The sequence below is a fragment of the Piliocolobus tephrosceles genome, chromosome 1 (assembly GCF_002776525.5).
Source record: "Piliocolobus tephrosceles isolate RC106 chromosome 1, ASM277652v3, whole genome shotgun sequence".
Lineage (NCBI taxonomy): Eukaryota > Metazoa > Chordata > Mammalia > Primates > Cercopithecidae > Piliocolobus > Piliocolobus tephrosceles.
The window spans coordinates 18930890-19048224 of NC_045434.1; the positions used below are offsets into that span (position 1 = coordinate 18930890).

At 43.8% G+C, this 117335-nt stretch overlaps 2 protein-coding genes and 1 long non-coding RNA gene across 4 annotated transcripts; 2 read left to right on the forward strand and 1 right to left on the reverse strand.

The window, feature by feature from the left end:
• Positions 1-2939: 2939 nt before the first annotated feature.
• LOC111526206 lies at positions 2940-8158 on the reverse strand. The gene is made up of 3 exons (XR_002726290.1): positions 7920-8158; positions 6346-6459; positions 2940-3049 (listed from the first exon to the last, which is right to left on the reverse strand). It is a non-coding gene; the product is annotated as an uncharacterized LOC111526206 (long non-coding RNA).
• Positions 8159-8203: 45 nt separating this feature from the next.
• Positions 8204-78496, forward strand: NUP133 (nucleoporin 133). Its single transcript, XM_023191807.2, has 26 exons — positions 8204-8522; positions 10405-10523; positions 14713-14816; positions 15930-16037; positions 17292-17426; positions 18854-19024; positions 21074-21229; positions 21551-21621; positions 26990-27137; positions 29782-29929; positions 30863-31020; positions 33148-33239; positions 39756-39919; positions 41773-41867; positions 46992-47216; positions 51698-51820; positions 52948-53047; positions 53600-53851; positions 54800-54933; positions 57941-58099; positions 60550-60685; positions 66576-66694; positions 68624-68704; positions 70016-70080; positions 74206-74294; positions 77755-78496. The coding sequence occupies exons 1-26, from the start codon at positions 8341-8343 to the stop codon at positions 77889-77891; spliced, it is 3471 nt and encodes a 1156-aa protein (XP_023047575.1). The 5' UTR covers positions 8204-8340; the 3' UTR covers positions 77892-78496.
• A 3521-nt stretch (positions 78497-82017) lies between these two features.
• Positions 82018-88580, forward strand: ACTA1 (actin alpha 1, skeletal muscle). 2 transcript variants are annotated; one of them, XM_023191818.2, is made up of 8 exons: positions 82018-82134; positions 84101-84359; positions 86710-86850; positions 86957-87281; positions 87394-87555; positions 87640-87831; positions 87923-88104; positions 88183-88580. In XM_023191818.2, the coding sequence occupies exons 2-8, from the start codon at positions 84300-84302 to the stop codon at positions 88324-88326; spliced, it is 1206 nt and encodes a 401-aa protein (XP_023047586.1). In that variant the 5' UTR covers positions 82018-82134; positions 84101-84299; the 3' UTR covers positions 88327-88580. The 2 variants fall into 2 exon arrangements, with proteins under 2 accessions (XP_023047586.1, XP_023047587.1); XM_023191819.2 differs by lacking the exon at positions 82018-82134 and having other exon boundaries at positions 82557-85846.
• The last annotated feature ends 28755 nt before the right edge of the window (positions 88581-117335 follow it).

Below are 117335 nucleotides of genomic sequence, written 5' to 3' on the forward strand. Positions count from 1 at the left end.
TGCCCTCAAGGAACTTCTAGTTTTGAAGGAGCGGTAAGGCAGGGGAAAATTAATAACAAGAATGCAGCTAGGCACCATAAAGAGGTGTAGTTGTAACACTGTGTTTTGGTATCACTTTTCTGTCTCCAGAGTGTTTGTATGTTACATTTGATACTTTGACAAGCCTGTAATTTAGACAAATATTTATCTTCCCCATTTCACAGAGGAGGAAATAAGCATAGGCAAGGTGTGAATTAATTCAGCATTAATGACATACAGTTTCAGGCAAGAAGTGGTGAAACAAGATATTAGTGAGATAGGCAGGAGCCAGCTCAAAGCTATGCTGAAAATACTACCTTTTGTCTTATTCCATGGAGAGCCTTTGAAGGGATATGTATCTTCATGTAAACAATTTAGAAAATAAGCAAAAAAGAAAATTTACCTGAAATCCTCCATGTGAAGATAAAATTTCACATTGTTGACTGGGTGTGGTGGCTCATGCCTGTAATCTCAGCACTTTGGGAGGCTGAGGCGGGTGGATCGCGAGGCCAGGAGTTCGAGACCAGCCTGGCCAACATGATGAAACCCCATCTCTACCAAAGATACAAAAAATTAGCTGGGCGTGGTGGCAGGCACCTGTAATCCCAGCTACTTGGGAGGCTGAGGCAGAAGAATTGCTTGAACCCAGGAGGCAGAAGTTGCAGTGAGCCGAGATCGCACCACTGCAGTCCAGCCTGGGTGATAGAGTGAGACTCCATCTCAAAAAAAAAAGAAAATGTTCACATTGTTGAGCTCAGCATTTTGTTATATACCCTCCTAGGCTTGTCTCTATGTGCAAGGTCTCCCCTGACCCTGGGCCTGACAGGTTCTCAAAGAATAATCACAAGTTAAACCATTGTAGGTCAAACCCTTGTTAAGTGCACTCTTATAAAAGTAGGGCTCCATTTTGGGAATTCATCTTTTTTTTTTTTTTTTTTCTTGAGACAGTCTCACTCTTACCCAGGCTGGAGTGCAGTGGCGCGATCTTGGCCACTGCAACCTCTGCCTCCTGGATTCGAGCGATTCTCTTGCCTCAGCCTCCCGAGTAGCTGGACCTACAGGCGTGCCCCACCATGCCATGCTACTTTTTGTATTTTTAGTTGAGACAGGGTTTCACCATGTTGGCCAGGCTCATCTCGAACTCCTGAACTCAAACGATCCGCCTGCCTTAGCCTCCCAAAGTGCTGGGATTACAGGCGTGAGCCACCGCGCCCGGCCTGGTTTTAGTTTATTTTTGATAAGCTTTGGCAGTTTTATAAAATAAGATGAATTCCCGGCCAGGCATGGTGGCTCACGCCTGTAATCCCAGCTACTCAGGAGGCTGAGATAGGAGAATTGCTTGAACCTGGGAGGCAGAGGTTTTAATGAGCCGAGATCGCACCACTGCACTCCAGCCTGGGAGACAGAGTGAGACCTTGTCTCAAAAGTAAATAAATAAATAAGCGAAAACCAGTACAAATGTTACAAAACAAATATAGATGAAATAATTATGTGAAAACTACATTGTTAATGTTCCTTTGGAGTGTATTTCTGAGGCATCATGGGGTTTTCCTGGTCATCTCTGTCCACTGAATTCATTCAATAAACATTTACTGCGCATCTTCGATTTTGCTAGGTCCTGTGCTAGGTGCCGACTGTGCCTCCCTCACAAAGCTAGTGCAAGGGTTGGCAAACAGCTGTTTTCATATAGCCTGCAGGCTAAGGATAGTTTTTACAGTTTTAAATTGTTGGAAAAAATCGAGAGAAGAATATCTCATGACACATTAAAAATACATGAAATTTGGCTGGGCTCACGCTTGTAATCCCAGCACTTTGGGAGGCCAAGTTGGGCGGTCACGAGGTCAGGAGATCCAGACTATCCTGGCTAACGTGGTGAAACCCCATCTCTACTAAACAAAAAAAAAAAATTAGCCGGGCATCGTGGCCAGCGCCTGTATTCCCAACTACTCCAGAGGCTGAGGCAGAAGAATGGCGTGAACCCGGGAGGCGGAGCTTGCAGTGAGCCGAGATCACACCACTGCACTTCAGCCTGGGCAACAGAGCAAGACTCCGTCTCAAAAAAAAAAAAAAATGAAATTCAAATTTTTAGGTTACTCCTTCTTGTACGAATTGTCTACGGCTGCTTTCACACTACAGCCACAAGGGGGAGGAGTTGTCACAGAGACTACGTGGCGTACAAGCTGAGGTGCCTGACAGAAAACCTCACTGATGCCAGAGATAGTGAAAAAATTCTGCACTACTTGAAGGACTTCTAAACCACACTGAAATTTAGAGCCATCTCAAAAAGTTCCATTGACAGGATTAGATGAGTGCCCGGAAAATGACTGGGTGTGGGTAATTTCCATATGTGTTCTTCATTGTTCCTTGTGCCTCTCCATTTTAACACACTAATTACCATGCTGTGAGAATGGGAGTCTAGTAATTCCACCACATCGGCAGGGAATCATTCTGGCTGCTTTCCTATTGTCGACTGCAGTTGTTAGTCCTACATAAATTAAAGTTTGATCTTAACTGCAAAGGTGATATTTTGGGAAGGACGTACAGAGGAGAGGTACATCTCCAAGTGGAACCACAAGTTGGTTGGGCGCCTCACACATACACACGTCTACACTGGGGAGGTATTTTTCTATTTATTTTAATAAAATTTAAATGCACTTATATTGCATGTAGGGGAAAAGAAATACCTTTTCTTGCCATCTTAGGTTCATGGCTAAGGCCCTTATAACAAAAACCAGATTCACAAGAGAAAAGCATGCAAACTTATTTAAAAGTTTAACGTGACATAGGAGCCTTTGGAAATGAAGACCCAAATAAACAGGGAAACTTGTGCATTTTTATGCTTAGGTTTGATGAGTGGACAACTTGTGGAAAGGTATGACTGGACAAAGGTCTGATCTAATGGTAATAAGTGGGGGAACTTGGTAAAGCCTGTTTGTTCAGACTCTTCTCTGTGGCCCTGTGTCTTCAGAGATAAGGGTGTTTCTTTCCTCCAGGTATGGGGAAGGCATCTCTCAAATGAGGGTCTTATGACCTGCTTTAGGGGAGAAGGGCGGAAGAAGGTCAGAGAATGATCTTCCTACTTCTGCTGTGTTCTCAAATGCCAAGGTGCCACATTTTGGGGTGGTAGGTCCTAAACCCTGTCACTGCACACACTATTTTTTATTCTATATATTTAAGGTGCACATGATGTTGATATGTGTATGCATAGTAAACTATAGTCAAGCAAATTATCCTATCCATTATCGTCCATGGTTGCTTTTTTGGGGGTTTTTTGAGGAAAGAGTCTATAAAATCTCCTCTCAGCAAATTTTTAGGATATAATACAATGTTGTTAACTATATTCCTTATGCTGTACATTAGATCTCTAGACTTATGCATCTTACGTAACTGCAACTTTGACCTAATTCTCTGCACATACTATTTTTAACCAAACTGCTTTTTAGAAAATTTGCACGAATATTTTCCTACATTGTTAAGTGTTCATTACTCATGTCCATATGTATTCTTTTAAATATAGCTTTTCATAATGCTTTCTTTTTTCAGACTCAGGACCTTAGCATTTTTTTTTTCAGTTTTCCATAATGTGGATGCACTATAAATCTATAGTTGGCCATTTATGTTACTTTCTACTTCCTTCACAATTATAAACAATATTGTCTTTGTTATTTGATTCTTTTCACATAAATTTCTAAGGTGAAATTGCCAAGTAATTATAAGGCTTTTTGATAGAAATTGTCCTCTTAAAAGACTGTACTTTTACAATCCCACCAGATAGATATGTAAGCAGTGCTTGTTTCCCCACAGCCTTTTCAATATGAACTGCTACCATTTTTTTTTTCTACTCTGTTGCCCAGGCTGGAGTGCAGTGGCCGATCTTGGCTCACTGCAATCTCTGCCTCCCGGGTTCAAGCGATTCTCCTGCCTCAGCCTCCTGAGTAGCTGGGATTACAGTTGTGCACCCACGATGCCCAGCTAATTTTTTAATTTTTTTTCTTTTTCTTTTTGGAGATGGAGTCTCGCTGTGTCACCCAGTGGCGCAATCTCAGCTCACTGCAACCTCTGCCTCCTGGATTCAAGCAATTTTCTGCCTCACCCTCCCGAGTGGTTGGGACTACAGGTGTGCGCCACCACACTCGGCTCATTTTTGTATTTTTAATAGAGACAGGATTTCACCATATTGGCCAGGCTGTTTTCAAACTCCTGACCTCGTGATCCACCCGCCTTGGCCTCCCAAAGTGCTGGGATTACAGGCGTGAGATACGCACCCGGCCACTGTTACCATCTTAAAAAACATCTTTGGGAGGGTAGCAGGAGGAAGAGCATCAGAAAAATAGCTAATGCATGTGGGGCTTAATACCCCAGTGATGGATTTGATAGGTGCAGCAAACCACCATGGCACATATTTTATTTTATTATTTTTTGAGAGGAAGTCTTGCCCTGTCACCCAGGCTGGAGTGCAATGGCGCGATCCTGGCTCACTGCAACCTCCGCCTCCCAGGTTCAAGCGATTCTCCTGCCTCAGCTTCGTGAATAGTTGGGATTACACGCGTGCACCACCCCACGCCTGGCTAATTTCTGTATTTTTAGTAGAGACGGGGTTTCACCATGTTGGTCAGGCTGGTCTCGAACTCCTGACCTTGTGATCCATCTGCTTCAGTCTCCCAAAGTGCTGGGATTATGTGTGTTAGCCACTGCGCCCAGGCTATTTACTTTTTGAGACACAGTCTCGCTCTGTCGCTCAGGTGGGAGTATAGCAGCACAATATCAGCTTACTGCAACCTCCACCTCCAAGGTTCAAGTGATTCTCCTGCCTCAGCCTCCCAAGTAGCTGGGACTACAGATGCACACCACCACGCCTGGCTAATTTTTGTATTTTAGTAGAGACGGGATTTCACCAGGTTGGCCAGGCTGGTCTCGAACTCCTGACCTCAGGTGATCTGCCCGCATTGGCCTCCCAAAGTGCTGGGATTACAGGTGTGAGCCACCGCCCCCAGCCTCTAACATTCCTTTATTAAATTCTTTTAACTACCTAGCTTGAGGGTACCATCTGTTTTCTCTAGGATTTTTTTCTTTTCTTTTTTTTTTTTTTTTTTTGAGACAGAGTTTTGCTCTGTTGCCCAGGTTGGAGTGCAGTGGTGCCATCACGGCTCACTGCAACCTCCACCTTCCTGGCTCAAGCAATTCCCCAGCCTCAGCCTCCCAAGTAGCTAGGATTACAGGTGCACACCACCATGCCCAGCGAATTTTTTTGTATTTTTAGTAGAGACAGGATTTCATCATGTTGGCCAGACTGGTCGTGAACTCCTGACCTCAGGCAATCCAGCTGCCTGGGCCTCCCAAAGTGCTGGAATTACAGGCGTGAGCCACCACGCCCGGCGTTCTCTAGGATCTTATTTGACAGAGCCTAAAGGCCCTTCATAGTCTCTCCTTATTTCTCCAATTTCCTTTACTTTTAGTCTTTCAGGTTGATTTGTTTGTTTAAAGTCCCTGGTTCTAATCCCAGCTACTCAGGAGGCTGAGGCTGGAGGATCACTTAAGGCCACAGGAGTTTGAGACCAGCCTGGGAAATATAGCAAGACCCCATTTTTTAAATTGTATTTTTTTAGAATTTAAAATAAAATTTCTTGGGGAGACAGGGTCTCGCTATGTTGCCCCGGGGCTGGTCTTGAACTACTGGCCTCAAGCCATCCTCCCACACCTTAGCCTTGCAAGGTTCTGGGATTACAGATGTGAGCCACTGTGCCTGGCCGTGAGACCCCATTTCTAAAAATGTACATATAAATAAAAAATAGGCAGGTGTGGTGGTACATGCCCATGGTCCCAACTCTGAGGCTGAGGCAGGAGGATCACTGATGCCCAGAAGGTCAAGGATGTGGTGAGCTTTGATCACGCCACTGCACTCCAGCCTGGGCAACAGAGTAAGACCCAATCGCTAGAAAAATAATAAAGTAAAATAAAAATAAATAAATTCCCTAGAATGCACCAAGTCCTTTGCTGCTTCAGGACCTTTGGCCAAGGATCCTCTGCCTGAAATATTCTTCCTCGTATTCTCTTATGCTTCATGTCTCATGTTAAATGTCCTTTTCTCCCAGAGGCCTTTATAGACCTCCATCCAAAAATAGGTAGCCCCAGTGATTCTCTCTCATACACTTTGCTCTTTTATTTCATAGTACACATCTCAGCTTGTAGCTGGATATTTGTGTTCATTTTTTCAGTGTCTGTCTTTCTCATTGGTCTGTAATCTCCATGAGGGTGGGACCCCTTGGGCTTTGTTTAGTTATAAACCTTAGCACTTATCACATAGCCTGACAAATAGTAGGTACTCACTAAATCCATAACGAATGGATGACTTTTAGTGCTGTCTGCTCACTATCCTTCAAGTCATACATTTGGACTCCAGGAAAGTTCTTGCTCAAAGGTGCCCGCAAGTCATTCTAACTCCTGCAAACAACAGCTTTTACAATAGGATGGTGGGGAAACCACTAACCAGTCCAACAAGGCACAAGAATAAAATTGATCCCACCAATCCTCTCAGACACAACTTTTAATACTCTTTATTGCCTATTTCACACCCCTCCTTGTAAGAATGAAACAGGAGGGAAATGCACTGGGCTCTCAGAGCCCTAAGACTCAACAAGCTGCCAAGTTGGATTAGACACCCAGGTTGGAGAAGGAGTAAAGCAGCTAGCCTATGGAACCTTGGCAAGATAACTGCTCAGATGCCACTGACATGCACAGATCGATGACTGGCTTCCCAGGGGAATGTCAACAACTGACACCCACACTGTGGTCTCCCACATGTGGATACATCAATGTTTACTTAACCATTCCCTTATTTCAACACGTGCTGAATGAAAGTCTACTCTATGTCTATTACTGTGTGCCACAAAGGTAACAAAGTCACTGCTCCTGCTGCTTTTAAAAGACATTTAAAAGGAGGTACTTGAGAGACAGTTATGAAAACAAACTATTATGCAGGATAAAAATACAGTCTACACAAAGGAGCGGAGAGGACAAAAAGGATAAGGGGTATCTAATCCTGTGGAAGGTTTCACTGAGAAGGCAGTACAGAACTGACTTGATGCGTAAGGTAGGCGCCTTCTGGACCAACAAGGCACGGAGCGCATTCCAGGTGAAAGAAACACGTACATGCGCATTGGAGGGGGATTTGGGTTTTTAAGTTCTTGGAATGTGGAGTACAAGTGGGAAGTTGTGGAAGTACAACACGGACAGAAAAGCCCACCTGACTTAGATCACATAGGACCTTGCAAAGGAGCTTAGCAAATAACTACTGGCAATGGTCAGCCACTGAAACATTTACAGGCCCAAGAGCAGCATTAGGTTTGCCTTAATTCATTGGGCTGGCAGCGAGAAGATAGAGTGGAGTCAGACTAGACACAGGTAAGGAACCATTTCCCCGTCTCTCCTCTCTCCCACTCCCTCCCGCTGGCAGTAAAGAGGCTACGCAGTGGTTGAAGAAAAGTACCAGAACCAGAGCAGAGGCGGTGCAAATGTGTGATCTAATACAGATACGTAGGAGCTACAACGTATACCAGGATCTTAGGGTGGAGGTAAGTGTGAGGGATGACTGCAGATAGAGCTCCTCTCTTTGCCTTGCACAACTGGCCAGTCTTACCAAGCTGGTACAGAGATGGTGGTAGGAGAGGGGTCCTAAAGGAAAAAACATGAATGCGCTTTTCATAAGCGGATTGTGAGGAGTCCGCAGGACTTACAGGTGAATGTGTCCCCTAGGGAGCTGATTTGATAGGGGTCTGGGGGTTTTGAGCTGGATCCACGTTAGAGACACGGATTTATGGCGTCACTAGCGTGGATGAAACAGTGCAAAGTTGAATGGGAAAATGGCAAACCTAGAAAAAACAGCAAATATCACAGTGCGATACCAGTGTCAGCTTTACGGCTTTTCTCCGTCCTCAGCTTGGACTGAGGAACATCTTTCATTTCACAAGAGGCTCAGGTGTGAAAAGAGGCTGCGTTCAAGCTGCTGGAGGGCCAGTTCCAACTAGGCGCAGTCAAGAAGGAGGCCTGGCTTTGCGGCTTCACGTCCCTGGAAGCTCTGCACTCCAACGGTTCTGGATCTGGGGCCACCGGCCGCCTTCCCGTCCTCCCCCGCGGGCTGGGCGCTGCCCTTAACGTCAGGATCACGCCCCCGCCAGCGCTCCGACAGCAACCGGCGGGAGTCACTGCGTTTGACGTCATCATCGTGCGCCATCCCTCCCCTTAGGTGTTTAATCTCCGCGCGCAGGCCGCGCTGAAACCCGACGGCCGGATCCCTCGCGGTCGTAGTCGCTGCTCTTTCGAATCATGTTCCCAGCCGCCCCTTCTCCGCGGACCCCGGGTCCCGGGTCCCGAAGGGGCCCCCTGGCCGGACTCGGGCCCGGCTCCACGCCCCGGACGGCCAGCAGGAAAGGTCTGCCCCTGGGGTCTGCAGTCAGCTCCCCGGTGCTCTTCTCACCGATGGGCCGGCGTAGCTCGCTAAGCTCGCGGTAAGTGATCTCCTTGGTTGGGTCTGGCAACCAGCTGGCTCACGGGCCGCAGTGGGCCGGATCGGTTAGTGTTTTCAGACGCCTTCGGAACCGGGGGCGGCGGAAGAGAATGCCAGAGTATTGGAAAATAGACGTTTTCCACTCTTGCAGGTCATACCTGCTTCACTTTTTGAGTTGATTCCCCACTTTGCATTTTTCATGGATACCTTTGTGCAGAAGTGAAGTACAAACTGGATTCGCATCCGTGGTTACCCACTTCCCACCTACTACCGCTATGATCTGGCGTAAGTCACTCGTGATTTTCTTCATCTGTGAAATGGCGATAATATATGTCACCTGAGCCAGAGGAGTTAGTATGACTTGCCACGATGCAGATGTAAGGTGATGCTGATAATGAGGACCTGCAACCCTGAAAGATGCTTAATGCCTAACATACCAACTGACATTAATATCTGATGATTGGTAATTAAAGGGTTTCTAGCTACGGAATTTAACTTTCTAGGTAAATTATAGGGAAAAGGCTTTACATAAGTGAGATAAGAATACTGTGGTAATTTAGTTACTAAAACTGCTGGTTTGGAGCACCAGTAGAATCACACACACCCTTCCCCCCGCCCCCCAACACACACCATGTTCATAATTAACCTATAACTTTAGAAGATAACGTGTTTCTGCATAGTTTTCTCTGAATTCATCTATAATAAATGAATTTTTCGCTGCAGGAAAACTATTGTGTCTTGAAATTATGGTTAAAATTTATCTGTAAAATTTTGCAGTACTTTAAAGGAGAAGTGATTTTTAAAGAATACACCGTATCTTTGACTTTTTTTGGCATATTTTGAAAAATACTTTACAAAGTGCTGATCTTGGCATTGTTTTCTATTCCTTTTACGAAAAGTTGGAGAATAAAAGCGTACTTTATTTACTATGTGTGTTGTTTTGTTTAAATCTCTTCTTTCTGGTGATCATTTGAAGAAAAACCTTTGTTATCCTCTGTCAGGAAACGAATCCCTCAGCCATTCTGTATGTGCATCTCCTCATTTAATTCTCATAGGAAATAGAATAACTTATTCTGGTGGCTTTACAGTATTCTAAATGTTAAGAAGAGGGTGAGCAGGAAATACAGTTTTTACTCTGATATCTTGCTGTTGAAGACCTTGTAACAGCTGATGCTCCTAACCTGTTTGATTTCTTGCTTGGTTGTACAGATCTGATAGATTTTTTTTTTTTTTTTTTTAAAGAGACAGGGTCTCACTTTCTGTCGCCCAGGCTACAAGCTGGTGCCACAATGCCTGGCTAATTAAAAATTTTTTTTGTAGAGACAAGGTCTTGCCATGTTGCCCAGGCTGGTCTTGAACTCTTGGTCTCAAGCAGTCTTCCCACTTCAGCCACCCAAAGTGCTGAGATTATAGGCATAAGCCACTGCCCTGGCCATATCTGGTAGATTCTTAAAACCCTAAAGCCAAATGAGAGCTTAAATCTCATCTAAGCCAATATTTGTAAAATATATTTGACCACAACATATGGTAAAAGCTGATGTTTTATATTGTCTTTCAAAAATATTGATTGAGATCTGCAAAACGACCCACTTTTTGAAAAAAACACTGGTCTAGTTAAGCCTTATTTCACAGCTAAAGAGGCAGAATTATAAGGAGTTTAGGTGAATACAGGCATGCATTTTATTACTAGAGCATATAGAATTGAAGCCAAGTTTTCCTAAATCCTTTTTTTACATGAAAAATATTACATTTAATTACATGATAAATATGAGCCAGTGTTAATTTTTTTCCAAGAACTCCTTATTGTGAAAATACATACATAAATAATTAGGATAATGGAAAATTTTAAGTTATAAGTAAGGTAATTAGACTTTTTTCTTTAGAGGAACACCAACACGAATGTTCCCACACCACTCCATAACTGAGTCTGTGAACTATGATGTGAAAACGTTTGGATCTTCTCTGCCTGTTAAAGTCATGGAAGCCCTAACATTGGCTGAAGGTAGGTGTCATCTTTCCATTTACCTATATTAGCAATTTAGGATGGAGCCTAGATGCGGCATAGAGGTTAAATTTATGTTTTCTCATGTATACCTTTACGTAAATGGAGAGAGATGGGTAGCCTATTTTTTTTTTTTTTTTTTTTTTTTTTTTTTTGAGACAGAGTCTGACTCTGTCACCCAGGCTGGAGTCGTGGCACGATCTCAGCTCACTGCAACCACCACCTCCCAGGTTCAAGCGAGTTTCCTGCCTCAGCCTCCCAAGTGGCTGGGATTATAGGTGTGAGCCACCATGCTGAGCTAATTTTTTGTATTTTTAGTAGAGACAGGGTTTCACCATGTTGGCCAGGCTGGTCTCAAGCTCCTGACCTCCAGTGATCTGCCCACCTTAGCCTCCCAATGTGCTGGGATTACAGGCGTGAGCCACCACACCCAGCCACCTGTCTATTTTTTTATTTTATTTTACTTTTTTTTTTTGAGACAGAGTCTCACTCTGTTGCCCAGGCTGGAGTGCAGTGGCGTGATCTCAGCTCACTGCCAGCTCCTCCTCCTGGGTTCACACCATTCTCCTGCCTCAGCCTCCCGAGTAGTTGGGACTACAGGCGCCTGCCACCATGCCTGACTAATATTTTGTATTTTTAGTAGAGACTGGGTTTCACTGTGTTAGGATGATCTTGGTCTCCTGACCTCGTGATCCGCTTGCCTCAGCCTTCCAAAGTGCTGGGATTACAGGCATGAGCCACCTTGCCCAGCCCTAGTTTTTACTGTAATTGAGATATATAATAAATTTGAGAAGGAGAATGAGTTCATTTGAACACAATCAAATTAAGTCTAATGGTTTTAGGTATTGTACAGTAGTCCCCCATTATCTTTGAAGGATATCTTCCAAGATTCCCCAGTGGATGCCTGAAACTTTGTATAGTACCAAACCCTATATATACTGTGTTTTTTTAATACGTACACACCTATGATAAAGTTTAGTTTATAAATTAGGCACAGTAAGAGATGAACAGCAATAACTAATAATAAAGTGGAACAATTATAACAATATACCAGCACTACTCCTGTATTTTGGGGTCATTAAATAAGAATACAAGCATTGCATTACTGCAACAGTTGATCTGGTAACTGAGACAGCTACTAAGTGACAAACAGCTGGATAGTCTCAGGGGTGTCCAATCTTTTGACTTCCCTGGGCCACACATAAAATACACTTAGCCTAACAATAGCTGATGAGCTAAAAATAAAAAATAAATAAATAAATAAATGAATAAATAGATCTGTGTGTAAATCTCATAATGTTTTAAAAAGTTTACAAACTTGGGCCGCATTCAAAGCTGTCCTGGGCCACACATGTCCCTGGGCTGTGGGTTGGACAAGCTTGATGTATACAGTATGGAAATGCTGCACAAAGGGTTGATTCACAACCTTTAGACAGGGCAGTATGAGATTTTTATCACTTTACCCAGAACAACATGCAATTTACAACTTAGGAATTGTTCATTTGAATTTTCCATTTAATATTTTCAGACTACAATTGACCACAGGTATTTGAAACTGCAGATAAAAGGGGGAAATACTGTATATGCAAAATTCAGTCCTGTTTGAAGAGTTGATCAGGTTTATGAAGTTTACCGTTAAAAAAAAAAAAAAAACCCAAAACTGGCACTTGATGTTATTGGGTTTAATAATACAGTAAAATCAAGTCCTACCTCTATTTCTGGATCCTATGTAGCATCCCAGAGGCTGTGTGCACAAATTTATGATGTTACCATTGTGGTGGTGTACCTTTAGAACAGTCTGTTGGCAGAGAATTAGTGTGAAATTTTGACAGATACAATCAACACAAGCTTAGAAAGGCAACTTTAAAGATGAGCAGTTGGATGACACTGGAAGAGCAAAGTTCAGAGCATCCTTAATATCTGCTGAAGTCATTTTTATTAAGGATTGAATTCTAGATCTTTGTGATTTTTCTGGAACAGCGTTTTTTAAATTGTAGGAGTGACCAAAATTTAGCGGTTCTTGACCAGCATTTTAAAAAAGAAGAAATAGAATGCATATCGTATAATGTTTAGTAAATTTTGTTTGTTTTACTTAAATTGTATGTGGGTGTATCATGAAGTAAAATATTATACTGTGAATAACTCTGTATTTACTGTATATATTACTGTTAACAGTAAAAAAAAAAAAAAAAAAGCTGAAAGTACTCTGTTTTAGAAGAAGGAATATATCTCGTCAACTGGAACTTGCACATCTTGCCTATAGGTCCTTGGGAGCTTTAGGGATAGTTGTTTTCAGACAACTAAACTACCAACCTCTGTATACATTGTTCTGTTTTAAATAAATAAATAAACATATTGCGTGTATATATATGTATATTTTTCTCCTCTAAAAATTTCAGTTTAAATTACATTGAAACCTTTTAACGTACTCCTGGTATTTTAACAGACTAGATTAAATAACACAGCCCCACATCTAGAAATTCAGAGAGTCCCTAGGAGTCAGGATATATAAAACAAAGAGATGTGTCAACTTGAAGAGCTCTTCCGCACTTAGAAACCTGCCAACTACTGTTAAGTCAGCCCTTAATGGCACACCAGTCGAAGATCTGGAGTGATTGTAGTGCTTTCAAGAAAAAGGAAATTACTGAGCAGATAGTTCAGTTGAGCAAAAAGTCCTCACTTACCCTGGGCTTGGTTTGATATTTTCACTTGTACATTATGCCTTTTACTTCACCCTTCTGCCTTTCTTTAAAGAGCAAAGTTCGACTTAATAAAATTTCCAGGGCTGTTAACACGTTTGTGGAGGTTTACCACCAATACTAAGACGTATGCTAATTTAGTTTTGTCACTTAATAGAGAATGTAACTTTGTCTCCATGTAATAAATAGTTTATCATTTCTTTAAGGAGCTCTTATTTGAAAATTATGTGCGTTTGAAGGAACATTATTTTCCTTGAAATGTTTTATGTAGTTAAGGAGGAGTTTATTATTTGTGTTAATCGATATAAATGTTGCTAAATATTTCTTTTTTGTTTGTTTGTTTGTTTTGAGATAGAGTCTCGCTGTGTCGCCCAGGCTGGAGTGCAGTGGCGCGATCCCGGCTCATTGCAACCTCTGCCTCCCAGGTTCAAACCATTCTCTTGCCTCAGCCTCCTGAGTAGCTGGGATTACAGGTGCACGCCATCACGCCCGACTAATTTTTTTTTTCTGTTTTTGGTAGAGACGGGTTTTCATCACGTTGGCCAGGCTGGTCTCAAACTCCTGACCTCATGATCTGCCCACCTCGGCCTCCCAAAGTGCTGGGATTACAGGCATGAGCCACCCTGCCCAGCCTTTTTTTGTTTTTGTTTCCGCTTATTTATTTTTTGATATGGAGTCTTGCTCTCTTGACCAGGTGGAAGTGATGTGATCATGGTTTACTGTAGCTTCAGTCTCCTGGGCTCAAGTGGTTCTCCTGTGCCTCAGTCACTCTGGTAGCTGGGAAGTGCACCACCAAGCCTGGCTGTTTTTTTTAGAGATAGAGTCTCACTTTGTTGCCCAGGCTGGCCTCAAGCAGTCCTCCCACGTTGGCCTCCCAAAATACTGGGATTTATAAGCATGAGCCAGCATGCCTGGCCTAAATATATCTTATAGGAAGTAAGCTATCTGGTCTGTTTGTAACAAAAAAATTTAAGGAATATTAAATGTCCCAAATACAACTGTTGCCTTTAGATATGTTTCTTTTTTTTTTTTTTGAGATGGAGTCTGACTCTGTTGCCCAGGCTGGAGTGCAGTGGTGCAATCTTGGCTCACTGGAACCTCTGCCTCCCAGGTTCAAGCGATTCTCCTGCCTCAGCCTCCTGAGTAGCTGGGACTACAGGCGCCCGCCACCTCACCCAGCTAATTTTTTGTAGTTTTAGTAGAGATGGAGTTTCACCGTGTTAGCAAGGATGGTCTCTATCTCCTGACCTTGTGATCCACCCACCCTGACCTCCCAAAGTGCTGGGATTATAGGCATTAGATATATTTCTAAAGCTGGTTATCAGAGTTAAATAGATCTGTTGTTTTCGGTGTTGATAATTTTGGAATATTCAAAAGTATTTGTTGTGAATTAGTCCTTTCTGAGTGTGCCACTTTTTTTTTTGATAAAGCGTGTGGTAATAAAGATTTATACTATATGATTAGTCACTCACCTCATTTTTTTCCTTTAGTCGATGATCAGCTGACCGTTAACATAGATGAAGGTGGATGGGCTTGTCTGGTGTGCAAAGAGAAGCTCATTATTTGGAAGATTGCTCTGTCACCTATTACTAAGGTAATGGCTCTTTAGAGAGCTGGAAGGAGATGGAGGAGGGGAATGCCAACTGACTTTTAATTTTTACCCTAATTTTTTTACAGTTGGAGGATAGTTAATATGAAACTACTTAGGCATTAAGGGTTTGCATTTTCATAGTGATGTGAAATAATAAGCATGCATACACATTTGTATATTGGGAAAAAAGTTTCCTCCTTTTAAAGATCTGTGTTTACATTTAATAAAATTAGAGACATTGAAATTTTCAATGAATATTGTGCTAATCCGTCTGCCTAATGAAGTATCAGACTAAATGCTATCCATATAAGCAAATGAACTTTGAGTTTGCATATTTCCGAGAAGATAGAATTATGTTTTGTTGAACCTACTGAATAAGAAAATATACCAATTGCTAGTTAAACTTTTCACTTGTCCACTTCCAACAGTGGGATTATCATTTGCATGTCTAGTAACTTATCCTCAGCAACCTTTTTCTGTTCGTTACAGCTTAGATGCACTACTCTCTTCCACCACTCATTACTCACTTGGCCATGTTCCATTGGAACTCAGGGCTCCTGCTTACCTCAACTCTTCACTTCTGCTGAACTGTGTTACTGCTGCCTAGAAAAGGGTATATGTGGTTAGGAGTGATAGGTGAGGGAGAAGTCCTGGGGGACATACTGAGTTAGCTGAGGGATCCTGATATTTGGCTGAGAGTCTAAGAAATATTTCCTAGGTAACTTGGTATAATTACTCTTTGTTCATGCTAATTTTAAATGTCAAATAAACAAATCAATAGTAGATTGGGAAAGTTCCATAGGAAGCCTAAGCACTTCTCTTAACCTTATTTAGCCTTCTCTTAAGTGGACTTTTCTAGCCCAGGAAGAGGTTAGGATAGTTGTTCTTCAGAGTTTGGTCTAGCTTTAAGTTTTCATGATTCAATATCTCTTAAGATACTTTGTTTTAAAATTACTGAAAGACTGATTAAAAGGAGATGTGAGAAGAAAGAATATTTGTAGAATGGTGTTTCCAGCAATGAGTCAGAATCTAAAGTATGCAGAGAAGGGAAATCAGATGCATCTTCAAAATATTGGATTTGATGTGAAAGATTTTCTGTTTGGGTTTGTTCTACAGTTATCGGTTTGCAAAGAACTTCAGCTGCCATCTAGTGATTTCCACTGGAGTGCCGACTTAGTGGCTCTCTCTTACTCTGCTCCCTCAGGTGAAGCACATTCTACTCAGGTAGGTGACTTAAAAGCTTATTGAAATAAACTTTTTACAGTAAGGACATCCTAAAGTTGAAGGAATCATCCTATTTGATTTTGAGACGTAACTATAAAGCCATAGAAATCAAGACATTGCGATATTGGCAAAGAGAGCTACACACATAGGGCAGTGTAACAGAATAGAGAATACAATTACAGATCCACATAAAGGCGCCCATTTGATCTTTGACGAAGGTGCAAAAGCAATTCAGAAAGAATGGTCTTTTACGGTGATTTTTCTCTGTATCAATGCATAGTGTAGGAACATTTGTAATTTTAAAATTACAAATGACCAATTTGTATTGTATTGAATTTTCTCTTAAACCTCATACTTTGTTATAAAGATTAATTTGAAATGGGTCATAGATCTAAATGTAAAACAGTAAAACTTTTAGAAGAAAACAGGAGAAAATCATTATGACCTGAGATTAGACAGAGTTTTTGGAAATCACCAAAAGCATGATCCATAAAAGAAAAGTTTAGGCCAGGCGCAGTGGCTTAAGCCTGTAATCCCAGCACTTTGGGAGGCCAAGATGGGCGGATCACGAGGTCAGGAGATCAAGACCATCCTGGCTAACATGGTGAAACCCCGTCTCTACTAAAAAAAGACAAAAAACTAGCCGGGCGAGGTGGCGGGCGCCTGTAGTCCCAGCTACTCGGGAGGCTGAGGCAGGAGAATGGCATAAACCCGGGAGGCGGAGCTTGCAGTGAGCTGAGATCCGGCCACTGCACTCCAGCCCGGGCGACAGAGCGAGACTCTGTCTCAAAAAAAAAAAAAAGAAAGAAAAGTTTGATAAAATTAATGTTAAAATTAAAGTAAAATAAAAATTTAAAGTGTTGCTTTGCCAAAGACAAGAAAATGAGGAGACAAGCTACAGAATGGAAGAAGACATTTGTAAATCATGTATCCAGTAAAGGACTTGTATCCAGAATTTTTTTTAAATTCTAAAAACTTGATAAGAAGACAATCCAGTTTAAAAATAGGGACTAGGACTTGGACGGACACTTTGTGAGGATATAAGGATGGCAAATAAGCACATAAGCACATAAAGAGATGTTCAGCATCATTAGCCATTAGAGAAATGCAAACCAAAACCCTAGTGAGCTCTTATTTCTGATTTTTCTTGATCAAATAGTAAATTGTTCTGTTTTTTGTATCATTGTCATCAGACTCCTGGTTTTGGGGTTCTTCTTTTATTGTGATTGCCGATTGTTGTGATCTTGTTTTGAGGCTGTTGCTGTCATGGTTGCCACCAGAGAAGGATCCATCCGCTATTGGCCAAGCCTTGCTAGTGAAGATACCTACACAGAGACTTTTGTTGATTCGGGAGGTGATAAGACTTACAGTTTCCTAACAGCAGTGCAGGTATGCCATGGATATTCCTTTATGTTTATTGGAAAGCTGTGATTTGGCTTGGAAATGAGATTTTTATTTATTTTTTGAAATAGAGACCAGATCTCCTTATGTTGCCCAGGCAATTCTCAAACTCCTGGGCTCAAACAGTAACTCCTGCTTTGGCCTCCCAAAATACTGGGCTTACAAGCATGAGCCACTGCACCCAGCCGTGGAAATGAGATTTGATGACTAAAAATGTGGAGTTTTGAAGAGACTGTAGAGACCAGGGAGGAATCAAAAAGAGACAAAGAAGAGAAGAATGTAAGGATCTATGATTTGAACAGTTAGACGAGGGAAGCTCTTCTCACAGGGCTCTAAAATACCAATTTCAGATAGTAGTTTGTGATATGCATTTCTTTTAGAAACATTTTATGAGAGTGGCTTGTTTTTAAGCCACCATCAGACACTATAAAGAATGGTTTGCATTATCTTCTTTGTAGGTTCACAAAGAAACAAAATCTGGCTGAGCATGGTGGCTCATGCCTGTAATCTCACCACTTTGGGTAGCTGAAGTGGAAGGATTGTTTGAGGCCAGGAGTTCAAGACTAGCCTGTGCCACATAGCGAAACTTTGTCTCTATAGAAAAATTTAAAAATTATCTGGACGTGGTGGTGTGTGCCTGTAGTCCCAGCTGCTTGGGAGGCTGAGGCAAGAGGATCTCTTGAGCCCAGGAGATTGAGGCTGCAGTGAACTATGATCTCACCAATGCACTTCAGCCTGGGTGACAGAGCGAGACCCTGTCTCTAATAAAATAGCAAACAAAAAATAAAAATAAAATCTGATAACCTGATTTGTTGAATCTGAAATATGAGCGTGTAGTTTAAAAATCAGAATTTAAAAAACATGGACTTTTTTTCTGCTACAGAAGTTTTTTTTTTTTTTTTCTTTTTTCAAGACACAGTTTTACTCTGTCACCCAGACTGGAGTGCAGTGGTGCAATCTCAGCTCACTGCAACCTCTGCCTCGTGGGTTCAAGCAATTCTTGTGCCTCAGCCTCCCAAGTGGCTGGGATTACAGGTGCGTGCCGCCACACCCAGCTAATTTTTGTATTTTTAATAGAGACGGGGTTTCACCCTGTTGGCCAGGATGGTCTCGATCTCCTGACCTCAAGTGATCCACCCACCTTGGGCTCCCAAAGTGCTAGGATTACAGGTGTGAGCCACCATGCCCAGCCAGTTTTTCTTTTTTCTTATGAGAGTTTTTCTATGTAGGATTAGTAATATCAACTGAATGGATTCTGAAATGTATTACTTTAATAAAATAACAACCTTCTATGTTGTATTCTTTTAGATTTATTTCAATTACAATGATTTTTCTCTGTATCAAAGAATTTTTTGTTAGTTTTCTTTATCTTAGCGTTAGATGCTAAACTGAACTAATCTCATATTTTTTCACAGGGAGGAAGTTTTATTTTGTCCTCGTCAGGAAGCCAACTAATTCGGTTGATACCTGAGAGCTCAGGAAAGATTCATCAGCATATCCTGCCTCAAGGGCAAGGCATGCTTTCAGGAATTGGTCGAAAGGTTTCTTCTCTTTTTGGAATTTTATCTCCTAGTAGTGATCTCACAGTAAGTTTATAAAATAACTATTTTACAAGCTTATTTCTTAGTTAAATCAGTAAGTTGAAAGTATGCTCTGAAGTTAGTGTTGCCTCCATATGGACGATAGTGTATGCAAAATAGAACCTTTGATCTTTTTAGTGAACTATTTTTATTATGATGAAATGAGTTCATACTAACCTTCTCCCATAACTAGTAACACTAATATCCTTAAATCAGATTATCTCACAAGTACATTTTTGGAACTAAAACTATTATGTAAAATTTAAAATGTGTTTCATAAAGATTAATTTGACTTTTTAGATTTAACCGGAAGCGTGTCTCTACTGCCATGCCTCCAGCTGTCTGTGTGGGTGACTGAAATCTAGATCTGTTGGTTGGATTTCTCTGCCCCATACTGTAGTATAGTGAAAGGAGGATGATGGGAACTAATATTTATGGACCATCTACTCACTGCTCGGTGCTCCGTAGTTGTTATATTCATATTGTGTAATCATTGTGACAACCTGTAAGATAGTGCGCTTTCCCTCCAGTTTACAGATGAGGAAGCACCCTCAGCGAGAAGGTGTGTAACTGCTGAGTGGCAGAGCTGGGAATAATACCCAGGCCTGCTCTTTTTACTGTGCTGTTGTCCTCTTGTTTCAGATAATTATCATCACCTGCTTCCTTGAATGTTCTTTAAACCTAAACTTAACATGTTTAAAAACAAATTTATTGAATTCTTTCATCTCTCCTATGGACTACTCACCCCTATAAAACTCATTTCTCTTTTGATCTGTTTTTGTTAAGAGCACCATCACTTTTTCTCAGTGACCCAGGTATAAAACCTTGTTATTTTTTGTGTCTCGCTCTCCTTCTATAGCAAACTAGTTATTTATCAGGTGCTGTAGATTTAACTTCTATCCAGTCTGGTTTCCATCCCCATCTTTCTGCTTTTGATGTTATGCCCTAACCTATATTCTTGATAAATTTCACCTAAGTTCCTGGTACCTGCTCAGTTTGCTTACTGTTGACCTTTCTGCCCCATCACTGATGGGTTTTAACACAAAGCAATCATGTATATCCAGCTTTAAAAAGCCAAATATCTATACTTCATGATTAAGCATATACTGAAAAGGCAAAATAATACTCTTGTGTATGACTACATACATTCTGCCAAATGCATTCGAACACAATTCTGTGTTCAGAAGCTATTGATAATATCTCCCTTGCTTGCTACACTTACAGATTCACATTCAACACTCTCTGCTGTATGTCCCTGATTTTTCATTATTTTTTATTTTTATTTATTTTTAAAAATAGAGACAGGATCTCACTATGTTGCCCAGGCTGGTCTCAAGCTCCTGAGCTCAAGTGAGCCTCCCTCCTTGGTATCCCAAACTGTTGGAATTATAAACATGAGCCACCACACCTGGCCTCATTATTTTTCAAAAAATCCTTATTTTTGCTTCTTTTCGACTTGTCATCTACATTCCGATGTTAGAGGATGACTTCTTATTCTCTAAAGACGCTGTAACTTTCCCACCTTTCAGCTCTGCTCTTCCTGGGCCTTCCACCTATATCCTTCCTCTAGAGTCCAATGTTGCCCTCAAACTCTATTTCAGGATCACTTCTGCTGCTGTTGTTGTTGTTGAGATGGAGTCTCACTCTGTCGCCAGGCTGAAGTACAATGGTGCGATCTTGGCACCTCTGCAACCTCTGCCTCCCAGATTCAAGTGATTCTCCTGCCTCAGTCTCCCGAGTAGCTGGGATTATAGGCATGTGCCACCACACTCGGCTACTTTTTTGTATTTTAGTAGAGATGAGGTTTCACCATGTTGCCCAGGGTGGTCTTGAACTCCTGAGTTCAGGCAATCCACCTGCCTCAGCCTCTCAAAGTACTAGGATTGCAGGGGTAAGACACCACACCCGGCCCAGGATTACTCCTTTCTTTAAATCCCAAAGGAAGAATTCTGCTAGGATTACTAATCACATACGTGAAATTTGAGTTTTAAAACAATAGTTCCTTAACATTAGAATTTAATCTATGAATTTGACTTCTTTTTCTTTTCTGAATAGCTTTCAAGTGTTCTTTGGTATAGTGAGAGATCAAGCTTTTATAGCTTGACAAGTTCAAACATCAATAAATGGGAATTAGATGACTCTTCAGAAAAACATGCATACAGTTGGGATATAAATAGAGCCCTGAAGGAAAACATTACCGATGCTATTTGGGTAAGAAACAATAATGTTCATCTCTGTAATTCACGCTGTGGTTGTATGATAATGCTGGTTCCCTTAATTATGTATTTCAACATATTTCAGTGTAATAAACAACATAATGTATAGTTATCAGATTAAGTGGAAATGGGGTAGTCAATCTCTAGAAATATTGGAATTGCTGGTTTACTTGCTTAGCAATTTTTTTAAATGTATACGTTATTCATTCATCAACTGAGTTATCATGGGTGAAGCACTTCACTAGGTGCTAGGGGTATAAAGGTGAAAATAAATCATTCCTACACTCAAGCTTACATTATTGATATTTTCACGTAGGGATCTGAAAGTGACTATGAAGCTATTAAAGAAGGAGTCAACATTCGATATTTGGACTTGAAACAAAACTGGTAAGCAATTAATTTGTCATAAAGAACATAGATAAGAGTTTGGAAAAAATAAGTTGATGTTTATTATAAAATGATGAGCAATCTCACTGTCTGCTCTTTTTTTGGAGACAGGGTCTCACTCGGTCACCCAGGCTGGAATACAGTGGTGCCATGATAGCTCACTGCAGCCGTGACTTCCTGGGCTGAAGTGATCCTTCTGCCTCAGCCTCCCAGTAGCTTATACTGCAGGCATGTGCCATCGCACCTGTCTGATTTTAAAAATTTTTCGTAGAGATAGGGTCTCACCATGTCACCCAGGTTGGTCTTGAACTCCTGGGCTCAAGCAACCCTCCTGCCTCAGCATCCCAAAGTATTGGGATTACAGGTGTGAGCTGCCATACGCAGCCTGTTCTTTTAGTGCTGATCTTCTCATGCTATCTATTAAGCTTTACTGAATGGTCTTGCTGTTGTTTATTGAGTGATACTAGTTCATTTGGGGAAGTGAGACATTTTTCAGCCTTAAATGGTATAATCTTACATTGGTATCTCATTCATTAGAGACAAAGCTTTTCTGCTCTTACAGCTAGAACTTCTCTTCTTCACTGCCAGGAGATACCTGAGACCCTGTCATTGCCCACTGCTGTGGGTGCTCCATGGTGTGATCTTCCTCTTATTGGATGTATCAGGCACATGTTTCCCACTCTCTGTTGCTCAAGGAGCTTTAGGCCTACGTTTGTGGCTATGCTGAGTTAAGGATGGGATAAGGCTTTGTCTTGTTAGTACAAATTAGAACTTTATCATACTTCATACTCAGAGTAAATTTCCTCATAGAAACAGTGCTCTAAGTGGTGCATAGGATGCCAGGTTAGTCTGATAAAGCTAATTATCCCATGTTACTATTTAACTTTAATGCTCAAGGTCACATGGAACTTAAAAACCATTTGTAACATTGCTCATAGTGAATCCAAATATATAACTAGTAATCCTTCAGAAGACAACTTCTCAGAAGTTGAAGACTATTTTTTATGAGTTTTAGAGTAATGTTTACTGTTCTTGTTACATGTTTTGGGTTAGTAGAACAAATTCTACTTGTTCCTTGGAGAGACATTGCAGTTGTACTACTTTGTGTAATTTTTCTCTCTGTTGGGCTGTTTAAACTCTTAGTAGGCTCCTTTACAGTCTGGAAACCTTATTAAAGCTATCAAAGAGGTAAAAGTAATAGTACTGTTTAATTTCTGTAAGCATTTTAATTAAATACAGTTTACCTGTTTTTATTTGTCTTTACCAGACTTTTGGAAATGTAGGACTACTGCTAGGACAGCCTGCTGTGGGCATATAATGCAGACATTTTTCTTTTTTATTTTATTTTTTGAGACTCTCACTCTGTCACCCAGGCTGGAGTACAATGGTGTGGTCTTAGCTTACTGCAACCTCCGCCTCCCGGTTCTCCTGCCTCAGCCTCCCAAGTAGCTGGAACTACAGGTGGGTGCCACCACTCCCGGTTAATTTTTGTATTTTTAGTAGAGACGGGTTTTCACTATCTTGGCCAGGCTGGTCTCGAACTCCTGACCTCGTGATCCGCCCGCCTCGGCCTCCCAAAGTGCTGGGATTACAGGTGTGAGCCACCGCACCTGGCCATGCAGACATTTTTCACGTAATTTTCTGAATTGGAGGCATGGGGTTGAGAATGAGAAGCATGCTTAGGAATTGCTATGCAGGGTCCACCCAGGGCTTCTCTCCCCCAGTGTCATGCTGACCAGAGGGGTCCCTGTGAGGTGCAGCCCTCATCCTGCTTGACCTTCCTCTCCACCTTTACTCAAAATGATCCAGTTAGTACTCTATTATGTCCTTGAGGCCTCATGATCAGAACTGTACAGAGAATTTCTCATATGGGTCCGTTTTCTTTATTTTAAGAATAGTGTCTGTCTTCCTCATAATCACTCACACCTACTGATTTGTTGTCCATTTGGGCAGAGCGACAATCTGAGCTTATAATTTCAGTGAGTAGCTGGGCTGGGTGGCTCACTACTTTGGGAAACCAAGACAGGAGGATTGCTTGGAAGCTAGTAGTTCAAGATCACCTGGTCAACAAAACAAGACCCTATCTCCACGCAAATAAAAATAAAAAATTAGCCAGGCATGATGGCATGTACCATAGTCCCAGCTATTCAGGAGACTGAGGCAAGAGGATCACTTGAGCCCAGGAGATTGAGGCTGCAGTGAGCTATGATCCCACCACTGCACTCTACCATGGGCAACAGAGAAAGACCTTTTTTCTGAGACAAATAAAACAAAAATAAATAAATTATTTTACTAGATGATTACTAATACAAAGTTTAGATATCTTCATTTTAGATATAAAGTTTGGAATTTTTTTAACCTTCATTACTTTGGATATACTTAAATAAAAACTTAACTGGTCAAGCAGGAGGATCACTTGAGGCCAGGAATTCTAGGCCAGCCTGGCATTGTAAAGAGAGGGACACTGCCAACATGTTACAAGTTTGGGCCAATATTCTTTTTTTAAAAATTGATTTTTAAAAATTTTTTTATTTCAATAGTTTTTGGGGTACAGGTGGATTTTGGTTACATGGGTAAGTTCTTTAGTGGTGATTTCTGAAATTTTAGTGCACCTGTCACCTGAGCAGCGTACACTGTACCCAGTATGTAGTCTTTTATCCCTCACCCTCCTTCCCACCCTTCCCCTCCAAGTCCCCAAAGTCCATTATCATTCTTACGTCTTTGTGTCCTCATAGCTTAAACTCCCACTTGTAAGTGAGAACATATGATATTTGGTTTTCCATTCCTGAGTTACTTCATTTAGAATAATGTGGACCAATATTCTTGAATTCCTTTCAAGAGTCCAAGCAGAAGTGATAAAGTTTGGGGAGCTGAGGGAAGAGAACCGTGAAGAAGGAAAATGAGAGCTGTGCTAGGATTGCTTGCTTTGAAATGTCATGTCATTTAGTTACTTGCTTGGTTTCTTGTTTTTAATTGTCAGTAGAAGGTGCTTTGCCACCCTTTTAATATTTCTGAGACTTGAATGAAAGTTGCTAGTAATAGGGCTGGGTGCGGTGGCTCACACCTATAATCCCAGCACTTTGGGAGGCTGAGGTGGGCGGATCACCTGAGGTTGGGAGTTTGAGACCAGCCTGACCAACATGGAGAAACCCTGGCTCTCCATGTTTAGTGTCTACTAAAAATACAAAAATTAGCCGGGCGTGGTAGTGCATGCCTGTAATCCCAGCTACTCGGGAGGCTGAGGCAGGAAAATTGCTTGAACCCGGGAGGCGGAGGTTGCAGTGAGCCGAGATCGTGCCACTGCACTCCAGCCTGGGCAGCAAGAGTGAAACTCCGCCAAAAAAAAAAAAAAAATGTTGCTAGTAATAGATGTTTTAGAAGAGCTAAAATAGGAACCATTTAATTTATTGGGGGCAGCAAGTTTGCTAGACTTAAGGGACAAATAAGCTTTAAGATGCAAAATGGTTTGTTTTTACATATACAGCAGTTTGAAATTTCTGTAACCAATTGTTAAAAAGCCTTTACATATATATGTATATTTTTAAACATTAGAGACAGGATTGCCCTGTCTGGTCTTGAACTACTGGGCCCAAGTGATCCTCCTGCTTCAGCCTCTCCCAAAGTGCTTGTATTAAACACATAAGCCACTGTGCCTGGCCTAAAATTATTATTTTTTTAAGAGTCGCACACTGTTGCCCAGGCTGGAGTGTAGTGGTATGATCTTGGCTCACTGTAACCTCTGCATCCCAGGTTCAAGTGATTCTCATGCCTTAGCCTCCTGAGTAACTGAGATTACAGGCACATGCCACCATGCTGGGTGTTTTGTATTTTAGTAGAGATGAGATTTTGCCATGTTGGCCAGGGTGGTCTCAAACTCCTGGCCTCAAGTGATATGCCCACCTCGGCCTCCCAAAGTGTTCGGGTTACAGGTGTGAACTACCACACCTGGCCTTTTAAATTTATTTTAGAGATACATGGTCTCACAGTGTTGACCAGGCTGGTCTTGAACTCTTGGACTTAAATGATCCTCCTATCTCAGCCTCCCAAAGTGTTGGGATTACAGGTGTGAGCCATCACGCCTGGCGGTAAAATTTTCTTTTTTTTAATGTTTTTCCTCTGGACAAAAGCGAGTAACCTTTAAATAACTGAGTACATCAGGGATTGGCAAACCTTTTCTGTAAAGGGCCAAAAGTAACTGTTTTAGGCTTTGGCGGCCATATGGTCTTTACTGCAGCTACTCTATTTCACCAATAGTGTCATGAAACATCCCTAGAAAATGCATACATGAATGTGTATGGTTGCCTTCCAACAAAACTTCATTTATAAAAACTGGTTTGAGATCAGTTTCACTGGAGGGCTGTACTTTGCTAATCACTGGATCAGATAGTTGTTTTGATCTTTTTTTTAAAGTCCGGTTTATTGAGCTATAATTTATATAGAGTAAAAAATTTACCCTCTTTAGTGTATAATTCTACAAAATTTTTTTCTTCTTTTTTTTTTTAAGATGGAGTGTTACTCTATCACCTAGACTGGAGTGCAGTGGTGCGATCTCAGCTCAGTGCAACCTCTGCCTCCCGGGTTCAAGCAGTTCTCCTGCCTCAGCCTCCCAAATAGCTGGGACGACAGGCATGTGCCACCATGCCTGGCTAATTTTTGTAGAGACGGCTTTGCCACATTGGCCAGGCTGGTCTTAAACTCCTGATCTCAGGTTATCTGCCCACTTTGGCCTCCCAAAGTGCTGGGATTACAGACGTGAGCCACCGCACCCGGCCCTAATTCTACAAGTTTTGACAGATACATAGTTTAGTCATTTAATCACAACAATCAATACAGAACAGTTGTATAACCCCCCAGATTCCCTTGTGCCATTCTGTAATCGACCCCTCCAGCCAGCTTTAGCCCCTGGAGACCACTGATGTGGTTTCTGTCTCTATAGTTTTGCCTTTTGCTTAATGGCATAGAAATGGAACATACAGTGTAAAGCCTTTTGAGTCTGGCTTCTGTCACTTAGCATAATATATTTCAAATTCATTTGGTAATTTTTTTTTTTTTTTTTTTTTTTTTTACTAAATAGTATTCTTTTGTATGGATATACCACCGTTTGCTTATCTTTTTAGCAGTTGGAACACATTGGGTTGTTTTCAGTTTTAGGCAGTTATGAATAAAGCCACTACAGTCATTGGTACACAGGTTTTCGTGTGAACATAGTTATTGGTTTTTTTTTTTTTTTTTTTTTTTTTTAATTTTCTCTTGTATAGGTATCCACGAATGGGATTGCTAGGTTATATGGAAGCATATGTTTAATTTTATAGGAAACTCCTAAGTTGTTTTTTAGGGAGGCTTTACATCTTTATTTTTTATTAATTAGTGATGGCCTGGTGATTTTGGCAGCAGCATGGCACTCAGCAGACAATCCGTGTCTCATCTATTACTCTCTGATAACAATAGAAGATAATGGTTGCCAAATGTCAGATGCAGTTACTGTAGAAGTCACTCAATATAATCCACCTTTTCAGGTAAGATTTATGTTGGTTAAATTACAAAGCAATAATATGTTGAGTATTTTTCTAACTATTTCAGGGTCTTATTTATTTATTTACAGAGTTTTGCTCTGTCACCCAGGCTGGAGTGCAGTACCTTGATCTCAGCTCACTGCAATCTCTGCCTCCCCTTCCAGGTTCAAGTGGTTCTCCTGCCTCAGCCTCCCAAGTAGCTGGGACTGTAGGCGTGTGCCACTATGCCCAGCTAATTTTTATAGTTTTAGTACAGACAAGGTTTCACCATGTTGGCCAGGCTGGTCTCGAACTCCTGATCTCAAGTGATTTCCCCAACTTGGCCTCCCAAAATATTGGGATTACAGGCGTGAGCCACGATGCCCGGCCCATTTCAGGGTCAAATTTCTTGACAGATTTCATCTGCAGGACTTGGCAATATTTTAAAATAGCTTGTTTCTAGACATTGTTGCATTTTCTTTGCCATCTCAGGCTTGTTCTTTTGCTTAGTTTTGGCTAAAGGAAAATTAGAATGGAAGCAACTAGCAGAAAGCAGTTTGTTTATTCTGCTGTAGGTCTTTGGAGGGATTGTCATCTCTATATTTAAGTAGAAAGAAGGTATTGATTAATTTCAGGGTGAAAGTAAGGAAGAAACCACACTGGGCATGATGAGTACATGCCTGTAGTCCTAGCTACTCAAAAGGCTGAGGCAGGAAGATCACTTGAGCTCAGGAGTTTGAGGCTGTTGTGTGCCATGTTCACACCTGTGAATAACCACTGCATTCTAGCTTAGGCAATATAGTGAGACCCCATCCTAAAAAAAAAAGAAAAAGAAAAGAAAGCTGGTAGGAATTAGGGTTTGGTTTAGAGCCTTGCATGTTATAGAAAAATCCCCCTTTTTACCCAAAGCAAGACTATATTTATATTCGGCAGTGTTACATAGTCATCAAAGTTCTTGTAAACAACTGAAAGACAGGCTTTCTAATTTTAAGTTCATTAATAGCAATTAAACATGTTTAATAACAGATATGAAGAAAAAGCTGAACATCTATAAATTTATTTTATTTACTCTTACATGGTATCTAATTGTGTTAAATCCTTGTTTGTTTATTTTTGAAGAGGGAAAGTCTTGCTATGTTGCTTGGACTGGAGTGCAGTGATATTCACAGGTCCGTCAATAGTGCATGGTAGCCTCCAACTCCTGGGCTCAAGCAGTCCTCTCAGGTAGCTGGGATTACAGATGTGCACCACTGTTCCTGGCTTAAATCCTCACTTTTTTTTTTTTTTTTTAAATCCTTACTCTTAACATGACTTGTTTAATTGAATCCTGTAAGAAAATCTTTTGATTTGTTCTTTTATGTCAAACAGAAATAAACTTTATCGTGTGTTCTGATTATGCAGTTTGGAAAATATGCTCAGTGTTAGAAAAAAATTCAGCCAGGGCAGAAGACTATAAAGAGAATTTGAGGATTAAAAAACAATTCTAGGACCTCGCATTTAATGTTTCTGTAAAATTACTTCTTTAATAACAGCTTATTTTTAGCATATTCTAATTTTATTTAATGAGATTTATTTCTGCCTCTGATTTTATGTGTAAACAAATCAACTAAGTTTTCTTGTCATTAATATCTTACCAGTAAAGTAAGAACCAAAATGTTTGTTTATCAGGGATCATTTGTGAAAAATTGCCAGTTCTTTTTTTTTTTTTTTTTTTTTTTTGAGACGGAGTCTTGCTCTGTCACCCAGGCTGGAGTGCAGTGGCCGGATCTCAGCTCACTGCAAGCTCCGCCTCCCGGGTTCATGCCATTCTCCTGCCTCAGCCTCCTGAGTAGCTGGGACTATAGGCGCCCGCCACCACGCCCGGCTAGTTTTTTGTATTTTTTAGTAGAGACGGGGTTTCACCATGTTAGCCAGGATGGTCTCGATCTCCTGACCTCATGATTCGCCCATCTCGGCCTCCCAAAGTGCTGGGATTACAGGCTTGAGCCACCGCGCCCAGCTGCCAGTTCTTAATACAATGAATTAGTGCTTTCATTTTCTCCCTTGAATTTGTCATAGGCTTCTAGTTATAGTCATCATCATGGAAATGTTTTCAAAATTTGTTAATTTTGGACATTAACAAATTAGGCCAGGTGTGGTGTCTCATGCCTGTAATCCCATCACTTTGGGAGGCTGAGGTGGGTGGATCACCTGAGGTCAGGGGTTCGAGACCAGCCTGGCCAACATGGTGAAACCCTGTCTCTACTAAAAATACAAAAAAATTAGCTGGGTGTGGTGGCGGCACCTGTAATCCCAACTACTCAGGAGGCTGAGGCAGGAGAATCATTTGAACCTGGGAGGCGGAGGTTGCAGTGAGCCAAGATTGCACCACTGCACTCCAGCCTGGGCAACAGAGTGTGACTCTGTCTCAAATAAATAAATAAATAAATAAATTTTTAAAAAATAAGCAAATTATAAGCAAGTTAACAAAATATATATCTAATTGATGTTTATAAACTTTGTAACGTTTTGTTAATCATCTCATGGGTAGTGTTTAGATTTTTACAAAGAAAATAGGTGAATTATTTTATCATTTTTATGAAATGTACAAAAATGAATTTAAAAAATCATACAAACAAATATTTTTGTTTTACTTCTTGTTAAATGTAATCTTAAATTTAACTTTCAGTCTGAAGACCTGATTTTGTGTCGGTTGACGGTCCCAAACTTTTCAAACCAGACTGCCTATCTGTATAACGAAAGTGCTGTCTATGTGTGCTCCACAGGAACTGGGAAATTTTCTCTTCCCCAGGAGAAAATTGTCTTTAATGCACAAGGTATGGTAGCAGTTTTAGAAAGCATGATTGGTGAGCTCGTTAGTCGTTCTGAGTGCTTTTTTTCTCTTTCCCGAGTGTCACTTCAAGCATGCTGCCCTCAAATGTTACTGAGACATTTCATACCACAACTACAGCAGCTGAAGCGACAACCCTACTAAGAAACCAAAAGGGTACTAGAATTTCCAAACTATTATATTTACTGGCAAAAATAGTAACATTTGTTCCAGGAGAAGATGCCAAGAAGCAAAGAACTAATGCCAAGAGAAGTAATTGCTCATTCCTAATTAGTAAAAGTGACTTATTCTGAGTTGATGCTCTTTAACTTTTCCACACCCCTGGATAAGAGCCTCAGGTGCTGGACTCATGCAGGTGGGCTGGTCAGGATTAAAGAGAAACCAAGCAGATACTTAGCTGAAAGGGTTGGGCAGAGGACAGAGTCCAGGTAGGCAACAGCATGGAACCCAGGTTTTCTAGTCCCAGCACAAGAACCTTGACGGAGGGTGGGTAGGCTGTTACTAAGGCGCAAGGTAGGCTTAGACTTTTTTATTTTTTTTTTTCAGTCCCCGTTGACTGATGTGATAAGTTAAAGTCAGAATTAAGCAAGAGAACTCCACAGGATTGAAAAAGCTCTTCTTCTGAGTTTTGCAGAATGAATAATTTTCTTTTTTGGCTTACTAGATTGCTCTCTGGCAAGGCTAGTTTTTATTGTCTTTAAAGCTGAAAGACACAGAGCCTGCTTCTTCAAATAGCAGCCGGTTCTTAACATTTGAGTCTGGGATTTAAAGGATGAGTTTGAAGTAGGAATAATACTGTAAAGGAAAAAATGTGCTTAATATATCGTCAAGATGATTTTCTGCCCAGGGTGGTAGATTTTACAAAGCATTTTGTTGTTGTTGTTAAATGTATTTGACTCTGTGTTTTTCTTTCTTTTAGGAGATAGTGTTTTAGGTGCTGGTGCCTGTGGTGGTGTTCCTATCATTTTTTCTAGAAACAGTGGACTGGTGTCTATTACTTCACGGGAAAATGTGTCCATATTGGCAGAAGACCTGGAAGAGTCCTTAGGATCTTCATTTGCTGGACCAAACAATGAGGTAATGTGATTCTATAAGATTTTGAAGTTTTTATGTTATTTATTTTTTAGAGATAGGGTCTCACGCTGTCACCCAGGCTAGGGTGCAGTGGCACGATCATAGTTCACTGCAGCCTCTAACTCCTGGCCTCAAGCAATCGTCCTGCCTCAGACTTCCCAGTAGGTGCCTGGCTAATTTGTTTTGGTTTGGTTTGGTTTGGTTTGGTTTTTGAGAGAGTCTCACTCTGTTGCCCAGGCTAGAGTACAGTGGCATAATCATAGCTACTGCAGCCTCATCTCAACCTCCCGGGATCAAGGAGTCCTCTCCTTTTAGCCTCCCAAATAGTTGGAACTACAGACATGCGCCATCTCACCTGACTAATTTTTTATTTTTTGTAGAGACAGGATCTCCCTATGCTGCCTAACCTGGTCTCAAACTCCTGGGCTCAAGCATCCTCCCGCCTCAGCCTCCCAAAGTGCTGGGATTACTGGCATGGAGCCACCGTGCCCAGCCTAATTTTTATTTTTATCAGATTATTTTATACAAATGTTCTCAACACTGAGACAGTTTTCAAGGACTTAACGATGCAGACAGTTCTTTTTGTCTTCCTCATCCCCTCTGTCCTCTTTGCCTGAAGCAACTACGTTTAAGCCTTTTAGTGATTTATTCTGGTATTTTTCTCCATATATCTAAGTAATGTACATATATTCCTGTCTCCTGATTCATCTGTTGATTTTCTACTACAGAAAATGAGGTTTTGGGTTACCTTATACTCCTTCCTCTGCCTTTATCATTCTAACATAAATTTTTTCCGTTGTAATGACAATGTGAATATTGTTTATGGTTTGCTGAGCCAAATACTGATTACATTTCCTTTATTATACAACTTTGTGTGACTCTTGGAGTGTATCATGACCTCATTTTATATTTTCTCACTTTCCTTTCATATGTGACTTAATCTTTTTACACACTCTGGGAGTTCTGTAGAGTGCCCCTTAGTGTAGTTTTTCTCAAAGTCAAGTCTCCACAAACCTTCCATCTGCACAGCTGTCATCCCGGAACTTCTCTCTTCCACGGTCCTCAAATCCTCAGGAGCTGTCCCTGCACTATGCATAGGTGGCCTCATTTCCTGTCGGTGCTGCCATTTCCCGTTCCTTCTGCTTTCTGTCTTCCTTTGTTGTAGTTGAAATTGCAGATATTTCCATGGAACTTGTATTTCTGTTTCTTTTTATTCTGGGATGATTTTTTGAGAGGAATAGCCGGGTAAAAATTACCAATTTTTTTTTCTATTGTCTTGAAACCTGAAATACCCCATCCATGAGGTTTTTATCATTCATTTACAGAAGACTAAAAATAATTAATACTGTTTGGGGTAATTTCCATTTGAATAGTATATGAAATATACAGACTACCTCTATAATTCAAAATTAAAATGAGTATAAGTTTAAAGGAAAGTAACACTTTTTTACTTTTTTTTCTTTTCACAAAAAGGAGTAATACTTTGGTTATTTTGTAATTGTATGGTTATTGTAATACTGTTACACATTCTGAAGCAATTTTATAGTGTTCCATTTCTTTAAAATTTTTCTAAATCCTTGTTTAAATTTGTAATCAACCAGTGTGCTTAGGTAGTATACACTGTGGTGAGTCGTGTAAGAGCAAACCTGTAAAAAGATTCTGTTAATTATGACGAAATCTCCAAATTGTTTTACTTACAGCATAATCCCCGAATTACCTGTACCTTTTCTGTATGACTGGTTGGTCATTTGGTGCTTTATAGTGTTTCAATAAGTATATGAATGACTGGTATAGACCAAGCTTGTTCAACCCACGACCTATGGGCTGCATGTGGCCCAGGATGGCTTTGAATGCAGCCCGGCACAAATTCGTAAATTTTCTTGAAACATGAATTTTTTTTAAAAAACTCATCCGCTATCATTAATGTTAGTGTATTTTATGTATGGGCCAAGACAATTCTTCCAATGTGGCCCAGGGAAGCCAAAAGATTGCATACCCCTGGTACAGACAATATGGCAAACAGCTTGTGTATATACAGAGTTGCTGTCATAGGATGGGTACAGTTTTTAGTCCAATAATTAAGAATATTCAGATGCCTTTACCTCTAAACTATGCTTTGTTATTTTGCAGAGTATGATTTTTGAGACCACTACAAAGAATGAAACTATAGCCCAGGAAGATAAAATCAAGTTGCTGAAAGCTGCCTTTCTGCAATACTGCAGGTGTAACATGTTTTTTAAATTATGGATTATTTTATGTGTGAAGATACGTTTTACTGATATGTGCTACTTATTTATTGACTGGTGGGAGCAAGTTGGAGGAATGATGCTATCAAGAGGAGAATTTTTTTTGACCTTTAGCACTTTAATAGACTGTTCTTCTGAAGTTAGTAGCCATGGGAGGTTTCCAGCTAGCTCGGCTAGGGAAAAAAACATGGGATCTAACATACTCTCTCCACTTCATGAAAAACAACGTACCATTAAAAATGGTGATCATGAAGACATCTTGCAAGGGTCTTTTATGAATAATGTTAAGGTGCAAATAAGTTGCTTACCAAGTTTTTTCTTTTTTTTTTTTTTTGAGACACAATCTCACTCTGTCACCCAGGCTAGAGTGCAGTGGTGTGATCTCAGCTCACTGCAACCTCTGCCTCCTGGGTTCAAGCGATTCTCCTGCCTCAGCTTCCCAAGTATGCGGGACTGCATGCGTGTGCCACTACGCCTGGCTACTTTTTTTATTTTTAGTAGAGACAGGATTTCACCATGTTGGCTAGGCTGGTCTCAAACTCCTGATTTTAGGCTGACTCCTAAAGTGCTGGGATTACAGGCATGAGCCACCACTTCCAGCCGCGTACAAAGTTTTATTGGTAATATGAAAGAATTATGGCCTGGTGTAGTGGCTCACACCTGTAATTCCAGCACTTTGGGAGGCTGAGGCAGAAGGATCTCTTGAGCATGGGAGTTCAAGACCAGTCTGGACAACATAGAAAGACCTCATCTCTACGAAGAAAAAGTTTAAAAATAATCAGTGGGGATGGTGATGCATGCCTCTAGTCCCAGCTACTCAGAGAGGCCGAGCTGGGAGGATCGGATGAGCCCAGGAGGCCAAGTCTACTGTGAGCCATAATCACACCACTGTACTCTAGCCTGAGTGACAGATCAAGACCCTGTCTCAAAAAAAGCGAAAGAATTAGACCTGGCCTATTAGTTGAGTTTTGCTTTATGCAAAATCACCACAAACCTTAGTGACTCATTTAACATAGCTGATGATTCTGCAGTTTGACTCTTGGGGCTGGGCTTGGGGGGTAGTTTTACTGTTCTGAGTAGACTCACTCATTTTCGTCTGCTGCAGGGCTGACTGCTCTTTACCGTACTCACATTTTTGGGCCATTGACTGGCCAGCTCGCTTTCTACTTTCTGTGACATCTCCTCAACTAGCAGGCTGCCCTGGGCTTATTCACGTATCACAGGGTTCTAGAGTGGCAAGAGAGCAAGTGTCACTGCACAGGCACTCTAAGTCTTTGTTTAGATGGCGTTTGCTAGTGTCCTGTTGGCCAGAGCAAGTGCAGTTGTGGTGAACGTGCCTAAGCAGATGCGTGTATGGGGTGGGGAGTGATCGTCCTCACTTGGTCACGCTTGCTGCTCTAATTCTCTTCTGGGTTGAAGGCGAATGCAGATTTCAGTTTATCTTAGATATGTATTCTGCTCATGTATTCTGGTACTTTCCTTAAAAGGTATGGCAAATTCACATTTGAATAAATACTCAGGAAAATGGTGATCCAGCCCCCCTGCGCTGTCTGTTGTTAGCTGTGGGAAACTTTGGACAGATTGCTGAACATTTCTGCCATTCTGTTTGTATTTCTTCCTTTTTGAAGTATTGAGTGGGGAGCGAGTTAGAATGGTTAAAGGATCATTAGTTTATTGTCAGATCTTTGTTTTGAAGGAATATGCTGAGTTTACTACCTTCATTTCCCCCAGTTCTCAGCCCATGATTCCGTAATCCCACTCATACTGGTATCTGAGGCATAAAGGCTCACTCACAGAGACAGCAGGTTCCGAAGTGCTTTTCCAGTTCTAACATTCTGTGCCTCTTGATCTACTGAGCTTAGTTTGTCGCCAGAAGGGGGCATCATTAGGGAAGTTTTTTGTTTCCGTTTAAAATTGTGTTCTTTTAATCTTGTTCTTTTACATGGTTCAGTCTTCAAAAATCTTGGTTGAAATGCTGTGTTTTTATCTTTTACAAGTTTGTCCTGTAATTAAAATTCTGTCAGATTTGTGGCATCTCAAAATGTAAATGATAATGCAGCAAATGACTAGTCATTAGATTTATTTCCTGTGGCTGCCATAACAAATCACCACTAACCAGGAGCTTCAAACAACAGAAGTGTCTTCTCTCACAGTTCTGGAGGCCAGAAGTCTGAGAGCGAGGCGTGAGCAGAGCCCTCTCTCTGAAGGCTTTGGGAAAGGATCTGTCCTTACCTCTCTCAGCTCCTGGTGGTTGCTGGCAATCCTTGACCTGTAGATGTGTCACTCCAGTTTGTGCTTCTGTTGTCATGTAGCTGTCCTCATATTCATATGGCCTTCTTTTTTTTTTTTTTGAGACAGTCTCACTCTGTCACCTGTAGTGCAGTGGTGCGATCTCGGCTCACTGCAACCTCCGCCTCCCTGGTTCAAGCAGTTCTTCTGCCTCAACCTCCCAAGCAGCAGGTGCACACTGCCATGCCTGGCTAATTTTTTGTATTTTTAGTAGAGACGAGGTTTCACCACGTTGGCCAGACTGGTCTCAAACTCCTGGACTCAAGATCGGCCCGCCTCAGCCTCCCAGAGTGCTGGGATTACAGGCATGAGCCACCATGCCCGGGACACATGGCCTCCTTAGAAGGACAACAGACTCATAATTTAACACATTGTATCTACAAAAACCTTATTTCCAAATAAAGTTGCATTTTGAGGCACTAGGTAGATGTGAATTTGTGGGAGACACTGTTCAACCTGGTGTAGTCATCTTAAGATGTTTTACAGGGGAAAATTAATTAGGCACAAGAAGGGACCCCTGGTCTAAGTCCTGAGCAAGCAGTAGCTTCAGGAACAGTGTCATGGGCCCTGTAGCACAGCTGTGCTGAACTCATCCTGCCCAGCATGGGTGAAGTACTGTGGACTTAACAAGGGATGATTTCTGGGGGAGTGTCAGCTAGCTCTCTTAAAGATGCAGACTCCTTACAAACAGAATTGTGGTGCCTGTAAAACAGGATTTCTCAACTCCATTAACATTGACATTTGAGGCCAGACTTGGTGGTTCATACCTGTAATCCCAGTACTTTGGGAGGCCAAGGCGGGCAGATCATTTGAGGTCAGGACTTCGAGACCAGCCTGACCAAAGTGGTGAAACCTTGTCTCTACTGAAAAAAAAAAAAAAAAAAAAATTAGCTGGGTGTGGTGGCACATGCCTGTAATCTCAGCTACTCGGGAGGCTGAGGCAGGAGAATCGCTTAAACCCAGGAGGCAGAGGTTGCAGTGAGCCCAGATCCCACCACGGCACTCCAGCAGTACAATGTAGGCTGTTTAGCAGCATCACCAGTCGTTTACTGCTAGATGCCATTAGCACCCTTTCCGCCAACTTGTGATGACCAAAGTTATCGTCAGACATTGCCAGATGGCCCCTGGGGTCACTATTGGTAGATAACACTTTTAAGTGTTATTATTATCTGTTTAATTTTTTGCTAAGATAGTATTACTGTTTTTATAGCATTATTTCTTTGAAATTAATTTTTATGTTATTTTGGTTTTCATTTTACTTAGCCCAAAAAATACAAAATGTTTTGTTCATGAGAGTTTTGGGGAACTTTTTCTATAATTTTTTATTAAATCTTGCCATAGTCACCTTTGTATTTCCATAATCTGTAGCATGACTGGGTCACCAGCTTCACCCTGGCCTTTCATGTTTTCAAGAGTTTTTCTGCATTTCTCCAGTCAGCTGTGTCTCCTGTTCTACCAAGGGACCATGACAGCCCTTTTCCAATCTTCTCCCACTTCCCATTTCTCTCCCACTTCCCTCAGACTTAGCAGAGGACTTAACTTCATCCTTCACAGAAATCACAGAAGCCCTTGATAAGAGCTCCCTGTACCTCCTAGCTTACTAGCTATGAATGTATCTGGATCCCAAATCCTCTTCCTCTTTCCCTCCCAATAAAGTAGGAAGGTGTGCTCTTCTTCCTGTCAGAGACTGCTCTTTGTTTTGGAGGCCACTCTCTCCTGCTTCACTTAAGACTACATCCTTTCAGTTCTCCCTTTCCTCTGTCTTTTGACCTTTCTCGTGCTGGCTCCTTCTCATCAGCAATTAATCATATGTAGTCTGCCGTTTGTAAAAAGAACAGTCTTTGACTTTGCGTCCTTTGAGCTACCATGTTATCTGTTTGTTCCTGTTAATGGCTACACCACCTGAAAGGTTGTCTACATTCACTATTGTCGACCACATTCCCCCTCTCTCTACTCCCTTGGTGATCTTTTCTCCTCCATGGCTTCATTTGCTGAAGAAACAGATGTACCATGAGCTGGGCCATTATATGAAAATGGAGTGTCCAGCAGCAGTATATATTTCACAGGCACCTGCATTTCAATGTATCCAAAACCGAGCTTATCTTCTCCAAAGCTTATTCTTCCATCCATATCTCCTGGTCCAGTGACAGGCACTACCATCTCTTCAGTTCAAAGCAACAACACAGGAGTCATCCTTATACAGGCATTCCCCCTTACCCACAGGGGGATATGTCTTAAGACCCCCAGTGGAAACCTGAAACTGCATATAGTACTGAATCATATATATATACTATGTTTTTCCTATCCATACCTATAATGTTTAATTTATAAATTAGGCACCCTAAGAGATTAAGAACAATAGTAATAAAACAACGATAACAATATACAATTGACCTTTGAACAACACGGCTTTGAACTGCGTGGGTCTACATAATATGCAGGCTGTTTTCAACCAAATGCAGATCAAAAATTCACAGCGTGTTTTCAACCAAAAGCAGATCAGAAATTCACTTACGTATACAGAGGGCCACCTTTTTGTACACTGGAGCGCCACAGAGCCAGCTGCAGGGCTTGAATATGGGTGGATTTTGGTGTATGTAGGGGCTCCTGTAACCATTCCCCTACGTATACTGAGAGATGACTGTACTGTAATAAAAATATGTGAATGTGATCAGTCTCTCCTTCTCTCTTTCTGTCTCTGTCATCTGTTTTCAGACTGCAGTTGACTTCAGGTAACTGTGACTGTGGGAAGTGAAACCATGGATAAGAGGGGGCTACTGTACCTCCGATCCAGCAGTAACCTTCTAACTGGATTTTTCTCTTTCCTGTCTTTTCCTTTCTGCAGTAACCTCCTAACTGGATTTTTCTCTTGTCTGATCTGACATCTGATCCCCTCTCCATATGATAGAGCAATCTTTTGGGACACTGGAACAGACTGTGACACTCCTTTACAGTGCCTGTCCATCGTCCGTGGTATTAGGTTCAAACCCCATAACATGGTTTACAAGACTGTGTCCTCTAATTTTGTGATTCATCCCTTCTCAGTATCCCTCGGTTCTTCATATGTGCCATGGTTAATCCCCTGGTGGGTTCATGGACACCCTGGTTGTCCCCTAATCTCTCTAAGTTAGAAGAGTCTGCTGCTTTTTATGGGCTCGCCCTTCCTTTAACTGGTTATCCTGCAAGCTTTTTTCCAAACTCTTGCTCCCTGGGTGATCTCAGCCTCTCCTGTAGCCTCAGTTCTCTCCTGAGATAGAGGCTTACTTGCTGACGAATGTGGATGTATGTTCTGTGTGTAGCTATATACTCCTCTCCCAATTCTCCCCAGCCTTCCATGACCTCCTCTTTACCAGTTAGGAAGTTTTCCCCATCTCTGTCAGTGTTTATCACCTGTGTCATTGCTTGCTCAATTGTCTGGACTATTTTTTAAGTCTTTTTATCTTTCTGTGTCCAGAGTCTAGCACGTTGTAAGTATTCCCTGTGTATTTATTGAATTAATGAATGGATAATAGTTTTCTCCCTTTTAATTAAATAAATTTTATTAAAAGTAACTTTGAGCCAAAACCTATAAATGGTTTTTAGGTTACATTTAACTTCACAATTAACTTAAAAAAAATTTTTTTTTAAATTTTTATGGGTACATAGTAGATATATACGTTTGTGGGGTACCTGAGATGTTTTCATACGGGCATACAGTGTGTAATAATCACATCAGGGTAAATGGGATATCCATCACCTCAAGCATTCATCTTTTTTGTGTGTTATGAACATTCTAATTATGCTGTTAGTTACAGTACAATAAATTGTTGACTGTAGTCAGCCTGTTGTGCTGTCAGATACTAGCTCTTCTTCATTCTGTCTATATTGTTTTACCCATTAGCCATTTCCACTCCCCGCCACTGCCACTACTCTTCCTCCCCTTCCTACGCTCTGGTAACCATCACTCTGCTGTCTATCTCCGTGAGTTCAGTTGTTTTAGTTTTTAGCTCCCACGAGTGAGAACATGTAAAGTTGGTTACATGCCTTTCTGTGCCTGACTTATTTCACTTAACATGTCCTCCAGTTCCATCCATACTGTTGCAAATGACAGGATCTCATTCTTTTTTTTTGGCTGAATAGTACTCCACAATTATTTTTTTTTCTTGGTGACTTTTGAAAATATTTTGCCTTCCTTAATACTTGTGGTTTCTGATTTTATTTCAGAAAAGATTTAGGTCATGCTCAAAGGGTGGTTGATGAGCTCTTTTCCTCTCACTCTGATTTGGATTCTGATTCTGAACTAGACAAGGCAGTTACCCAAATCAGTGTAGACCTGATGGATGACTACCCAGCGTCTGACCCACGGTGGGCTGAGTCTGTCCCTGAGGGTAAGAACGTTTCAATTATGGAATGGTGTGTTTTGAACAACATACTCTGGTTTCTGTATTAGAGGCATCTCTTAAAGCATGTTTTTAGCTTCTCAAACAATTTAATACTAATTCATTATTTTTTAAAATATTGTAACTTTCCTTATAGTATGTTTTGAAAAAGGCTCAGAACAGGTCTAAATAACAGAATAAGAAACTAAAGGAACATCGGGGCAAATCCTGATTGTTCTATCTGAGGCAGATTAATTAGCTTTCCTGGCTTTTATTTCGAAATCAAAATTGGTAGCATAGATAGACAGTTGGCACTTACCTGCCTCCCAGTTTGGTTTTTGTTTTTGTTTTTGTTTTGTTTTGTTTTGTTTTGTTTTTTTTTTTTTTTGAGGCGGAGTCTCGCTCTGTCGCCCGGACTGGAGTGCAGTGGCCGGATCTCAGCTCACTGCAAGCTCCGCCTCCTGGGTTTACGCCATTCTCCTGCCTCAGCCTCCCAAGTAGCTGGGACTACAGGCGCCCGCCATCTCGCCCAGCTAGTTTTTTTTTTGTATTTTTAGTAGAGACGGGGTTTCACCGTGTTAGCCAGGATGGTCTCGATCTCCTGACCTCGTGATCCGCCCGTCTCGGCCTCCCAAAGTGCTGGGATTACAGGCTTGAGCCACCGCGCCCGGCCTGTTTTGTTTTTTTTGAGACAGTGTCTCCCTTACTCTGTCGTCCAGACTGCAACCTCCACCTCCTGGGTTCAAGTGATCCTCCCACCTCAGCCTCCCAAGTAACTGAGATTACAGGTGTGCACCACCACGCCTGGCTGATTTTTGTATTTTTAGTAGAGATGTGGTTTCACCATGTTGCCTGGGCTGGTCTCGAAGTCCTGACCTCAGGTGGTTCACCCACTTTGACCTCCCAAAGTGCTGGGATTACAGGTGTGAGCCACCATGCCCAGCCTGCTTACCCCCAAATTAAATAATTTTGGCATAATCAGTATATTTGACTAATAGAAATGGTCCATTCCCCTAAGAACAGCAGTGATCAAATGTCAATATGTAGAAGTAGGTGAGACATGTCTTGCTGCCTATCCCAGGTGACTGCCCCTCTTACACTTACTTCCACTTCAGCAACTTGAGGGGAACTCTGGGGTCCCCAGGTGCCAGGGAACTGTCTCAAACATGTTTCTCTCCCTAATTATCCTACTTCTTAGCAAGTTCACTAAGCTGCATTAGAGATTTAGGAAGAAAACATCAGAGTTCATCTCCTTTCTTTGTTTTTGTTGGTGCTATCAAACTTAAATTGTTATAAATGATTAAGCTAAAAATAACATATTTTGTCTTTTGAATAAATACAGTATGAATTATATCAAACCTCCAGAATTTTCTCCTAAATTTTTAAAACTCATGAGTAATGTTATAAATAATTGTATTTTAAGGTCGATATTTTTCTTTTGTGTAGACTTTCTTAACTTCTTTTTTTTTCCTTTTCTTTTTTGAGATAGAGTCTTGCTGTGTCGCCAGGCTGGAGTGCAGTGGCGCAATCTCGGCTCACAGCAACTTCTGCCTCCTGGGTTCAAGTGATTCTCCTGCCTCAGTCTCCCGAGTAGCTGGGACTACAGACACATGCCACCATGCTCAGCTAATTTTTGGATTTTTAGTAGAGACGGGGTTTCACCATGTTTGCCAGGATGGTCTTGATCTCTTGACTTCGTGATCTGCCCGCCTTGGCCTTCCAAAGTGCTGGGATTACAGGCGTGAGGCACCACGCCTGGCCTTAGCTTTTTATTTTAATAGCAGTTGGCCACTAATATTAAAATAGCATAGTTGTAAAACCACTATGTTCTATGTTTAAGTTTTATCACTATGTTTTAACAGAAGCACCTGGGTTCAGCAATACGTCACTGATTATCCTTCACCAGCTGGAAGACAAAATGAAAGCTCACTCTTTCCTTATGGACTTCATTCATCAAGTAAGAGCCCGGGGTACTAGGCACAGGGCAGGCTAGGATGTCTGTCTGCTCTGCCTTTGTCGGTCTCTCCAACACAGTGGGAAGTCCCTTCTCTCTATTTTGAAGTGTTTCATTGGGTGGGGCGTGACTTGTGTTTTCCATTTTCTGTGCTGATTTAAAAGTCCATAATTCCTGGGCTGGGTACAAGCCTGTTAATCCAGGTATAAAAAGCAGGATTTCATTTGGATTTCCTGTGTGCATTTGTGGAAAAAGTTTTCATGAGTCGATTTTGTATTTGACACATTTTTACATATGACTTTTAGTTTTGAGGTGCCGTTAGAATCAAATCCTCATTTAAAATATTCCTTTTCTTTTTTGTGTAAAGGTTAGCCTCATATATATTGTGCCTTAATTAGAAAATGTTTTTGCTACTGGACAGAATTGTTACATAAATTCACCCATTCTTGCCTCATCATTAAAAGTGACTTGCAGACATATTACATAGCCAAATGAATGGATTTCAACCGGTTTTGAGTTTTGTTTGTTTATATTTTGAGATAGGGCACTCTGTCGCCCAGTCTGGAGTGTAGTGGTACAGTCTTGGCTCACTGCAGCCTGGACCTCCTAGGCTCAAGCAATCCTGTCAGAGCCTCCTGGGTAGCTGGGACTGCAAGTTTGTGCCACCATGCCCATATAATTTTTTTATTTTTATTTTTTTAAAAATTTTTATAGAGGCAGAGTCTTACTACGTTGCCCAGGCTGGTCTGGAACTCCTGGGCTCAAGCAATCCCTGCACTTCAGCCTCCCAAGGTGCTGAGGTTTACAGCCATGAACTACCAGTCTCTTCCCTGATTGTTTTTCAAACTCAGTAGTGCCTACTCACTACTACACCTGGCTAATTTTTTATGTTAAGGAGATTCTAGTGAGTGCTGTCCAATCCAGTGCTTTCTGTGATCCTAGGAATGTTCTCCTAGTGTGACGTCTGGTGGGACAGCTGTTGGCCACTTGTAACCTGAACAGTTGAAATGTGACTAGCAACCGAACTGAATTTTAACTTATTTAAACAGCCACCGTGGGCAATGGCTACCTTAATGGACAGTGCAGCACTAGATAATTTCAGAAATGACTGATTGTTCGTAATCCCACATTCTTTTTCAATTTTGTTCATGGTTTGTCTCCTGTCTACTCTTGTATCGTCTTGGCGAGAAAACTCCAATCATTCATTTAGTCTCTCTCTATTTTTGTTGGTATTTTAGGTGGGATATGGATTAATGAGGAAAAAACACATTTTCTCCCGATACGGTTGTTTAATTAGCCAGGTGTATCAGTTAACTATTACTGCCTTATAAACCACCCCAAAACATAGTGGCCTAAAACAATTGTGTGGGTTAGTCAGGCAGTTCTTCTGTTGGTTTCACCTGGAATCACTCGAACTCCATTTAGGATGCACTGAGCTGGAGAGTCTGCATGCCTCTTCCCGCTTTCTGACAGTTGGTTCTAACTGTCAGCAAAGGCTATGTGGTTCTCCTCCATTTAGTTGCTCATCCTGCTCCGAGCTGGACTGGCTTCCTGTGGTCTCAGTGGATGAATATAGAAGCTGTAAGCTTCTTAAGGGCTCATCTCAGATGTCACATAATGTTACTTACAGTAAAGTGACATTGGTCAAAGCAAGTCACAAGCTCAGCTGGGATGAAAGATTAAATAATTGATTATACCTCTTTTTTTTGCATGTGTATGACAGGGTTTCACTCCCACCGCCCAAGCTGGAGCACGGTGGCGCAATCTCAGCTCACTACAACCTTTGTCTCCTGGGCTCAAGTGATTCTCCTGCCTCAGACTCCCCAGTAGCTGGGACTACAGGCGCATGGTGCTGAACCTGGCTAAATTTTTGTATTTTTTGTAGAGAAGGGGTTTTGCCATGTTGCTCAGGTCTCGAACTCCTAAGCTCAAGTGATCCTCCTGCCTCTGCTTTCCAAAGTGCTGAGATTACAGGTGTGAGCCACTGTGCCCAGTGTGATTGTACCTCTTGATGGGAAGAGTGGCAAAGTCATTCTCATTGGAAGAGGATGTGCATACTGGGCCGGGAGGAACTTGCCCTGACCTGATTTGGCACACTGAGAGCATGGATGTGTCAGAGGCCCGAAAGCCACGAGGGCATGAACACTCATGGCTCAGCCTTCCTGGGTTCCAGAGAACCCTGACAAAGTCCCACGGCTGCTGGTAGCAGTATCTGTCCCAAGGCAATCTGTAGCTAGTTCTGAAAACCCCATTCCAGCCATGCCTTTTATGTTTCTATTTCCTTTACTATTTAGAGCTCATTTTACTAATCAGGAAGAATTTATGTTAATAATCAGGAGAGCCGGGCGCTGTGGCTCACACCTGTAATCCCAGCACTTTGGGAGGCTGAGGTGAGCAGATCACAAGGTCAGACCATCCTGGCTAACATGGTGAAACTCCATCTCTACTAAAAACATAAAAAAAGTTAACCAGGCGTGATGGCGGGCGCCTGTATTCCCAGCTACTTGGGAGGCTGAGGCGGGAGAATGGCGTGAATGCAGGAAGCAGAGGTTGCAGTGAGCCGAGATCGCGCCACTGCACTCCAGCCTGGGCGACAGAGCGAGACTCCATCTCAAAAAATAATAATAATAATAATAATAATAATCAGGAAAAAGCATAACTAGATACTTCTAAGGAAAGTTTTTTTTGGATACAGGGTCTCTATTGCCCAAGGTGGAGTGCAGTGGCACGATCACAGCTCATTGCAGACTCAACCACCTGGGCTCAAGCAATCTTCCCACTTCTGCCTCCCCAATAGCTGGGACCACAGGCACTCACCACCACACCCGGCTAATTTTTTTATTTTCTGTAGAGACAGGGTCTCATAATGTTGCCCAGGCTTATCTCAAGTTCCTGGCCTCAAGTGCTCCTCTTGCCTAGGCTTCCTAAAGTGCTGGGATTATAAGCCTGAGCCACTGCACCCAGCCCTAGGGAATACTTCTGAATATAGAGAAATACTCCTTTTCTCCTTGAGCCAAACTTGGCATCTGCGGGGCCATATCCTCATTCTGAAGGGAGTGGAAGTAACACCAGTGCCTCAGAACAGTACCCTTGCCTCTGGTTTTCTGATGTTGAGGGAAGCCTCTATGTTCATACATTGTATCTCCATACAATACAGAAGCAGGGAGGTAATCTGATCATATTCACTGTGTGACTAGAATGATTTTTTTTTTTTTTAAGTTTTTTAATTTTTTTGAGACAGAGTCTCACTGTTGTCACCCAGGCTAGAGTGCAGTGGCATGATCATAGCTCACTGTAGCTACAGCCTGCCTGGTCTTAGCTGATCTTCCCATCTCAGCCTCCCAAGTAGCTGGGACTACAGGCATGTGCCACGAAGTCAGCTAATTTTTGTATTTTCTGTAGAGACGGGGTTTTACCACATTACCCAGGTGATTGCCTACTTCTGCCTCCCACCAAGTGCTGTGATTACAGGTGTGAGCCACCGTGCCTGGCCTAGAGTAGTTTTAATCTAGAACTGTTGCTTCCCTGTCAGTGCCACAATCAAAGCAAAGTAGAGCAGGCAATTGGGATAACCTTGCGTGAAAACTACACCTAAAATTTTTTTTTTTTTTTGAGACGAAGTCTTCTCTGTCACCCAGGCTGTAGTGCGGTGGCGCAGTCTCTGCTCACTGCAAGCTCCGTCTCCTGGGTTCATGCCATTCTCCTGCCTCATCTTCCAGAGTAGCTGGGACAACAGGTACCCACCACCACGCCTGGCTAATTTTTTTTAAATTTTTAGTAGAGGCTCCTACCTCAACCTCCCGAGTATTTTTATTTTCCCTGTGTCAGCCAGGATGGTCTTGATGTCCTGAACTCGTGATCCGCCTGCCTTGGCCTCCCAAAGTACTGGGATTACAGTTGTGAGCCACCACACCTGGCCAACTACACATAAAATATTTTTGAGGGAACCAGTAAGTAAATTCAAGTCAGGAAAGACCATGTAACTTTTATTTTAAAATAATAAGGTGAACAGGTTGAATACATTAGGATTCAGTGAAGTATTCCACAGTCATTAAAAATAATGAATATCTAAATGTGTTTTAAAAATACGATACTATCAAATAAAACAAAGTACAGAACAATATATATAGTGTGACCCCTTTTGTATTATAAAAAAGATATCTCCTAGCATGTAAATACTGCAAGAGCGTGCAGAAAATGAAGGATAAGAAAATCAGATCACTTATTAACGAAAGAGAATTAAAGTGTGAAAAAGTATTCATTATTTATGCCTGTCTTTTGGCTTCTTCCGAGTTCAGGTTATTGTAATGTCGTATGCAATGAGAAAGCTTGGAAAAACCCCTAGAAGATCATAACACAGCACAGATGGGCACCAAGCAACTCAGTAGGAGATGCAAAGGGTTAAAGACGTCTTCACCCTCCCCGCAGCGTGAGGGGTATGGAATCAATCCTTGAAGGTGGAGGTTGCTGAGTTTCTGATTCCCGAAAGTCTGGAATCTAGGGGAGTTAATTGATGTAGCTAGCAAAGGGCAGTGTGAGGCTAGGTGCAGTGGTTCACACCTGTAATTCTGAGAGACCGAGTCAGGAGGCTCACTTGTGGCCAGGAGTTCAAGATTAGCCTTGTAGAGATCCCCATCTCTACAAAAATAAAATGTAAAAATTATCCTGTTGTGGTGGTGTGCTGCTTGGGAGGCTGAGGTGGAAGATGGCTTGAGTTGAGGGTTCAAGGTTAGGGTGACCTGTGATTGTGATTGTCCCATTGCACTCCAGCCTGGGCAACAGAGCAAAACCCTGTCTCAAAAAAAGGCGAAAAGAGCAGTGTGACTGTTTTGATAACATAAACAATAATTTGGGAAACATGATATGTAGAGACAATAGTAGTGGACAGAAGCCCTAGAGTGACCCAGCTCTTAGAACAGGAATATCTGCACTTCCTTGCGGGTGTTACTGGCCTGGCTGAAGTGTGTCTGTGTGTTAGAAACAGCTAAAACGAGACAGCTGGAGGGACTTGCTGGGGGAGAGCTGGGGCCAGTGACTGCCCAGGGTGCTTCTGGGGAAAATACAGCTATGGTATTTTGTATGTTACCATAATTGCTTTCTAAGAATATATGTTTGCCTTTTTGCAAGGTTGGCTTATTTGGACGTCTAGGCAGTTTTCCAGTTAGAGGGACACCAATGGCCACTCGACTGTTGCTCTGTGAGCATGCGGAAAAGCTGTCAGCCACCATTGTTCTCAAGAACCACCACTCCCGGCTTTCTGATCTTGTCAACACGGCCATATTGATTGCTTTGAACAAGAGGGAGTATGAAATCCCATCCAACCTGACTCCTGCAGATGTCTTTTTCAGGGAGGTAAGATGAGTCCTCTTTCATGTGGCTGTGTAGAACTATGCCATTTAGTGATCATGCCCTAGGCAGGAAAGAGGGTGAGGACAAGTTAAATCACAAAAGATCTCACTGAAATGTTAAATTGGACCCCAGATTTTCTGGCTAACGTATCAGTATCACTCAGAAGTATCATTTATCAGTTACCTATAAAGAAGAGCTTGCAAAGTTGACTGAGAAGTGCTCCTTGGTGACTTTTTTCCCCCTTAGTAACTATCTCCAGGTACCTATTTGCTTTGTGTGCTGATCTTTTCCTTTTTTTTTTTTTTTGAGATGGAGTCTCACTCGGTTGCCCAGGTACCTCCGCCTCCGGGGTTCCAGTGATTCTCCTACCTCAGCCTCCCAAGTAGCTGGGATTACAGGTGCCAGCCACCACACCTGGCTAATTTTCATATTTTTAGTAGAGGTGGGGTTTCGCCATGTTGGTCAGGCTGATATTGAACTCTGACCTCAGGTTATCCACCCCTTCAACCTCCCAAAGTAATGGGATTACAGGCGTGAGCCACTGCATCCATCCTGATCTTCTCCTTACTTTGTCTCTCGATCTACTGTTTTGTTTTGTTTTTTTTTGAGACTGAGTCTCGCTCTGTTGCCAGGCTGGAGTGCAATGGTGCAATGTCGGCTCACTGCAACCTGTGCCTCCTGGCTTCAAGCAATTCTCCTGCCTCAGCCTCTCAAGTAGCTGGGACTATAGGCCTGTGCCACCACACCCAGCTAATTTTTGCATTTTTAGTAGAGACCCTGTTTCACCCTGTTGACCAGGCAGATCTACCCTTGACTCTGCCACAGCCAAGTGACCTTCCTGAGTGGGCTCCCTTGCCCTCCTGCTTCTGCCAGGTCAGATGAATGGGAGGCCCTGCCAGAAGGCCGGAAGTTGGAGTAGTTATTCCCCCAGCTTTCTTCCTTGCCTGTGCGCACTTTACATTGGCTGTGCACCTCTGTCAGGGACCATGCCTCCTGTCCAACTGCTTTCTCTTATTTCCAGTAGCTGCCCCTCCTCTTGCCTCTTCGGGCCCGAGGTTGATAATGCCTCATCTTAGGGTGCTGCCCCATCCCCTTTTGGACCCCTTAATCTTGTCCACACCTTTGCAAACAGTCCCTTCACTGAACTCCTCAGCTACCTCCTAGGATCCTGTTGCTACACCTTACTTGTAAAATCAGATTTATTTTCAGAGAAAAAGTAAAGTCTGCTACAAACTTCAAAGACAGAAATGGTTAAGATGCTGGTCAGCCAGTGACAGCTGGACATTGTGGAAATAGAGTCACAGTCCTCACGCTTTTGTGAAGCTTCACAGCCTGTTGAGGCAGCAGGGTAGACTTCACTGTCTCCCTTAAAAGGTGTGACATCAGGACTTAGACCTATTGTCTTAGACTGCAGAATGATCTAGTTTTAGAAACAGTGCCACCTCTTCCCTCAGCTCAGTGAAATTTGGAATTCCTTATGCATTTGAGGAACTTCAAACTCTATTTGGTGTCTCAGATTTTGCTTCCTTCCTCCTATAGCCTAACTGTATTCTAGCATGTAACACATTATGCCAACAGGTCTCTTTTTCTTTTTCTTTTTTTTTTTTGGGACGGAGTCTTGCTCTGTCGCCCAGGCTGGAGTGCAGTGGCCGGATCTCGGCTCACTGCAAGCTCCGCCTCCCGGGTTTACGCCGTTCTCCTGCCTCAGCCTCCCGGGTAGCTGGGACTACAGGTGCCCACCACCTCGCCCGGCTAGTTTTTTTGCATTTTTTAGTAGAGACGGAGTTTCACCGTGTTAGCCAAGATGGTCTCGATCTCCTGACCTCGTGATCCACCCGTCTCGGCCTCCCAAAGTGCTGGGATTACAGGCTTGAGCCACCGCGCCCGGCCAGGTCTCTTTTTCTTAATATTTGATGTACTGTAACCTAAGTTTGATGTACTATAACCTAAGTTCAGTCTTCTGTTGATTCCATAAATGTGTTTAGTGTGAATTCTTTGTTTTTATACATTTGGGTTAGTTCCTAGGGAATGGAAGGAAAAGTGCTTTGTTATGTTTTGTTTTTAATCTAGAGAGTATGCCAGAAATCTGAAAGAAAAATCACCTCAAGTTTCATGATCTAACAAATCAAATTGTTGTCTTTTTTTGTGTCCTTTTTGGTCTTTATTCATACATAGTTTTTATATGATAAGACAATGAATTTTTAAAAATTAATGACAGACTGCTTGTAAGAACTGAGCAAGAGCCTGGTTTATTATTCTGCGTTTGTATCAAAGGGCAAAGTGTCATTGTCAATGCAGTGTATGTACCTGTTTCAGTTAGCTGAATTATTAGAGAAGGGTCTGGAAATTATCGGTTGGATACATAATATAGAATAGTATTTTAGGAATATGATATAGCAAAACTAAAAATGTGATTGGCTCCTCAAAAGAATGTTCCATATGAAAAATGGTAATGTTTAGGACTGTTCACGTCACTGTTTATCTTCATTTCTCATGATGTTCATTGGTTTTCAGCTTCTCTGGGGTGTAGTTCTAAAGGTGTTCTCCCCTGTCATAATCATCATGAAAAGAGAATATAATAGCTATGTACGTATAGTAGCTTTTCTTTTTACCTGTCCTTCCCCTTGGGGGTGACAAAGTACCTTTCTAAGGAGTATTTGTGTTTTGGGACGAGCTGGTTAACCAAAATCAATCTCTGATTGGGCCATATAGAAAGATATTTTGACTTGGCAGCCCTGATAGAAAGTAAAACAATACAGAGCCTGCCTGAGGGTGCACTCTCCACTTTGCCTCTGTCTCCAGTTTGGAAAGGCCTTGTACCTCCCAGGGCTCTGGAAAAGCAGAGCTCACTGCTTAAGAAACAGACTATGTTGACACGGCATATGAGCAATATTTGAAATCACTGAATATATACATGATAAGATAATTTAACAAGTGTTTTGGCATTTTATGCGCTTTTATGTTATTTTCTGTCTTTTATGCTTTCCTTTTTTTTTTTTTTTTTGAGACAGAGTCTCATTCTATCACCAGGCTGGAGTGCAGTGGCACAATCTCTGCTCACTGCAACCTCCACCTTGGTTCAAGCAATTCTCCTGCCTCAGCCTCCCGAGTAGCTGGGACTCCAGGTATGTGCCACCATGCCCAGCTAATTTTTGCATTTTTAGTGGAGACGGGGTTTCCCTGTGTTTGCCAGGATGGTCTTGATCTCTTGACCTCGTTATCTGCCCACCTCCAAAGTGCTGAGATTGCGGGCATGAGCCACCGCGCCCGTCCATTATATAGGCTTTCATTGTGTTTTTCATGTTAACAATGTAAAATATTCCTTTTTTTTTTTGAGACGGAGTCTCGCTCTGTGGCCCAGGCTGGAGCGCAGTGGCCAGATCTCAGCTCACTGCAAGCTCCGCCTCCCGGGTTTACGCCATTCTCCTGCCTCAGCCTCCCGAGCAGCTGGGACTACAGGCGCCGCCACCTCGCCTGGCTAGTTTTTTGTATTTTTTTAGTAGAGACGGGGTTTCACCATGTTAGCCAGGATGGTCTCGATCTCCTGACCTCGTGATCCGCCCGTCTCGGCCTCCCAAAGTGCTGGGATTACAGGCTTGAGCCACCGCGCCCAGCCACAATGTAAAATATTCTTATGCTTAATCTTACAAATTAAATGTACTGAAGATTTCTTGCCTGGGCTGTTAGGATGCCTTGGCTAACATCAGAAATGCAAAAGGAAGAACAAGGTTTGCAAAAGGGAGGAATTTTGTTTGGGTCATGTTTTATCTGTGACTATGTATCTTGTTCCTTTAGCCAGTTTGTGAGGTCCTTGAGGGCAGCTGATCTGATTTTTCTTTCCTCTTATCTCTGTCCGTTGCTATGCAAACTCTAATAACGTGGCCAAGCTCAAATGCAGACTTGAACTTGAAACAGGAGTTTCAGTGCCTGATGGTATTTTTGCATTGTTACCTCCATGTATTAATTAATGGCAAAGGAAGAGTTAGAAGTTATGTATTTAGTTCATTATTCTCTTATGTTGCTTACTTCTATTCTGCAAACATTTCTGTTATGTCTGAAGAAGGGGAATTCCTCAAAGAAAGAAATTAGCAAGTTGATGTTTTGAGGTCATTATTTTAGTCCAGTAGTGCATTAGTTTGGGGTATGACATTGTAAAGTGACGTCATCTGTAACCTAGTGCCATTTAAAGGTGCCCGGAGCAGAGTAGCTATAATAAATAATATCGTTGTTTAAAGAAAAAAATCTACTTGGTAACAATCCAGAATTTGCCTGTTTATAAGACTTACTTGGGCACTCTTAACTTTTAAAAGTTAGGAGATCTGACTTTTCTTGATTTTTGAATTTATTTTTACTATCAACTGTCAATAAATTTTCTTCCATCTGTAGGTCTGAGGATACGGCTTAATGGGTACAACTCACTGGGTAGTTGTTACCCATTACCATAATTTTTGTTGTAAGTAGTTGACTTCTGTGTATTCTCTCAGGTGTCCCAAGTAGATACCATCTGTGAGTGCTTACTGGAGCATGAGGAGCAAGTCTTGAGGGATACACCTATGGATGCCATTGAATGGGCTGAAGTGGTGATCAATGTGAACAATATTCTCAAGGTACAAAAATACAGTAAAGGTTTCAGCATTTCAAAGCCCAGAGCATGGATAGACAAGGAAGTGGTTTCCATATTCCTACTCTGTATTGCCGATAATTTATAAGGTTGTAGACATTTGTTAATCCCAAAAAAAGTTAGAAAAATGTCAGTCATCTTATTATTAATCAGCTAATGAATATTTTGAATGTTAGCCTGGTGCCTATTAATAAATTTCTATAATCCTGAGTTTCTATTTGGTAGAATAATAAACCTTTCATTTGGGAAGATGTGTTTGTATCTTTGCAATTTTTTTAGTTGTTTTTTTTCGGAGAGAAGGTCTCACTGTCACCCAACCTAGAGTGCAGTGGCACCATCGTAGCTCACTGTAACCTTGAACTCTTGGGCTCACAAGTTCCTCCTGCCTCAGGCCCCCACGAGTGTTGGGATTACATACCTGAGACACCATGCCTGATTGCAAACGTATTGTTAATGTAACTTTCTAAATATTTCTCATTTCTATTTTTTTAATTACTCAAAACCTTGCTACTTTTACTATTGACGAAAGTGTTGCATTTAATTTTAGCTAGTGGACTTATAGTAATGATTTTCCTACTTTGGTAACTATTGTTTGCCAAAACCTGAAGTTAAATTATGGAGTAAAACAAACTTCAGAAGCAGAAAGAACCAAAAAGTAATTATGCAGATCTCTGCTGACTTTTTTCTCTTATTTTCTTTTCTTTTCTTTTTTTTTTTTTTTTCCATTTTTTAATTTTTTTTGAGACATGGTCTCACTCCGTTGCCCAGGCTGGGTTTGCAGTGGCTTGATTATAGCTCACTGCAGCCTCCACCTCCTGGGTTCCAGCAATACTTCTGCCTCAGTCTCCCAAGTAGCTGGGACTGCAGGTGCACACCACAATGCCCAGGTAATTTTTAAAATTTTTTTGTCGAGAGGGGCTCTCACTATGTTGTCAGGCTAGGAGCAATCCTCCTACCTCAGCCTCCCAAAGCACTGGGATTACAGGTGTGAGCCAACATTTCTGGCCCCTGAGTATTTTTTCTTACTAATTTACTTTGATGTCTTAAATTATCTTCAGAAATACTGTGATCCATCACCTTTTGCGTGTGATAACACATTAATTTTTTTTCCAGGATATGCTGCAGGCTGCTAGTCATTATCGCCAAAATAGAAACTCTTTGTATAGAAAAGAAGAATCACTAGAAAAAGAACCTGAATATGTTCCATGGACGGGTAATATACTGATTTATTAATGGTTGTTCAAAATATATTTCTAATGACCCATCATTTTTAGAAGTTGTGTTATTCCCCTAGTGTAGGTTTGTAACTGAAATGAAAAAATGCCATCTCCAAAATGAGCAGCTCTTGTCAAAATCACTTTATTCTTCCCTTGCTCTTATTTATTGATCTCTCTATAATGTATGTATTTAACTGGTACTTTTGCATTTACTAGGTTTTAGTTCAAATAGTTATTCGTAGAAGCAGGTCCTGGCCTCGGAGGTATGAACTATATTTTGTGTTGATTTAATATAAGAAAGTAAGTGGAGTAGTGAAGTTGCATTAAAGGAATTTGGATGGAAGAAGAATCATGTTTACCTGGCTTTGCTGAGGAAATCTCTTTAGAGAAGATGGGGTTCAAGCAGGGCATTGACAGGTATCACCTGAATCCCTGTTTGATTTAATTTACCAGCAGTGATGAAGAGGCATAATTTTTATGCAATTAGTCTTTCCTTTAGCCGTCACTAGAACCCTTACTTAACCATATTATTTTGTGTAATTTCACAGCAACGAGTGGTCCTGGGGGCATCCGAACGGTAATAATACGCCAGCATGAGATTGTCCTGAAGGTGGTTTATCCACAGGCAGACAGCAACCTCCGAAACATCGTGACCGAGCAACTGGTAGCCCTGATCGATTGCTTCCTGGATGGTTATGTTTCTCAGCTTAAGTCGGTGGATAAATCCAGTAATCGGGAAAGATATGATAATCTGGAGATGGAATACCTACAGAAAAGATCAGATCTCTTATCTCCTCTTCGTAAGTTCATGATACTTGGCAAGAGTTTTAAATTTGCTGAATGGATGAAAGGGTCGAATAGTTAATGCAATATATTCAGTGTAGTCATGTTAATCCAGCTGTAATAAAGAACTTAAAGCAAATATGCACAGCTTTCTGTTCTCATTTATTCAAATTTTTTTCCAGCACTATCTAGGTATAAGAACCATAGATGATACTGAAGATGATTAATAAATACATAAATAAACAATATGTGGAGACTACCCTTGAAGAGCTTAGCATCACAGACCTTTACATGAGTAACTGAATTGCAAAGTAGAGCCTAATGAGGGCTGCTTGAGGGGGACAGATAAATAGTATGGCTGTTCAGGCAAGGACACATTATACTCCAGGCTAGGATTTGGAAGAGTTTGCTTTACTCTTACACAAAGGAAGGGAATAGCATTTTGGGGAGGCAGTGATGAAAACAAGGGTCTGAATTTGCATCTTTTTTTTGTTGTTGAGACAGAGTATCACTCTCTCGCCCAGGCTGTAGTGCAGTGGTATAATCTCAGCTCACTGCAACCTCTGCCTCCTGGGTTCAAGCAATTCTCCTGCCTCAGCCTCCCAAGTAGCTGGGATTACAGGCGTGTGCCACCACACCTGGCTAATTTTGTATTTTTGGTAGGGACAGGGTTTCACCATGTTGGCCTGGCAGGACTTGAACTCCTGGCCTCAGGTGATCCATCCACCTCAGCCTCCCAAAGTGCTAGGATTGCAGATGTGAACCACCACACCTGGCCTGAATTTGCAGCTTTAAGGAATTGATGTGAATTGTGAAACTAAGTGCCAGTAAGTGGGAAGGTTTCCATTCCATTAATGATTCTTGATTTATAATAGGAATAAAGATAAAATTTCAAGTCATATTTTTTATTACAGATTTTAAGTTTTGTTAACAGGATTTTTTCCCATCTGTTCTCATTCCCACAGTTGCACTAGGCCAGTACCTGTGGGCTGCTTCTCTAGCAGAGAAATACTGTGACTTTGATATCTTGGTACAAATGTGTGAGCAGACTGACAGCCAGAGCCGACTCCAGCGCTACATGACCCAGTTTGCTGATCAGGTGATGAGTGTTGGGTGTGTGGCCACTGAGTCCTTTAGTGGCCTTTTCTTGAAATGGCCTTGCCATTTGAAATCTGTAATCGGGGCTTTTGGAATATGATACGATCTTTTTGTAGTTAACTTTGATGAGAAGATACTAATTCGTATGTTGTGTTTCTTTGTAAATTTTGTGCGGTAGCGAGATCACAGCTCACGACAGCCTCAACCTCCTGGGTCCAATCACTTCTCCCACCTCACCCTGTCCCACACCTCCCGCCTTCCAGTTGATGGGACCACAGGAGCTCGCTACCATGCCTGGCTAATTTTGTTTATTTTTCAGTAGAGACAAAGTCTCACTATGTTGCCCAGTCTGGTCTCAAACTCCTGGGCTCAAGCAGTCCTCCTGCTTCAGCCTCCCGAAATGCTAGGATAACAGGCTTGAACCATCGCCTGGCCACACAATTCTTTATATATAAATATTACTGAAAGATTCTTTGACCTTTGGAAAATATGTTATAACTTTCATTTCTGTTCATATATTTTCTAGTTATTGTAAAAGTACTTAGGTACATGAATGTTGATAAAGTTCTTAAAAATTGGATAGAAGATATTTGGGAGCATAGAACACTACTTTAAGAGAGCTTAGCTTTACATACACCTAACATTCTCATTTTCCTTGAGGGATATTATGCTTTCTGTTTAAAAAACAAAGTTCCCAGCCAACCTCAGTGGCTTATGCTGTAATCCCAGCACTTTGAGAGGCCAAGGCGGTAGGATCACTTGAGGCCAGGAGTTTGAGGCCAGCCTGGGCAACATAGTGAGACCCTGCCTTTACAAAAAAAAAAAATTTTTTTTAAACATGCCAGCACACGCCCATGGCCACACCTATTCAGGAGGCTAAGGTGGGAGGATTATTTGAGCCCAGGAGGTCAAGGCAGTGAGCCAAGATTGTGCCACTACACTATAGCTAGGTGACAGAGCAAGACCCTATCTTTAAAAAAAAAAAAAGTTTCCATTGTGACACTATCTTAAGTGAATTTAAAGTTGTTTCTTAAAGCCAGTCTAGTCAGTTGATTACTATGAAAAGCTTATTTTTTATTACTGTAAAAGTGATACTGTATAAAATTTAGAAAACCACTATAAACACAAAAGATAAAAATCACTCAAAATGCCACCAGACAGAGAGAACCTTTTAAACATTTGGTTTATATTTTCAGTCTTTCCACTCTATGTATTACAAACATGTTTTGTCAATTGCTTTTTTCACTTGATACATTGCAAACATTTGTTCATGTTATTAAATATTCTATAGCAGCATTTTTAATGGCATTATAGAATTTCATTGACTGGGTGTGACTTACTTGATTAACGATCAGTTGTTGGGCTGGGCACAGTGGCTCATGCCTGTAATCCCAGCACTTTGGGAGGCCGAGGTGGGTGGATCACCTAAGGTCATGAGTTCGCGGCTGGAGGTTGAGGCAGGAGAATCACCTGAACCCAGGAGGAGGAGGTTGCAGTGAGCCAAGATTGTGTCACTGCACTCCAGGCTAGGCAACAGAGCAAAGACTCCATCTCAAAAAAAAAAAAAAAAGTCGTTGTACATGACTTATTTAGTATTTCAAAACATTGCTAAATAAATATTTTTTGCACTGATCATGATTTTAAAATTATTTTCATGGATTTTCTTTCTCTTTTGACATTTTGATGGATTTTTGCATTTTTTCTTATGTTTTCTTTAGCATGTTTAAATGTTATTTTAAAGTCCTTTTGTGCTTACTCTGATCATCTTAGAGTCTGTTTCTGTTGCCTGCTTTTATGTTGCTTGAATCATATTTTTCTGCTGCTTATATCTGGCAATTTTTAAATTGTATTTTAGACATTGTATATATATATATATATATATATATTTTTTTTTTTTTTTTTTTTGAGACTGGAGTCTCGCTCTGTAGCCCGGGCTGGAGTGCAGTGGCCGGATCTCAGCTCACTGCAAACTCCGCCTCCCGGGTTTACGCCATTCTCCTGCCTCAGCCTCCCGAGTAACTGGGACTACAGGCGCCCGCCACCACGCCCGGCTAGTTTTTTTGTATTTTTTTAGTAGAGACGGGGTTTCACCGTTTTAGCCAGGATGGTCTCGATCTCCTGACCTCGTGATCCACCCGTCTCGGCCTCCCAAAGTGCTGAGATTACAGGCTTGAGCCACCGCGCCCGGCCGACATTGTATATTTTTAAAACTCCATAGTATGGAAATTGAAGTTATTTGTTCCCTAGTGGATTTTCCTTTTCCTGTATTAGGCAATTTAGAGGAGACGAAGATTACTCAGTCCATTAGGAATACAGGTGGCCCAGGACTCAGTCTCAGCTTTTGTAATATTCATTTCATTTCTGGTTTCAGAAGTCTTTCATGGCAGGATCCCTGCTTTAGGGGAAGTATCTCTTAAACACTGTGAGACTGTAGGACATCTTGGTCTTCCTCTCCAGCTCAGCCTCCACACTACCCCAGCACTCCACAAACAGCCAGTGGGGAAAACTGGCTGGGCATTTGGGCCTTTCTAGATTCTGATGTATCGTGCCAGCCCATGTGGCCAGCTGGCACGTAATTCTGGAATGTTACAGTCTCAGTGCTGTCCCACAGAGCTTTCTGTGATAATGGCGCTGTTGATATATGCTGTCCAAATGGGAGCCACTGGCCAAATGGGGCTACTGAGCACTTGAAATGTGGCTAATGTACCTGAGGAACTGAATTTTAAATTTCAATCTAATTTTTGATTTAAGTTGCTACCATATTGGCCAATGCAATCTAGATTCTGTCATTAATCTTGTCAGTGATCTTGAGCGAGGTGCCCTTTCTGAATCTGAATGTACACATTTGTCAAATGAGATGATTGAATTAAGTGATCCTACAATATAGGAAATTATTGTTCAGAACAGGTTTTCTGTTTTGGAGGCCTTTAGAACAAAGTTATGTTTTGTTATCAGAAATGTATTTTTTAAAACTATTATGAATGAATTATATGTTCTTTTATTTGTAGAATTTTTCAGACTTTCTCTTCCGTTGGTATCTGGAGAAAGGAAAGCGAGGCAAATTATTATCTCAGCCCGTTTCTCAGCACGGACAGTTGGCGAATTTTTTGCAAGCTCATGAACATCTCAGCTGGTTACATGAAATTAATAGCCAAGAATTAGAAAAGGTAAGAGGGATTTTTTATGTGGAGCAGATGTGTGCAATTTAGGTAGTTTTAATTAGTTTTGTTTTTAGTAACTAAAATACTGTTTACTGTCATACACCTGAGAAGGGGTTACTATCCAAAATATATAAGGGAGCTGGGCATGGTGGCTTATACCTGTAATCCCAGTACTTTGGGAGGCTGAGGCAGGTGGATCTCTTGAGTGCAGGAGTTTAAGACCGGCCTAGGAAACATAAATACAAAAACGTTAGCCAGGTGTGGTGATGCACGCCTATAGTGTCAGCTACTTGGGAGGCTGAAGCAGGAGGATCACTTGAGCTCTGGAGATAGAGGCTGCAGTGAGCTGAGATTGCACCATTGCACTCCAGCCTGGGCAACAGAGTGAGGCCTTGTCTCAAATGAATGAATGAATGGCAAAAGAACTGAATAGACATTTCTCAAAAGAAGACATGCAGATGACCAGCAGATGTGTGAGAAAAATGTTCTGCATCACTCATCATTAGGGAAATGCAAATTTATACCACAATGAGACATCACCTTACGTTTGTTCAAATGGCTGTTATCAAAAAGGTGAAGGTAACAAGTGCTGGAGAAGACACGGAGAAAAGGGAACTCTGATGCACTCTTGGTGGGAATGTAAGTTAGTACAACCATTATGGGAAACTGTATGGGGGTTCCTGAAAAAGTTAAACTTAGAAATACCATATGATCTGGCAATCCCACTTGTGAGTATATATCCAGAGGAGTTGAAGTCAGTATGTTGAAGAGATACCTGTACTCCCATGTTCATTGCAGCATTTTCACAATAGCCAAGTTATGGAATCTACCCAAGTGTCCATCAATCAGTGTAAATGATAAAGAAGATGTTGTATGTAGAATATACAATGCAGTAATAGCCTTAAGAAAGAAGGAAATTCTCTCATTTGCAATAACATTGATGAAGCTGGAGGACATTACACTAAACCAAATAAGCCAGACACAGAAAGGCAAATACCACATGATCTCACTCATATCTGGAATCCAAAACAGTTGAACTCATGGAAGCAGAAGAATGGTGGTTGTCAGAAGGGTGAAGGGATTTTATACACACATACATACACATATCCATATATACATATATAAGGAACTCAGCTCAATTGCAAGGAAACAAATAACCCAATTTAAAAATGGGCAAAAGGGCCAGAGAAGTTGGTCAAAGGGTACAAGTTTCAGTTAGGAGGAAGAAAATTATTTTTATTTTTGTTTTTGTTTTTTTAGAGACAGGGTCTCACTGTGTTGCCCAGGCTGGTCTCGAATTCCTGGGCTCAAGCGATCCACCCACATCAGCCTCCCAAAGTGCTGGGATGATAGGCATGGGCCACTGCACCCAGCCAGGAAGATTTTTGATACACATTGCACAGTATGGTGGCTAAAGTTAATAATAGTGTATTGTACATTTTAGAATTTCCAAGAGAACAAATTTGAAATGTTCTCACCACAGTAATAGGTATTTGAGGTGATGGGCATGTTAATTCGCTTGATTTAATCATTCCATATCACATACATATAACATTACTTTGTATCCATAAATATATACAATTATAATTCGTCAGTACGCAATAATTTTTTTAAATTTAAAAGCATTTATTATGGATTATTTAGAATGTATACTCCTATTCTCTCACATAATTTGCATAAAACGTTCTTAATTTGTGATGATACTGCCATTACGTCTAATATCTCAATGAAAATATGCAGTCCGTGCTGGGCGCGGTGGCTCATGCCTGTAATCCCAGCACTTTGAGAGGCCAAGGTGGGCAGATCGCTTGAGCTCAGGAGTTTGAGACCAGCCTGTCCAACATGGTGAAACCCCGTCTCTACTAAAAAAAACAAAAATCAGCCAGGCATGGAGGCACATGCCTATAATCCCAGCTACTCAGGAGCCTGAGGCAGGAGAATCACTTGAACCGGGAGGCAGAGGTTGAGTGAGCTGAGACTATACCACTGCACTCCAGCCTGGGTGACAGAGTGAGGCTCTTTCTCGAAAAAAAAAAAAAATCATCATGATTTGACATCACATTAAAATCACAAAAATTTTAATGATGTGTCTGTAACAGTCATTAGCCTTTTTGCAGTGAGTATATTGTTGTAATAAATATGCAAATTATGAGTAAAAACACACACATTAATTTTAAAATTTGTTCTTGACAGGATGTTCAGGTGAATATGTAATTGTTTTAGAGCAAATGTTTTGTACATGTCTCTTTTCCCAGTGCTTAGTGAGGATGGTTGATATTTTGCTGTGTGATTACTCTCAATGTTATGGTACTGCTCAGTTTTTAGGTTTGCTAACTGTTGACTTTTCATTCATTGATATGGCTTAGGGGAGAAAAACAAGTCTGGGGTTTACTTACCTTTGTTTCAGCTTGAATTGGTACTCAGTATCTTACAGTGGTTTGCATATTTTATCGTAGGCTCATGCGACACTTCTGGGTTTGGCAAATATGGAAACTCGTTACTTTGCAAAGAAGAAAACCCTTCTTGGCTTGAGTAAATTGGCTGCATTAGCTTCAGACTTTCCAGAGGATATACTGCAAGAAAAAATTGAAGGTGAAAGAATTTGAACAAAAAGATTTACAAATTGGTCGTGCCATCAATTAACTCATGATGTGTTCCTGTCATCAGTTAGCAGGATCTGTTAGAAACAAGACCTGTCTCTAAGAGGAATGCATTTAGTTAATGTCCAGGTGTAGTTACTCAATTATATACTTGGAATTTTTTTAGAGAAAAGTTACTTGTATTTTAAATAAGAATTCCTAAAGAATGAATTCAAATGGTTTTGAATGGAGAGGTCTGATTATGTACCCTTAGTGGTACGTATTCCAAGGTCAAAAAGAACTACAAAGCAATCTTGACCTTTACACTGTGGGTTTGTTGTAGGTAGTGTGGTATAGGTGCAATAATTCTGAACTATTTTGTGTATATTGTAGATGAAAACTATTACACGTAGTACAGTTGACCCTCCATATTCTTGGATTCCACATCTGCAGATTCGACCAAACATCAAACATATTTGGGGAAAAAAAGAATTAAAAATAATTCAACAGCAGTTAAAATTACAACAACAGAATTAAAAAATTAAAACAACAAAAATAATGCAAAATTGAAACAACAAAATAGTATAAATTTTAAAAAACCAGTACAGTATAACTGCTATTTAATCGCATTGACTTTGTATTAGGTATTATAATCTAGAGGTGATTTAAAGTGTATGGGAGGATGTATGTGGGTTATGTGCAAGTAACTACCATTTTTATATAAGGGACTTGAGCTTTTTTTCCCAGGGGTCCTAGAACCAGTTGTCAGCAGATATTGAGGCATGATGATATTATTTTTTGAACCAAGGAGAAAGGAGATACAAAGAGAAAGACAGTGAAGAAGAACTCTGTATTACTGAATTTGCATTGGAAATACCAGATAGAATCTGATTTTTAAAAACAATATATTTTCTTGTTTGAGGTGATGAATATTCTAATTACCCTGTGATCATTACACAATGTATACATGTATACATGTACATTGTACCCCATAAATATGTATAATTATTATGCATCAATTAAAAAAATACGTTGGCTGGGTGTGGTGGCTCACGCCTGTAATCCCAGCAATTTGGGAGGCTGATGTGGGAGGATTGCTTGAGCCCGGAGATCGAAACCAGCCTAGGCAACTTAGAACCTGTCTCTACAAAAAATTTAAAACTTAACCAGGTGTGGTGGTGTGCGCCTGTAGTCCCAAGCTGTGGGGAGACTGAGGTGAGAGAATCACTTGGGCCTAGGAGGTCGAGGTGGCAGTGAGATGTGATTGTGCCACTGCCCTCCAACTGGGGCAACAGAGTAAAAACCCTGCCTCAGGAAAAAAAAAAAAAGTAAGTCTCTCTCTCTCTCTCTATATATATATAATGTATATAATATAAAATATTCTATATTATATATATAATGTAGATATAGATAGCAAAATGTGTGTATATATAATAAAATTGTGTGTGTATATATGCAATACACATATATATACATTTTATTATATACACACACACATCTTGTCTCTTGCAGTGACACACCAGTAGCATGAGTATACCTAGTTCCGTATTTTGGTTTCTGAGTACCATTTTCCAGTAAAAGAAATGAGGGCTAATTGAAGAAATCTTGGAGAGTCTTACTGGGCCAGAAAGCAAGGTTAATGTACAGATACTAAAAGAATGCAAGAGCCTTGAACAGCTCCCACTGTTCAAGTTTGGGGACAATTTTAACATCGAAAGAATGGTAGTAAAGGGTATATTCCACAGTCTATAAAAGAAAAAACTTCATGAATCTACGGTGATTTTCAAAAAGGGAAAAGGTCAGTGAAATGCTTCTTTACAGGAGAATGCCAACTAATAAATGTGGAAAGAATGGCAGAAGTCATTATTACAACCACAGTGAATAACTGTCACCAGAGGATACTAAGACCATTGAGTTTAGGGGCTAGGGGAACAAGATATTCCCATGTTTTTGGAGTATCAGTAGACAGATCTAATAGACCCTGTCATCAACCACAAAACAAACCCACATTGTGTACTTCTGAAGCAATGTACTACCATCATCTGTGTCCTGTTCTTGCCAAAATGTTCACCATGGTTCTAACCACACGAAAACAATCAGACATAACCTGCTGGTGAGACATTGTATAATACAGTTGCCCTAGACTCTTCAAAAATTTTACCAATATGAAATGAAAGACAAAGACAGAGGCTATTTTAGATGAAAGGAACCTAAGAGCCATGACGCATAAGCAAATGCAGGGTGAGATTCTCGATCCTGAATCACCCTCAGAATAACCCTAACAGTTATGGTGAATGTTATGGAAACAAGTGGGAAAGTTTGAACATATTTAATATTAGGTGATATAACTGAGTTGATGTTAAATTCTATAAGTCTGATGATCATATTGTGGTTGAATGTCCTTGTTTTTAGGAGATGATGCTGAGTATTTAGAAAGGAAATGTCATGATGTCTGCAACCTTCATATGCTAAAAAAAAATTACCTGTATACATAGAGAAAGCAAAAGGGACAGAGTGTTAGCAACAGATGACTCTAGCTGGAGGATATAAAGTGCACATTGGCATTTAAATTTTTTTTTCTGTAGATTTGGACTTTTTCTGTTTTATTTATTTATTTATTTATTTATTTATTTATTTATTTATTTATTTATTTATTTTCTTTGAGACAGGGTCTCACTCTCTTGCCCAGGCTGGAGCACAGTGGCACAATCATGGCTCACTGCAGCCTCGAACTCCTGGGCTCAGGTGATGCTCTTGCTTCAGCCTCCCCAGCAGCTGGGACTACAGGTGCATACTCCATGCTCAGCTAAATTTTTTTTTTTTTTTTTTTTGAGATAGAGTCTCGCTCTGTCGCCCGGGTTGGAGTACAGTGGCACGATCCCAGCTCACTGCAAGCTCCGCCTGCCGGGTTTACGCCATTCTCCTGCCTCAGCCTCCCGAGTAGCTGGGACTACAGGCGCCCGCCACCTCGCCCGGCTAGTTTTTTGTATTTTTTTGTAGAGACGGGGTTTCACCGTGTTAGCCAGGATGGTCTTGATCTCCTGACCTCGTGATCCACCTGTCTCGGCCTCCCAAGGTGCTGGGATTACAGGCTTGAGCCACCGCGCCCGGCCCAGCTAATTTTTGTATTTTTTTTGTAGAGATGGGGCTTCACCATGTGTACCCAGGCTGGTCTCAAACTTCTGGGCTCAAGCAGTGTGTCCACCTCGCCCTCCCAAAGTGCTGGGATTATAGACATGAGCCACGACACCCAGCCTGGAATTTTTCAAAATAAAAATCGGAATGGGGAATTTCAGCTATGTGGTTTGGATCAAGTATATGCAGATATGGATATCTGGTTTTGTGACTTATCCACAGAGTCCAGCCTAAGATCTGGGTTTAAATTTTACTGCTGTCATTTTTTTCCTTTTGAGGGAGTGGATATAGTAGAAAGAATCGGGATTTCAAATATTTTCTCCAGAACTTACTAGCTTTGTGACCTTGGATAGTTGATTTGTGCTCCTTCATCTGAGTTTGTTCATCTATAACAAGGGTAGTTGTAAGGATTGAGGACGCTGTCTTGAGAAAAATGGCTTACATACATTAAGTACTCAGTAAATTCTAGATATTAGCCCCTTTTATTATTAAAATTATTTTTCACTGTTTGGGATAATCTTCCTTCAATCTTTTTATTTTTTGCACTAGTAGTGTCTCTTCTAAAAAACGTGTGTTTGTATTCTATAGGACTGGCTGATAGTCTGAGAGGGGAGGCCATATTTTAGCCTGGCCACCAGAGATAGATCATGTTAATCAAAGTATTTTACCACAGGGCTTTCCTGTTTCTTCTTTCTCCCTGCTTTGCATTTGATCAGTTCTTAGCTTTTACTTCTTAACACAATGGGAACATTTGCAGGTCTCAGTGATTCTACAGACTGTTAGCACAGTGTATCTAATCGGAGGGGACAGGCTTTTTAAAAATAACTCTTGTAATTAAGTAATTCCTCATGGAAAATGTGTAAATTATAGAAAAAATACAATAGGAAAAATAAGTTGTCTATAGTCCCACCTCCCCAGAGATAACCACTGGTACTGTTTTGTAGATATCCTCCCAGTCTGTTTTTCTAGGTATAGAAATGGACAAAAATGTTCCATTTAATTTTTCCAAAACCAGGATCATGGGAAATGCTGCCAGTATTTGAACGAAAGTATCTGTGCTTTGGTCACTGTTTTGCTGTGAATGCTACTTATTATGAGGCTACCTAGCAGTTCTCACCCTTTCCTGCAACTCAGCGTATTCCCTGGGGCGGAGCCAGGTCATGGGGCTGCAACCTGGGGAGTTTATGGCAAACAGAAGCCCCTGTTACCTATTCCAGTGGAGATAACCCTTGCTGCCTAGGATATGTGCTGTATATTCTTCCAGGTCTTGTTTTTCTTGATAGACTCATGGTAGCTTTTATATCATTTCCATTTGTGAGTGAAACTGCAGTTAACCCTTGAACAACATGGGTTTGAACTACATGCAGATTATTTTCAATCAATATATTTCGGAGATTTTCAACAACATGAAAACACTCATAGATATACACCATGTATAACTGTGTAGCCTAGAAATACCAAAAAAAAAAAAAAAAAAAAAAAACAGAAAAAAAAAAACAGAAAAAGACAGGTTCTATGAATACATAAAACATGTAGTCTATTTTATCATTGACTACCATAGAACATGCACAGATCTGTTATAAAAAGTTAAAATTTATCAACACACAAACACAGACCTCACATAGCACCATTCACAGTGGAGGCAAATGTAAACAATGTAAATACCTAGCGTTAAATCACGAATGCCTGAAATTAACTGTAATACTGTACTTACTATAGTAATTTCATAGCCATGTCCTGTTGCTATTATGGGCAAGTGTTACCAGTATTCAATTAAAACCCCAATTAAAGTGATGATCCACTTAAAATTATTCTGGTCATCTCTGTGTGAGAAGTTTGTTGACACTCCAGTAAACTGCCTATTGCAGCAAGAAGTAAATTTCCTATTGCAGTAAGAAGTGATTTCTCATAGTTCTCAAGTATTTTTTCCTGTGTTTAGTGCAATACCATAAACCTTTAATAACATCCTGGGACTCATATGAAGTGCCACTAAGTGATGCTTGGCATGCTCCCAAGAAGCATAGGAGAGTCATGACATTACAAGAAGTGGAATTGCTTGATAGGCACCACAGATTGAGGTCTGCAGTTTTGGTTGCCCCCATTTCAATATAAATGAGTCTTTCTTAATGACCATTGTTTAAAAAAAAAAAAAAAGGGGAAATTTATGAACCTGGCAGCAGCAGTTAAGTTTTTTGGAAGTCAAAAGTTACCCTCCCAGCACTTTGGGAGGCTAGAACAGGAGGATCACTCAAGCCCAAGAGTTTGAGACCAGCCTGGGCAGCATAGCAAGACTCCATCTCTTTAAAAAGTTTTGCTGGGATTTTTGACAGCACGGGAGCTTAGTGGCCCATCCTCCTTGTTATTTAAGGGCCAACTATATACTAAAAATTCCAGTGGGAAAATTTTTACTGAATTATAAAATATGATTGAGAGATCTCCACATTTAGGAAGTTTATACCTCATGAAATAGCTATCTGCTGTCCAACTTCTTCAAGCAGTAGAACGGATTTCCTTACCTGTTCTCTCCCCTCCTGTTTCTCGTTGCGATAATTTATAGTACTTTGATCAAACCATGGGTATGTTGTAAACATAACCAGCAATCAAGAATAAGAATTAAAAGCATTCTAAGATCATTGAATAACGATGGGATTACCTCTGGAGCTATTTTTTTCTTTTAAAATTCAGATTTGTTTTATGACAGCAAAAATGAGAGCAAAAGTCAAAGTTCCATCATTTTCTCTTTCCCTCTCTCTCATCTTGAATACTAGAAATGGCTGAGCAGGAACGCTTTCTACTGCATCAGGAGACCCTACCTGAACAGCTGCTAGCAGAGAAACAGCTACATCTCAGTGCGATGCCAGTATTGACTGCACCACAACTCATTGGTGTATGTGCTTTTCAAATCCTTAACACTATTTCTTAAACTCAAAGCATTGTTGGTGTTTGTTGGGCCATGTAGTATAATTCCTAAGAGGAGTTATCGTTCTACTTCCTGCCTTCCAGAAAACTCTCCTAGAAAAATGTTTTTGGAAGCTGTTTGGGAACAGAAAGTTCATTAGAGAACAATTCATCAGCATCTGCCTCCCCATACATTCCACCTAAAGGTGCTGTATCTAGGCGACCAGGAGAAATTACTGATATTTTGCTTTTCTAGTGTAGGACAAATAAGTACCATGAGATAACTTTTATTTCCCCCACAGAATTACTTTTCAAGCTCTTCTATAAGAAAAAATAAATTAAGGAACTCAGTTTACATGGTCTGGCAGCGCTGTCCTTACCCCTTTCCTCTGCAACCCAACACATCCCGGAGGGCAGGACCGGAATACGGGCTGCAGCCTAGAGAAAAAGCATCTGTTTGCCAGAGTGATGTTGTAGGATCACCTTAAATTTGTCCTATCTGTATGAAAAAGAAAGCAAACAATTAAAAAAGTTAGCATTTTAGCCATTATTAGTAGCAGATTTCCTGTTATAACTGAATTTACAACAGCCTTTCCTGATAGAATATATATTTAATTTAGAAATGCAAGATACTATCTATTGTAACTCACTATTATATATCACTAAGAAAAAAGTAGTGCCAATTTTACTCTGATACATCAATTTTAATACCACAGTCCAATTTCAGAGATGGTGGAATAAAAAGGATGTTTAAGAACAACAAAATAGTATTTTTTGACTGCTGTAAGACAGTGAAAACAAGCAGATAGCTTTTTTCCTGAAATGGTCTGAGTATTGTTGCTATTAAAGGATTATATATACAATTTTTAAAAAATGGAATTATAAATAGTTTTTGGAAAAGGAAGACGGGAAAAATTCAAATTGATATTTTTAATAAGGCAAGTATTTTTCTGACCATAAAAATTACAGGAAATTTGAATACAGAAATGAATACGCAATCAGCTGTAATCTAACCAGGGATAAGTGTTGGTAACATGTTGATGTGTTTTTTATATTTTAGGTAAATATAGATCAACTGTACACTTTATTGTAGGTCTCAATTTTTTTTCTTTCTTTTTTTTTTTTTTTTTTAGAGACAAGGTCTTGACGTTGCTCAGGCTGTCAGGCTGGAGTGCAGTGGCACTGTCACAGCTCACTGTAGTCTTGACCTCCCAAGCTCAGGTGACCCTCCCACCTCAGCCTCTGGAGTAGTTGGGACCACAGATGTGCACTACCATATCCAGCTAATTTTTATACTTTTTGTAGAGATGAGGTTTCGCCATGTTGCCCAGGCTGGTCTCGAACTCCTGTTCTCAAGGAATCTGCCTGCCTCAGCCTTCCAAAGAGCTGGGATTATAGACATGAGCCACTGTGCCGTGCCTAAAATACGCGTTTTTAAAAAAGACAGTTTAAGGTAGATGCAATTCAGTTTCCAAATATGAGACTGTTTTTACTATAAAAATACAGCTGGCCAGGCGCAGTGGCTCACACCTAAAATCCCAGCTTTTTGGGCCAAGACAGGCGGATCACTTGAAGTCAGGAGTTTGAGACCAGCCTGGCCAACAGGGTAAAACCTCTTCTCTACAAAAAATACAAAAATTAGCCAGGCGTGGTGATGGATTCCTGTAATCCCAGCTACTTAGGAGGCTGAAGCAGGAGAATCGCTTATACCTGGGAGGCAGAAGTTTCAGTGAGCCTAGATTGTGCCACTGCAATCCAGTCTGGGTGACAGAGCAAGAGTCTGTCTCAAAAAACAAAACAAACCGAAAAACTACAACTTCCTTACAAGACATAATGACTTCTTTTCTCCATAAATGTCTCTAGTATTAGTTATATGATTGTATACAGTAATCTTCTACCTTATTTTAACTTGTCATAGCTATATATCTGTGAAGAAAATAGAAGAGCTAATGAATATGATTTCAAGAAAGCTTTGGACTTGCTGGAATATATTGATGAGGTAAGTAAAACCACTTGAGATGATCTCAGGCAACTGAATACATTTATAAAAAGAGGGAGATGCCTCTTCTAGTCAATCATGAAAATGAATTAAGCAAAAAAGACTGTATCTGTGGTTCAACTACCTTTAATCCTTAGAATGTATATAACTCTTGAGAAAAGCTGTCAAGGTCAAGAGACTCCTTTCGTGATAATTCTCACACATTCCTGGATATTTTTTTTTATGCACAAATACTGCTTTTAAAAGTCCTGAGATTTTTTTTCTGTTTCATTTATTAAGTCATTAGTTTCTGAATCTAATATATGACTCTATCAATTTATTCTGGCTGGGTGCAGTGGCTCGTGCCTGTAATCCCAGCATTTTGGGAAGCCGAGCCAGATGGATCACCTGAGGTCAGGAGTTCGAGACCAGCCTGGCAAACATGGTGAAGTTCCACGTCTACTAAAAATACAAAAAAAAAAAAAAAAATTAAATGGGTGTGGTGGCACATGCCTGTAACCCCAGCTACTTGGGAGGCTGAGGCATGAGAATTGCTTGAATCCAGGAGGCAGAGATTGCAGTGAGCCGAGATTGTGCCACTTGTACTCCAACCTGGGTGGCTGTCTCAAAAAAAAAAAAAAATATATATATATATATAGATAGATAGATAGATAGATAAAATCTTCATAGTATTAATCCTAAGAGTAGCTGTTTCTTGTGTTTCAATAGGTTATAGTGAAAATTCTGTAGGATAAGTAGTTCTATTACCTGTCCATGCAATTGAAAGTAATTTGGTAGATTCTATAAAACATAATATGTTGACTTTTACATTACCTTATTTTAAAATGTTACCCCTCTCAGGCCGGGCGAGGTGGGTCACACCTGTAATCCTAGTACTTTGGGAGGCCAAGGTGAGCAGATTGCCTGAGGTCAGGAGTTCGAGACCAGTCTGGCCAACATGGTGAAACCCTGTCTCTACTAAAAATACAAAAAAAACTAGCTGGGCATGGTGGCATGCGCCTGTAGTCCCAGCTACTCGGGAGGCTGAGTTAGGGGAATTGCTTGAACCAGGGAGGCAGAGGTTGCAGTGAGATGAGATCGCGCCACTGCACTCCAGCCTGGGCAACAGAGTGAGACTGCGTCTCAAAAAAAAAAAAAACACACTACTCTTAACCCTCTCAAGGTTGCTGATAAAATCATCACAGAGTAACCTGAAAATAATTCATAGATATTAATTGGCTTCTATGCATATAGTATTAGCATAATGAAAATTTAAGCACGTATTTCTTTCAAAGCCAGGATTTAATCAGGATTTTTTGTTTTGCTGTGAAGGAAGAAGATGTAAATATAAATGATCTCAAACTGGAAATCCTTTGCAAAGCTCTTCAGAGAGATAAGTAAGTACTCATGGCATCGCTTCTTTGGAAAGTATAGAAACTGCTTTTCCTCTGCTGTCACCACACGACAGTCAATACAGAAGACTTCTGTGACCAAATGTGTTGGGATTTCCCGCCTCCCACACTGGGCAACCAGTGAGTTCTGTTGGTGGACACCTGCTGAATGTCCTTTAATTTAGTTCCGTCCTGACACTGTCTACAACCACAGGTTGAGGGCTCAGACTGCCCCCGACTTCAATGCCAGTCTAAGCCCCAGGTGGTTTTGCCTGTGCTTCTCACCGACCAGCTATAAATTGGGGTTCCCACAACCCCCTCCTTGGGTTTAATTTGCTAGAGCAGCTCATAGAACTCAGGAAAACGTGTCCACCAATTTATTATAAAGGGTATTGTTACCAGAAAGGGGTCCCGATCCAGACCCCAAGAGAAGGCTTCTTGGATCTCGTGCAAGAAAGAATTTGGCGCGAGTCCACAGAGTAAAGTGAAAGCAAATTTGTTAGAGAAGAAAATAAAATAATGGCTACTTCTTACCCAGAGCAGCGGCATGGGCTGCTTGACGTGAGTATACTTATGGTTATTTGTTGATTATGTGCTAAACAAGGGGTGCATTATTCATGAGTTTTTCTGGAAAGGTGTGAGACGTTCCCAGAACTGAGGGTTCCTCCCCTTTTTTAAAAATTTTTATTTATTTATTTTGAGACAGAGTTTACCTCTTGTTGCCCAGGCTGGAGTGCAGTGGTGTGATCTTGGCTCACTGCAGCCACTCCCGGGTTCAAGCAGTTCTCCTACCTCAGCCTCCCAAGTAAATGGGATTACAGGCATGTACCACCATGCCTGGCTAATTTTGTATTTTTAGTAGAGATGGGGTTTCACCATGTTGGTCAGGCTGATCTCGAACTCCTGACCTCAGGTGATCCGCCCACCTCAGCCTCCCAAAGTGCTGGGATTACAGGCATGATCCACCTCGCCTGGCTCCTCTCCTTTTTAGACCATATAGGGTAACTTCCCAACGTTGCCACGGTATGGTATTTGTAAACTGTTATGGCGCTGGTGGGAGTGTCTTTTAGTATGCTAATACGTTACAATTAGTGTATAATGACCAGTGAGGACAACTAGAGACCACTGTCTTGGTTTTGGTAGGTTTTGGCTGGCTTCTTTACCACAGCCTGTCTTATCAGTGGGGTCTTTGTGACCTGTGTCTTATGATACTAGTCCTGCTGACCTGTCTCATCCTGTGACTAACAATTCCTAACCTTCTGGGAATGCTGATTCTAACGCATCTGAAAGCCTCACATAGAATACAGATAAAGAATTCATAGGGTGAGGTATGGGGGAAGGGGCTTGGAGCTTCCAGACCCTCTCTGGCCCTCCACCTTCCAGGAACCTCCACCTGTTCAGCTATTAGGAAGCCCTTCTAACCCTGTCCTTTTTCATTTTTATGGAAGCTTCGTTATGTAGACATGATTGGTTAAAGTTGGTGACCAACTTAACCTTCAGCCCCTCTTCCCTCCCTGGATATTGAGGAATAGGATTGAAAGTCCCAACTCTAATTATGCTCTTTCTGCTGACCAGCCCCTATCCTGAAGCTAGCTGGGGGCTGCCGGCTATCAGTCAATTCATTAGTATTTAAAAAAAAAAAAAAAAAAGACATCTCTGGAGATCCTAAGGATTTTAGGAGTTGCAAAGCAGGAAGTAGGGTGAGGAAGAAGACTAAATACATATTTCACAGTATCACAGGAAGATTATGATATTATATGTCAAATGGTTTTATAACCTAACCATATTGTAACATATTATGACAATTTTAATGGTTACATTAGTAATATTTATTTAGCCTTGGTCTTCTCTATTTTAATAATTAAGAATAACCTAAAGACTTAGGACCACTGATATAATAAATCACTACTTTTGATTTTAAAATTTAGATTGTCAGTTTGCATAGAAATACACATCCCTTATTTTCTTTATTTTTTGTGGTGGGGTTTCACTCTTGTTGCCCAGGCTGGAGTGCAGTGGCACAATCTCAGCTCACCGCAACCACCGCCTCCCGGGTTCAAGTGATTCTCCTGCTTCAACCTCCCAAGTAGCTGGGATTACAGGCATGCACGACCACGCCTAGCTAATTTTGTATTTCTAGTAGATACAGGGTTGCTCCATGTTAGCCTGGTCTCGAACTCCTGACCTTGTGATCTGCCCGCCTCGGCCTCCCAAAATGCTGAGATTATAGGCATGAGCCACCACACCCGGCCACATCACCTTATTTTCACAGAAGCAAGGTTTATCATGCCAAACGAGACTTGAAACTATGATTTTGTTTTTATTTATTTATTTTTATTTTTATTTATTTATTTTTATTTTTTTATTTTTTTGAGACAGAGTCTGGGTCTGTCACCCAGGCTGGAGTTCAGTGGCACAATCTTGGCTCACTGCAAGCTCCACCTCTCGGGTTCACACCATTCTCCTGCCTCAGTCTCCTGAGTTGCTGGGACTACAGGCACCCGCCACCACGCCTGGCTAATTTTTTTTATGTATTTTTAGTAGAGACCGGGTTTCACCATGTTAGCCAGGATGTTCTCAATCTCCTGACCTCATTATCCACCCACCCTGGGCTCCCAAAGTGCTGGGATTATGGGCTTGAGCCACCATGCCCGGCCTATTTTGTTTTTTAAGTTACTACAATTTGAGGGTCAGTGCCCTTTTCTAAGGCATTAAGTACTACTTTCTCTTTTTTTGTTGTTGTTTTGCTTTTTGTTTTTGAGACAGTGTCTCGCTCTGTCACTTAGGCTGGAGTGCAGTGGCTCAATCTCGGCTCGCCGCAACCTCTGCCTCCCAGGTTCAAGCGATTCTCCTACCTCAGCCTCCCGAGTAGCTGGGAATACAGGCATGCACCGCCACGCCCAGCTAATTTTTTGTATTTTTAGTAGAGACTGGGTTTCTCCATGTTGGTCAGGCTGGTCTCTAACTCCTGACCTCAAGTGATCCATCTGCCTTGGCCTCCCAAAGTGCTGGGATTACAGGCCACCTCTCCCGGCAAGTACTACTTTCTCACTATCATATCCTTTCTGCAGAGGAGGACTTCCACCTATGGAAATGGTGCTTATGTTACGATTCAATGGCAAAGACTAAGAATAATCAGTTGAAGGAACGAATTCTTTCCAGGAAAAGAAGTTTAAACAAAGCATGACTTGAATGCTAAAAGCCTTCTCCTACTCACAATTTTCCTTTTTCCTGTGGTAAAATATTATAGAAGAGCTATTTTTACTAAACCATTTCTTCCCTCCTCTGATCACTCCAAAGTAGTTAAAATTGCTGTTAAGTTTAGTCTTAGAGGTCAGTCCCTGAAGCTTCTAGCTTTATGCCTACTTGATTGTTTTGTCCCTCCCCAGTCGTGCAAAAGGATGCTATCATTTTGATTAAAATTCCTTGTCTTAGTTTCTTGTTGAAAAATTTTAAAGGTATCATGTCCATTGATTACAGAGCAGTGGTTTGGTATTTTTAATTTAGTAGTAGATAGTCACAACTACATAAAGAAAGCTTCTGGTTGGGTCCAGTGGCTCATGGCTGCAATCCCAGCACTTTGGGAGGCCAAGACAGGAGGATTGCTGGAGCCCAGGAGTTCAAGACCAGCCTAGGAACATAGCGAGACTTTGTCTCTACACAAAGTGGTGCATGCCTATGGTCCTAGCTACTTGGAATGCTGAGGTGGGAGGAACGCTTGAGCAGAGGAGTTCAAAGCTACAGTGAGTCATGCTTTGGGGTCCATACTGAATATGTTACTTACTAATTGGATTTTCTTCAGAAAGATACCTCACTATTTGGTTTTTGAAATCAAATACATAAAAGTTATACTGAGTCAGTAGCTACCTTGGGTGTAACATCTTTTTTTAAATGTATTTTCCTTGGCTTCTCTTACATGTTCCCTAGAGTGTAACATCTTAATCTAATGTAGAAACTGTCAGTGTATTCAACATGTAAAGTGCCTTTATTTAAATGATTTGAAACAGTATCACAAAACTCAGATTCTCCGTACCCCACAGCCCTCAAAATAAAACCATGATAGCAAGCAAATCATTTATTTCAGCTATATCAGTGATTTCATTTTTCCCTCATAATGATTTTGTTTTCTAGCTGGTCCAGTTCTGATGGCAAAGATGATCCAATTGAAGTATCTAAAGACAGTATATTTGTGAAGATCTTACAGAAACTTTTAAAAGATGGTAAGTGGTTTGTTACTATACTGTTGGAAATTACAGTGTCACTCTTCAGTTTTTTTGGTTTTTTGTTTGTTTTTGAGATGAAGTGTTGCTCTGTTGCCTAGGCTGGAGTGCAGTGGTGTGATCTCGGCTCACTGCAACCTCCACCTCCCGAGTTCAAGCGAATCTTCTGCCTCAGCCCCTGGAGTAGCTGGGACTACAAGCCTGTGCCACCAAGACTGGCTAATTTTTATATTTTTAGTAAAAGCAGGGTTTCACCATGTTGACCAGGCTGGTGTCGAACTCCTGATCTCGTGATCCACCTGCCTCAGCCTCTGTCTAAAGAATAAAAAAACCAAGAAGCTTTCATTTGGAGTCTATCCACACTGATCTCCATGCATTAGTTTTCAGATTTGTAGCTTCCATTTGTAGCTGTAAAAATGCCACAGACTGAATTGTGTCTAAGTATCTAGTGCTAATATTTAAGGGCAGCTTTGCGGTTTTTGTTATTCTTATTGTGTTGCCCAGGCTGGAGTGTAGTGGCTCAGTCTCAGCTTACTACAACCTCCGCCTCCTGGGCTCAAGTGATTCTCCTGCCTCAGCCTCCTGAGTAGCTGGAATTACAGGCACGCACCACCACGCCTGGCTAATTTTTGTATTTTCAGTAAAGACAGGGTTTCACCATGTTGGTCAGGCTGGCCTCTAACTCATGACCTTGTGATCTGCCTGCCTTGGCCTCCCAGAGTGCTGGGATTACAGGCATGAGCCACCGTGCCCAGCTGAAACTTTTATTTAAATAAAAATATAGGCAGGTGCAGTGGCGCACACTTTGGGAGGCCAAAGTGAGTGAGAGAATCACTTGAGCCCAGTAGTTCAAGACCAGCCAGAGCAATGTAGGGAGATCCTGTCACTATATTTAAAAAAAAGAAAAAAGGAATTAGTTGGACACAGGGGTGCATGCCTGTGGTTCCAGCTACTGTGGAGGCTGAGGTAGGAGGATTGCTTGAGCCCAGGAGATGGAGGCTGCAGTGAGCTGTCATGGTGCCACTGCACTTCAGCCTGGGTGATAGAGTGAGACCTTGTCTCAAAAAAAAAAATATTATGTGTGTGTGTGTGTATTATATATGTATATTTTACCTATATAAGGCGTGTGGTTTTTTTTTTAAGAACAGGACAAATGTATTTTTGGAACCTTCTTAATAATATGGCTTTCATGCACAGTAGTGTTTTTAAAGGACAGATTCTGAAGGTAGGGAGATACAGATAACCTTGCATTATATTTCATAGGCATTGACAGTGCAACAGCTACTTCAGCCTGTGCATTCGTCCTGCAGACATATTTCAATTACCCACAAGGTTTGTTTTTACATGTTACCTGAAATACATTATACATATTGAACAAAATGCCTGTCTCATTAAATGAAGTTTAAATTATTTTCTAGTTAGTCACCAACATTTAATAGTTGAGAATAGTGTTATGAAAGTCTTATTTTGCCAGGTGCAGTGGTTCACGCCTGTAATCCCAGCAGTTTGGTAGGCCGAGGTGGGCAGATCACGAGGTCAGGAGATCGAGACCATCCTGGCTAACATGGTGAAACCTCGTCTCTACTAATACTACAAGATAATTAGCCAGGTGTGGTGGAGGGCACCTGTAGTCCCAGATACTTGGGAGGCTGAGGCAGGAGAATGGTGTGAACCCGGGAGGCAGAGCTTGCAGTGAGCCGAGATTGCACCAATGTACTCCAGCCTGGGCGACAGAGCGAGACTCCGTCTCAAAAAAAAAAAAAAAAAAAAGTCTTATTTTTCTGGCTTCACTTGAAAATCAAAGATTTGCCTATGTGAGACTGAAACTGTTACACTGAGCAGTCAGCTTGGGCTGAAGAGTGCTGCCCTCCTGCAGCCAGGCCATTGGCTTAAGTTTACCAAGATGCCCTATGGCTGCCTTCACTCATACAGTCTGTTACCTACCAAGCTTTTGCAAGCATTTGAGTTTTAAAAGTCAAATAAAATGTTACTTTTTAAAGAGAATTTATCTTTTACAAATTAATGTGGTATCTTTACAAGTATATCATTTTAGAGAGAAATAACTTTTATTGAAAGTGTGTTTGTTAATCATAATAAATGATATACAAATATTTTGTTTGGATTTAGTCTCATAACACTTATCAACTCAGATTTTTCTTGTATAACAATTAAGTACCAGGTGTGGTAGCTCAAACCTGTAATCCCAGGACTTTAGGAGGCAGAGGCAAGAGAATCCCTTGAGCTCAGGAGTTCAAGACCAGCCTGGGCCACATAGCAAGACCCCACCTCTACAGAAAAAAAAAATTAGCCAGGCTTGGTGGTGCATGCCTATAGTCCTTGCGGAGGCTGAGGTGGGAGGATCACTTGAGCAGGGACGGTCAAAGGGCTAAAGTTACAGTGAGCTATGATCATACCACTCCACTCCAGCCTGGGTGACAGAGTGGAGACCTTGTCTCAATAAAAAATAAAAACTACAATTAAGAACCAAAAAATAGGCTGGGCACAGTGGCTTACGCCTGTAATCCCAACACTTGAGGAGACTGAGGTGGGTGGATCGCTTGAAGTCAGGAGTTCAAGATCAGCCTAGCCAACATGGTGAAACGCCGTTTCTACTAAAAATACAAAAAATTAGCTGGGCGTAGTGGTGGGCGCCTGTAATCCCAGTTACTGGGGTGGCTGAGGCAGGAGAATCATTTGAACCCAGAAGGCAGAGGTTGCTCTGAGTTGAGATAGCCCCTTCGCAGTCCAGCCTGGCCAGCAGAGTGAGACTCAGTCTGAAAAAAACAAAACAAAACCAAAATGATGCAAGACCCTTTGAGGGTTTTTTTTTTTAAACCAGTATTTGATTTTGAGAATCTTATGGTAATGTAGCAAATTATAAAATACTATTGGCTTATTATTTTGAAAATTTTCATCCAGTTTTCTCTGTCAAATGAGAAAATTGTATATGCTTATTTGTAACTACACAGATGTCAGACAATCCATTTAGTTCATATTCATTGGCTTTTCAGCTCTATGGATGACTTGTGAAGAAATGATTCTTTTGCCTATCTAATTTTAGATTTATACTGTAAATACATTTTGAGATACTGTAGCTAGCATTCATAACAGTGTTTCTACTAAATTATTCCCTAAATAGGGGATCATATAAGTGTTTGAAATACTTGTTTTCAAGCTTGGGAATATGTGAAAGCGTTTCAGATCTTACTAAACACTTTAAATAGAATGGCTCTTTTGACCACTGGAGGGAAAAGCACTCAGGCAGCCCTGTGAAGAATATCACATTGTTAGACTTGAAAGTATGTTTGACAGATGGAAGGAATTTAGAAGAGAGTATTTCCCAACAGCGAAGTGACGTTATATTTAAATAGAAGCACAGGTGTTTTTGTCATCAATCATCTGAATTCATTTGAGAGTTTTATAATAATTGAAAAATGACTTCTTGTGTTTGTGTTTATAGGCATTCAGCTCAGTGAGTACTTACCGGAGGTGAAAGACCTGTTACAGGCAGATCAGCTTGGAAGCCTAAAGTCCAATCCTTACTTCGAGTTTGTTTTGAAAGCAAATTATGAATATTATGTTCAGGGACAAATATAACTTTTTCTTAAAATGGCCATTGTTTATGAAATTTGTATAAGTGTGTCCTTATAAGAATTTTAGGCCATAAACAAGTATAAGTTTGTACAATTTCAGAACATGTATAGCTGAGTTTTTACACTTTATATGTAGGAAGCTAATATAAAATAGTTATGTAACTGTGGTTTTGGTTTTCAGTTACGTGACTTGTTTTTTCCACCTGAAATGTGTCTGTCGTTGTTCCTGTACTCGGTGCCCTTTCTTTTTCCTCTGACGTGGTCCCAGGTTCTGGAGTTCTTGTCCTGGTTCTAGCTACTCACATGCACAAATCACTTCTAGGCCTCAGTTTCTGTGACCATGAAAATTACTAGATTGCACTAGCTTGTCTCTAAAATTCTGTGACTCCAGATACTTTGCACCAAAGAGAATCTAGGGTGTTTGGTATCTATTTCAGTTAGGGCTAATGGGAAATGTCCAGTAAGGTAAATGTCAACTTTTGCTGACTTATTATGAGATGAAAAACAAAAGCAGAGCAGGCCTAGCTCATATGAGCTTGATAATTATGAACTCATTGGGAGCATTTTAAACTTTTCTACAGAAATAATAAATGAGCACTAATGAAAGTATTTTAGTGAATGAAACATTTATGTGGTTTTCTAACCTATCTATAAATTACTGTTGATGTTTAGTTCTTTCAGTATGGGGATTCAGTCAGCCTCATGTATTTTCAGAATGACTTTCATGAATCTTGACCATAGTCGGCCTAGTTAGTCAAAAGCGTGAATGATACTGGAAACCATTACAGGCTGTCCTAATATGGCAATCGATGTGACTAAAAGGTACTGTTCTCTCCGAGCTTTGTCCTGACCAGTGTCATCACTCACTCAATGTTTATCTGAGTTTTAAATAAAGGCCAGAGGTTGGACAGGGAGTTGCTGGCATGTCCGCGCCTTGGCCCAGTCGAATGCCCACTAACCAGCTTGCTCCAGCATCTGAAAAGGTCAGAAGTTAAACATGGTGAAGAGTCCAGTTCCTGGATTCACAGAGCCCAGCATCAGGCCTTCTCCCCCGCAGGCTGCAAGGCCAGCCCTTGAGTATATTTGGAAGAGCAGGTTAATGGAGCTGTTTATAAATCAAAGAGAAGAAACTAGCGGCCTGGTCTTTTTCTCTTTGCAGCTTGTGTGTTAGGACAGCATTAGGGTCTGGGTTGGGAATATGTTGGAAGGTACTAGGAGAAGTTAGGAAGAGCAGCTTGTCAGATGGCCGGTAAGAAACTGCTGAGTACTTGTATTGTAAGATAAGGCTTTGTTTCTACATGGAGGTCAGCTGTCAGTGTTCACTCCCCACCTGTAGGACCTGTCAGGTGATAACGTGCTCTGGGACACACAGGTTCCCACCACCCTCCTTTGCAGCTGCAAACCTAGTGATCCCTGGTGGATGGGACGGTACCACAGGAAAGCCGATCTGTTCATGCCTCAGAACCCACTGATTGTGTGGATGTAAAACGACTGCTCTTATGGTGTGAAGTGGAGCATCCTGTCAAGGGAGGAAAAAGCTCAGTCTTCTAATCCTTTTTCTCTCTATCTCATAGTTAGTAGCTGTTACACCCAAATGGTTGAGTTTTTAAAAATTATTTTAACAGTGAAAATGAAATTAAGACCTAGGATTTTGAATAATTTTTTCTCTAGAATTTTAAAAAGTGGTTTCACAGCAGAGTGTTCATCAAAGAATTATTAATGGTTTTTGTGTAAAGTAGCTGATAATTATACAGGTGCTGTGTGACATTTCTATGGAAAGAGATACTTGACTGACTTGGAAAAGGTTTGCGATCACGCCTGTCCTTAAGTGCTGCCCTGAGAGTCCCAGCTTGGGACCTTGACAGAATACAAGAGGAAAGTGTTGTGTGTGGTTGTGAGCAGAGGGGAGTGTGCACAGGCCTGGGCATGTCCTGAGAATGTGTGAACAGAATGGTGTCAAGGATGCGGCAGACCTGGAGACAGACAGTAAAAACTTGCTGAACCCCTGAGTGAGGTAAAGGCTACTGATGCCTCTCTTTGAGGGCTTTAATTTTTTTTTTTTTTGAGACAGTCTCGCTCTGTCGCCCAGGCTGGAATGCAGTAGCGCGATCTCCACTCACTGCAAGCTCCACCTCCCAGATTCACGCCATTCTCCTGCCTCAGCCTCCCGAGTAGCCGGGACTACAGGCGCCCGCCACCACGCCTGGCTAATTTTTGTGTTTTTAGTAGAGCGAGGTTTCACTGTGTTAGCCGGGGTGGTCTCGATCTCCCGACCTCGTGATCCGCCCATCTCGGCCTCCCAAAGTGCTGGGATTACAGGCGTGAGCCACCGCGCCCGGCCGAGGGCTTTCATTTTTAATGATTGAACTGTGTTTCTTTTTTTACTTTAGGGGCTGAATTGTAGTTTTCCTAACATCACCCACCTACATCCTACACACCTGGACATTTTGAAGCTAACTACAAAAACAGTGTATACACCCATGTAAACAAATCCACTCATTAAAAGCCAACATACATTTAAAAAATAAAATACTGGGTCAGGCATGGTGGCTCACACCTGTAATCCTAGCACTTTGGGAGACCAAGATGGGAGAATCGCTTGAGCTCAGGAGTTCACAAGCAGCCTGGGCAACATAGCAAGACCCTGTCTGTACAAAAAAAAATTACAAAAATTAGCCAGGCATGGTGATGTGTGCCTGTGGTCCCAGCTACTTGGAAGGCTGAGTTGGGAGGATTGCTTGAGCCCAGGAGTTTGTGACTACAGTGAGCCATGATCACACAACTGCACTCCAGCCTGGGTGACAGATTAAGACCCTGTCTCAAATAATATGTAGTTCTAAATTTTAAGAAAAACACTGTAGAAAATGAAGCACCCCTCCTGAGGAGCCTTTTTAGACAGTTTTTCCTAATCACCTCCCACTCCAAAGAAAGTGTAATACCACAGACCTACTATATATCATTCATTTGTTCGTTCATTCATTTATTTATTTGGAAATGGAGTCTTGCTCTGTCACCCAGGCTGGAGTCCAGTGGTGTGGACCCAGCTTACTGCAACCTCTGCCTCCTGGGTTCAAGCAATTCTGCCTCAGCCTCCCCAGTAGCTGGGATTACAGGCACTCGCCACCACGCCTGGCTAATTTTTATATTTTTAGTAGAGATGGGATTTCACCATGTTAGCCAGGCTGGTCTCGAACTCATGACCTCAGGTGATCTGCCTGCCTCGGCCTCCCAAAGTGCTGGGATTATAGGCGTGAGCCACCACACTTGGCCGACTATCTTTTATCTTTTAAATATACTGTGGCCTTCGGAAGCCACAAACCATTGTAATAGCTGAATTTTTTTCACTCCCTAAGAACCAAGTTTTCCCCCTTTGAGAATGCCCATTTTAATTATTCTTTAGAATACAATTTTTTAAAATGCGTGATACTTTGCCATATGGCAGAACCATAATTAATGTAACAGCCCTTACCCTCTTGATGTATCTCTCTCTCTCAAAAATTAAGACACATGGGGTTTTGTTTTTTGTTTTTGTTTTTGTTTTTGTTTTTTTTGACCATCTTAAACACTAGAATAAATCTTTGTACAAAAATATTTATGCCCTCCAAATACGATGAACATGACATTGACTCTCCCTGCTCAGTTGTGGTGACATTGATGTGTGTATACTGAGCAGGCCAATTTCTAATATTCTTTTGTCACCTTTCCTGCCACTACACTGTGTGCATCTGCCCTAAGTCCTTAGTTATTGGAAGCAAGACATGGCATCATGTGCTGAATGTTTCATATGTCTCAGGTACTCACCTACTTTGTTGTTTTGTTTGTTTTTGGTTTTTTGTTTTTTTGTTTTTTTTTTTTTTTTTTGAGACGGAGTCTTGCTCTGTCCCTAGGCTGGAGTGTAGTGGCGTGATCTCAGCTCACTGCAACCTGTCTCTTGGGTTCAAGAGATTCTTCTGCCTCAGCCTCCCTAGTAGCTGGGATTACAGGCACCCGGCACCATGCACAGCTAATTTTTTTGTATTTTTAGTAGAGACCAGGTTTCACCGTGTTGGCCAGGCTGGTCTCGAACTCCTGACCTCAGGTGATCTGTCCACCTGGGCCTCCCAAAGTGTTGGGATTTCAGGCATGAGCCACCGCACTCAGCTCTCCCCTACTTTTAATCCTCAAATCGGTTTTAGGGAGTATCGTGAGTTGAGAATGCTTTCTGGAAAGTCACTTGTCCAGGATCACATAGCCAGTCAGAGGGGAAGGTAAATGTAGCTCTGCTTGACTCCAGAATGCAAGCTCCTAACCGGTTCTTGATATTCTGGGTATAAAGAAGGTTGAAGAGGGGGCACTGCTCCAGTGAATCAACAGGCTCTTGGAGGTGGCCATGAGTGCACACACCACCAGCTTCAGGAGGAGGAAAAAGTAGAAAATCCAAGCTCTTTTTTTGCAACTGCCAGGAGTTGACCCAACCTTTTTTTTTTTTTTTTTTTTTTTTTTTGAGATAGGGTCTCTGCTGCCCAAGCTGGAGTGCAGTGGTAGGATCTCGGCTCACTGCAACCTCCACCTCCCAGATTCAAGTGATTCTCCTGCCTCAGCCTCCCGAGTAGCTGGGATTACAGGTGTGCACCACCACGCCTGGCTAATTTTTGTATTTTTAGTAGAGATGGGGTTTCACCATGTTGGCCAGGCTGGTCTTGAACTCCTGACCTCAAGTGATCCACCCGCCTCAGCCTCCCTAAGTGCTCGGATTACAGGTGTGGGCCACCACACCTGGCCGACCTGACCTTTTTAAGTAGCTTGTGAGGAGAATGAGTGTGTCTTTGTCTACCCAGTCCCTGGAATGTCTCTAACTTGGAGGGCCCAGCCAGCCCCTCAAAGCTGAGTTTCTGGGGAAGCCATGACTTTTCATATTAGGATGTCTTTGGCTCATTACTGGGAAAGATCCCTCAAGGGCCTATTCTGTTTCGAACTGTACTCAGTGTTGGGGAAGATAGAAGCAGCAGTCCTTGCCCTCCCTGGCCACTGGCAGTAGAAGGAAGGACAGCCCAAGCCTGTCTCCTCCACTGGCCGCTGTGGAACCTGGGGTGTGTTTTAACTCATTAAGCCTCAGTTTTCTTTAAAAAAAAAAAAAAAAAAAAAAACTGGAATGAGTAATACCTATCTTATTTACCTTAGGATAGTTAAAAGGTTAATTGAAACATAAAAGCATATTAGAAGTGTTTTACCAATTCCTGTTGAAATTGATAGGAAACACAGTAGGGAAGACTGGGACTGAGCGAGATTGGGGTACGGGTGTGTGGAGTGTTGAGTGGCACGATTGGAGAGAAGGGAAGTGTGAACACACTGGCGTGGTGGTAGCAGAAGGGCCCCACCAGGGTATGAAGAGCTAAGACTGCACCTGAAAACTTAGAAGCAGGAACTCCCTGTCAAGCACACCCTACATGGCTGACCTTTACTTAGTGACAGTTCTCAAAATGCTGTGCAGGGCGCTGCTGCGCTCCCCCAAAACGTACATGTATGGAGACATGGCTCTGCCACCCACCGTTCAGTCTATTCTCTAAGCCAATGAGAATGCAACAAGACCAGAATGGGACTGAGGGTGGCCTGTGGTGACCTGTCAGGGACTATTTAAACCAGCCACAAATCATGTGGGCAGGGAACAGAAGCCTGAACTGGCCACCTCAGGGGCCATCTCCCACAGTTTGCTGTACTAGCAGGTCTCTGTTCGCTTGTGAGTGTTTTTAATCACGGTCAGCTTTTGGTGTGGGTTTGAATGTGACAGACTGAGCTTAGAAAAGCTTTCTGTAAGGAAAGGTAAGAGTTGGACTGAGCAAGAGTTGAAAAATAGTGACAGTCCCATTCTCCTTTGGAATGCGAACAGATATTGAAGTATCCAGTGAACGGTAGCAAATTTCCTACCTTCAAGGCCCAAACATAAGCTAGTGCCCTTATGTTACATGCAACTCATCTGCCAGGTGTTTTTTTTCAAGTACCTCCACTACTCACTGACACAGGAGGACACAGGATATTAAAAATGAAATACAGTTCCGTCAGTTATTCACTTATTCTCCAAAATACTTGGAAGAACTAAATATGAAACGATAGGAGCCTTTATACTCACCACGTAGTCCCTATACTAGCCAAACTCCTTATTTTTTAATTGATTGTTTTTAGGAGGGTAGTATTTTATTCACTAAAACGTTTTTATTAATACTTCTTTATTTTTAGGATGAGCTGCCATGATGTGGGCTACAGAGGAGGGTCACATATGCTTCTATCCCCCTGTTAGAGAATCCGCACCTGTCCCAGTTGCTGATTTCCACTACCAAATGTGAATTGCAACTATTTTAGGAGCACTTAAGCACACCAGAAAAATGAGTGATTCTGTTCTGGCCCACACCGCATCACTGATGTACCCCCTTAAAGCATGTCACTGAGTTCATCACAAAAGACTGCTTCTCCTGTGCCCTCCACAAGCCTCCACAAGGTTAGAACTGTCCTTGTCTTAGGGAAAAAAGAGAGAGAGAGAGACAGGCACCAACTGGGTAACCTCTGCTGACCCCCACTGTACTTTACCATAAGTAGCTCCAAATCCTTCTAGAAAATCTGAAAGGCATAGCCCCATATATCAGTGATATAAATAGAACCTGCAGCAGGCTCTGGTAGGTGATGACTCTAAGGTGGACTGGGAGGCAGCCCGGCCTTGGCAGGCATCATCCTCTAAATATAAAGATGAGTTTGTTCAGCCTTTGCAGAAGGAAAAACTGCCACCCATCCTAGAGTGCTGCGTCCTTGCCCCCCGCCCCGCCCCGCCCTTTATTGGCAGGAAGGACCAGCAAAGCCTCATCTAGGAAGAGCCCGTCACCCCTCTCCACCTCCATTCCAGGTCTAGCCAGTCCTGGGTTATGACCCCCGTCTTTCAGCCCCAGGAGAGGGACACACATCGTGCCACCGAAGAGGTTGGGGGAGGGCCTCAGCCCACCAAAACCTGGGGCCAGTGCGTCCTAGAGGAGGGGAACCCTCACCCCTTCAATCCCTTTAGGAGACCCAAGTACGCTGCGCGTCCCTGAGGCAGACAGCTCCGTGTGCCCAGGCTTTGCGTCTGACGGGCCTATCCCCGGGAGCCCCGGCGCTCCGCCCTCGCCTCCCCCCGCCAGTTGTCCATCCTGCGACAGCTGCGCGCCCTCCGGCCGCCGGTGGCCCTCTGTGCGGTGGGGGAAGGGGTTGACGTGGCTCAGCTTTTTGGATTCAGGGAGCTCAGGGGTAGGAAGAGAGAAATGGAGTTCCAGGGGCGTCCGGGGGAGGGAGTTCGCCTTCCTGCCCTGCCTGAGGCTCAGGAGTGACTGCTTCTCCAATCCGCCCAAGCCCACCACTCCACACGTCTCCCTCCGCCGGGTAGTCGCAAGTGGGAGTTTGGGAATCTGAGCAAAGGACCTGAAGAGGAGTTGAAATATTGGAAGTTAGCAGTCAGGCACCTTCCCGAGCTCCCAGGGCGCTCAGAGTGGGCATGGGTGGAGAGGCCTTCGGGACAGGTGTGGTTCCCGGAGCGCAGGCGCACACATGCACCCACCGGCGCACGAGGTGACCCTCGCCCCACCCCATCCCCTCCAGCGGGCAACTGGGTCGGGTCAGGAGGGGCAAACCCGCTAGGGAGACACTCCATATACGGCCCGGCCCGCGTTACCTGGGACCGGGCCAACCCGCTCCTTCTTTGGTCAACGCAGGGGACCCGGGCGGGGGCCCAGGCCGCGAACCGGCCGAGGGAGGAGGCTCTAGTGCCCAACACCCAAATATGGCTGGAGAAGGGCAGCGGCATTCCTGCGGGGTGGCGCGGAGGGAGTGCCCGCGGGCTATATAAAACCTGAGCAGACAGACGAGCGGCCACCGCAGCGGACAGCGCCAAGTGAAGCCTCGCTTCCCTCCCGCGGCGACCAGGGCCCGAGCCGAGAGTAGCAGTTGTAGCTACCCGCCCAGGTAGGGCGGGAGTTGGGAGGGGACAGGGGGACAGGGTAATATCGAGGGGAACCTGAAGGACTCCGGGGCAGAACCCAGCCGGTTCACCTGGTCAGCCCCAGGCTTGCGCCCCAAGCGCTGTGCCTCGTCTCCCGAGCCACATGCGCTTTAAAAAGGAGACAAGACAGCCTCTGGAAATTAGACGTCTCCAGATTTTTCTCTAGCCCCTCTGGGCTGCTTTATGCGGCATGTAGGATGTGCCTAGGGAGATAAATGGTTTTGCTTTAGTTGTTGCCAAGGCAGTTGCCTTCCGAACTAGCGCTAGAGCTAATGAGCGAGCAGCCAGGACCACCCACGCTGGGTTTCCAACAGGCAAAAAGGCCCTTTCTGAGTTTGAAATGTCATAGGGTTCCTAACAGGTCACTCTTCCCTGGATGGGGTGCCAACGCCTTTCCCATGGGCATCTCTTTCCACCCTCACGCTGGCCCAGCGAGCAGGCAGTGCCCAGGCCTTATCTTCCTGGGTGACAGATGTGGTCAGGGAGGTGCAGAGAGCATGGGCACCAGCGTCCAGCTCCTGGAGCAGGTGTCAGGCAGGGAGGGCAGACAGGTCTTGGGGGACATGTTCCCCTGGCTGTGTGGACAGAGAACTTCTCAGTGTGGTCTCACGACCCTGTGCCCCTTTTCCTGGTGCAGGGCAGCCCTTAGCCAGGGGCAAAGCTCAGGAAGAGAACCCCTGGTCGCCGCCCTGGCAGAATTTGAGTGGTTCTGGTAGGGGATATCCCTAGATTCCTGGGGAGGGAGGACGTCGGGGCCGGCCAGGCCTCCCCAGCTGCCGCTGAGACGTCTGCGCTGATGCACCGCGCGGTCTCCTTGTCCTTGCAGAAACTAGACACAATGTGCGACGAAGACGAGACCACCGCCCTCGTGTGCGACAATGGCTCCGGCCTGGTGAAAGCCGGCTTCGCCGGGGATGACGCCCCTAGGGCCGTGTTCCCGTCCATCGTGGGCCGCCCCCGACACCAGGTCAGGCTGCCGCTCCGCGGAGGGAGCCGGGTCGGGGTCCCCGCGTAACCCAGCCTGGTGCCACCCGGAGCGGCGTTAATGGGTGCGTGGTGTCTCGGATCCGCAGGGCGTCATGGTTGGTATGGGTCAGAAAGATTCCTACGTGGGCGACGAGGCTCAGAGCAAGAGAGGTATCCTGACCCTGAAGTACCCTATCGAGCATGGCATCATCACCAACTGGGACGACATGGAGAAGATCTGGCACCACACCTTCTACAACGAGCTCCGCGTGGCTCCCGAGGAGCACCCCACCCTGCTCACCGAGGCCCCCCTCAATCCCAAGGCCAACCGCGAGAAGATGACCCAGATCATGTTTGAGACCTTCAACGTGCCCGCCATGTACGTGGCCATCCAGGCCGTGCTGTCCCTCTACGCCTCCGGCAGGACCACTGGTGAGTGCCCGCTGCGCCCAGGCCCCTCTCCCGCCCCCGCCCCCGCCCCTAGCGCTGAGCGCCCAGCCTCGGCCTCGCCCCCAGCGACTCACTCTCTCCCGCGCGCGCACAGGCATCGTGCTGGACTCCGGCGACGGCGTCACCCACAACGTGCCCATCTATGAGGGCTACGCGCTGCCGCACGCCATCATGCGCTTGGACCTGGCGGGCCGCGATCTCACCGACTACCTGATGAAGATCCTCACTGAGCGCGGCTACTCCTTCGTGACCACAGGTGCGCGGAGCCCCGGCACCCCGGGAGGGAGGGCCGGCGGCGGGCCCTGAGTGAGGGCTCCTCTCCTGCTTCTACCCTACGCAGCTGAGCGCGAGATCGTGCGCGACATCAAGGAAAAGCTGTGCTACGTGGCCCTGGACTTCGAGAACGAGATGGCCACGGCCGCTTCCTCCTCCTCTCTGGAAAAGAGCTACGAGCTGCCAGACGGGCAGGTCATCACCATCGGTAACGAGCGCTTCCGCTGCCCGGAGACGCTCTTCCAGCCCTCCTTCATCGGTGAGCCCCGCGCGCCCGCGCCCCGGCCCCCAGGCCCCGCCAGCCCCCCGCGTCCGGAGCTCCCGCTCACGCTCCCCTCCGCGGTCCCCAGGTATGGAGTCGGCGGGCATTCATGAGACCACCTACAACAGCATCATGAAGTGCGACATTGACATCAGAAAGGACCTGTATGCGAACAATGTCATGTCGGGGGGCACCACGATGTACCCTGGGATCGCTGACCGCATGCAGAAAGAGATCACCGCGCTGGCCCCCAGCACCATGAAGATCAAGGTAGGCGGCGGCCTGCGCGGGCTGTCGGCGGGGTGGGCTCTGGGGTGAGGTCTCCCCACCTCACGCTCTGTCTTGCAGATCATCGCCCCGCCAGAGCGCAAGTACTCGGTGTGGATCGGCGGCTCCATCCTGGCCTCGCTGTCCACCTTCCAGCAGATGTGGATCACCAAGCAGGAGTATGACGAGGCCGGCCCTTCCATCGTCCACCGCAAATGCTTCTAGACACACTCCACCTCCAGCGCGCGACTTCTCAGGACGACGAATCTGCTTAATCGGCTGGCGACTGACCTCCAGCCACCCCACATTCACTTTCTTCGTAACAACTTCCTTTGTTGCCATCGTAAACTGACACAGTGTTTATAACGTGTACATACATTAACTTATTACCTCATTTTGTTATTTTTCGAAACAAAGCCCTGTGGAAGGAAATGGAAAACTTGAAGAAGCATTAAAGTCATTCTGTTAAGCTGCGTAAAGTGGTCGTGTTTATTTGCTTGGGGTGGGAGTGGAGCTGGAAGAGGGATTCCCATCCCCCCACATCCTCCTTAGTCACTTTTCACAATACCCCAAATGAATGGGCTCTCTGGAAGACAAAAGTTACAACTTCCCATGCTCCCCTGCCGGTTTCCCCAGTGGATCAGATCCATCCCAGATCACTGGCAGCTGTTGGTGGCCTGACCTGACCCTCTAGAGTGTGGGGAGGAAGCTTTCTTCCTCTGCGCAGCGCTCCCAAGAGTTGCCAGCCCCGCCGGGGCGGCCTCGGCTGGCGGCCCTGGGCCCTTCAGGCAGCGGGCGCTGACCATGGTGCTGGGGCCGGAGAGCTGTTTCTCAGAAAGCATCTCAGCTCCGCCTATGGTGTTCGCTTACTGAATCTCCAGATCTGAGAGGGGGCTGTGTTCTGTATTTAACAAGTTATTTTGTTTTTGTTTTTGTTTTTAATAGAGACAGGGTCTTGCCCCTGTCGCCCAGGGTGGAGAGCAGTGGTGCGACCAGAGCCCAACTGTATCCTCTAACTGAGCTCAAGGGGTCCTCCCACCTTAGCCTCCCCAGTTGCTAATATTTTCGTATGTGCCACCGCGTCCAGCTAATTTTTTATATTTATTGTAGAGACAGGGTCTCAGGGTCTTGTTATGCTGCCCAGGCTCGTCTCAAACTCCTGGCCACAACCAATGCTTCTGCCTCAGTCCCCCAAAGTTCTGGGATTACAGGTCTGTGCCACTATGTCCAGGTTTAATAAATGAGTTTTAATTTGCAAGTGAAGACCGTCACTGTCTGTCTCCAACTGGGAAGTCCTTTGCTTCACACCAGGTGCTGCTGGTAGAAAGAAACACTCCCTCCTGCAGGGCCTGGGAAGGAAGCAAGGAAGGAACCAAGTGAGAGCTCCAGAAAGAAGGGCAGCAAAGAAGCGTCGGAGGGGTGGGAAGCTGAGGCTAGCACTGGAAGATGGGGAGGTAAGCAAGGGAAGGAGGTACACCCTCCCCCCCGCCGAAAAAAGTTTTAAAGGCACCAAATTTATCAACAGTTTGAATTTCTGTGGGAGAGTGCAATATCCATTCCTTAAAATGAGCTTAAAGTTTCCTAGTCAATGTTCTCAAGAGCAGTGGCCCCTAAATACAACGAATTCAGACTCAAAGTAATAAACTCGTTTGTAAATAAGTTTACAGCTGCAAGTAACAAAATAGCTATGTTATATGCCACATAGTCAAATGTTTAATCCCTCATTTTCTGGCTTATTTAAAAACTTCAGAAATCTTTGAAGCCTCCAAGGGTGTGGTACTGTCAAATCCAGATATCAAGAGAATTGACAATAATCCTAAAATTTAAGATTTTAATAAAACAATTATATAATACCATGTTCATTGAAAACCTTGTATTGTCCCACTCAGGGTGGATGAAGGTTAAAAATGGGCTAAATACTAGTCTTTCAGAGAGATACAGCTTTTGCTGATAATACTAACCACTATAGATATATCTGATATAATAATACACTAGCATATTGGTAATATTGAATATGCGAAGGCATATCTGAGCAAACACAACCTATACACACAAAGCTTAAATAGTTCATTCGTGGCCGGGTGCAGTGGCTCACACCTGTAATCTCAGCACTTTGGGAGGCTGAGGTAGGAGGATCACGTGAGGCCAGGAGTTCGAGACCAGCCTGGCCAACATGGTGAAACCCTGTCTCTACTAAAAATACAAAAATTAGCTGGGCATGGTAGTGTGCACCTGTAGTCCCAGCTACTCGGGACGCTGAGGTGGGAGAATCACTTGAACCCCAAGAGGCAGAGGTTGCAGCAAGCCAAGATTATGCCACTGAACTCCAGCCTGGGGGCAGTGAGACCCTGTTTTATAAATAAATAAATAAATAAATAAATAAATAAATAAATAAATAAATTCATGCAGCCATCAGCCTGGTAAAATATCACTATTACATGTGTTAGCTGACTGTCATGCTAATGATGTTTGAACTAGAACCCTAAATCAACTGGGATTTAAGTAAGATATGTAAGGCCTATTTCTCCTATGATCATAATCTGTAAATGACTCATAATAGTTTAGAACTGACAGAAGTTTTCAATATACTGTGATAGTATTTTGTCAAGTGCCAATTTTTAAAACCCATCATTGACATTATTGTTTTACCAAAATAAGTGCAAAAATTTTAAATTACATGTTTTCACTGGAAATGCACGAAATCTAAAAAATGTCATTTATTATTTATTTATTTTGAGATGGAGTCTCGCTTTGTCGCCCAGACTGGAGTGCAGTGGCTCGATCTCGGCTCACTGCAACTTCCGCCTCCTGGGCTCAAACAATTCTCCTGCCTCAGCCTCCTGGGTAGCTGGGATTATAGGTGCGCACCATGCCCGTCTAATTTTTGTATTTTTAGTAGAGACAGGGTTTCACCATGTTGGCCAGGCTGGTCTTGAACTCCTGACCTCAAGAGATCTGCCCGCCTTGGCCTCCCAAAGTGCTGGGATTACAGGCATGAGCCACCATGCCTGGACAAAATGCCATTTCTCTTCTGACACTTCTCTAAAAGGAAACAAGTGTCTTGCATTTTATTAGTATTCCATATCTTTTCTGCTCTCATACTGGGTTGTGGCCATAGATATTTTGTAAATTGTGTTACCAGTATTAGGCCTTAAAGAGGATTTTTTCTGTGGTATGGTGTGGTCAGGAATGAATCTTTAAAAACAATCCAGAACATATACAAATATTTGTGCTATATGAGGACAGAAATAACTATTTTCTGCAGCTACACGGGTGTTTGTGGTAACAAGAACCAAGACCCTGTGTGGCAACGCTGTGCTGGGCCCTGCAGAGGGGACTATACCACAGCGGTCTTCCCACTAAAAAGCCCTCTCAGAGCATCCATTTAGAGCTGTGAGAGAAGTGAAGGCCACAGAGAATCCCCCGACCTACTGCTTATCGTGTTTCCTTAGACATGGCAAAAGGACTCATCAAGGATCTAACTGGACTTATTTCCTCCTCATAAAAGCTCATTAAGTTGCCACTAACATTTTTCCCCACTAAATCTATATGACTAGTGCACAGGAGGAGAAAGATAGGGGAAAGAAGAAAATGGAAAGAGAAAAGGTGTCAGGATTAAAGCGTGGGACTAGGATTGAGAAAAAAGACTGAAAGGTCTCAGGACTGGGGCGCACCCTGGGCTCTCTCATTTAAACCTTTGAAGATTAGAATTTGGGGGTATCAAGGTCCTTCCTGCTGCATCTGTCCCAAGGCCTATCACATTCACCTCAGATGTGGCAGAACGTACAAAGGGTTAGTGAACTATTGTATTGCTCAGCTTCTTGGTTTTTTGTTTTATTTTTCTGGAGACAGAGTCTAGCTCTGTTGCCCAGGTAGGAGTACAGTAACGTGATCATAGCTCACTGCAGCCTTGAACTCCTGGGATCAAATGATGCTCCTGCCTCAGCCTCCCAAGTAGCTAAGACTACAAGCATGTACCACCACACCGGCTAATTTTTATTTTATTTTATTTCTGTAGAGATGGGGTCTTGCTATGTTGCCCAGGCCAATCTGAACTCCTGGGCTCAACTGATCCTCCTACCTTGGCCTCCCAAAGTATTGGGATTGCAGGCGTGAGCCACCATGCCTGGACATATTGCCCAGTCTCTATGTGCAAGGGGTACAGAGAAGGCCAAGATATGTCCCATCCTTAGGAGTCTGCTGCCATGATCCTTACCACGACTAGCCTCTCATCCCTTGGCTCTTCCTGTTAAAATTCATTTTTATTTTTTATATTTTAGAGACAGGGTCTCACTCTCTCACTCAAGCTAGAGTGCAGTGGTCCAGTCATAACTCACTGCAGCCTTGATCTCCTGGGCTCAAGTGATCCTCCTGCCTCAGCCTTCCAAAGCACTGAGATTGCAGGTGTGAGCCACTGTGCTTGCCCCCCACCCCATTTCCTGTCCCTTTGTTAAGACAGGGTTTCACTATGTTTCCCAGCTGGTCTAGTAGCTGGGATTATAGGCATGGGCCACGGCACCAGGCTCTTCTTGAGTCTCTTTCTGGCACAGAGCACACGGGGGGCTACTGGTGGAGAGGAGGCGGGGGCACACCCTGACTGTGAACTGTTTGGATTCTGTGGGTTCTGTGCTGTGTCTCACTCTGTTTGGTTAGTTGTGGCTGTGAGGTTGCTTCACTGCAGGGTATTGCTTTCTCACAAGATGGGATGAGTTCCAGATCCTGGTTCTTGTGGAGGAAACACATCCCTTATTGTGCCCAAGAAGGCCTGCTTCTCTCCCTGGCTCCAGGGGCACAGAAAGTGGCATGGCCTCCCCCAGCAGTGCCTCAGCCAGAAGGACTGGAGGGAAATGGGCTCTGCCCATGGGGTGGGTCAGCCTGCCTGCCTGCCTCTCCTCTTTGACTCCCTTTCTGTCACTTCCATTTCCTTTCTGCCCTGCTGTGTCCTCTGGAAAGCATTTGTTTTACCACTGTTGCTATGTCCTAGGGCTTTTGAGGAGCCATCATGAACTTCTGAGCTTCAATGTGGCTCTCAAAAAGAAGCTGAGGAAGCCTGCTTTGTTGTTTAGACAGGTGGCAAGGTGGGAACACGGGGGTCCCATGTCCACCTGCATCCTTGTCACTCCCAGCCAGAACCCTGTTCAGGCAGGCCATGGGCTGCAACTTCCAAAAGGGGTGTGAGGTGGCAGAAGCAACTGCAGGGTAGCTCATGGGAGACAGGAACATGGGTGGCTCCCCCAAGGCCATCCATATCACATAGGAAGCTGGAAGGCCTGTCACTGGGTGAAGGAGCCCCAAGCCCTTGACTGGCCCTGCCTTCCTTGTCAGTTTCTTAGTGGCTTATTCTGATATTGAACCATTTCTGGGGATGGTGAGTGAGGGAAAGGGAAATTTTGAAGGGTGCAAAGATGATATTGGTGGTTCTCATGGGTGTGAATAGAATCAGGGTTGCCTTTTACCACCCCATTTTCTCCAATTTCCTACGTGGTGCCTGTGTTCTGTTTTGGCTGCTCTAACAAAATACCACAAAATGGGTGGCTTCAAACAACAGGAGTCTATTCTCACAGTTCTGGGGGCCAGGAGCCTAGAATCCCAGTGCTGGCAGGATAGGTTCCTTCTGAAGGCTCTGAGGGAGAAACTTTCCTTGCCTCTTCCAGCTTCTGGTTGTTGCCAGCAATTCTTGGCATTCCTTGGCTTGTAGATGCATCGCTCCAACCTCTACCTCCATCTCCACATGGTCTTCTTCCCCATGTGTTTCAGTGTATCTCTGTGTGTTCACCTGGCTGCCGCCTTCCTCCTCGCCCTCCTCCTCCTCTCCTTCCCTCCTTCTCTTCTTCCTCCTTCTCTTTTCTTCTTCCTCCTCCTCCTTCTTTTCTCTTCTTCCTCCTCCTCCTCTTCTCATCCTCCCTGCCTCCTCCTCCTTTTCCTCCTCATTCCCTCCTCCTCCTCTTCTTCTTCAATCAGAAATCTTAAATTTTACACCTATTATGTCACAATTTCATAGAGAATAGGTTCCAGCAGCTCAGGCTTCTTCGGTTCTCATGAGGTGTGCTGTTCCAGATGAGGTAGGCTGGTGTTTCAGTTGAACCTAGGTACCTTTCTCTTCGGCTTCTTTCTTTTACTGATTTTTTTTTTCTTTTTTCTTTCTTTCTTTTTCTGAAACGGAGTCTCGCTCTGTTGCCCAGGCTGGAGTGCAGCGATGCAATCTCGGCTCGCTGCAAGCTCTGCCTCTCAGGTTCAGGCCATTCTACTGCCTCAACCTCCCGAGTAGCTGGGGCTACAGGTGCCTGCAACCATGCCCAGCTAATGTTTTGTATTTTTAGTAGAGACGGGCTTTCACCGTGTTAACCAGGATGGTCTCGAACTTCTGACCTCGTGACCTGCCCACCTCGGCCTCCCAAAGTGCTGGGATTACAGGTGTGAGCCACCGTGCCTGGCCATGATCTTTTTTTTTTTTTCCAATGTGTTTTAGGAATTTATCTCGTGTGCCTAGTATTCTCAATAACAACATTTATTATCTCGGCAAGAATCTTGTCCTTAACTTGTTTGTTTGTAACAATGTCAACAGCATGCTGGGTAACACTGTATTTGTGGGACATTCCCCCCACCCCTTTTTTTGAGGCGGAGTCTCACTCACTCTGTCACATAGGCTGGAGTACAGTGGCATGATCTCGGCTCACTGCATCCTCCGTCTCCTGGGTTCAAGTGATTCTCATGCCTCAGCCTCCTGAGTAGCTGGGATTACAAGTTCCTGCCACCACGCCCAGTTAATTTTTGTATTTTTAGTAGAGATGGGGTTTTGCCATGTTGGCCAGGCTGGTCTCAAACTCCTGACCTCAAGTGATTCACCCACCTCAGCCTCCCAAAGTGCTGGGATTACAGGCATGAGCCACTGCTCCCGGCTGACATTCCCTTTTGAACAGTGCCCATGCCCTTGATGTCATCAGAAAGATTCAAAATAAAAGATATATCAGACACTCCTATACATCCATGATTATGGCTAAAATTAAAAAGACTGGTAACACCAAATATTGGCAAGCATGTGGAGTAACTGAAATTCTCATACTCTTTTAAGTGGAAATATAAAATGGTACAACAACTTTGGAAAGGCATTTGACAGTTTCTTATAAAACTAAACATACAACTATTCTAATACCTGAGAATTTCACCCCTACGAATTTACCCATGAAGCATGAAAACATATGTTCAAACAGAGATTTGAGCAAGAACGCTAATAGCAGCTTTATTCATAAAAGTAGAAACTGGTAACAGCTTGGGTATCCATCAACAAGAAAAGGAAGAAACAAACTGTGTGTAGGCTTATAATGACTACTACACAGCAATAAAAAGGAACAAACCATGGATACACAAAACAACGTGATGGATCCCTAGAACATGCTGAGTAAAAGAAAATTTACACAGAGCAGTATATACTGTAATATTCTATGTATATGAAATTTGAGAATAGGCAAAACTAGGAAAAAAAATTAGAACTGTGGTTGCCTCTGGAAAGTAGAGAAGGAGATTAAGAACTGGCATTATGAAACTTTTGGTGGTGATGAAAATGTTCTGCATCTTGATAAAGGATTGGGATATACAGGTTAAATTCAGGACTATACCCTTAAGATGTGCATTTTACTTTACATGCCTTTTAATAGAAGCAAATTTTTTGTAAGCAAAAACTAGGATGTCAGAACTTCTTGATATTCTTTACATTTTATTTAATTTTTATTTTTTATAATTTTTTTTTTTTTTTTTTTTTTGAGGCAGGGTCTTGCTCTGTCACCCAGACTGGAGTGCAGTGGCGTGGTCACAGCTCACTGCAACCTCAAACTTGGCTCAAGTTATCCTCCCACTTCAGCCTTCCAACTAGCTGGGACTACAGTTATGCGCCACCACACCCAGCTAAAAAAAAAAAAAAAAATGTAGAGACAACGTCTTACTATGTTTCCCAGGCTGCTTACATTTTACAACTTTACAACTTCTTTTCTGTATTTTTATTGGGGGGTTTGGCTGAATGGCATTGTAGGTAATTTCTTCCAGCTGATCTTCCAGTTCATTAACTTTTCCTTTAACTTGCTTAATATCCTGTTAACCAATATCATTGGGTTTTAAATTTCTAGTATTAAATTTTTTTTGTTTTATAAATTGTTTTGTTATTTTCCAGATCAACTGGGTCATATTCTTATAGTTTTCTGTTTCCTGAAAAAATTTGTTACTTTATCTTTTACTTCTTTAACACAGCAAGCATAGTTTCTTAATAATACAGATATGAGGCCAGGCACAGTGGCTTATGCCTGTAATCCCAGCACTTTGGGAGGCCAAGGCAGGTGGATCACCTGAGGTCAGGAGTTCGAGACCAGACTGCTTAATGTGGTGAAACCCCATCTCTGCTAAAATACAAAAATTAGCCGGGTGTGGTGGCACGTGCCCATAATCCCAGCTACTCAGGGGGCTGAGGCAAGAGAATCATTTGAACCCAGGAGGCAGAGGTTGCTGTGAGCTGAGATCACACCACTGCACTTCACCCTGGGCAACAGAGTGAGATTCAATCTGAAAATAATAATAATAATAATAATAATAATAATAATAATAATAATAATACAGATATGATGATCCCAGTGGCTGAAATCATTGTGTTTGTTTCTGTTATTTCTGCTTTAGTTCTTACTCATGCTTCCTTATTTCCATGTGCACTTAAATGTGCCACGTTCATTGTCCTTGAAGAATTACTTGTGGGACACTTAGAATAAAGGTGACTCTCCCCAGAGAGGGTTTGAGTTTGCTTCTCCCAGAAAAATGCTTCTAATCCAAGACCATGTTAAAGTAAATTCAAAGCTTTAGGACTCTTGGTCCCCCAGGTAATATGAATTGTGAATCTGTCCTGCAACTACACATGAGAACTGAGTTTATATTTACCATTTCCTAGAAGTTTGCATTCCATCCCATACCGTGACCATCAGCATCCCATACCATGAGCATGCGCTCAGTGCCAAGACAAGTTGCAAATTCCCTGAGTGTAGTTGTAGGGTAGGGTTAGCTTATAGTTCTCTCCTATAAGCTTACCCAATGGTGTAGACTTTCAGGGTTTTAGTTTCCTGTAAGGAGGTCCCAGGCTTTGCAAAGCTGTTAAACCCCAGTGCAAGGTAGTTGGACTAAGCAAACACTCTCTGAACAAGAGCTATTTCCAGGATCCTTGCACTTATAGCTTTTCTTACATTTTGGCTAATTCTTTTTTTGGTCTGAATTTTAAAAAAATATTTATTTATTTATTGTTTTTTTAGAGACAGGGTCTCATTATGTTGCCCAGGCTGATCTTGAACTCCTGGGCTCAAACGATCCTCCTGCCTCAGCCTCCTGAGTAGCTGCCACTACAGGCACGTGCCATAATGCCCCACTCTGGCTTAGTAATTCTTTACTATCCATCAATTCTTCAGTGTTTATAAGAAGATTAAAAAAATATCTTAGGCCAGGCATGGTGGCTTATGCCTATAATCCCAGCACTTTGACTTTGGGAGGCTGAGGCAGGAGGATCATGAGCCCAGGAGTTCAAGACCAGCCTGGGCAACATAGTGAGATCCTGTGTCTACAAATATACATATATATATGTAATTTTTTTTTTTTACTGTAAGTTCTGGGATACATGTGCAGAACATGCAGATTTGTTATATAGGTATCCATGTGCCATGATGGTTTGCTGCACCTATCAACCCGTCATCTAGGTTTTAAGCACCACATGCATTAGCTATTTGTCCTAATGCTTTCCCTCACCTTGCCCCCCACTCCCAAAAAGAAAATTTTTTTTTTTTTAAATTAGCGGGGGTAGTGGCGTGCACCTGAAGTCCCAGCTACTCAGAAAGCTAAGGAGAGAGGGAGAGTCATTTGAGCCTGGGAGGTGGAGGCTGCAGTGAGCTGAGATTGTGCCACTTCACTCCAGCCTGGGCAGCAGAATAAGACCCTGTCTCAAGAAACAAACAAAAAAAAAAAAAGTTGTATCAAGCATTTTTAGTTGGTTTCAACAGAAGTGTTAGTCCCAAGAATTTAACCCACCATATCCCTAAAAATAGACCTCAACGTACCCTACTTCCCAGGTTTGTCTTTAGCCACTCCTGAAAAACATCTCAAATCTCACATGTAGGCTTCGGAGTCACATGTAGGCTTCGGAAAGTGTGCCCCAAATTCTGATGCCTTATTTTAAAGCTGTTGCCTTTTTCCTGGGCCTAAAAATGCACTGAATCTCAAACATTTTCCCAGGATGACAGGCCACCAGCTGGGAGGCCGAGATGCCTGGAGTCTTTGCAGCCCAAAGCTAATGTGCCATGTGTCAACAGGGATCAGTTGAACCATGAACATAAAAATAAATAAATAAATAAATACAAGAACGAAGGGCGAAAGGGACGAAGAAAGTAGGTCAAAGTGATAAATCACCATGACAGCTTCCGTGGGTGGAAGAGTGGGGGATTTTTTTCCTGACCTTTTTGTACCTCAATGTTTCCACCAATGTTATATTTTCAACAAATACGTGTTATGTTAACATTCAAAATATTAAATCAAAAGGCACAAATGAATAATTAAACAGAAAAGAAAGGCTCTATTAGTCCAGCAGCCCAGAATTCTTTCCAGTAGCAGAGACAAGTTTGGGTGGATCCATTCACAATCCTGCTGATGACCAGAGGCCAGGCTTCCGTGACAAATGGAGGAGCTTAGGGGCTTGGGCTGGGCGGGGGATCAGAGGATCATACACAGTCATACACGTGTATGACACACGGGATCATAGGTGATGCAAGGCGGCACCTGCTGGAAGGAGCTCAAGTTGCTGCTTGCATTGACCTGCCCTGTGCACCAGAGCAATTCCGGATGTACTCAGCAGAAATCAGTGCAAAGAGAACACTTGGAGTTCGGGAGACTGAGTTCTAGTCCCAGCTCTGCCTAGCCCATTGGGTTTCACCCTCCAATACCATTCTGCCATGGGAGAGGGAGGAGCAGCTTTTCTGCCGGATGAGGGAGTGAGCTAGGAGAAGTGGGAGAGTCACATTTTTCCAAGGGCATGTTCCTTGAAAGCTTCGGAAAAGGCTCCACTGTACTCTTTCTCCTTCCAGTGCTACAGAGCTCAAGATTCTCCCCCACTTTCCTCCCTCTCTTTCGTTTTGTCCATTCATCAACACATATTTATGGAGTATGTCTACCATTGCAGGCACGGAGAGGCACGATATGGAACATAGTTATATGGAATAACTTAGCCCTACTTGAACTTCTTGTCAAGTAAATGCTTCAAAAGGATGCCTGTCATCCCTGGGCACATGTCAGGGCGCATGTCATCTGTTTCTAGAATCTGGATTTTCCACTAATGTTAGTTTCAGCCTCTAGGGCTCAGTGCAAGGCAGGCAGGTGGAAGCAAGTCCATGCAGGTACGGCGAGGCCCCAGGAGGACGCATGCTCAGATTTCCAGGTGCCCTGGGGCGGAGCCTACCAGGGTCATTCTCCCTGGGTTGGAGGATGGGGGAGCTGCATGTGTTTTCCCACACCACGCTGGAACTGGAGACCAGGAATTTGAAAACCAGGAAACTCAGCATCTCTGAAATTATCATGGGATCTCTTCCCGACATGGGCAAAGCAAACACTGGTTTAGGCTGGGATGAGGATGAGACGAGAGGCCCCAGAATCCGCACATGCGCTTGTACCACCAGCACAGAGGATGTGCCTCACTCCCCATACCTAGTCCCAGCTCTGCACTGGGTGGCTGTATTTTTTCCAAGGGGCAGCCCCGGGCACCATGAGGCAAAGCAAATTGTTCCAGGCTACAGGAGAGCACAGGCACCGTGGCCCCCAGCCAGGGAAGTGTCTGTGTCCTTTTTTCTCCATGTACTTTCCTGGTTATGGGACTACATGGGAGGGAGCTGTGCTGCTCCTCAGCCTGAGAAATTATTCTTCAGCTTATTTTCCAAACAGATCCAGAACCCCCTCCCTTGCTATTGCCCTTCGTATTGGCACCCACTCCAATCCTCCATTAATTCACCAATTTATTCAACTGACACTTGCTGAGCACCTACAAATCAGTGCCTCGGCCCTCAGGGAGCCGGCAGTCTAGCTGAGAGGTGGATATTGATCAAACAGCAACATGGGCTGGGCGGAGTGGCTCAGGCCTGTAATCCCAGCACTTTGGGAGGCGAAGTCAGGTGGATCACCTGAGGTCAGGAGTTTGAGACCAGCCTGGCCAACATGGTGAAACCCCATCTCTATTAAAAATAGAAAATTAGCTGGGTTGATTACCTGAGGTCAGGAGTTCAAGACCAGCCTGGCCAACATGGTAAAACCACATCTCTCTCTCTCTCTCTTCTCTTTTTTGAGACAAAGTCTCACTCTGTCACCCAGACTGGAGTGCAGTGACGCAATCTTGGCTCACTGCAACCTCCGCCTCCCAGGTTCAAGCAATTCTCCCGCCTCAGCCTCCTGAGCAGCTGGGATTACAGGCATAAGCCACCACGCCCGGCTAATGTTTGTAGTTTTAGTAGAGATGGGGTTTCACTATGTTGGCCAGGTTGGTCTCTGTCTCATATGTCCATGTGAAGAGACCACCAAACAGGCTTTGTGTGAACAACAAGGCTGTTTATTTCACCTGGGTGCAGGTGGGCTGAGTCCGAAAAGAGTCAGCAAAGGGTGATGGATTATCATTAGTACTTACAGGTTTTGGGATAAGCGGTGGAGTTAAGGCGCAATGTTTTGTGGGCAGGGAGTAGATCTCACAAAGTACATTCTCAAGGGTGGGGAGAATTAAAAGAAACTTTTTAAGGGTGGGGGAGATTACAAAGTACATTGATCAATTAGGGTGGGGCAGAAACAAAGTACAATGGTGGAACGTCATCAGTTAAGGCTATTTTCACTTTTTTTGTGGATCTTCAGTTGCTTCAGGCCATCCGGATGTATATGCGCAGGTCACAAGGGATACGATGGCTTAGCTTGGGCTCAGAGGCCTGAGAGTCTTGAACTCCTGACCTTGTGATCCACCCGCCTCAGCCTCCCAAAGAGAAAGGATTACAGGCATAAGCGACCGCGCCCGGCCCATCTTTCTTAAAAATACAAAAATTAGCCAGGTGTGGTGGTGGGTGCCTGTAATCCCAATTACTCGGGAGGCTGAGGTGGGAGAATCCGTCTAACCCAGGAGGCTGAGGTTGCAGTGAGCCCAGATTGCGCCACTGCCCTCCAGCCTGGGCAATAGAGCGAGACTCTGTCTCAGACAAACAAACAAGCAATAGCAACCTGAACCTCTGTGCACATTTCACACATACTACAAAGGAGGGGTGTGGCATGAGAGAGCATTGACCGAGCCTCAGGTCAGGGAGGGCTTTCAGAGCAAGTGCAGCTCTGAAAGGCAGGTTGAACGGCTCTAGCAAGGTCCTGAAGGGAGGTCCGTGTAGCTGTGAGAGAGGGTAGGGGTGGCGTGGGGTTGTGGAGGAGGCACAGGTGGCAACCCAGCCTGTGCAGACCCTCCACTGCTGAATGTCCATGTAATTTTTATTTGAAGAGCAATGGAAATCCACTGAACTGTTTTAAGGAGAGAGAGGGAGAGAGAGACACATACGCACATACACACAGAATCCGGCCTCGGTGGGTGTAGGAGGGAGAACTGAATGACAGCTCTCAGGTCTCTGATTCACACATTTGGATGCTCGCCGAGGGCACCTTCCTTTGGGAGCTTTGACTGGTGTGGGGAACCAGTCAGGATGGGAGCCCTGGAGGTGGCGTGCCTAGTGGGGACAGGAGGGCAGGCTGGGCCTGAGATTGCGGGATGACCTGGGTCCCAGGCTTTTTGCTTCCTCTCAGTCTGTTGGAGCCTTGGGGCTGGCAGGGAGGGTCATTAGAATATTCTCTGCAGAAAACTCAAAAAGCCCACAGGAAAATGAGAGTCTGTGCTATTTCAGCATTCCCTCCCATTTGACTCACTGCCTCAAGGGAATGTAAATGAGAAATGAGAAACCTGCTCAAATAGCCTGGCTGGACCCAGGGTCTGCTTGAAGGCCTGGGCTCTGGCGCTGGAAAGGGAAGGGGGGAGGGGAGAGGGAGGAAGGAGAGATGAAGGAGAGGGACGGAGAAGAGAGAGGGAAAGGGGAGGAAACGGAAGGAAGGGAAGGAAGGGAGAGGGAACTAGAGGGCAGGAGAGTGGAGGAGAGGGAGGGGCGGGAGAGGGAAGGAGGGGACACGGAGAGATAGGTGAGGGGAGGAGGCGGAAGGCAGAAGGCCTGCAGCTGTCTGCAGAGCCCCACGCCTGCCACACGGTGAGTCACGGTGCCAGCTCCCACTGCCTGCCTCTATTTTTATATCAGCGCCTGCTCATATCTGACTCGTTAACTAAGCCTTCCAACTGGTGGAGGGGAATCTGGTGGCAGAGGATGAGGGCTGAGGGAATAATTTAGAAGTCTACATAGGAATTATAAAGCGATCCCTCTCTCTTATCAGGAGCTCTTCGCCTTTTTAATAACCAGGCGCTTTCAGCTGCTGCTCTAGAGGGCTATGGGGAGTTGCCAGCCCTCCCAGCAATAATCAGGGTTCTGGGAAGGAGAACAGAGAGTCAACCAGAACAACCGCCTGGGCTTTGGCACCAAAGGGTGGTAGCAGCTGCAGGAGGGGCTCAGGGAAGCTGTGCTAATAGGCACTTACACGTGACACCCACATAATAAGGATCCTAAACAGATGGTGGGGGGCTGCTGCTATCGTGCAGGGCACATAATAGATGATCAGAGCGAATGACAGGCACGAGGCCCGGGGCTACCATTCTGCAGAGGGTTGATTCCAATGGGTTGACACCTGCTGGCTTAGGCAGGCATCCCTCTCCTCCTTCACTGCTCCATGGGAATCCCTCCTGAGGCTGCACGCTGGCTGGAAGAGGAGGATCTTCTCTGATAGAGGACAACTGTTCTGTGGTCAAGTGTATACCGTTCCCTGCTAGAACCACGGAACGAGCTCAAACTGGAAGGTGAATCTTGAACATGTACATCCTGTCGCCTTCAAAGTACTCAGAAGAGGGGAATTCAGAAGAGGGGAATTCAGGTTTACTTTTGCTAAGAGAAACTTGGGGTGAGCTGGGAGCCCTGTGGCACCCCGCTTTCTGCAATGCTCAGAGAGAGATGGGCAGCCAGAGCTGATGTGTGCTCCTGTGTACCTGGGATGGATGCCGGCCCTGCTGTTCTCTCCCAGCTCCTGGGTTTGGTGGAGAAGAGGCATGGGCACATATCTGCTCTGTCCTCAGGAAGAATCCCCGTGTTCAGATCAAGATGCTGGAGACCCAGGTTCCCAGGGCCTGCCTGCATGCAGAAGCAGAGTCCTGGCCCCAGCGTAGCTCCAAGGGCCCGAGGACCATGCCTAGAGGGGGGCACCTGGCCGTGTCACAGACCTCTCCTTTCTGGAGGCTCCTGGGTGTCAGCTGTCCTCTCCTTCCCACACTCTGCCTGAGCGTAGAAGGAAGAAGAAGGCCGCTGACAAAGGGCTTGTTCTTTCCCCCAGCCGCTTTGGCAAGTAAGCACAGCTTTAAATCCAAACTTAAGAGCCAGGAGAGCGGCTCTGGTGGGCATCTCCCCAGGGTTCTCATGCTCTGGGGGAAAGACAAGAGCATCCAGACCCTGCCTGGGAGCTCCCTGGGCCCACGGTGCATACCCTGTGCTCTCCTGTGCCACCCTCCCCCATCCCCTGCACCTCCTTCTCTGCACTTTGGCCCCTTCTCGGGGACATTGTCTCTCAGTGCCTCAGGTGCTTGGCTCCAGGGAGGCCCGGGAGCTCACTTCACACTGTGCTCCCCACCCTTCTGATCAGGAGTTCAAACCGCTTTGCCTTTCCTCCACAAGCACACAGAGCTGTGTGCGTGGGGTCCACGACTCTGGGCAGAAGGTAGCCTTGAACTGCTTGGACACCCTCCCTCAGCACCAGCTTTCTGACTTACGTCTTGTTAATCTCAGCTACTCCTTGAGATCAGTGACCAAGTTTCCTTTACAACGTGCCCCTTAGGAGCCCATGTAGGTCCTTACACCCAGGGCTGGCTCAGGGAGGGCCTGGTGACTGATCAGCGAGTCTCCTGGCATCTTTGTCCACCCTGAACTGAGTGAAAGGATCTTTCCTCCGGGGCCAAGAACTTAATGAGCTGCCTGCTTGGGAGGAAAGCTAGACGTATTCCCATTGAGTAGATTTGAAAAACAAGGCTGATGGTTGATCATAAAGTCGTGGAGCCTGTGTCTCTAGTGTCACGGAATGTTCGGAGGGAACGTGGTGGCGGGTATGGTGGGCAAGTCTGTGGCATGGAAGCTCTCACACTCCTTCCTGGCTGGGAGATAAAAGGGAGCGTTTCCCTCTAGACCCCGTCAGTCAGAGCCAGTGTTGAGAACAGTACCCCCCGCCTTCCATAAGCAGGTTTTTACCTTTGCTCTCCTCTAAGCGACCTCGACCTCCTCGTGTTTCATTTCACAGGCTCCCCATTATCAGGCTATATTTATTCCCCTTCCCCTCCCTACAGCTGCCTGGTCCTCCTAAACTAGGCTGAAAGTGCCTGAGCTGGTCTGACCACAGCTCCTCTGCTGGCTCCAGAGCCTGGGGCAGGAAGGAGGCTGTGGAGTAGGAGAAGCCTGAGGCAGGCAGCGGGGGCGGGCCCACGGGGCTGTGCTCACTGTGACAGCTGGGCCACATGCCTGCCATTCCCTGCAGCATGCTCATCCTCTTGATATAGGGCGCTATTGGCTGCCCAGCCAGTGAGTCCTTGGGCTCTGGGACCAGACGCCCTGCTGCTTTTAGGGCAAGCCAGTGGGGACAGGCTAGGACAGGCGTCAGCTTTCTTTCTCTCCTTGCATGGCCAGGGCCTGCAGCCCGCTTTCTGATTTGTGTGTATAATTAGGTCCCAGGGATTCCTGCAGCCTGGGTGAGCCTCAGTGGGTGGGGCCCACACGGATTCCCACCCGGATTCCCACCCCATTCTGTGGAGGAACTGTATGGGGAACCTGCGCTCTGTCCAGGGTCCTCAGCCCGGCTGAGAGAGACCTGGCCCACTGCCTGCTTCCAGGCAGAATGAAGAAGGTGCCACTTCTCATCCCCACTGTCCCTGAGGCCACATGCGGCCTGCCTTGCTCAGCTGTCCCTCGGCACCCTGCACCTGATGGATCCTTTCTGTTCTCTAGATTATCCTAGCTCACGGCTGACAGGGGTCTAACAACTTTCTCCTCTTGGTAACATACGGGCAAGTTTACCAGGATGGATAATGTCGGGACCTACTGCTCCTGGAGGGGTGGGTGGGGTCCCATCCTGGGCAGAGCCCACCTTGCCTCACAGGCAGGGCCCTGTTAGGCTGAGCTTCGGGCTGGGAGGAAAGCGAACTCTCCTGCCCTTTCCCACGCCTAAGGACCATTGACTGGAGGGAGACGGGCCCTGCGTCTTTGCACGGGGGATATGGGCAGGGCCCGGCGTATTTAGGCAAGTGAACCCCCTTCATTGACTGCGTTTAGCCAGAAGAAGCAAGCCCCTGCCCAGGCCCATCCCAGGGTCGTAGAGGTAACGCTAAACAGGGCGCCTTGGAGCTGACCGGGTGGGGCGGGTTCGCGCTGCCTCGGCCTCGCCCGCCTCTGAGCGGGAGGGTGGGGGCTTAGGGCCCTGGCCAGGGCTGCAAAGCAGATCTGGTTGGATCTGATCGCTCCTCACCTTGGTTCGAATGTTTGTGTGAAGAGCTGATTGCCCTGGAGGCGAATTTCCGAGAAGCCGCTGGAGAGCCGCGTGAGTGCGCCCAGCTGGGGCATCCGAGGGCGAATCCGGCTAGGGTGCCTTTCCTGCGGGGCGGAACTGCAGCACCACAACCCGCGTGGGGCCGCGATCGCCCGCCTTCCCTCCACAGACTGCTTTCCCCAAAGCAGGCACCCGTCAGGCCAGCCTCATCTGCGTGCCCTCACCACCCTAGGGGGTCACCTCCCCGCGGTAACCCCTCCGCCGCGCACGCCAGATGCTCAGTCCGCGGGGCGCTCCGGGCAGGGCCTGCTACCCCTCCCCACCTCACTCCCTCCCGGGACAGCCCTTCAGGAACCAGGGCTCCCTCTCGGGCTTTATCTGCCACGTTTGTAAAGCAAGGGGCACGTTAATCACTTCCAGGGTCTCTGTTTCCCCCCAGCTCTGAGCTCCTGCCTCAGTTGCCGCTCCGTAGCTCCGGGACGCGCAGGTCCGAATGCCAGTTTTGATGGGGGCGGCCTTCAAATCCCAGAGGACGCGCTCGCTCTGCGTCCCCGACTGGCGGCGCGGTGCCCCCCTGGCCTATGCAGCAGAGTTAACTCGGGGCCTTTTTTGTGTGCAGGAGTTGTTCACGTCGTATTTTGCCTGTTGAACTCCAGACTCAGGGCACGTCTCTTCACTGTGGGGAAGAAAGGACACTTGTGAAAAACTTCTCCCCCGTGGCACGGACTGCGTAGGAGACAGTGAATGAAAGAAGCGACCAACCTCAGCATGAACTAAACCTAGAGACCAGGGCGGGAGGGGAGGAGAGAGGGGGAGAGGGGTCAGAGGCCAGGCTCTTTGGTGGAGAAGTCCAACCACTGCTTCGGAAACAGCAGAGACATCTGATACACACAGAGGTCTTTTGTGAATGGCCTTTGTTTGGTTTTGGGGAGGTGTGTGGAGGACGCGACACTTTTTTTGATGGCGATCGGAGCAGGGGCTGAGACCAACCTTGGCTGCTATGGTGCCGACCACAGGCTACAAACATGAGCTGAGAGGTAGGATAGTAAGTGGAGGGGAATGTCCCGCTGAGCCAGGCAGCAGCAGAGGGGTTACATGTGATAACAATACTACAGCCAGGAATTAACGTTTGTGCTGCACTTGGAACAGTGCCTTGAGCAGGTGCAGTTCTATATGTGAGTTCATTGAATGCATTTTTGAAAGCATACATTTTTAAAAACCTCAATTAGAGCTCAAGTTTTTATTCAAATAAACTTTTATTTTGGGCAAATTTGAGATTTGCAGAAAAATTTGAAGTTGCCCTGGTAGGACATAGGTTTCCACATCTCCTGCACGCAGTTCCCCTTGTTGTTAACACCTTACCTTACCTTGCTATAGCCATCACACTAAAGAATCAGTTGTGGCGAATTCTATTTTTTCATTTGTTTGTTTGTTTTTGAGATAGAGTCTTGCTCTGTCACCCAGGGTGAAGTGTGGTGGCACAATCTAGGCTTGCTGCAACCTCCACCTCCTGGATTCAAGAGATTCTTCTGCCTCAGCCTCCTAGGTAGCTGGGACTACAGGCATACACCATGATGCCCGGCTAATTTTTGTATTTTTTAGTAGAGATGGGGCTTCGCCTTATTGGCCAGGCTGGTCTCGAACTCCTGACCTCAAGTGATCCACCTGCCTCGGCCTCCCAAAGTGCTGGGATTACAGGCATGAGTCACCCTGCCCGGTCTATTTTTTTAATTATAAAAAAATCATTTGTAGAGAGAGGGGTCTTGCTTTGTTGTCCAGTTTGGTCTATGAACTCGTGGCTTCAGGGGATCCTCCCACCTTGGCCTCTGAAAGTGCTTTGATCATAGGTGTGAGCCGCCATGCCCTGGCACACTCATATTACTTAAACTCCAGGTTTTACTTGGATTTTTCCTGTTTTCCCATAGAATGCCCTCTTTCTATTCCAGGATCCTATTGAAAATGCCACATTATACATAGCCATCATGTTTTCTTATTCTCCCTGGTCTGTAATAGATTCTCAGTCTTTCCTTGTTTTTCGTGACCTTGACAGTTTTGAGAAGTCCTGGTAAGACTCCTTTGTAGATGGAGATTTGCAGAATGTCCTCAATGTGGATTTTCTCTGATGTTTCTCTCATGATTAGTCTGGGGTTATGGGTGTTTGGAAAGAACACTAAAGAGGTGGAGCGCCAGCCAGGTGAGGTGGCTTGTGCCTGCAGTCTCATTACTTCGGGAGGCTGAGGCTGGTGGATCACGAGGTCAGGAGTTTGAGACCAGCCTGGCCACATAGTGAAACACCATCTCTACTAAAAATACAAAAAATTAGCTGGGTGTGGTATGGTGGCCGGCACCTGTAATCCCAGCTACTTGGGAGGCTGAGGCAGGAGAATTGCTAGAACCCAGGAGGCAGAGGCTGCAGTCATCTGAGATCGCACCACTGCACTCCAGCCCAGGCGACAGTGAAAAACTCCATCTCAAAAAAAATGACGTAGAATGCCCTTCTCACGGCGTCCTAGCAGTGGGTACGTGGCATGCCATCCCTGGTAATGTTCACCCTAATCATTTGGTTAAGATAGTGTCTGCCAGATCTCTCTACTCTTAAGTCACTATTTTTCACTTTTTCTACCATATTCTTTGGAACCCAGGCTTGTTGGGGGTGGGGAGATTAAACTCCACCTCCTGGATCGGGATGCATCTAATATATTGTTTGGAATCCTTTGTAGGGAGGAGCCACCCCTTCTCCCTATTCAGTCATAATTTACATCAGTATAAACGTACGTATATTTATTTTGTACCTTGGGTTATAATTCAATTATTTGTTCTTTATTTTGTTGCTTAAATGGTTCCAGCTTTGCCCATCTGAAGCTCTTTTGGACTGGCTCCTCTGTTCTTTTGACACGCCCTAATACTCCTGCTTATCCAGCACTTCCTTACTAAGGGTGTTGATCTGTCTCTCGGGCTGCAGTGCTATGGTGTGATCCTGGCTCACTACAGCCTCAACTGTTCGAGCTCAAGCCGTCCTCCCACCCCAGCCTCCTGAGTATCTGGGACCACAGGCGTGCACCACCACACCCAGCTAACATTTTAAAAATTATTATTTGTAGAAATGAGCTCTCCCTATGTGGCCCAGGCTGGTCTTGAACTCCTGGACTCAAGCAGTCATCCCATCTCGGCTTCCCAAAGTGCTGGGATTACAGGCATGAGCCACCACACCTGGCTGCTTATCTTATTTCTACCTCAAGGGGACATATGACTCCAGAGGACAACTAGATTACAGAGAGGACATCTGATTACTCTGTATTTTTACTTTTCACCCAGTTGCCTGCCAACATATAGCTACCAATGGAGCCAGACTCAAATGGCACATCCCCACAAAATAGCCCTCATTCCAGAGCCAGCTCTGGTAAGGATGGGAAGGAGTCCTTTCCTCATGGTCTGGCCTTTGTCTTCTCGGCATCCTTTCTCTGGTCTCTGGGTGCCACCCTTCCCCCTTACTATGCTGGTAGCTGCTTGGCCACTTTAGAGTGGATGCTGGCACCTCCTGCTGGATGGGGTGTCCTTGCTCAGGAACCTCTAGGTGCCCTGGCTGGATCATTAGAGTCCAAGGGTTCCCCTTTCCTGAGCGGGAGGCATGCCCACAGGTGCTGCTTTGGCCACATGGACCATGAGAAATCTGGTCTTCGCTCCTGCAGGAAAAGGTCATTCTAGTCTCCCTCCTTCGCAGCACAATCTCCTCCCACCACCAGGTGCTATTGGCTTCCTGGTCCTGCAGTCCGAAAGTGGCCCTGAATTTAGTGTCATTGCCTGAGCTCTGCTCCACCTTTGGGGCCAATGGCAGTGACTGGCCACCGCCCCCACAGCCTGTTTTAGAGGACTTTGTGGTCCCTCCTCTGCACCAGGGCAAAAGGGCCGTGTCACTGGAGCTTTGGGTCTCGCTCACTCTGTCAGTCAAGGACACAGAAGACATATCCAAGGGACATACAGGGCTCGTAGATCCCAGATGCTTCTGGATTAAAGGAGAAAGAATCTTGGCTGAAAGAACCCTGGAGGATGAAGCATGAAAGGTTTTATGAGGAGAGGCTGTGTGGAGAAGACGTCCTCACTCTTCCTTCTGCTCAAGACTTGACCGGGTGGGGCCGTGCTGAGGGCGTGTGGGGTGTGGTGCTTAATATGTACTCCATCCTGGTATGTAAATCTAAGGCGGGTAAGTCAAGGAGATAGGCTTTAATTGTGCACCCACTGTGTACCCAGCACTCTTGCTGGCCACTGGGGGAAATGACAGGGCAAGGGGAGACCTTGCTCCTGTCCCGAAGAGTTCACGGTCTTCAGGAGAAGGTAGGATGTGCAGGGACCACCCTGGGAGCATGGGTCCTGGTCATGCAGTTCAGACGTTCAGGGCCTGTGTGACCTCTGTGGGCTGGCACTGCTTGACAAAGGCTTCCCATAGGCTGGGGATTGGGAGGGTGGAGAGCGGGTGGAGTGTGGTGTTTAGGAGCAGATCCTGAGTCTGATGGTTATTGAATCTGTGTGATCACTCCCCAGATGTGTGATCTTGGGAGATCCACCTTGCTCCTCCAAGCCTCTACTTCCTTGTCTATAAAACAAGAGAAATATTTGCCAGATTGTTGTGAGGATAAAGGTGATGTTGTCTACATAACGCTCAACTAGGTGTGTGGCACACAGTAGCCGTTCAGTTACTGGTAGTAGCCGTCATTGTTATTTAGAAAGAAAGGGCCTTTCTAAAAGGGTATCGAGGCTCACACCTGTATTCTTAGCACTTTAGGAGGCCAAGGTGAGAGGACTGCTCAAGCCTAGGAGTTCGAAACCAGCCTGGGCGACATAGCGAGACCTCTCCATCACTACAAAAAATTACAAAATTGGTGGAGCATGGTGGCATGCGCCTGTAGTCCCAGCTACCTGGGAGGCTGAAGTGGGAGGATCACTTGAGCCCAGGAGTTCAAGGCTGCAGTGAGCTATGATTGTACCACTGCACTCCAGCCTGGGCAATAGAATGAGACCCTGTACAAAAAAAAAAAAAAAAAAAAACCCTAAATAAATAAATAGGAAGGCCAAGTCCAAGGCCACCTGCTCCAGCTACTCTCATCCCCCACATTCTCGATGTTGCATCTTCCATGACGCTCCTGGAAGAACAGGACCACAGCCTTCGGCGCTTGCCTCAGATTGGAGCAGGCACAGCGGTTTCCTTACCTCTTCCCTTGGAAGCAGAAAAGGCTACAGTTGAATGGTAGACACAATAATGACCCCCAAAGATGTCCACGTCCAAATCCCTGGAATCTGTGAACTTGTTATCTTAATATGGCAAAAAGGACAGGTAAGGACCTCTGTAGGTGGGAGACCATCCTGTATTTTCTGAATGGGCTCAATTTAATCACAAAGGTCCTTATGAGAGGGAGGCAGGAGGATCAGTCAGAGAAGGAGGTGAGACAATAGACACAGCGTTGGAGGGGCAATGGCAGAAGGAGACCATGAGGCCAGGAGTGCAGGTGGCCTCACTCCTGGGCTCATGGATTCTCCCCTAGAACACAGCCTTCTCAACACCTTGATTTGAGACCCATTTCAAACTTGTGACCTCTCAAAGTATAACACATTTGTATTGTGGAAGCCACTAAATTTGTGGTAATTTGTTACTGCAGCAATAGAAAACGAATACAAGTGTGTTATGAAAAATGAACCTTTCCTGGGCTGATTTTCCTCTTCTTGGGATGGGCCAAACCTTCTGCAGAGGCTAAATAGAGACGATGTTGCAAAGGGGCATGTTTTTCTTTGGGATCCCTATTACAAACTTGTTACCCTGGGGTAATTAACATTGACACTGTCATTTCCATCACTTCCACATCAAAAGCAAATTTGTTATATGCATCAGTTCTACTTGGATAGAGGCAAACTCGGTTTCCCTTCTTTGGAGTTCTTGCCAATTCTCCTTGGAAGACAGTAATGATCTGCCTTTGCTATTTAGAGCATCTTCATTTCCTGAATATCAAGATGACTACAATATCCTATAGATAGATCCTCTGCAACCTGAAGATTTATTTTCACACATTGCTTTTTCTTTCCAAATAACAAAGCATCTCCAAGGGAAAGGCAGCTTCCTGGAGCTGGGCATGCGGGACGGTGGAGTTGGTGTGTGTGTGCACATGCCTGTGAGTGTGGGGGTTCCATGTGTTCTCAGCCCTTCCAGAAATAGATGGGCTGAGCTTTCAGTGAGTTTGAGGAAGCCTTGAAAAAAAACCAAAAAAAAAAAAAAAAAAAAAACCTGCTCTATTCTTTGGCATTGTAGCTGGTTTAAGATTAAACCAGAAATATGTCTCTTGATGTAAGGTTCCTCCACCAGCCAGCAGGACTCTCCACAAATAGGAGTCCTTGGTTATCTCACAGACATGGCCAGTGAAAAAACTGGCAGAACCTCGGTCCTTCATCTGGAGCTCATGAAGCTACATTGAAATGGCACTAGGGAGTTTATGTAGCAGCACTTGCACATGTATAATCTCAAACCTACGAGGTAGATGTTATTATTCCCTTTTACGAAGAACAGTTCCTCTTTTTTTCCTTGTTTTTTTTTTGAGACAGGGTCTCACTCTGTCTCCCAGGCTAGAGTGCAGTGGTGCGATCCTAGCTCACTGCAGCTTCAAATCTCTGGGCTTAAGCGATCCTCTCATCTCAGCCTCCTGAGTAGCTAAGACTACAGGAACACACCACCATGCCCACCTAGTTTAAAAATTATTATTTTTAGTAGATGCAAGCTCTTGCTATGTTGCCCAGGCTGGTCTCAAACTCCTGGGCTCAAGCAATCCTCCCACCTCAGCCTCTCGAAGCGCTGAGATTTACAGGCATGAGCCACCGTGTGGCTTTTTTCCTTTTTCTTTTTTGAGAGCTTGAGATTTGGCAGGGCCCGTGTTAGGCTCCTTACTTAGTTACTTAGTACAAGTACCTTACTTAATTAGTACAAGTTGAGCATCCTTAATCTGAAAATCCAATACCCGAATGCTCCTGAATCCAAAACTTTTTAAGCACTGACATAATGCCACAAGTAGAAAATTCCATGCCTGATCTGGCACGGTGGTTCATGCGTATAATCCCAGCACTTTGGGAGGCTGAGGCGGGCGAATCGCCTGAAGTCAGGAGTTCAAAACCAGCCTGGTCAACATGACGAAACCCCGTCTCTACTAAAAATAAAAAAAAAATAGCTGGATGTGGTGGCGCACACTTGTAATAGCAGCTGCTTCTCAGGAAGTTGAGGCAGGAAAATTCCTTAAACCTGGGAGGTGGAGGTTACAATGATTGTGCCACTGTACTCCAACCTGAGTGACAGTGAGACTCCATCTCAAAAAAAATAAAACAAAGAAAATTCCACGCTTGACCTCTGACCTCATGTGATGGGTCACAGTCAAAATGCAGTTGCACTACACAGAGTTTATTCAGTGTCCCCGAGGGGCAAAAGGCCCTCCCAGCCCCCTTTGGCTGCAATATATCTTTTCCACACATGCCCAGATCCCCCCATGCAAGCATGCTCACAAAGAGTAATGAAATAAAAACTTTGTTTCATGCACAAAATTTTCTAAAACATTGTATACAATTGCCTTGAGCCTATGTGTATAAGATGTATATGAAACAAAAATGAATTTCGTGTTTAGAGATGGGTCCCATCCTTAAGAGATCTCATTACATAATATATGCAAATATTTCAAAATTCAAAAAATTCTGGCTGGGCACAGTGGCTCACACCTGCAATCCCAGTGCTTTGGGAGGTTGAGCTGGGCAGATTGCTCGAGCCCAAGAGTTCGAGATTGCAGTAACGTATGATGGCATCACTGTACTCCAGCCTGGGCGACAGACCCTGTTTCAGAAGGAAAAAAAAAAATCCCACATCCAAAACACCTCTGGTCCCAAGTATTTCAGGTGAGGAATACCCAGCCTGTATAGTGTTTGGGAGCCCAAACACGGGAGCCAAACTGCCTGGGTTTGAGTCCTGGTTCCCCCTCTTACCAGCTGCGTGGCTTTGCTCTCAAACTTCGTCACCTCTTAGTTCCTTCGTTCCCTTCTCCGTTAGGTATCCTGGAGATGGCTGTGAGGATGACGTGAGATGATATTTGTAGGGTGCTCAGAAAGGTGCCAGGCATGTAACAGATGCTCACTGTATCCTTTCAAGGCGGGTATTTGTAGCTGGCGCTTAGGTTCCAGTTGGACTGAACTCACATCGGTGTCTTGCTGGCCTCTCCAAGAGAGACTTCTTTCTCCCCATCAGAGACAGAATTTCCTCCTATGTTAGGTTGTTTGGCTGTGAGGCAGTAACTCTAACGGGATTAGTCTGAGTCTTGTATAATCTGTGATGCCCAGTTGATTTTCAACAGAGGCGCCAAGACAATTCAATGGGAGAAAAGAATAGTGCGGCTCCTTTGGAAAACAGTTTGCAGTTCCCCCCAGATTAAATATAAACTCATCATAGGACCCAGAAATTGCACTCTTAGCGATATGCCCCAAAGAACGGAAAGCAGGGACTCGAACAGATGTTTGCACACCTGTGTTCATACCAGCGCTCTTCACAATAGCCCGAAGGTGGAAATAACCCAGTTGTCCCCACCAGATGAATGGATGGACAAAATGCAGTCTGTCCATACAATGGAATATTATTTAGCCATAAAAGGAATGAAGAGCTGATACACACCGTAACGTGGATGAATCTCGAAAACATCAGGCTAAGTGAAAAGCCAGACACAAAAGGCCATATATTGTATGAGTCCATTTGTATGGGATCTCCAAAACAGGTATATCCCGGCAGACAGAGAGCAGACAGGCAGCTGCTCAGAGCCCAGGAGAGGAGAGGAATGGGGAAGAACTGTCTAGTGGAGGTGGGGTTCATTTGGGGTGGATGAAAATGTTTTGGAACCAGGGGTAGATGGTGGCTGCACAACACTGTGAATGTACTAAATGCCACTGAGTAGATTGTTCACTCTAAAATGGTAAATCTTATCTTAATTTCATCTCAATAAAAAGTTAAGGCGGGAAAATCGCTTGAACCTGGGAGGCAGAGGTTGCAGTGAGCCGAGATTGCACCATTGCGCTCCAGCCTGGGCAATAGAGCGAGACTCCATCTTAAAAAATAAATAAATAAGACAATGATTACTCATGGGAGGATATGATGATGGAAAGAGGACAGTGAAGGACTTCTGGGTTGCCAGTTACATTCTGTTTCCTAATTAGGGCTTGGAATATACCAGTGCCTTCACCATGTGTGAAAATTCATCAAGCTATGCACATGATCTGATGCTTTGCTGAATGTATATTATACATTTATAAAAAAGTTAAAATGGAAAAGAAGTGCCCAAGACAGTGCCTGGAGCATATGAGGGCTCCACAACTCTTCATCTCCACCTCTGCCCCCCAGCTCCCTCACCAGTCCTCCTCCCTCTCCTGCCCGTCTTCCTGATTTCTTTCAGAAGTGCAGTTTGGAGAGGAAAGAAGCCGTATCTCAGTCCTCCCACCAATAGCTGATGTGATCTCAAGAGAGTTGCCTTGCCCACCGTGGAGACTTCACACATCACAGCTAAATCCTCCAAGAGAACTCGGTTGTGGAATCCTAATGAAGAATGCAATAGGTAATCTACTGAGGGAAGAGTTTACTAGACTCCAGATGGCAAGAAAAATGGGCATGAATGTTTAATATTTGAAAGGTTCTTTCTGCTTCAATTATTAAACACCACACTAACTGGTACAAAATATTCTCTTAAATCATTTTCATGAAAGTTTCAAAAGAATTTTCTCCTATGTCAGGTTGTGTATGAGCAGGAGCTCATGCAGTTCCTCTCCAGAGGTGGAAGGCCGACAGCCCTGCTCGGGCAGTGGTGGGTGGCATGAGGAGCTCCCAGTGGAGCCTTAGGAGGGCATTCTGTGTGGATTTGTATCACCGCTCTTTTCATCAATGACTCCAAGAAGGAACTGCAAGTACAACAGGCTTCCAGATCTTCAGGTGTGGCCTGGGACAGTGTTGCGTGCCTATAGTCTCAGCTACTCAGGAGGCTGAGGAGGGAGGATCACTTGAGGCCAGGAGTTTGAGGCTGCAGTGAGCTAGTGTCACACCACTGCATTCTAGCCTCACCTCTAGAACAAACAAATAAAACACTTGTGGAGGATGCGCCTGCTGGTAGCTCCCTGTTCACCATATTCTGCCCACTGAGGTCTCTTTCAGACCCCCCAAAAAAAGCAATCTCTTTCCTGACCCGAGGTCTTTGCACAGCTGCTCCCTCTGCCTGTGAGTCTCAATCTTCCTCCTTTCTGGGAATCCTTCCCACCCTTCAGAGATCAGCTGAAGCATCTCCTTGCAGAGAAGCTGTTTTAAGTGGACCCAGGATTTGTTTCCTCAGGTCTGGTGAAACACATGAGCACAGGAATGGCTGTCACGAAGGAGGAAGTTAATATGCGCAGGTCCCTAGAAACAGGAGGCCGGCCCGCCACTCAGAGCCGCACGGGGAGGTTCCAGGTGGGTCAGGAGCAGAGGCAGAGTGAGGGAGCAGTGGGCAAGAGTCTTTGCTGTGATTTCCATGGGAAGGAAGGAGGGGGCAGGATACCCGGGGCTGAGGATGGGCTGGTTTGGATCATCTGAGGGCTGTGGGGCATAGGGACTATACCTAATTGTCTGGCTGGGGTGATTAGGGCAGGAGAGAGTGGCCCAGAATGTGAGAGCCCCATACAGGAGGTGGTTGGGGTGTTGGCTCTGGACAGGTTGGTTTGCATTTGAAAGGCTTGTTCATTTGCAGGCGAGTTGTTTACTCTCTCTAGGAATTGACTCACCCTAGGAGGAGCAGTCCCTCCAGAATCAGCAAGACCCCAGAGAAAATGCATCAGAAGTATCACAGATAGGCTGGGCGCTGTGGCTCAAGTCTGTAATCCCAGCACTTTGGGAGGCCGAGACGGGCGGATCACGAGGTCAGGAGATCGAGACCATCCTGGCTAACACAGTGAAACCCCGTTTCTACTAAAAAGTACAAAAAACTAGCCGGGCGAGGTAGCGGTGCCTGTAGTCCCATCTACTAGGGAGGCTGAGGCAGGAGAATGATGTGAACCCGGGAGGCGGAGCTTGCAGTGAACTGAGATCCCGCCACTGCACTCCAGCCCGGGCGACAGAGCGAGACTCCGTCTCAAAAAAAAAAAAAAAAAAAAAAAAAGAAGTATCACAGATAAAAGGCATGCGTAGTCCAGAGACCTTCCCATAAGCACTCCATGTCTCTATAATGTTCATCGTATTTCCTCTGTCTCCTATAGTTTTGTCAGTTTCCTTCACTAGAACACAAGGTCTGGGGGAAGGGGCCACATGTGTGTTTTCTAGTGCATCCCATGTCTAGCTAATGCCTGGAACTTAGTAGATGCCCAATACATAGTAGGGAATTAATGAATAAATAAATGAAATTATATGTTTGCTTTGGCAAATTCTGCATTTTTTTTTTTTTTTTTTTGAGACGGAGTCTCTGTCACCCAGGCTGGAGTGCAGTTGTGCGATCTCAGCTCACTGCAACCTCCACCTCCCAGGTTCAAGC

What these genes read in the sequence shown, in the direction of transcription:
- NUP133 (XM_023191807.2), top strand. Translation starts at nt 8,341, where the DNA reads ATGTTCCCAGCCGCCCCTTCTCCGCGGACCCCGGGTCCCGGGTCCCGA. An exon ending in CTCCTAGTAGTGATCTCACA is followed by an intron (nt 19,025 to 21,073) that starts GTAAGTTTATAA and finishes TTTTCTGAATAG; the next exon opens with CTTTCAAGTGTTCTTTGGTA. An exon ending in AAAGCTCTTCAGAGAGATAA is followed by an intron (nt 70,081 to 74,205) that starts GTAAGTACTCAT and finishes TTTGTTTTCTAG; the next exon opens with CTGGTCCAGTTCTGATGGCA.
- ACTA1 (XM_023191818.2), top strand. Translation starts at nt 84,300, where the DNA reads ATGTCACTGAGTTCATCACAAAAGACTGCTTCTCCTGTGCCCTCCACA. An exon ending in CTTCCAGCCCTCCTTCATCG is followed by an intron (nt 87,832 to 87,922) that starts GTGAGCCCCGCG and finishes CGCGGTCCCCAG; the next exon opens with GTATGGAGTCGGCGGGCATT. An exon ending in CCAGCACCATGAAGATCAAG is followed by an intron (nt 88,105 to 88,182) that starts GTAGGCGGCGGC and finishes TCTGTCTTGCAG; the next exon opens with ATCATCGCCCCGCCAGAGCG.